Source organism: Plecotus auritus (genome assembly GCF_963455305.1).
Source record: "Plecotus auritus genome assembly, chromosome: 1".
Classification (NCBI taxonomy): domain Eukaryota; kingdom Metazoa; phylum Chordata; class Mammalia; order Chiroptera; family Vespertilionidae; genus Plecotus; species Plecotus auritus.
The window spans coordinates 147,626,822-147,748,717 of NC_137770.1; the positions used below are offsets into that span (position 1 = coordinate 147,626,822).

A 121,896-nucleotide genomic window follows, 5' to 3' on the forward strand; every position below is an offset into this window, starting at 1 on the left:
AATCCAATTCTGCCACTTCACCTTCCTTCGTCGTTACTAAATTTCCAGAGAAAGTAACAGCTGGATTTCCACATTAAATTAAGTGCCTGTGATAAGTTGTCCTGCTCCATGGTTAAACATTTCATTTAAAAACAGAACATATTCTTAAGGCCATGATCATCAAACTCTACACTGGGAAATTAATGAGCAGTTTCAGCCAAAAGCAATGCAGGACTCGGCACGCTCAAATGCTATGGTATTGGTTTTACAAAAAAAATGACAGTTGAAAAAATATTTATGTGAAATGTGAAACTGAATAACATTATTTGGCACCCATTGCTATTAAAAGCTCAGTGTTTCAATGACTTGCCTTTTATGGCACTTTTAAAAGCAATTCCTCACACATCAGGTTTTGACCAACTTTTGAAAGTAAGGTATCCATCTACTTGCTGCTGTTATTTTGTCACGGGTCCAACTGTGTCCCAAAGGAGGCCCAGGTCCCCACAAGATTTTCTCTAGTCAAAAATAGCTTCCTTATACCATCTACCAATTTAATATTTGTTTGGAATCATAAACTCATCTTTTACCTGTGCAGAGAATAAGCACAGTTTACTTTTGACCTATAGTGTCCACAGATTAACACATTCAGCAAATCCAGTTGCTCTGAGGAAAATGAAGTTATTATGGGAGGGCAGGAATCTGGAGAGAGCAAGATGGAAGGCATCTTTGGCTATGGAATGTCTGGGAGGGGGCTGACCCATGAGGCTTTGGCTGGCACAAGAGAAGTATCAGCACACTGGCTTCCTTGAAAGTAGCTTCCGGGAATGGAGAAAGGAGGCGTTAGGAGGCAGAAGGGGGAGGTGGGGCCATTCCAGGGCAAAGTCCATCTGTTTTGAAATTTTCCAAGGCCCCAGGAGGTGGCCATCTTTCACCTGGCCACCACGGGAAAATGTCCTTCCCAATTGTTTCCTACAAGCAGAGAAGCTATTCTTTAATTAAGCTCTAATATAGAGCTTCCTAAAGTCCACTGAGAAGGTGACAGTTGAGCAAAGGAAGGCGAAGGAGTGTGCTAAGTGGCTCCCTGGGGGATAAACTTTTCAGGCAAAAGGACAGATGCCAGAAACTGATCATTGTCTCACTAATTAGAAAGGTGTGGACAAGGAACCTGGAAGGCTGGTCAACCTTGAGGCTCTGAAAGGTCAGAGCCAACCACTCCCTATCTAATTGAGACAATGGTAGCTGAAGCAACTTCCCCACCAAATAATCATGTAAATCCTTACTGATAAGATAATCTGCCTGTTACTGGAATTGCCTGCCTAAGGGCAATGGGTATATCCCAAACCTGAATAAAAGGGATGGCAAGGCCAAAGCAAAGCGTAGTCCTCCCACTAGAGTCCCCATTTCCCAAATTAATATTTTTCTAGTCTTTTCATTTGTGCGGCCTTCTCCAGAACCCGAACCCTGAACCTGAACTCTGAACCGCAAGGGACATGAAAGAGGTTCCCACAGACAGAGGTCCTAGAGGGAGCAAGCCTAGCTTGTCCAGGTTGATAAGAGGAATTGAGAGATTGGGTTCAACAGTGAAGGTCAGATCTTGGAGAGCCTTGGGCATGATGATCAGGCCTTGAGTTTTTATTCTGTTTGTGATGGGAAAGTTTGTAGAGTTTTGTGCAGAGGAGTGTCATAATCTGACATGGATTTTAAAAGATTGTGGCTGCTGTGTTGACAATAGACTTTTTTTAAGGACTGCTACTTATTAGAAATTGCTTTACTCTATTAAATCTGAGATCATCTCACTGTATCCATGCAAGGAAAATGTCATTCTTTAGCAACTCCAAGAATGTATATCTCAAAAGCATCCCAAACTATGTACAAATCATGTTATATATTGTATTTGAATATCTATGCTTATATCAGTTGACTAAATAAAGTGTTGGGAACATTATACACCTATGATTTAAAAATATCCAATAAAACCTGGTTTATCATTATATAAGCCCGGATAATAAATTGGCCTGAGTTTCCTTATCTATCAACTGAAGCATTTGAACGAGTGCATTTATTTATTAATTTTATCACGTATTTATTAATAAATATTTCTAATAAGAGCAGGAACTATGCTGGGAAAAGATAATATTTCTCTTTAAGTTCATATTCTACTGGTGAGAAATCAAATAGTCAAAGAAAAAATATATGTTTTTTGTCCTGTTTTATGGGTAGAACTATTTTTCAATTCTGATGGAAAAGAGTTAGAGAATAAAAAGATTCAGAAGAAGAAGAAAATTGGTAGATTTTGCTCTCTGAGAAGGAAAGGAGGTGGTCTCCAGAAGCCAAAGAAAGCGGTTTAATAAAGATGCTTGGGGATCAGAGGTTTTTAGGTTGGAAGGTAAGAGAATTATCATAAAAAGGCTTTTGTTTTCCCTCAGACATAGAAAGTGAGATCACCTGCTAAGAGTTAAGAGGGAACTATGGGCTAAATGGATTGAGAAAAGGAGTAAAGTCTTGAAATAGCCACTGTGGAGAATTGGGCCAGGACACCGCAGGGACTGATACTTAGTAGTGCCAATCTGTCTTTTCTGTGCTTTCCCCCCAGTGGGTAGGAAAGAATGGAGAGCACAAAAAATTCTGTTGGTAACAGCTGGGGAAATGCTGCACAATCATGATGTGAAGAACTTGGAAAAGGGGTTGCAAGAAAGTGGTGAAGAATATTTAACACGAAGTAACATTTGTTCTGAGCTGAGTGGGGAGGTAAGAGAGGACATGAGGACATTAAGGCAGGTGGGAAGGTGTGGGGTAAAGGAATCAGACACCTCAATGAGACAATGGCAGGTATAGCAGGATACCTGAGAGAGCTGGAGTAAGGAGAAGTGCAGTTAGAGGGCACAAAGTCTGGATTTATGAATTTATAAAGGAGCAGTTTGAGTGATAGGATGTCTGGGGTATGGCAATGAGAGTGGAAAGTGAGAGAATGAAGAGGTTATTGGAATTCAGGTAGCCCAAGAACTGAAAGCTTATGGTGTAGAATGTAGGTTGTCTATGTGGATATTAAAGGCAGCTGGGATTCTGGCAGTTTTTGGGGAGGAGAGAATCATATCTTAAGGTCCTTCGTAGCTCCAACCAAAAAAATTTTTTTCATATATTTTTTTTATTTTTTACAGAGAGGACGGGAGAGGGATAGAGAGTTAGAAACATTGATGAGAGAGAAACATCAATCAGCTATCTCCTGCACTCCCCCTACTAGGGATGTGCCTGCAACCAAGGTACATGCCCTTGACCGGAATTGAACCTGGGACCCTTCAGTCCGCAGGCTGACACTATCTACTGAGCCAAACCGGTTAGGGCTCCAACCAAAAATTTAATAAACGATGACTTTTAGTGAAGTTCTATGTGTATATTGGATGACAATTGCTTAAGAATTTCTTTATTAAGGAAACTCAATGTTCATCTCCAATCAAACATTGTTGTGTATTATGTCATAGTGGAACTGGGGTAGATTTATTCAGAAATCCATCTGAACAACCATTTGTCATCTATGTGTCTTTACTTCTTCAAGAATCTTTCCTTATTGGTAAACTAGGAATAGTATTGAGATCTTGATGTTGACGTTTTCATATACCATGACGTGTATGAAATGGATATCTAAGATGGTTCTCCTGGTAACCCCTCTTTCCTTCCTCCTCCCTGCCTGTCCTCACCTGGGTTCATATGGAAGCTTCCACATTAAAAACAAATAAACAAACAAACCAACAAACAAATAAAGTCCGTATCCTTGCTCCAGCTGATTAGTTCCGTGTCAACACTGGCAAAGGTGAAGCCCACAGGCCACCCTCCGGCATTTTGCTCTCAGCCAGAATGAGTGTGGTTAGTCTTGCTCCCATGGCTGAAATCGTGGGTATAAAACACATAAACTGTTAATTTTTTGAGAGAAATAAAGGTGATATGCAGGTAGAAGCCAAGAAATCACTCCTTTGCCTGAATGGCTGAGATGGATTTCTTAGATGTGTCAGCAGACAGTGTGGGAAAGTTAATACCGTGTTTCCTCGAAAATAAGACAGTGTCTTATATTATTTGCCCCCAAAGACACGCTAGGTCTTATTTTCAGGGGATGTCTTATTTTTCCATGAAGAAGAATACGGTACACATTTATTGTTAAATGAAAATAAAGGAAATTTATTACCTGTATACAGTACGGTAGTACGGTAGTTGTCAACACAAACCAGACAAACTGAATCCTACAGTATCAAGAATTTACTCATTTATTCAATGACAATCATGTCATCATCTTCTGGAACATCATCATAACAATCCAATTCCTGAATTTCCTGGTGAATTTCTTGTGACTCCATTTCTTTCAGAATCAGTGGACCAAATCTCTCATGTTTAGCAATAGCACTGTCTTTAAATGAGTACTTCTTGTCAAGGTAGCCTGCTCGCAGTGCATTTGCAATGCAACTGTCAGTGATTTTCTCCCATGAATTCTTCACCCAAGTCACAACTTCTTGCAGTTTAGGTTTCACAAAGTTTCCACGCTGATTTCTCTCCATTCTATTTTCAATGTAGTCATTAATTTCCATGCGCAAATTGTCTTTGAATGGCTTGTTTCTTGCAATATCAAGAGTCTGGAGATAGGCCATCATTCCTGCGGGAATCATTATCTGATCTATTTTTCTTTCGTGAAGAAATGTCTTCATGTCTTTAGCGCGGTGAGTGCTGGCTGCATCTCAGACTAGCAGACCTGTTTGGCTCCCTCGCATAACAAGCGGCAGCATTAAATCGACCCACTTCCTTATAACTGCTTGTGTGGCCCAGGCTTTTTCAGTTTCAGGAATAAAAACGCCCAAAACACATTCAATCTTTTCCTTCTTGCCCTTAGAAATGATTAAAGGTGGGATTTTAGTGCCATCCAGACAAATTGCCAAAATACAGGAAACACGTGCACTTTCGTAAGCAGTGGAGGGAATGTACGCTAAGGAGGCACCCTGCTGTTCAATTGTTGTTTGAGATGATTGGCCCATAAACACTGCAGTTTCATCCATAGCAATCATGTTGGAAAGATTGTATTTAGAGAAGTCAGCATCATCAATAAAGGACTTGAATGCAAGTGCTCGCTTAATAACTTGAGTATCCAACCTAAACAATGTTGTAGATCTTCTTAAAGACAGTTCACTTCGCTGAAGGAAATTATCCAGCCAGTGTTGTGATGCTTTGAAGTCTTTGGGGGCTATGTCAAACTGTGGTGCCATTGCGAGGGCAAATTCTTGAATCTGAGCCCTATTCACAACCAAAGCCTTTGCTCGCCTGTCAACAACCCATTCACAGATCAGGTCTTCCACCTCAGAAAATAATGGTTGCCGACCTGATCCACACTTGCGCTTTTTAGCATTTCCCTTGTCCACTTGTTCAATGAGGTTACCATACTCTGCTCGCCATTTTCGGACCAATCTGATACTCAACATCTTCTCTTTGCAGAAAGCAGTAAGATTTTGGCCCCAAGAGTCTTCCACCATTCCTTTCTTGTACTACACAGAGTAGCTTTTTCTTTTTGCGCTCATTTCTAGGGGTAAAAAAAAAAGGAATTGGGGTATCAAGGTGGGGGGAGGGGGATCACTCAAAATGACACAGGGGGGATCAGAGGGGGGAATCAAAATGGCACAGGAGAATCAGAGGGGGGATTACCATTTTAGTAACCCCTTTTGATCCTCCTGTGTCATTTTGATTGTCCCCTCTGATCCTCCTGTGTCATTTTGATTGTCCCCTCTGATCCTCCTGTGTCATTTTAAGTGATCCTCCTCCCCCCACCCCTGTGCCACTAAACACCTTCACCAGACATCCCCCCTACCCCTTTATCAGACATTTACCCCCTGGGGACTGCCTGGGGACTGTCACTGGGCTTGCTGGGGCCTGGATCTGGGCTGGAGCAGGGTCTGCCACTGACTGAGAACCTTCAGTCATCATGAAGGTGGCCGCAAGCATCAGGTAGTGTCACCAGAGACAGACCAGCACTCACCACCTTCGCCGCGTCCCATCCGCTCTAATCCTCCTGTTCTTCTACACGCATCTGCGAAAGTCTCCTCCTCTCTCCTGCCCCGCGCTCACCGCTCACTCCGACCTCCGCTCAGCCTCCACACAGCAGTGATATCAGGACTCCGCGTAACGTCACTGGTTGCTAGACGCCAGTCGGGGTGGCCCTAGCGACCAGTTTACGGTAAATTAATTTTCAGTCTGAGACAGAGCCTGGGGGCCTTATTTTCGGGGGATGCCTTATATTTCACTCAGAAGTAGGTCTTATTTTCGGAGGATGTTTTATTTTCGGGGAAACGCGGTAGCAGAGTACTTGACACAGTTCACAGGTTTCATATTTGCTTTTATTTTTTAAGATGTTGTTACATAGGATAGAAATTAGGAGTCAAAAGTTACCTACATGTTGATTTATCAGAAGGCAGAGTGACGCAGGACAAGGAAGCTACTAGCAAGGAGTGGACTATTGTGTCAGGGTCACTTTCCTCTAGATCAGGGGAAGGCAGGGTTTATCAGGCAGATGGCCAGGTAAATCAAGATTGACTAATTTAAGATTCCATTCCTGGAAGAGGTTGAAACTGTAATTGTTAGGTATTAAGTCTCAATTTGGTGATGTGGGTTTAGCACAAGTGACTCCATTGGAGCCTATTGTCTCTCTCTCTTTTTTTTTTTTTTTAACATAAGGAAGGCTCAATGGATCCTCAGGGCTCATTCAAGGTGAAGAACTGAGAGAGAAGGAATAAACAGTGTTCTTAAATGCAAAGCTAATAATGTATATATATTTAGGTTTTAAGGATCTTATAGAAGTATGTAACTCGACAACAAGTTTCTGTGTGCAACTGATTAAACCAAACTCTCTACAAGGAAAACTTAGTTCCACTTCAAGTGGGATTTGTAATTGGAAGTCCTGGGTCTTCTTCCCAACTCTACTAACCGTGGGAACTGGTGGCCAGAATTCTTAAGGCATCCGTTTCCTGGTCTTTAAAATGTGGGTGGACAGGAGAAACCAAGATGGCGGCATAGGTAAACACCTAAACTGCTGCCTCGCACAACAATTTCAAAACTACAACTAAAAGACAGAACGGACACCATCCAGAACCACAGGAAAGCTGGCTGAGTGAAAATTCTACAACTAGAAGGAAAGAGAAAAGCTCACAGAGAATTGGAGGTACGGCAAAGGGTCTTTGTGCACGCAGAGAGGAAGGGCGGCTTAGAGCCTGGCTGACTTTCTCTGGCGGAAGGGGGAAGGAAGCCCCCGACCGCACTGAACCCCAGTTCTGACTGCACTGAACCCCAGTTCCGGGCAAGCCCATGGGGACCCACGCTCTTACGGGGGGAGTCTGGACTCTCGGGCGGAGACTCGGGAGCCAGGGAAGGCGGAGGACTGAAAGCGCGCACGCGCCAGTGCACACAAAGGCTGCGGAGGCTGCCACAGGCTTTCCCTAGTGGAAGGGAGTCAGAGGCTCCTGAATGCACTGAGCCCCAGTTCTGACTGCAGTGAACCCCAGTTCCAGGCGAGCCCCTGGGGACCCACGCTCTTGTGGGGGGAGCCTGGACTCTCGGGCGGAGACTAGGGAGCCGGGAAGGCAGAGGTCTGAAGGCACGCACGTGCGTCCAAGGGCAAGGCTGACTGGAAGCCAAGACTGAGACTCCACCCCATTCAAGCTGAGCACAGAGGCTATTGCAATTTGGCAAGTCTAATCCTATAAGGCTGTCTCCAGCACCGAACTTCTCCCAGCATAGACACAGCTGATCCTTACAGCCAACTGGCCTGGAGGTCAATTCTTCCCAGTGATACCAACAACAATAAAGACTTAATTACAACAAGGCTGTACACATAGTCCACAAAGGGGTGCACCAAGAGCGTCCACCTCAGGTTAACTGGGGATGCAGACCCACTGGGCCAGATTGGAAACCTAGCACACAAATCTACCTTACCAACTCAGGGAAGCAGTGAAAATGCGGCGTCAAAGAATCAGATCACAAACGAAAGAAATGGAGGAAAACAAACGACTGGATATAGAATTCAAAACCACGGTTATAAGGCTTTTTAAGAATATCCTAGAAAAGGCCGATAAATATAACAAGACCCTCGAAGATATGAAAAAGGACCAACTAGAAATTAAACATACACTGACTGAAATAAAAATTATTATACAGAGACCCAAAAACAGACAAGAGGAACACAAAAATCAAGTCAAAGAATTGAATTACAAAGAAGCAAAAAACACTCAACCGAAAAAGCAAAAAGCAAAAAAAAAAATCCAAAAAGTTGAAGATAATGTAAGAAGACTCTGGGACAACTTCAAGCGTACCAACATCAGAATTATGGGGGTGCCAGAAGAAGAGAGAGAGCAAGATACTGAAAACCTATTTGAAGAAATAATGACCAAAAACTTCCCCCACCTGGTGAAAGAAATAGACTTACAAGTCCAGGAAGCCCACAGAACCCCAAACAAAAGGAATCCAAAGAGGACCACACCAAGACACATCATAATTAAAATGCCAAGAGCAAAAGACAAAGAGAGAATATTAAAAGCAGCAAGAGAAAAACAGTTAGTTACCTATAAGGGAGCACCCATATTACTGTCAGCTGACTTTTCAACAGAAACTATGCAAGCCCCAAGGGAATGGCAAGAAATATTCTAAGTCATGAATGGCAAGAACCTACAACCAAGATTACTCTACCCAGCAAAGCTATCATTCAGAATTGAAGGGCAGATAAAGAGTTTCACAGACAAGAAAAAGCTAAAGGAGTTCATCACCACCAAACCAGTATTATATGAAATGCTGAAAGGTATTCTTAAAGAAGAGGAAGAAGAAAAAAGTAAAGATAAAAATTATGAACAACAAATACATATCTATCAACAAGTGAACCTAAAAATCAAGTGAATTAAAAACCTGAGGGACAGAATAATCTGGTGAATATAATAGAATCAGGGGCATAGAAAGGGAGTGGACTGATAATTCTCAGGGGGAAAGGGGTATGGGGGGTTCATGAAGAGACTGGACAAAAATCATACACCTATGGATGAGGACAGTGGGGGGGAGGTAAGGGCAGAAGGTGGGGTGGGAAATGGGTGGAAGGGAGCTATGGGGGGAAAAAGGAGAAATAATTGTAATAATCTGAATAAAGATTTATTTAAAAAAAATAAATAGACAAACAATAATAAAATAAAATAAAATGTGGGTGGACAGGAGAGTGGACTAGATGTTCAAAAAGAATCACAGAGCCACCTGACCGAAACACTTAGGGGAAAAAATGGCACCAGATACAAATTAATTCTGGAAATACTTTTGAAAATTGTACAAGCTAAATTAATTTAGTCTTTTAAAGAGAAACAGAAGAAGTCTGAGATAAGATTTTGAAAAATAATTTCCAATAATTGCTATGTTCTCTGTAAACAAGAATGAGCAGCTTGACTTTCAGAATAAATGGCCATTTGCATCTGTCACTGCTTAACAGGGCCACCGGCACAGCCACCCCGATTGCCTGCACACACTCCAGTGTTCAGGCAAAAATACAGAAAGAATTTTCATACAAAGAAACTTTCTTCTGACATTAGCAGTAGTTGAATGGGATTGCGGTCAACACATTTATATTATTGTCACACCAAGGTTTGAATTTTTTCTATTGGCACAATGTAGTTGAAAAAATAAAATAAAAAATTATCCCTGTTTACTTCAAAGAGTCATGCTGAGTTCCTCGAAATATGTAGCACTTGGGTGTTGTTCTGGGCAACTGATTTCATTTGAAGAGATCCTGCCTGCGATTGATGGCAGAAGAAAGGTGAAGTTTATTGGTAACAGATTTGAGATTGGACTATAATAGGTATGTGGGGAGATATCAAGTCCTTAGAAAAACAAGAGCGGATTTTAGATATGTGTAGCCAGTTGAGGAAAGCCTATTACATAGGTCTGAGTTATTGTGAGAATTTGCATGCAAGCTATTGGATAACTTCTAAGAAAAAGATTAACTAGAGGCATAGAAATAACTAAACAAAGCTGGCTAGTGCATTTTCACACAGGGAACAGATGTCACTGCATACAATTCAATTCAAAACATTTTTTCAAAAGGCTTCCCAGGCTAGATTAGAAGTCAGACCCAGGTATTCAGTACACACATTAGTGCAATAAACAGCACTAGTTGTTCAGACAGTTCCAGACTGTCTGAAAATTCCCCTGAATCCTCCAAGAACCACATTTTATATATTTTTACAGTGATATATTATGAGATATGAGTATAATTACTATCATTTCTATTGGCTTATTCTCTGTTAGAAGAAAATAAGCAACTGGTAAAACTTTCAAAGACATGCCTTTTCAAACAAAGCAACATCTCAAAGAGAATTGTTTGTTTAATGCAGCTTCTGGTGGATTCTAATTTGCTAACTGAGTGCTGTTTGACAGTATTCTTTACTAAGTCACAGAGTGACTTTGATTTCAGATTGCACTCCGAGCTTGTCAGAAGCCATGGGTAAGAACTGAAACATTCATATTTTTCAGTATTATATGTTTTTCTAAGACAAAATAGACAATTTATAATAATACATTCCTTTGTGTCCTTCCTGTACTTATCTGCATGATGGATGGCATTGCATTTCACTCATATTTCTTCCATATTTCTCTCCTACTTGCTTAAAAGACATTAAGAGAAAAAAAATATGCTTCATCTGTCTATTTTTTAGCTCCTGGCCAAGTGCCTGGCACATTGGTAGCTCCTAGTAAAAATGTATTGAATAAATGAATAAATGGGTTCTTTCTTCAATTTTTGCTGATCTTCACACCTCAAAACCCAATACAGCCTGAGAGAGTCATTGAAGGGAATCAGAATATGCCATCCCCAATATGCCACTTTGGCATAAAGATTATTTTGAGATGAAGGCAGTTCACAATCGACAGATACATGAACCGTTCTCCGTCCGTCCATTCTCTGCCTAAAGAAGGGCAGATTTTCTTTTTCAAAGGTGTTCCCCTCTCCCTTTCCAGCCCTGCCCCAAGCCAGAAAAAGAAGAGCAACTCGTGTCATCAGAGACAGGGGAATCAACACTGAGAGGAATTTGCATAAACAGACCTTACTGAATAACTCTTCTCTTCTGATAGTTCTCCCATATATTTCCTAGTTGCTCCTGCACAGTTCATCATCCTTTGAAGTCAAGCCCCACCCTCTTTTGTTAAAAGGGCTTATCAGCCCCTGATTTATCCACTTGTAGTTTCATTTGTTTTCTGTGAACTTCCATGAACATAAAATTAATTTAAAAATCTGTCTTTTTTTCTTGCTAGTATATCTTTTGCTAGTCTAATTTCCCAGTTTCTATACACTGCTATGATTCCTTGGCTCATTGCTTCTTCCTCCATTTTAAAAACAGCAACAGTGGGTCAAATTCTTTTCACAACATTTTGCATCACTCTGACCTTCTCTTCTGCTTCCCTCTTCCACTTTTAAGGGATCCTTCTGACATATAAGGTGCTGTAATCACAGGTTTGGGATTAGGATGTGAATTTCTTTTGTGGGGGACATTATTCTGCCCACCACAAATATATTATTTCCTTTTATCCTCACTGCACCAAGTATTACTGTGATGACTCCCATATCAAAGTCTCAGGACAGTGGTGCTATGCTGTAGTTAATGAACCTAATTCTTAAGGAAGTTGAATGCAATGACTCAAAGTGCACACAGGCTGTACAGTGGCAAAGCTAAGATTTGAACCTATGTCTGTCTCCCATGCTTAGTCTCTTAACCACTAAAGTGCCCTGATTCTCACAAATGTCCCTTTCCCCTGCCTACTCCCCTTCTCCCCAAAACATTATTCTTTCTACCCTACCCCAAAAAGCATTCTGTCAGGAAAGGATGTGGAACTTGTTGAATATGAAGAGTGCCATAAATGATGCCTTTCTAGGGGGGTGTGCCTTTGCCAAGGGGAACAAGCATTAGGTAAAGGAATAAAGCGCAGGCCTAAGAAATTGAAGGGGAAACTAGCGACTTCAGGAGGGCTATTTTGAGCTAGAGGTGTCTGTTCTGTGTTTTCCCCCCAGCATTTCTGAGGCATAGATATTCATCTGCTTTGCTTACTGTAAGGAGAGCCTGGATTCCAGGCAAAGGCTTTTGAGAACAGAGGGTGACAATATTTTGAGTGCTGTTATCTCAGAGTAAGGTCAGAAGGCGCCATTCTGCACTTCTTGTCCTGGGAGCCATCCACTTCCAGTATCAAAAGACAGACTGGCCACATATATTCAAAATTAGCCTCCACTAAATAGAACATTAAGTTTATTTTTAAAGAAGAGAAAAAGGCTAAAATACTACTATAAATTGTCTAGTAGGTGCTCATTCTGAACATTCAGGAATATTAAGCATATATTTCAGGGGAAACTTATTTTTGAAAAGATAAAAGATTATTTTTAGGCTAAACATGTATTATTCCATTGTCTCCTTGTTTGTGTCTTGCCTGGGCCTTTTTCATAAGCTAAAAAATGCAACAAATCCCCAGGTGGGGGTCTTCCTCTAGTAGCCTTTGGTTTCTTGATTTGAGTGCTGGTTGTGCAGATGTGTTCACCTTGTGAAAATTCATTAAGCTATACACTTATGATTTGAGTGCTTCTGTGTGTATGCTACACTAATAAATAAAAAAAGTCAACAATAGAACAGTGTGAGTGAGAGGGAATAAACTCAATGAAGAAAGTAGGATGGCTGGACAACAGAGACCAATTTATCCTGAAGTTAATAAAGTTTACGTTCTGGGGACCCTCACGCCTCTGGGTTCTGATGAGTACTAGGAGCTGCTAGGAGCAGTTGAATGTTCTAGGTGGAGAAAGGAAGCCAGATTGCAATAAAAAATTGCCTAAAGAGAAAAGGAGAGAAGGAGCTGGTGTCTAAAGATCCAGTGATTTTCTTTCTTATTCAAAATACAAATTCATTTTTTTATTTTAAAAAGCAAGCAAACAAAAACAAGTGAACCTACCACTTGCTTTGGTAGAGATCTTAGAGCCTTGGATGTGACCAAACAGCCCTGCACGGAGAAGGAGGAAAGATCACACCCAAATCCATGGGAAGCAGGAAAAAGAAACACATTGAAATGCTGCTGGACTGATTTCCAAACAGAAGTTTCAAAAGGTCCTGGCGTTCTTGTGCATCTTAATATCTTTTGAAATCCCTGTCTTCGTGGAACTTACTTTCTAAACTGGGAGTGGAAAGAGATCTACAAAAATAAAAATAAGCATAGCATATGGTAATTAAAAGGTGACAAACTATGGAGAAAATGAACCAGGGTACCAGGAAAGGGAGGACCATGATGGCGGTAACTAAAGTAAGGTGTGATTTCTAAATAATCAGGAAAGTCTTCACTGAAAGACAGCATTTAAGCAAACACCTGAAAAATTAGAGTCCTGTGGTCCCCTGAGGGAATGCATCACAATAAGGGGAATAGCAAACAAAAGGGTCCAGAGGTGGGAGTCAATTCAGAGCCAGTGTGGTGGGAGCAGAACTGAGTGAGAGTGTGGGGAAGGAGAAGTGTTCATAGATTGAGGCAGATCTTGTAGAAATCCTAAGCCACTGCAAGGAGTTTGGCTTTTGCTCTGAGTGATTTGGGGAGGATTGATCAAAGGAGTCATATAATTTGAGCAAGATTGTAACTGGATTATTCTGGTACTATATTGAGAAGAGACAATTTGAGGGTTGGTGAAGAAGCAAGGAATGTGCTTATGTGTTCATTGATGCATGTGAATTTTAGAAAGAATATATGTTAGCCCTAACCAGTTTGGCTCAGTGGATAGAGCGTCGGCCTGCGGACTGAAGGGTCCCAGGTTCGATACCAGTCAAGGGCATTTACCTTGGTTGTGGGTACATCCCCAGTAGGGGGTGTGCAGAAGCAGCTGATCAATGTTTCTCTCTCATCTGATGTTTCTAACTCTCTATCCTTCTCCCTTCCTCTCTGTAAAAAATCAATAAAATATATTTTAAAAAAAGAATATATTTTATTTACCCACTCTCCCAAGTGATGTACAGCAAGATTGCCTATAGCTTCCCAATACGAAAAATACTTCTCTTTTCTGTTCATGTGAGGATTTCTTCAAATGTATGCCTGGGATGAGATTCCTGGTCATGGTGTGTGCATAGGTACCTGGTCACTGTCCAGAATGACAGCATCAATCTACATTTCCTCCAGCAATGTATGAAGGTTCAGATGTCCCCACATCCCTGTGAACATTTGGCATTTCCTAACTTTTTAGTAGGTGATAGCTCCTTGTTTAATTTGATTTCTCTGATTACTATTGAGTTTCATCATTGTGTTTTGTGCCTTACAGTCATGTGACCTCTGCTACAAATTGCTTCTTTGTATTCTTTGTTGACTTTTCCATTGAAATTGTTATATAATTTTTGTTCATATTATAACTGAGCAAAAAAACAAAACAACACACACACACACACGCACGCACACACACACACACACACACACACGCACACACTCACACACACACAATGGAAATTTGGCTGCCTGCTGCAAGGAAAGCCAAACTCTCTTGAGTCAGGTGCTGGTACAAAAAGAAGGAGATTTTATTCAGGAACCACATGACCAGGAAGAATAATGGACTCCCATTTTAAAGACCAATCTCCCTCCATTTCAAAGACCATCCCTTCTTCCTGCTCAAACCGGGGTTCTTATGAGGATAGGGAGGGGAGGGCTTTTCTTTTTTTTCTATTCAATCCATTCACCCTCCTAGCTTTTGGCAACCCCTGTCCATTCATATTTCTAGCTTTTGGAGTAGTCAGTGTAAGAGCCTCCCCCGTGCCCTCTTGGTCAATAAGGAAGAGTCCCTGGTGCTCCATGACTGTCTACAGTAACAATATGAAAATGTCTCTTGATTTCTCAGATATTAATCCATTTTTGACTTTTGGCATTATAGGTAAATTTTCCATTCTTTCAATTTATTAATTTTGTCTATGATGTTCTTTGCCTGTTGTCTGGTACTGTACATTCATATTTCTCTTTTATTCTTACTTGAAGAGTAAACCACAAAGCCCAGTATGTTAGGCTGAATAATGGTCCCTGAATAAGTCCTTGTCCTATTCTCTGGGACCTGTGAATGTTAGTTTATATGGCAAAAAGGGACTTTGCAAGTATGATTAATTTAAAGATCTTTAGATGAGGGATAATATCCTGGATTATACAGAGGCTCCCCCATATAATCACAATAGTTCTTAAAAGAGGGAGGAAGGAGAAATTAACAGTGAGAGGAAAAGATGATGTGATGATGATGAAAGCAGAGATTGGAGTAATATATTTGGAATGTCAGGAAAGAGCCACAGGCCAAGGAATATAGGCAGCCACTATACACTGAAAAACACAAGAAAACCTCAGAAGAAACCAGTCCTACAAATACCTTGACTTTAGCTCAGTGAAACTGTTTTGAAGTTTTGACCTCCGGAATAAGATAATAAATCTGTGTTAATTTAAGCCACTAAGTTTGTAGTAAGTTGTTACAGCATCAATAGGATAATTGGTCTCAAGATATTATACTGAAAAGCTGTTAGTCATAAAACCCAATTTTTTTCCATTTTCCGCTTCTTTTTTAGCCTTCTTAGGAGGCTGTCACATATAATAGTGGGAAGAATATGACTTTTAAGAGGGAAACCCAGATCTGGTTCTAATTAATACTTTCATGAAGAAATTATTCCTTGGAATTTCTCAGGAAATTTCTGTTTTCCTAAATCCTGAGAAAAAAATCATTCTAGAAACTGGGGAAAGGGAAATAGTATTATATTTTTATAGCAAGTATAACAATCGAAATAGGAGAGGAATATTCACTATCTAATCTGTCATTCTTGCTCATAGCTGTTGCCAGGTTATAAGTGTGTATTTTTGGCCCCATCTGCTGCAATAATGAGTCATTATGGCACATAAAATAAATATTAATAAGTTTATATGCATTGTATACCTTATTTAAATCCTCTGAATGTTGTTCTAAGAAATAACAAGTTTCAAAATCAAATAAATCCTTAAATTGGCAATTTCTCCATGAGATTTCTTTTTTGTAGTTCCAGTAACCTTTCTGGGATATCCAAATATTACATTATTTGAATACCAGCCAGTATTGCGGGCATTTTCCAGTGTTGAACCATTTACTATACTTTAATAAATACTACTAATTTTAATATTTCTTATTTATTACTAGTAAATAAAACATTTAGACATGTAATAATGAGTAAAGTGTATAAAAAATGTTGGAAGTATTTTAAGAATAACTTAAAACTTTAGGGAATTCCTGAGAAATTCCATAAGTAATGATATCTAATTTCTGAACCCCCAAATTAATATCTGTAAGGAATTTAGAAACACTAGTTCAAATCCTTGCCCTATGATTTTACTAGTTGCACAATTTGGGGCAAATTACTATTTTGAGCTTAAATTTACTCATCAATCAAAAGGGAACAATAATACCACATAGGTTTTCTGCAAGGATTAAATAAGATTATATGTGGGAACTGTCTAAGACATACTAAGTCTCAAAAAAAAAAAAAAGACTCAAGAAAACATAGTGGTAAATTTTCATAACCTTGTATTTAGCAATGGTCTCTTAGATATAATACCAAAAGCATGAACAACTAGATAAAATAGATAAATTGGACTTAAAATTAAAACCTTTTGTACATCAAAGGACATTGTCAAGAAAGTGAAAAGACAACTGACAGAATGGGAAAAATATGTGCAAATTATATATTTGGTGTATATCGAATTATATTTCCAGCATTCATAAAAAACTAAATCTCAGAAAGAAAACCACAAACAACCCATTTTTTTTAAAGGCAAAGGACTTGAACAGATATTTCTACAAAGAAGATATATACATGACCAATAAGCCCATGAAAAAATGTTCAGCATCTTTAGTCAGTAGGGAAATACAAATCAAAACCACAAGGAGATAAACATTTTATACCCAATAGAATGACCATAATAATAATAAATAAATAACAAGTACTGGTGAGTATGTAGAGAAATAGAAACATTCCTATGCTTTTGGTAGAAATGTAAATGGTGCGTCTGCTATGGAAAACTGTTTAGTGGTTTGGTTTGTTAAAAAGCTAACAGAATTACCATATGATTCAGCAATTCCACTCCTAGGTATGTATATACCCGAAGGAAATAAAATGAGGATTCAAACAGATTCTTGTATAACAATATTCAATGTAGCATTATTCACAACAGTCAAAAGGTTGAGGATGCCTAAGTGTTCATCAACAAAGGTTGGATGGATAAAACAAAATGTGGTAGATACAGGTAACAGACATACAAAGGAATGAAATTCCTTTCAGCCATAAAAAGGAATGAAATTCTGATACATGCTACAACTTGGAGAACCTTGAAAACATTATGTGAAGTAAAATAAGCCAGACACAAAAGGACAAATATTGTGTAATTCCATGTATATGAAATATCTAGACTATACAAATTCATAGAGAAAGAGAGTAGATCAGAGGTTACTGGGGCTGAGGAGAGTCATTGCTTGATAGCAATAGAATTTCTGTTGAGGTGATGAAAGTATTTCTTTTTTTATTTTCAGGGCTCACACATTTTATTTGATTATGTTTTTTCTGCTCTTTATGTTAGAACAGTCTCTCTCCTGACATATTTTTCCTTTTTTATGTTTAATAAATCTTTATTGTTCAGATTATTACAGTTGTTCCGCCTTTTTCCCCCCATAACTTCCCTCCACCCGGTTCCCACCCCACCCTCTGCCCTTACACGCCCCCACCCCCACTGTCCTCATCCATAGGTGTACGATTTTTGTCCAGTCTCTTCCTGCACCCACACACCCCTTTCTCCCCAAGAATTGTCAGTCCACTCCCTTTCTATGCCCCTGATTTTATTATATTCACCAGATTATTCTGTTCATCAGATTTTTTATTCACTTGATTTTCAGATTCACTTGTTGATGGATATGTATTTATTGTTCATAATTTTTATCTTTACCTTTTTCTTCTTCTTCCTCTTCTTAAAGAATACCCTTCAGCATTTCATATAATACTGGTTTGGCGGTGATGAACTCCTTTAGCTTTTTCTTGTCTGTGAAGCTCTTTATCTGACCTTCAATTCTGAATGATAGCTTTGCTGGGTAGAGTAATCTTGGTTGTAGGTTCTTGCTATTCATGACTTTGAATATTTCTTGCCATTCCCTTGGGGCTTGCATAGTTTCTGTTGAGAAATCAGCTGACAGTCTTATGGGCACTCCCTTGTAGGTAACTAACTGTTTTTCTCTTGCTGCTTTTAATATTCTCTCTTTGTCTTTTGCCCTTGGCATTTTAATTATGATGTGTCTTGGTGTGGTCTTCTTTGGATTTCTTTTGTTTGGGGTTCTCTGTGCTTCCTGAACTTGTAAGTCTATTTCTTTCACCAGGTAGGGGAAGTTTTCTGAAGTTATTTCTTCAAATAGGTTTTCAATATCTTGTTCCCTCTCTTCTTCTGGCACCCCCATATTTCAGATGTTGGTATGCTTGAAGTTGTCCCAGAGGCTTCTTACACTATCTTCATATTTTTGGATTCTTTTTTCTTTTTGCTTTTCCAGTTGGGTGTTTTTTGCTTCTTCATATTTCAAATCTTTGACTTAATTCTTGCGATCCTCTAGTCTGCTGTTGGATCTCTGTATATTATTCTTTATTTCATGCTTAATTTCTAGTTGGTCCTTTTTCATATCCTCGAGCGTCTCAATAAATTTATTGGTGGTTTCTAGAAGATTCTTGAATAACCTTATAACTGTGGTTATGAACTCTATGTCCAGTAGTTTGCTTTCCTCCATTTCTGTCATTTGTGACCTGTTTCTTTGTCTCTGCATTTTGGTTGCTTCCCTGTGTTGATAGAGTGGCTTCATGTGCTAGGTGTCCTATAGGGCCCAGTGGCTCAGCCTCCCCAATTACCTGAGGTGGACACTCACTCTTGGTGCACCCCTTTGTGGGCTGTGTGCACAGTCTTGTTGTAGTTAAGCCTTGATTGTTGTTGGTATCACTGGGAGGAATTGACCTCCAGGCCAATTGGCTGTGAGGATCAGTTGTGTCTATGATTGGAGAACTTCTGTGCTGGAGACACCCTTGTGGGGCAAGACTTGCTTCAGTGAGGCTTTGGTGCTCACTGAGTCTGCCCCCTGAGTGTGTTCCTTATGGATCTGAGGATCTGTAATCTGGATGGTCCCACTCTGACCACTGGGTACACTGGTTCTTGTATCTCCAAGGAGGTGCAAATTTAGCTCTGCCTGAAGCTACCCAGCAGGAGCTACGGAGAGATCTACAGATTCCTCTTCTTTGTTTGGGTTTTGGAGGTGCCCAGATGAGGCCCAGCTGTGAAGCAATGCAAGCTGCCGTGGAGCCTTGGGCCTTCTTTTGGAAGTTCTGGGGCTTTCTGACCCAGCTGCAGTTTGTTAGGTAATTTTAGATTTCAAAGGGCCAGGCCATTCATATGCAAAAGTCTCTACGCACAGCTGGGGTGGGGTTCTAAATTGGGTGGGGTTGGGTCTCAGGGAATCAACAGGGCAGAGCAAACAGCAATGGCTGACTGTCAGCCCTGCCCTAAGAGGCCCCTGGGTCTCAGTGATCTGCAGAAATCACTGCAAGCACCTCTGAGAGAAAGCCGCCCTTGTGTTCAGGCCCGATGCCAGACAGTCCAGTTTCCCCCCGTATGAGTCTGGGTCCCCAGAGTCTCCCCCGGAACTGGAGTTCAGAACAGTCGGGAACTTGTGTCTCCCTTCCGATTGAAAAAGACAACCGCGTCCTCAGTTGCCAGCCCTTTCCATGCGCACGCGCCTCTGTACCTCTGCACTTTACTTCCACACCTCCTCTGAGTCTCAGTGTGCTTTTCTCTTCCTTTCTAATTGTAGGATTTCCACTCAGCAAGCCTTCCTGTGGTTCTGGATGATGTCTGTTTTGTCTTTTAGTTGTAGTTTTGAAGTGGTGGTGGGAGGCAACAAATTCAGGTGTTTACCTATGCCGCCATCTTGGTTTCTCCTCTTGTTGATGAAAGGATTTTGAAGTGTAAGTGATGATAGTAGCACAAAACTGTGAATGTAATCAATGCCACTGAGTTGTACACTTAAAAATGCTTTAAGTGGCAAATTTTATGTTAAATATATTTTACTTAAAAAAATTTTTGGAAAACAAAAGAACAAAAACAACCCCACACAGTTCAATAAGCTAATGAATTTGAAATGCAGTTTGGAACCTTTTTATCATGTTTGTTCTAGGGCAGACACAAGTCCCGTGGGTCTTAGCCCAAATTTTCAAGGGAAAACAGACCTTGAGACAAGGCATTTCTCAAAGGTATTTATTTTGGGAAAGGATCCCAAGGAATAGGAGGGGGAGAGTGCAGAGAATAAAACAGAAAATTAAGGCAGCAACTCCATAGTACGTTCTGGGCTTGGTCCTGCTGGACACTCGTAGGAGCTGTGCAGAATGTGCCCCAGAGGACAGCATTTATCACCCCCATCCTCCCCACTGGGGATAGGTTGCCCTGTGGATTAACGTGCTTGCACATCTGGGCCTGCAGGACCCAGTGTCTACTAGGATTGTCCCTCTTGTCCTGGCTGCAGCGTTAGAGAAGTCCCAGATCAGAAAGTGACAAAGTACTCCTGCAGCTGAAGCAAGTGACATCTGGGGCAACAGGGGTCCAAAAAGGGGCCCAACAGAAGCCTTGTGCACACAGTCATGGGATTATAAACCTTCCTACATAGGAAAGACCTTGTCAGAAAAACTTGAGTATGTTTAGCTTAGAAATCCCTATAGCTTTACAACACCATTCAATTGAAATTTAAAACTATTAACTGACATTTCTGCAGCCTCCACAATTTTACCTCAACTTATCTATTCCAGAATTATCTTCTATGACTCACTTCTTTGTACATCTATATTCCAGTGTAATTATTTAGCATTCCCCAAAGCTGTGACAATTTCCTGTCTTTACACCTTTGTTTGGCCCATTCTCACCACTTAGATACCTCTTCTACTTTTTAATACCTTTCATTTTGAAGGGACAAACCAATCTATACCAAAATGTACTTCCTGAACATGCTGCCTGGCAGCTATGAATTGGGGTGTGGCTAAGAATTCAGGGCGTGGCTAGCCAGGCGGTTTGCTGTAACCTATGTGTATATGGTATGTGAAGGCCAGGGCCTAGATGTCATGTCTTGAAGGAGCACAAGGGCAGACATGAGAAAAATGGTTTAAAACTGGATTTTTAATCCAAGAAGTTTAAATGGAGAGCAGCAACAGAAGCACATTAAACAAGCTGTAGAAACCAAAGGAGATAATCATGAGATAAGAGCCTAAAGAATAGGGCTCATGCCGGTGGGTGTGGGTGGGTGGGTGGCTGTGTACTTAAAGGGGCCGAGCTGGAAGTGAGTCTCTGGCTGGAAGTTCCCTTTTCCTCCTCTGCAGCCCAATAGCAGTCCATACTCCTTGTATGTCACTCAACAGATCTAGTGTCACAATTATAGCTATTTGCACATTTGCTTTATTTCTCGTAAAAGATGGCAAATACCTTGAGAACTAGGATCAGGCTTTATATATGCTACACAGTAAAAGGCTCAGTGTCTACCAAAATGGAAGTTCAGTACATATAAGTTAGATTGAATTAATGTTACACACCAACAAAATTTTGGCAAAACAAAATGTAGCGTCATATTCATACTCCCTTTCCAGGTTTCAATTAGATAGAAAACACCATAAATAACAACTGCCTGGGAGTCAGGGCAGAAATGGTATTGTAAGTATCACTATATATCAAACTCTGTGCTGTGTGTATTCACATAGATTATTTCATTTAATCCTGACAGTTGTTCTGTTTTATAGTTGGGGAAACTCATGCTGTAGACACTACCCAAAGTTGTGCAGGTAGAACGTGGCTAGCTGACTGCAGAGTCTCTGATCTCATTAGCACCAAAGCTTTCTGGAAAACATGTGCTGGGGATCTGCCAGGCCAGTAGGGTGCTGCTCCAAGGAGTAAAGATCATAATACCTAGGGAGTTAGAAATATCACTGGTCAGATCCATTAGTATGAAGATGTTCACTGTAGCAGTATTTATAGCAGCAAAAACTTGGAGAAAATCTAATGCCATTACAGTAGTGGATGGAATAATTTTCAAGTATTAAAATGATGATTATGGAGACTAGAAACTTGGAAAGATGTTCATGACACAATAAGGCATAGGACAAATGTCTCCCAACTATGTAATAATCATGCAATTGAGATAACACTGAAACAGAAAAACTAAACACGTTAATGTTTATAATGTCAGGGTCAGGTGATTATAGGTGATTTTTATATAATAAAATTTCCAAATTAAAATAAAATTTCTGTAATTTTTTTTAAAATTTAATGAAGGAAAAAAAGATGCCAAGGGCAAACCTTCCCATTGAAAGTATATATCTTATTCATGCTCTTTTGCTTTAGTTTGTGAGTCAAGCAGCACCAGAGAAGTCTGTGCAGGAGGACTTCTGAGCTTCATTCCTCCAAGCTCTGCTTCTCTACATGCTGCAGTCAGCGCCAGCTCACGCCTATGTGAAGAGGTAACTGGAGCAGCAGCATAAAAAGAGGTTAGAGTTAGAAGGGATTTTGGTGATCAGCAGAGTCAGCTTCCATTTGTGATAGAGGAGGGCACTGAGGACCAGAAGGCTCCAGTGAGGCAGGAGCCTAGGCCAGGAACCCTGGCTTCTGATATTCCAAAAGCAACTGTGTCCTTCAGCCTTACGCAGAGGTGGCTGCAAAGTTCCCTACCTCACCTGTGCCCACCGCCTTGGGCTCCAGCTACCTCTCCCAGTTCTTGAAAATCATGAGACATCACAGTCTCTGGTACACATAATTGCTTGTTTTTAAATGAAAGATGAGGAAGATAAGAGAAGAAACGACGAGCCACAGAACCTTAGATCTGAAAGGTTGCTGGAGATCCTAGAGTGGGAAGAAGAGAGCAAATGCCTGAGGTTGGCTGACCCACAGTGTCTGGCATTGCTGGATGAAATGGACTGGATGTTTGTGTCTCCCCTAAATTCAGACAGTGAAAGAGTAACCTTCAACATGGTGCTAGGAAAGGGGGTCTTTAGGGAGGTAACTGGATCATGAGAATGGAACCCTCATGAAAGGGATTAGTGCCCTGATAAAAAGGACCCCAGAGGGCTCCCTCACCCCTTCTGCCATGTGGGGACTCAGTGAAAAGGCTGTGTATTGTCTGCAACCAGGAAAGGGGCCTTTTCCAGAACCCAACTCTGCTGGCATCCCCCAAAACTGTGCGGAGTACATTTCGGTTGTTATAGTACTTTGTTATAGCAGATGGACAGGAGCAAGACACTGGGGATGAGTGAGACTCCAGGCAGAATCTCTTCTCTGGTTGATCCAAAATGACGCAAGAGCTGGGGGGAGGGGGGAGGGGGTGGGGGGGAGGAAGGGAAATAACAGAAGTTCTGACTATCACTTCCCTGTACCAAACCCCAGTGTTTCCCCCACAAACCACCAGGAGGCTCTGTGATGTGTGGATTGATCACCACACACTGCTCTCCTCTGGGCACTGATTTACAGAGGAGAAAACAAGCCCACAAGCAGGAAGGGACCTGCTCAGCACATCCTACGAGGCTGCAGCAGACCTGGAGCCAGAACCCAGGCTGCATGGCTCCCTGGCGTCCAGATGTTCTCCCAGCCCTGCTCCTCCGAGTGTCAGGTGGGAACTACAGGTGCCATTCCCTGTGCTCCAGGGCTCCCAACCCCCTCCTGTCACCAGGAGATTTTCTTTCCAGGGAGAGCTTCTAATGAGATTGCTCGAGGAAAGGATCCCATGGCTGGGAGCTCAGCAGCCACGTTCTCCTTCTCCTTCGGTGCTGTCCCGGGACACTCAGTATTTCTTGTCTTACAAAGACGTTATTCTTTCACCCAAAGAAGTTCATTTTATTGTTTCATTTTCCTCCCAACAAAAGAAGACCTGCAAAAAGAACATACGTAAAATCTCACCGGCTCAGATCCACAGTCACCAGGATCCACACTCCACCGCAGAGTAGACTCAGAGAGGCCGCCCTCCCTTGTCCCCTGTCCCCACATCCCTCAGTCCTACCTTCTAGGACTGGGAGAAGGCACATGCTAGATTTCTGGAAACTGTGAGACAAAAACTATTAGTATAGTCACAGTCTCGCTTGAAGCACGGTAGTTAAGCTTGGCGAAGTAGGGAGATGCCAGAAGGAAGATGTTGGGCTCTCTTAGTTCTTCCTCTAAATTTAGAAATTCTCTGGGACATGGGGGTTGGAGGTAGGGGCGCAAAGGGGGGTGGCTATGAGTTGGCCCTGCCAAGGCAAAGGCCTCAAGTCCCAGGCGCAGCGCCCAGCGAGGTGCAGTGCGGCCTCCCCGGCTGGTTGACTGCCCTGTTAGCTTTTCCTCACAACAGATTCATTGCAGCGGGAGACCCTGAGCCAGCATATCTGTCACCATAAAACACTAACACGAGGCAGGGCCTACTGCAGAGTTAACCTTATCTGAAAGGCATTATGTGATCAAGGCAGACTTGGCAAGCTCCCTACGCCCCGCTCAGCGGAAAGGGCTGAAGTGCTGATTTTCGCTTCTCTAGCTCATTTCGACTCAGCGAAATGAAGGAATAGCAAACACGATGTCAGTGTGATGACTGAATGGACAGAAACCAGATCCGGGCTTGCTAAGTTAAGTACATTCAAAGCAGAAATATTTATATTTTACATTTTAAATAGTTCCCAAGGGATGCGCAACATGTTTTTCATCTCGCTTGTGTTTAAGAACCTATCGTACTTGAAACGCAAAGCAGGCCCCTCAAGCTGTGGATTCAAAGAATAGCGATTTTCTTATCGTGTAGATCAAAATAACAGACTCAGAATACAAACGAGGCTTTCTGTGCGAACGAACGCACGCGATGCAGGTTATTCAGAAGAAAAGGCATATGATTGCACTAATGCTGCCCGTACGTTCTGTGGCTCCCTGGCCTTTGAGTGCAAGCAGCTAAAAGGTAACATATGTCCCCACGCTTCTCCTGTATAATTATGCAACACAAATGCACATTGTCAGGGATGTGTTTCCTGATACTCTGGGCAAAGGCTATACAGATTTGTCCAAAGGAGGAATTAGAAACATTCTAGGAACACTCATGGCGGGGCGGGTGGTGGTGGAAAGCAGGTAGATTTCTGATCTGGTTTGACCTGCAACCTCCAGTGTGGATGGAAACGTACTCTTTTAAACTGTAAGTCTCTTGAGAGAGAATGGTGATTTTCAAGGCGCCTTTGTGATCAGAAAGCGAGAGGGATCTGTGTGGTTGAGTTTTTCTCTGAGAGACCAGGGACCACCCAAGCAGATGAAGAGAGGACTGGATGTTCGGGAGTTGAAAGAAAATATTATGTAAGGGAAGGAGGGAAGGAGGGAAGGAGGGAAGGAGGGAAGGAGGGAAGGTGATGATAACTCCACGCATGAATCGCATCTCATTCCCATCGTGGGAAATGACAGTCGGCTTCGCCAGGGCACTTCAGTGTGAGGTGCAGGAGCTGGTGTGACAGGGTTGGGTTCCAGCTTCACCTCTTCCTGGCTGTGTATCTTTGGGTCCGTCACTTAATTTCTGTGAGTCAGTTTCCCTATCTGATAAATGGGGGAAACAATAGCATTTACCTTTTTTATTTTAATAAATATATATAGCAGAAACTATTTAAACTCTTTGTATGTATTTACTCATTGATTCTTATAGTGCAATATAAATGGGTAGTAAAGGTTGTTATGAGAATTAAATAACACAGATAGTTAATTATAAAACAGTGCCCAAAAATATCGAAAATGCTTGGCAAATGTTGTTAATGTTATTATTATTGCTTTTGAATTAATTGTAGCTTTATTTATTTTCTTGTAACTGGGGTGATAAAAAATATTGTTAACAGAAATAACAATGTAATGATGATAACTGGAATGGTGAGCCAGGGTTTTTTTCCCAGGGTCGTGTCTCTCAATGCTGAAGAATGAGCTCCGCGGATAAGAAGATTTAAGCAAAAGTGTAGAAAATTTATTACAAGCAGATTCAGACTCCCCATCGGGGAGGGGGACCAATAATGGGCTGCCCTTTAAAGCCTTGTAGTCCAGGGGTAGATATTTGATACAAGTCTGTTTCTATATCTAGCCAAGTCATCACCTGATTGATTCCCTCAGTTGTACTTGCCCAGCAACCGACCTGAACTTTCCCTGTCTCTATGTGTTCTTTCTCTGCCCCTGTGCTGAACTTTTCCCATTTCTATGTCTTCGTACACCTTGTTGCTGCAGGCCCTCCCTTGTCTTCCCATGCCTCCCGCTTTCAGTCCAGAAATAGTCTGTTATTTCAGCATGGTTGGTTCCTGTGATTAGGCTTGCTCAAACTGCCAGGTCTGCCCCTGCTTATGTTCCACCTGCCTTTGTTTCCCGCTGGACCCCTGCCCTGTCTGCCTGCCTGTCAAATTAACCCTCTCAATAATAGCTATCATTTATAGAATGCTTATTACATGCCAGGAACTGTGTTAGGTTGCTTATATGTACCAGAGCAACCTTGCAAGGGAGAAATGAGGGAGCTTTCTGAGTCCCTTTTATAAGGGCACTAATCCCATTTGTGAGGGCTCCACTCTCATGACCTATTCACCTCCCAAAGGCTCCACCGCCAAATGCCTCCACGTTGGGGGTTAGGCCACAAACAACATCCAGTCTATAGGACAAGGCTAATAGTTTTTAACCACCTTGTGACAGTATTAGAAAAATAACTAAAATACTTTTAATAATTCATAAAAACACCAGACTAATGCTTGTACAGCTATGAGTATAGACTTCAAATATCTTACTTGTGATTCCATCCAAAAGGTTAGTCTGGCATTTCATTTGATTAGTCCCTTCTGTTTTACTCAACTGGTTTCAGATATGGAGGGAAATTTATAAATTTTATCCCAGAAAAAGAATTTAAGGGATAAGAGATTATAAATTCCTCCTGATAATCCAAGCCTCCCCAAAGCTTACATTAAAACAACACTGAAAATAGAATTATATATCCTTTCTCTAAAAACTTGTACTAAAAAGCAGCCTAAAAATTTGCAGAACTATACCAGGGATTAACATGTCTCATCATGAACAGCTCTTTAAAATAATGTAATGCCATATTTCTTGACACATCACAGCAAATAAAAAATGAATGAATTTTTTTTATTAACCAATGTAACCCCAATAAATTCAATAATTAATAAAGAAAGAAAGTGAATGAATGAAAGAATCTATGAGGTCACCAGACAATCAGCTTGTATGAAGCAAACAGAGATGGTTTCTATCTTTCAGTTACTTAGGCAAATTAGATCTGCTTCTTATTTGTAAGGACAAGCAATTGGGCACACTTTTCAAGTAGACCTTGAAAGAATTTAAAATCATATTGGTTGAATAACTACCAATGTCAATTGTTAAAGCCCTTTGTCTGATTCAGTTATTCATCAAATGCCTTCTATGGACCAGGTAAAGATTATGGTTCTGAAAATATCAACATGAACAAAATGTAGTATCTGCCCTCAAGGAGATTAGTGTCTGGTGAGAAAGGGGACTATCCAAATGATGATATTACCACAGAGCCCTAGGCGCCATGATAGAGACTCATGGGAGGATAAAAGGTAAAATGTTATAAACCTACTGGGTCTGGTGAGACCTTGGAGGATAAAGGAAGAGTTTCTAGACTAGAAAAAGTCATGCCTGGCATGCCAGACAGAGAGACCACCTCACAGGGATATGGAGGGAGAAACAGCAAGAGGAGAAGGAAAATATACAAGCAGTCTGATTTGGTTGGAACATAAAACACAACAAAGGAGGGGATGAAATGCAACTGGAGATGTAGACAAATCATAGAGACTATTTCATGTTAAGTAACTTGGATAATTTCCTGGAAGCAATAGGGAGAAACAACATATTTTGAACAGGGGACTGACATAATCTGATCTTTTTTTGACGGCCCATTTTAACAAATTATTATTTAGCACCTTCTAGGCAGTATGTTAGGTTCTAAGAATACAAAAATAAATGAGATAGCATTTTATTCTGAAAGAACAAAAAGTCTAGTTCTAAAAGGTAGGACAGGGAAAGAGTTAAATTAAAAACTTTTGCTGAGTGCTATGATAGTGACCTGACTTTTTGAGAAAAGAACACGCAGATATAGTTGGCAAACCCAAAACAGCTCCAAAAATAGATGGGAAAGTGCTTCTCTTCCCTGAGTTGTATGTGGTACAAAGTTTGGCTCTTTGCAACACAAATACATTGTCATTCTCGATTCCTCCCAGCAGAATGCCTTTGCGCAGGCCTCAGTGCCCAGGTTGCTAGGGGTCTTAGAGGTCATCTAGCTCCACTTAACTTTATTAACAGCCTTCCCTGACTGAGGGACTGCCTCATTCCAAAGCAGCTCTTTCACTGTTAAAAAATCAACATGTTAGAAAGGTGATTCCTACGTAGTGCTTTAGAATGTCCTCTCTGGTAATGTCTTTCAGCTCCTTTAACTCTTGTCTGAGGCAGTGCGTATACTGGGAAAGTCCCAGGATCATAGAGTCACAAGTGGCTCTCCTATGTACTAACTGGGTGGTCTTTGGGAAGTTACTGAAACTTTCTAATTCAAGTCACTCATATCTAAAATGGTTTAATATGGGACTTAAATGACAAGAGAAGTAATAAAGTTAAAGCAATAAGCAAGTATTTTGCATAATGAAGTTCAACAAATAACAGATCTTACTATTATTGTTAAAGCATAATTTCTGGATATGCCTCTGCCCTCACTTTTTAAAAAAATTAAAACTTCCTTCCATAAACTCTCCACATGTAGGTCCTAGTATTGAACTCGTTAACTGGGTTCATTGCAGAATACTATCTCTCTTAAGCAAAAGAAAAAAAAAAATAGGCAATTTCTGACATCTACTCCCATTTTATTATTTTTCTCAGCTTCAATTTCTTTCTTTTTGTTTATTGTTGAAAGTATTACAGATGTCCTTTCTCCACCCATTGACTCCCTCCTCCCCGTGCCCACCCTCCCCTAGGCCTTCATGGCACTATTGTCTGTGTCCTTGGCTTATGCATATAAGTTCTTTGGATAATCTCTTCCTGCCCCCTACCCCTCAATTCCCTCTGAGATTTGTCAATCTATTTTTTCTTTTTTTATTGTGGCAGCTGAGCTTGGTGACTTAGTAGACACCATAGCATCCATCTTTTCAGTTTGGCCTGATAGCCAGGTATTTCCCTTTGTATTTTTTTAAAAAGCAATGCATTAAAAACTGTACATGAGACAGCTTATCCATAATAATCACATGAGGTGACCTTGCACATCTAACATTTTGCAACTGCTCACTGTATTGGTCAAAAGCTCAAGATGAATAAACAGGTTCTGGTTCAAGACAGTGATGTAGAAGGATTCTGTACTCACTTTCTCCCACGTAATTTCTATCCAAATTCCAATGGCATTTTTTTCACAGAAATAGAACAGACAATCCTAAAATTTTTCTGGAACCACAGTAGACCCCAAATAGCCAAAGCAATAGTGAGAAAGAAGAACAAGGCTGAAAGCATCATGCTACCTGATATCAAACTATATTACAAAGCTATAGTAACTAAAACAGTATGATATTGGCAAAAAAACAAACACATAGATCAATGAAACAGAAAGAGCCCAGAAATAAACCAATGCATATATGGTCAATTAATTTGTGACAAAAGAGCCAAAGATATATAATGGGGAAAGTATGGTCTCATTAATAAATAGTGTTAGGTAAACTGAACAGCCACATGCAAAATAATGAAATTAGTCTACTATCTTACAGCATACACAAAATAATCAACTCAAAAGGGTTAAAGACTTGAACATAGGACCTGAAATCATAAAACCCCTAGACATCTATCTTGGTGATGATTTTTTAGAGTTGACACCAAAAGCAAAGATAATAAAAGCAAAAATAAACAAGTGTGACTCCCTCAAACTAAAAATCGTCTGAACAGAAAAAGAAACCATTAACAGAATAAAAAGGCAGCTTATAGAATTGAAGAAAATATTTGCAGATCAGATAAGGGGTTAACATCCAAAATATATGGAGAACACATACAATTCAATAGCAAAAACAAAAATAAAAAAACACAAAAAAATATAACCCAAGTAATCCAATTAAATAATGGGCAGCGAAAATATATACACATTTTTCCAAAGAAGACATCTAAATGGCCCACAGGTACCATGACAAGGTGCTTAACATCACTAATCAGCAGGGAAATGAAAATCAAAACCACAATGAATTATTATCTCACATCTGTTAGAATTGTTATTATCAAAAGACAATAAATAACAAGGATTGGCAAGGATGTGGAGAAAAGGGAACCCTTGTGCATTGTTGATGGAAATGTAATTGGTGCAGCCACTATTGAAAATAGTATAAAGGTTTCTCAAAAAATTAAAAATAACCTGGCTGCGGTGGCTCAGTGGTTGAGTGTTGGCCTATGAACCAGGGGGTCATGGTTCGATTTCCAGTAAGGGCACATGCCTGAGTTGTGGGCTTCGATCCCCAGTGTGGGGGCATGCAGGAGGCAGCCAATCAATGATTCTCTCTCATCATTGATGCTTCTATTCCTCTCTTCCTCTCCCTTCTCTCCAAAATCAATAAAAATGTTTTGTTTTTTTTTTTAAATAGAACTACCACATGATCTAGCAATTCCACTTCTGGGTATTTATTCAAAGCAAATGAAATGCTAACTTGAAAAGGTATCTGCACTCCTATATTCTTTGCAGCATTATTTACAATAGCCAAGACATGGGAGCAACTTAAGGTCCAGTGATGGATGGATAAAGAAAAGGTGGAATACAGTTGACTATTGAATAGCATGAATTTGAACTATGTGGATCCACTTATATGTGGATTTTTTAAAATCAATTTAGTCAGCCTTCTGTTTCTCTGTTGTTTTTATCCATAGATTCAACCAAACACTGATTTAAAAATGTATTTTTGATTCAAGGTGGGGATCCATGGATGGGGAGGGCCAAAGGTTTGCATTGTTCTACATCCATGGTCAGCAAACTGCGGCTTGCAAGCCACATGCGGCTCTTTGGCCCCTTGAGTGTGGCTCTTCCACAAAATACCATGGCCTGGGTGAGTTTGTTTTGAAGAAGTGGCGTTAGAAGAAGTTTAAGTTTAAAAAATTTGGCTCTCAAAAGAAATTTCAATTGTTGTACTGTTGATATTTGGCTCTGTTGACTAATGAGTTTGCTGGCCACTGTTCTACACCATTTTAAGTAAGGTACTTGAGCATCCACAGATGTTGGTATCTGCAGTGAGTCCTAGAATAAAACAGTGTGGATACTGAAGGACAACTGTAGTTAAGTTTTGGAGGAGTCAAAAGTTACATGCAAATGTTCAACTGCATGGGGGTCAGTGCCCCTAAACCTTGTGCTGTTTAAGAATCAACTGTTATATATATAGTAATATTACAATATAATATATGTATAATGTAATATTATTCAGCCTTACACAAGGAAATTTTGCCATTTGCAACAAAATGGATCTATCTTGAGGCTATTATGCTAAGCTAAATAAGTCAGAGAGAAAAAAACAAAAACTGTATGATCTTACTTACATGTGGTCCCAAAACAACAACAAAACTGAATTCATGGATACAGAGGACAGAGAGATAATTGCCAGAGGAGGGGTGGGGGTAGAGTGGAAAGAAATGGGTGAAGGTGGTCAAAAGGTACAAACTTCTAGTTGTAAAATAAGTAAGCCAGGAGATGTAATGTACAACATGGTGACTATCTTAGCTAATAAAAGAGAAATATGTAAATTAACTGTCACTTCATGATGCCCACAGCCAATCAGGAGTGAGTATGCAAATTAACCCAATGAAGATGGCAGTTGAGGCCCCGCCCCCCTGGCCACTCCAGGCCTCTGGGTAACGTGCCTCCTCAGGGCCTCCCTGCCTCGATCCACACCTGTCAACTGTCCTTGCAGCCTCCCTGTGGCCCAGTCCCCGGCCTCAGAGGCAACCCTCTGGTGCCTGTGGTCGTAGCTCCTGGTGTCTGGCGTCTCCCTCTACTCCACCCCTGTCCCACTGCTCTGGTAAACAAAACCCTAGCGTTGGAGCAGCCCTGCAGGTGCAGACGCACATGAGAGCTCACTTAGTGCACAGTTAGTGCGCCATGGGAGCCCCAGGCCAGCCAAGGGGCGATGGTGGTGGCCTTGGCGGCAGCAGCAGGTGGCTCAGCTTTGTTTTGAATAGATGAAAGAGGCCACCTACACAGTAACCCAAATTATCAGATCTCCCTCCTCCTTATCTCTCCAAATCAAGAGGGTAAGGGCGATGGGTGTGGAGGGAGGGCCGGTGGGCAGGAGGCGGAGGGAGGAGGAGGAAGAGGATGAGGAAGGGGGCCAGTTGCATCCCACTTTCACAGTGGGAAAGTGAAACACACTAGTGCACCCAACCTCTCCAGTCCTACCCACCTGCCTCTCTCCCCCCATCTCTTTCCCTCCATGCCTCCCCTGAAGCTCCAGTGCCGCACAGAGGAACTCTCGGGCGAAGGAGGGCGAGGAGGAAGTAGCACCAGAGTGCGCAGGGCTTGCTGCAGCTGCTGCACAGGCTGCCGGAGCGAGCCTGCCGTGTGCAGGCAGCCAGGGGAAGGAAGGCCTATTCTTGCACAAATCTTCATGCATTGGGCTTCTAGTTGTTAATAATACTGCTTCATATATTTGAAAGTTGCTGAGAGTGTATTTTAAAAGTTCTTATTACAAGAAAAAAATGTAACTATGTGAAGTGATGGATATTAACTAGACTTATTGTGGTGATCATTTCACAATATATACAAATATCAGATCATTATGTTGTACAACTGAAACTGACATAATATTATATGTCAAGTATATAATAAAAACACCCTCAAACGACCTTATAGGTGAGACGCTTTGATTGGTCAGGACCAGGGAGGATTGCAAAGATTGCTAAGATTACTGGACTGGAAGTCATAGAGATCTGAGTTAAGTCCAATGTCAAATCCTTTACATAGACAAGAGAGCTTGGGCAACCATTTAGACTCCCTAAACCAGTTTCCTCTCTGTATGATATGATGATTAAGACCACAGATTCTGCAGCTAGCCTTGGGCAAGTTAAGAGACCTCTCTGGGCCTCAGTATCTTCATTTAAAAAAGGTTGATGAAGACACATATTCTAGGGTTCTTAGTAGAATTAAATGACTCTCATAAAGCACTTTGAATGAAGCTGGCACTATGTGATGCTGTGGGCTAAGTCCATGGGCACTCTACATAGCTTGATATTTAAGGGAAATGCTGAGATCATGAGACACACCTAATCCATAAGCCAGAAATCCTAGGTACTTTCCACAATTATGAGGGAAGCCAAGGGTACAGAGAAGAAGGGATGGCAGTCCAGGTGGGTTCCAGCGGGACAAAGCATCCTTCTGGACAAAAAAGAAGATGAAGAGCCTTTTTGGAGAGAGTTATTACACAATGAAAGAAAGCTTCCAAGAAGCAAAAGGCTTTGCAAAGCTAAGTAAGGAGTGTATGTGTGGTCGTGGTGCTGGGGGTGGGGGTCTGTATGTCAGAGATTCTCTCTGTCTTTGAGACAGGAACATTGTGGGAAGAGGGCAGGGGAGGTGGTACAATGGGAGGATGTGCAAATACATTCCAGATGTCCTTCAAAGAAGCAGTGGCATGTGGGGTAAGATCATTTTTTATTTTGGAAAATGTCTTTAGCTTCTCAAACTTCCTACATTTCAATTGGGTTTTGAGAGGTGCCTATGGAAATAAAAGCATGACAATGTGTAGGGGAGGGGCTTGCTAGTGCAGGCATGTGCAGCACCAGGTGAGATGGAACACTGGTCTCCACAGTGCCCTTATTGTCCAGATTGTCCAGAGCAGGTTGTGTGCTGCCAGCTGGAGGTCACCTGCCTGTTTAAACAGGCCAGGCCTCCAGTGGGCATGCGTCCTGTTTAGCTTGATGGGGCTGGATGCATTTCAGAGCTGGTTTCATTCTCTCGGTGGGTGCATTGGCAACAAGGAGAATCCACTGAACTACTCTTTGCTCAGAGATGAAATCATATTGTAACAATAGACATGACCTCAGACAGGTGCTTCTCCATCAGGTTCTATTATTCAACCTCTCCATCCTCATAAATGTGAACGGAGTGGAATATGCTTATTATAAGAGACAAAGTAAGAGAGAGGGCTCACACTGAGTGTAAGCATTGTGACACAAGGCTTCCCGGGCAGATGGGCAGAGTGGGGTAAACCAGAGCCACTCCCACCCATCTCTCTGCCTCTGGAAATAAGTCAAGGTGGAAAAAGTTTAAGGACAACTTTGAAGACCTGTGGGAGCTGGCTTGGAGAGGATTACAGTTACAGAAAAAGGCTTGACATCCGTTTTCCACCAAGACAAGACATTTCCTTGACCCGAAGGTACAGCCCTGAGAGGTAAACTGTGAAACTGTGATTTTAAAAAGGGGGAGGGGGAGACTGATGATGATAATGGTTTAATATTTCTTGAGGCATCAGGATTTTCCAGGTATTGTGCCAAGTACTTCATGAGTACTTATCCCATATTGACCTCACCACAATCCTATGAGGTAGGGTCTATTTTCAGCTTCATTTCACATGAGAAGAAGTTATTGTTCAAAGAAATTACAAGGCTATGAGGTGGCATCAGTTGGATTTGAACCAACATTCCAGTTCAGAGCCTGAATTCCTAATGATCTCACAAGAGCCTTAAGTCTACCCCAGTGTTTAGCAGCCTCATGATCCAAGTTTTCACTCCAGCTTTGGAGAAGCAAGTTGTAAACGTGCAGTCACCTGAGAGGTGTGTAACAGAGGAAGGCACATTCTCACCTCCAAAGTCGGGTTCTGGGAGGAGTGGCGGAGGGGTAGTGTCCATAATTTGTGGGCACCTTTACATAACACTTGGGTCCTCTCAGCACACAGCCGTGGAACCATCTTCCCAGGCCCTGCGCTCAGCACCACAGCAACATGGTGCAATCCCTTCCCCTGAAGACGGCTCTGTCAGCGGGTGATGGATGTTCAAATACAATTCTGTATGATTTGCTCTTTGATTTTTCTCCAGGACCATTTCTAGTTCAGTGACTAAATAAAAATCAATCACCAAGTAGAAATACAGCGGAATCCTAAATTTAGTCCTGGTGGACAGAAATACTCTATCATTATTGAGAAATCTGGTTTCAAGGAAAACACCATTTACCCCAAAGCTCAGTAAATAACACACAATTTAGACAACTTCATGGAATGACGATGTTCACCCATCCCAAATTTAGACTCTGTCCATGTTTAGAAGGCAAATTGTCATAATATTTTTATTATTACCACTCCATTTTGAGGAAAAGAGGATTTCTAGCAATTCTAAGATTGCTGGTGTCTGGAGGTCCAGCTCAGGCTATTGGGTTGCTGGCCTGGATAAGCAAATTAATCCACTTGATGTGGATTAGCAAAGAGCCAGTTTTAAGGTAGCACGGGGGAGGGTTGGGAGCAGAGAGAGGTGCCTTCAGGAGCCACTATAGCAAACTATTTTTAGGATGACCTCTGCATGACCTCTGATGGTCAGGTCTCTGCTTACAGTCAGGGCACACTGGTGACTGGCTTGCAGAATACTCACTGAGACTGTTCCTCCAAATCCTTCCCACAGCCAGCTGCCTTCAAGCCCCTCTGGAACCAGCCCACGACCTCACCCTAGGAGACAAATTAAACTCACTCTAACTTGAAGGTTATGAAGTGAATCGTTCACATCGCAAATTTTAATTTAGCTAGCCCCAAACTACTCTAAACTGCACGTTGGAACAAAGTCATCATTAGAGCTTTTCTAATTAAATTGGCTAAAATTAAGGCTCATTGTTAAAATCACGACTTGTTCATAGAAATCCGAACACCCATAGTGCCAGGTGCTACTTTATGCAACCTCCACACTGTGCTGACATGTACAAAGGGTTTTTGTTTGGCTACAAGTTATTCCCTAAAAAAGAAGGACAAAACTCCCAGTGTCAGGTCTGCTTACCTTTCAAGGCAAATATGTGTACTATTCCTTATCCAGAAACCCCTGCGATAGATGCGCTCTCAAAGGCAAGGGGGTCAAGAGAAGGAGATTTTAAACTGGGAACTCAGATCTAGCATGAGGTTTGTAGCGTGTTAATCAACTTAAAATCACATAACCCCTTGGCAACAGAGTTGTACGCATGCTCTTTTGTGAAGCCAGGTGTGCCTGATTTCTACCACACCAGTGGAGCTCAGAAGGTTGCCCTGACCCGCAGCATCAGCATTAGTATCGCTGGAAAGTTGTTCAAAATCAATCTCAACTCCCGTCCCCAACCCCTTCCTGGCCCCAGGACTTACAGAATCAGAATCTCTCAGGAGGGATGACAAAAGTCTGTATTTTAATAAATCCACCAGTTAATCCTAATGTATGTCAACATCTGAGGACTGTTACATTTATCATGATGCCCCCTTAAAATCAATCTCTACAAACAACTGAAGAAGAAACCCACCTCATTTTGAAAACAAATAAAAATGATTGAAAAAGACTATGCTTGGGTGGGACCTGGCAAAGGTATCTACCTCCTGGTGAGTAAGAGGTAGCGGAGGTGTGTTTGATTGAGTGCCATGAGTCATTTGGGCAGTAAAACAGGCTTTTCCCCTTGTCCATATATATCATGAAAAAGTAAGAAAAATATTAGGCATCCATTTTCCAAGAAAAATGACTAATGCCAGGGCTATTTTCTATTTTAATAATTTTGCTAGGTTATTAGTTATGTTGCTTGTATATGTCATGAACTAGCCTACTGAAATAAGGCTTAGGGGGTTGTTTCCTCAGAAAGAATATAAACTACATCTCACTTGTCAGTAATATTATTCCTATAAACATGCCTTGTTAAATCTGTGTGAGCTGACACATTAATCTACTGCCTGACTTAAGCTTTGTTATTTTTAAAATTTTTGAGCTTTATCTTGCCTGGAGCAGATTTCACTTGGTGATTATATAGAAGAATGCTGACATATTACCCTTCAGACTTCCCAAATTTGCCTGTTTATAAGCATTTATGAACCGGTGAGACAAGCTTCCAGGTGAACGATACTATATTTGTGAGAGTTGATTCTGAATCCGACATCCAGTAACATAAGGTAATACAAACCATTACATTCAAACTAAACTTTATTACATTTATTTGGAATTCAGTTTGCTTATGGTTATAATCGCACAAAAAAAATATTGTCGACATCCAGGAAGTTGTAGCAAATTTTATCCCAACAGGCATCTGTTCAATTCACATATTACTAACAAACATTTTATTAGGAAAATGATATTTTTGAAAGTTTACCAAAATTAATTTAGAATTTACTAATAATTTAAAAAGGTATGATTTCCATGATGCTGCAGACTAAAAACAAAATTTTTATTAAGGACAACCTGACATGTTTATACTACAAACACAAAATTGCATTATAAAATTAATAAGTTAATGAACTAAAAGACATTCTTCGCAAAGGTAAAAATACTTAATTTACAAGTTACTATAGAGTACAACAAAAGGAACAAAAATGAGACCATATAAATTCATTTTTGAAGGATTTTGAGGCTTTTAACTTATATTTTAATATTTTGTTCATATATAGCCAAGAGTAACAGAGAAAGCCAACCTAGGGTCAATCCAAAATTCTGCAGGAGAAACATCAACCAGGGTTGCCGTGTTTGAACATGAGTCATTTCAGGAAGCTAAAAAAAGAATAAAAAACCAGAATAAGATCCAGATATATTCACTGCTGGGAAAAGTTTGGTGGGAAAACATAAGGGACTCTGTTATTCAGAACTTAATAACCTTTAAAATTCCCAAAACAATTGCCAAATGCTTAATACCTACTCTTAACCAAAATTTTTAAACATAAGATAAATTAAGCTGTTTGATTGTGGTTTGAAGGATCCTAGTGTTGCCAGAAGTCCTAAAATAACATAGTTATTAACCAAAAGCAAACCCAACTCTTCTTACTTTTGTCTTTAGAAAATGCTTAAATGTGAAATAGGTAATAGATGGAAGGTATTATTTTTTAGTGTTCTGTTATGGTTATTGCAACACATATATTTGTTCTTTTTCAAAGAGATGACCCTAGAACAATCAAGTTATCATCTCCTAAGGCTATATTTTATTCTCTGAGAGACCAGTGACCACCGTTTCATATTTGAGAAATGCCACGCCATTGGAAGGGCGATGTTCACTCAAGCATCTTTGTGAAGTGCCTCAATATGTTATTGTTTCACATTCTTTTGATTCCCTGGCCCTGAGAAGATCAGAGTGAGTATGTCTCTCTTACATCACAGAGAGAGAATAGGCTCAGGTCAGAGACTTAACCTTGGCATTAGTGACATTTGGGGCTGAATAATTCTTTGTTGTAGAGATCCTCTTGTGTTTTGTGAAATGTTTAACAGCATCCCTGGCTTCTACCCACTAGATGTCAGTTGTCCCTCTGCTCCCAGTCATGACAACCAAAAATGTCTCCAGATGTTGTCAAATGTCCCTGGGAGTGAGGGTGGGAATAAAAATCTCCTCTGGTTGAGAACCACGGGATTATTTTATCTAGCAAGAGAAAGGTCAAACATATAAAATATGCAAGGGTTTTAGATTTATGGCACTATAAAATAGGTTGACATATTTATTTACTGCCTATAGAGGGACATCCTGAATGTTCTGTTTGTTTGTGCTTGAGGTGGACATTTCTCCATTCTAATTAGCTCAACAGATAAGAGAATTAGGATTATTGCAACCTGCTACTCATACCCCAGCATGGAGCAGTGGACTAAAAGACAAAACAGGCCTCAGAATTATTCTCTTAGATGGATAGCCTCCAATTATGTGTCCTGTTGGTGTTTTCTGCCTTGTTAATTAATTACTTAATTAATTTACTTATTTATTTTAGGTATATCATGTAGGCCTCATGTGGAAGAGAGTTTCTGCAATCTTTAAACATGTGGTTAATCAATCATGCTACTTTATAGAAATTTTGTATGGTTCACTATCTATTATAAACTTAAAATGATATTTTGAAAATCCATAGAATGTATTTTTTCTCAAAGAGTTTGCCATTAGAAATCTTTTTTATTTATTTTAGAGGAAAGGATATATATAGAGAAACATAGATTTGTTGTTCCACCTACTTATGCATTTATTGGTTGATTCTTGTAGGTGCCAGACTGGGGATCAAACCCGCAACCTTAGCTCTAACCATCCTGGGCAATAGTATTTTTGAGGGATTAACAAAGCATATCTTTGGAGTTCCCCAATATCTCTGATTCTCAATAATTTGTAAGCAGTTTTCAATAGTTTACTCCCAAGCCAGACAACATAGGCAATGGGTTTAGTTCTGTCCTGGCACTTTGTATCTCAGACTGTATCTGTGAGACAGAGTTATGCCATCTCAGGTCAAGTAAGGGCTCAAACTTTAGCCTTATTTCCAAATATTGGAATAAGACATTTTATAGTTCTATCTTCCTCTTGTTGTTTTTTTGTTGTTGTTGTTGTTTTTACACAAAATAACTAATATTCACTTATAAGATGTGGCTGAATTAATAGCTCCTCTTACCTCCACTGTCTCTAGTGCCACCTAGCTGTTATTCATCTTTGACAAAATAGTACAAGTAGTTTCTGGAAAGATTTTTCTTGGCAAATAGTGATAAAATATGGATCATTTACTGAACCATCATGATTATGAGATGTAATGGAGAAAAATGCTTCAGATGAGGTATAAGCATGGTGATGAAAATGGTTCTTGTTCAATAGATAGAACTTGAGATGAATTTTCAAACCATTAATGTCTTCATGAACCTACATTTAGTAAGCTCTTTTTTATTTACCCTTTTTGCTTCAAACTTCCACTCAGGATATTTGTTTGGGAAGAAGTAGATCTTAATTAAGGTAGATTTAACAGCAAAAAAAAATTGATACAAAAAACACAGAGATAGAATTAGTGTCTAGAGAATTCCTGCAAATATCAGTTTGTACTGAATAAATTCCCAAATGCCATGATATCTTGTTAAATTGCTTGATCTGTTATTTATCTCACTAGCCTAAGCTTATAGACCTGCTGTTTGCTTATAGTGACATGATAGAAATCAATACATGTGTTTATAAGAGCTTCCAGTCTCTGCCAGTGGTCCCACTCCCAGTGACAAAACCAGTAATTCTTTATTCTGCGTATGTAGATGGCATCACACACAAAAAAATCATGAGTATTTCAGAGCTCCAGGAACCACCATTCATATGAAATACAATGTCTTCTGTGGAGTTCTGCAACAGGTTCCTTGCCTTTTTTTCCCCCCAAAATATAATTGGCTCTATGCTAACTTGACATCCATTCAGGTGTGCCTTCTAGCAGCTCATATTTCTCTCAAGGTCTTTCAGAATTCTCTGGCTGAGCTCTTACGCAATGTTTATTTTCATTTACATCCGTTTTATTGTGCACTTTCTGTATCTCCCTCACCCCATTTTCTTCTCATAATCCTAAAAGAGATAACATTACTAACTCATTATAGCTATTAGAAAACCTTGGCTCAGGGAGGAAAATGACTTATCCAAAGTCACACAGATGTGATGTCAGAACTAGGAAAGAAGCCAGGTGACCTCATTACTATAGAAGACATACAAACACAAAGACCAGCTCTCTATGTGAATTCATCTCTATTTTTAGCAATACATTTCTACCTAATTAAAAAAATGGAAAAAGGCAAACACTAAAAATGTCCAATTAGGCATAAAATAGTCACTGTATGTGATGAAAATATGTAATACAACATATAGATATTATGCTGCCTTTGTCATAAAAGATCACATTACTGGTTCTGTTTTCAAGTCAGACAATATGCACCCAACAAATGCTATATCAGCACACCAACATTGTAAACCTACAGAAGCAGACAATGAAAATTAACATTTAAAAAAAAGTTTAAGGAGATTCTCATCTTGATATTGAAGCTTTAATTTTAACTTGGGTGGTCTAGCTGAGCTTTCCATATCCACACATAAATAGGTTTGGTAAGAAAACACAGCTTAGCTTGATTTTGAGACAATACTTGGCTTTCTTTTAGGTGATTATAGATGAACATATGAACCATAGTATCTCTTGGGTCCACACCAAAATACCAGAGAGTTCTACAGAAAGTCTTTCCAAAAGATACAAATATAAAATGCCAAAGCTCAAACCACATCTGATTGCAGCATTTCATTTGTTTTGAATACACCCATATATATTTTATGCATTTCAATCAGTAGTTTAGAAGGAAAATAAAAGTCCAGATGAATTAACTTTAAGTGTTTACATTTTGTTTTTACTGTGTGTGGGTTTTTTGTGTTGTTATTTTTTTTTAATCTCTATAGTTTAAGTGCCACCATCTTTCCTTGGCTTTCAAGAGAGAAAAGTTCCCTTTTCCTCCAGAGCAATTAAATTCCTTTATTAAATAATTTTACAGATCTTGATTTATAGCCTAAGACCAGAGGGGGTGAAATGATAGAGTATATTGATATTGATGTAAAAGGTAAAACAAAAAGAGAAGAAATGTTAGCAAAACAGTTTTGAGATTTCTGCCAGAAAGTTGGAATCCTTGAAGTAAAAAGTAATCTCTTTTTTTACCTCTATGTTTGCAAGTTTCCCAACTCAAATCAGTGGATGCCAAGACATGATAGTCAAGGAGTTGTAATTTTCTGGAAAAAAATATTTATCTAAAATGCAACCTTTTAACATGCTATTAAGTTATTTTCTTCAATTTTGAATCAAGTACAGGAAATTTCCTGAGATGCATATAGTCCACATATTGATTGAGACTTCTCTACAGTTAATGGTTCCTGCAAGTTCTACTAACTGAGATGTAGTTATGATAGTCAACTGCTAATTAGGATTTCTGAACATTTTAGAAAGTAAATGTTTAAACTTGAGTCAATAACTATATTCCAGTCAAGATGATGCTTTAAAATGAATGTTCACAGAGAATGTTAGAACACATCAGGAAAGAAACTGGATGAATATTAACATCATGTACTATATAATAATTATATACTAGGGAGGACTCATCACAGAGAAGAATTGTCTATAAAACATCTTCTGGAACTAGGTTTTTGTCTTTCCTTGTACATCTAAGCTTCAGACTCTTCTGTCATTCAAAACCTCTGTTTATTTCTGCCTGTAATCTGAAACTGGCTTCTTGTTGGTGTAATTAAACACCTATTACTGGATATTTCAATACTTAACTTCAGTATGGTTCATAAATGTACATACTGAAAAATAAAGCTCAGCATTCAATGCTTCTAAAATACACTGAAATTTTCAAAGTCCTGCTGTTATTAAAAATTTACAATTCAAATATAGAAATTCAACATTCATTTATTAAAGACATTTGGTGATATCTCTTAAGAAGATAAAATTGTAATTTGAATATTTTTTCTCTCTTAGGAAAGTGTAACTTTTGGCATCTTTAACTTTTAAGAGAAAAAATTTTCATTTTCTTTCATGAAGCTCACTTGACAACTGATTTATGCCATCTTTCTTTCAGAGGGACCCTAAAGTCTATTGTGCACAAGGAGTCAGGTATACTGGTACATTTGCACTTGATAAGAAAAACCATCATTGTCTCTTAAAAAATGTGATAGAAAACTCAAACTTATTTTGTAGGACATCCTAATTATGATTAATTAAGAGCACACATTTTGTGGGCTGCTCTAACTCTGTTACATTTGTAAATGGTTTAATTTTGTCCTGTCAAAAGATACAAAGCTCAGAACAAAATGTGAACTTGTTAGTGCCACAATTTGGGTTGCAAATCTGCAATTATCTGTTTGCATGTGTAAACTGTACACTTAGTAGTTGAATATCAAAGACTTCCAGTTTCTGGCATGGCATATAAGAAGATTAAAATTCTTCCAGCATGTCCTAACAACAAGTAAAAAACTGGGAAAACTGAGAAAACAAAAAACTCTTCTTAGATATGTCAGAGAAGTGAGGTCACAGGGAAAACTGCTGGCAAAACACAGGCAGATACAGAGAATATCACTTCCTAGAGCAGAATTTCTCCCAAATTAATGTCAGACACTAAACCACATGTCCAGGAAGCTCAGAAAACATTAAGCAGGATAAATGCCAAAATACTACCTATAAGCATATCATTTTCAAACTTCAGAAAATCAAAGATTTTTTTTTAAATCTTGAAATAAGCCAGAGGGGGGAAAAACATATCTATAGGCAGATGAACAAGGTTAATAATTACATCTAAATTCTTCTTTGAGACTATGTGAGCAGAAGGAATAAAGTAAAATGTTTAAAGTGTTGAGAGAGATAAACCACAAACCTAGAATTCTGTGCCTTCAAAATTATCCTTAGAAAGTAAAGAGCAAATAAAAATATTCTCAGACATAGAAATTGAAGGGATTTGTTGCCAGTAGGCCATCCTTGCAAAAGGTATTAAAGGAAGCTTTTTGGAGAAAGGAAAATAATATAGATCAGAAACTGGAATGTACATAAAGAAAGAACATCAGAAAATGAATAAGTATTTTCTTACTTTTAATTAATCTAACAAATTTGTTCAAAGTAATAGCAACAATGTATTAGACTATGTATGCCTATGTGTGTGCATGTGCTTATGTATAGTGGAATGAATGACAGCAATAACACAAAGAATGGAAAGATGAATTAAGAATATTTTCTCATTGCAATGTGCTTACATTATCCATAAAACAGTATAGTGTTATGTTAAAGTGACATTGGATTAGTTGTATGTATGCTGAAAACTCTAGAGCAACCACTTGAAAAACTAAAAAGGGAAATATAATTAATATACTGAGAAAGGAGTCAAAATGGAATAATATAATGCTCAATTAAAACCACAAGGCAGAAAAGATAAAATTAGCAACAAATAACAAGGGCAAAATTAGGAAACAGTAGCAAATATGGTAGATATTTATCCAACTACTAGAGGCCTGATGCACGAAAATTTGTGCAAGAGTAGGCCTTCCTTCCCCCAGCTGCTGGTACTGTCTTCCCTCCGGCACCCAAGACCCGGTCTTCCCTCCTTCAGCCACCAGCAGGCACCTGGGACCCGGGCTGGCTTCTCTCAGGCCACCTGCAGGCACCCAGGATCTGGGCTGGCTTCCCTCCAGCCCTGGCTTCGTCAGGAAGGATGTCCAGAATGACATCCGGCCTAATTAGCATATTACCTTTTTATTATTATAGACTAGAGGCCCGGTGCATGGAGGGATGTGTCCCTCAGCCCAGCCTGCACCCTCTCCAATCTGGGACCCCTCAAGGGATGTCCGACTGCCCGTTTAGGCCCGATCCTACCTGGATCGGGCCTAAACGGGCAGTCGGACATCCCTCTCACAATCCAGGACTGCTGGCTCCCGACTGCTTGCCTGCTTGCCTTCCTGATTGCCCCTAACCACTTCTGCCTGCCAGCCTGATCACCCCCTAACCACTCCCCTGCCAGCCTGATTGCCCCTAACTGCCCTCCCCTGTAGGCCTGGTCACCCCTAACTGCCCTCCCTTGCAGCTTGATCACCTCCAACTGCCCTCCCTTGCAGGCCTGGTCCCTCCCAACTTCCCTCCCCTGCTGGCCATCTTGTCGTGGCCATCTTGTGTCCACATGGGGGCAGCCATCTTTGACCACATGGGGGCAGCCATCTTGTGTGTTGGTCAATTTGCATATTATTCTTTTATGAGATAGGATATCAGTAATCACTCTAAGTGTCAATGGCCTAAATACACTAATTAAAAGGCACTTTTCAGAGTGGATAAAAAATAAGACCCAACTATATGCTGTCTACAAGAAACCTGCTTTAAATATAAAGAAAAAATATAGATTAAAAGTAAAGGGATGGAGGAAGCTATATCATGCTAACTCTAATGAAAGGTAAGTGAGAGTAGCTACATTAATTTCCAACAGAGCAGTTACCAGGGGTAAATATGGACATTAGATAAAGATAAAAGACTCAATACTCCAATAATCTTTAATGTGTATGTTCCTAACAATAGAGTGTCAAATTATATGAGACAAAACTCAGAGAACTGCAAGGAGAATCAGATGGAGAGTTGAAGACTTTAACACTTCTCTATTAGAAATGGATAGAACCAGAAGACAAAAAAATCCATAAGATCACGGAGGAGCATCTTCAGTAAACAGGATATAATTGGCATATATAAACTACTTCAGCCAATAACAGCATAATTAACATTCTTCTCAAGCTCATATAAAACACTCATCTCGACAGACAACATTATGCCCATAAAGCACACCTTAATAAATTTAAAATAATTGAAATTGTATAACAATGGAATTATACTATAAATCAATGACAAAAGACAGCTGGGAAATTCCACCAAATACATAGACATTAGACAACACAGTTCTAAACAATACAAGGGTCAAAGAAGAACCTTCAAGATAAATTAAAACCTATTTTTAACTAAATGAAAATGAAAATGCAATTATCAAGGTTTTGGAGATACAGCAAAAGCAGGGTTTGGAGGGAAATAGTAGAAATGAAGAAAGATAAAAAATCAATAATCCAAACTTCCACCTCAGGAAGCTATAAGATGAATGGAAAATTAAATCTTAAGTGATGAGAAGAAAAAATAAATAAAGCAGAAATTAATAAAATTGAAAACAGCAAATCAATAAAAAGAATCAACAAAGCCAAAACCTGATTCTGTGAAAAGATCAATAAAATAAATAAACCTCTACACAGGCTAACTAAGGAAAAAAGACAGAAGGCACAAATTACGTATATCCAAAATGAAAACAGGGACATACAATTTCCATGGACAATAAAAGCATAATAAAGAAACATTATAAATAACTCTGTGCCCACAAATTTGTTAACCTAGAAAAAGTGCACCAATTCCTTGAAAGACACAATCCGCCAAAACTCACACAAGAATAAGTAGACACTGAATAGGCCTATATTTATAAAATAAATTAAGTAACCTTTCATTCAATACAAAGAGCACAAAGCACAGATGGGTTCACCAGCAAATCCTACCAAACATTTAAGGAAGAAATTATGCCAATTTTCTATAATCTTTCAGAAAATAGAAGCTGAAAAAAAAAATACTTTCTAACTCATTCTATGAGGCCAGCTTTGTATTAATACCAAAACTAGACAAAGATAATACAAGAAAAGAAAACCACAGACCAATATCTTTCATGAACAGAGATGCAAAAAATTCAGCAAAATAGTAGTAAATCAAATTTTTAAAAATGTATAAAAATTATACACCACAAACAAGTGGGATTTTTTTACAAAGCTGATTTAACATTCAAAAACTGATTAATGTAATTCTAGACTATAGCATCAACAAGCTAAAGAAGAAAAATTACATGATCATATCAATAAATGCATAAAAAACACTGACAAAATCCAACATATACGATTAAAAAAAAACTCCCAGAAAACTGGGAATAGAGAGAAACTTCCTCAAATTCATGAAGGGAAAGAAAGGAAGGGGTAGGGAGAGGAATATAGAAAAAGAGAATAATAAAAAGAGAGGAAAGGGAAATAAAAGGTATACAGACTGGGAAGAAGAAATAAAACTGTCTTTATTTGCAGTTGAGATGATCTCTGTGTAGAAAATCCAAAAGAATCAACAAAAAAGCTGCTGGAACTAATAAGTGCATATATCAAGATATAAGGTTAACATACAAAAGTCAATCGCTTGCCTATATACCAGGAATGAACAAGTAAAATTTAAATTAAAAAATTACCATTTACATTAGCACCAAAAAATAAAATACTTAGATATAAATCTAACAAAAGAGGTACAAGATCTATATGAAGAAAACTCTAAAACCATAATGAAAGCTATCAAGGAAAAACTAAATAAATGGAGAAAATTTCCATGTTCATGGACATGACAATATTGTCAAGCTGTCAGTTATTCCATAGACTCAAGCAATGCCAACCAAAATCCTACAAGTTTTTCTATGGATATTGAAACACTGATTCTAATGTTTACACAGAGATGCAAAAGACCCAGATTAACCGATTTAATATTGAAAGAGAAGAACAAAATTGGAAAATTGATACTACCCAACTTCAAGATTTATGTAAAGTTACCATAATCAACAATGTGGTATTGGTGAAAGAACAGACAAACATACCATTGGAACAGAACAGATTGGCCAGAAATAGACCCACAGAAATAGAGTCAGATCTTTGACAAAGATGCAAAAGTGATAAAATGGAACAAAGATAGTCTTTTCAATAAATTGTGTTGGAATTACTGGACATGTACAAAAAAAAAAAAAAGAATCCATACACAGGCCTTGGTTATTCCTTGTGACTGCAATGTAAAGGAGGGTGTTAGAGTGTATTTTCTTTCAGCATCATATTTTATTATTAATAGTCAGACCCTCCCCACAGATTGAGGTATTGACTCAACAATATCCCCAAATTGGGACATTTGTTCCTGTTGACACAGATAGGGCCTATTTTGAATTTAGGTCTTTTTATTTTTATTTATTTATTTATTTATTTATTTATTTATTTATTTATTTATTTTAAAATATATTTTATTGATTTTTTTTTTTTTTTTACAGAGAGGAAGGGAGAGGGATAGAGAACTAGAAATATCAATAAGAGAGAAACATCGATCAGCTGCCTCCTGCACACACCCCACTGTGGATGTGCCCACAACCAAGGTACATGCTCTTGACTGGAATCGAACTTGGGACCCTTCAGTCCACAGGCCGACGCTCTATCCACTGAGCCAAACTGGTCAGGGCAAATTTAGATCTTTTTAAATTAGTAGTTGTGTTCACAGAAAAGCTTAATACAGCAGTCTTAATTTTTCTTATCAAGCAAGAAAGCAAAGATCACAGGATCTCAATGTATCTGGAATTACCAAACTAGAGGCTTATTGTTATTTATTAAAATTCATCGTAGATATTTTTTAAGTATTTAAGTACAGAATATTATAGAGTCCTAAATTGTCAATGGTATTTTCCCATGGGAATTCATGAAAGATAAATGAAAACAGAAGATAAATGAAATTTTCTTTTTTGAAAACTGAGCTATAAGACACAGACCATGTCATTGTCATTCACAATTATAAAAGACAAAAATGTTAGCTGCTTTTCACTTGTACTTAACATTTCACCTCACTATTTCTTTCCATAGGGAAAGTAATTCAGCTAGAAAAATTTTTACTGATTTAGCTCAGCAAAGAGAGTCATCAGCCAGCTTTAACATTTTCCGAAGAAATGGATTGCTTTGGAAGATGTGTGTGTGTGTGTGTGTGTGTGTGTGTGTGTGTGTGTGTACATGCACAGGCATGATTTTAGGAGACTCACTAGAAGAAAGGAAACACAAGTAGCAGAAAAATACAAACATTTCTGGTAGTCAGTTTTTTCAAATTACAGAGTTCAACATTCATCCAAGTTGTGTCTATTAATCATTTTCTCAGTAGAAAATAATCTAAGTGTAGGATTTGACTAATTTTTAGATAAAGATAATAGAAATCTTCCAAAATTGTTGGTATGAATGATTCATCCTTCTTGCTTTTGTGAAGAAATAATTGTGAATGTTAAATTATATTAATTTTGCTGCTGAAGTGGCTTTTAAATGCTTATCTTTTTTCACATAAAAAAATATTTGAAATGGTGTCAGTTGTATTGATTGATTTTAAATACGATATATGTTGAAAGCAAATTCATATATCAAGGCCATTTTACATGTATTTTTCAAACAAAACATTCCCTTTCAATGCAGGGATATTGTTTAAAGGGCATTACATCTAGGTATTACCAAACTATAAAGAAAGGATAACTTAATTTTTTTTTGGATGAAGAAAGGACTTATTTATCAGAGCTGAACTGCATTGGATTTATCTAGATTTTTCTGAGAAAGAAACAATCAAACAATACATTGGAAGATAAAAAATAATGGGGAGGAGTGAATCAGATCAATATCCTAAAAGTATAGATTCTATTTTAGTTTAATTTCATAGTCCGGTGATTATGAGGCAAAGCCTAGCTGGAAACAGCTGTTTTGTGTCAATTTATGTTCTTTTCACCCAATTCACTATGTTGAAGCTGTTACATTTACTGAACTTAAACAATTGCAGAGAAGCCAATGAATGCTTTTCATCTGGACTCTTGGTGATCCTATTTATTGATTGGGCTTAATATTCAGATCTTATTTTTGTGTATTTGGGTATATTTTAAAAGCAAAGGATCTTAAGTTCAAATTCAAAATACTCTTTACACTACCTTTCGTACAAGAAAATTTATCTGGAAATTGGGAAATGCTCCAGGCAAAATCTGGCTGAGATTTCCTTGGAGGAGACACTTGCAAGAAGAGGGTAGATAAGCAAATTGCTCTGACTGTTTTTCAATCTTGCTGTATCCTCCCCCATTATTATATAAGTGAAATTAAGATTGCAGAAATGTTAATAATAGTCTCAACAAGGAAGTTAATTTTTAAAAGAACATCTGCAAAAAATGTACAGAGGGAAGGGCGTTACATTGGGAGAACTGTGTAGTGGTGGAGGCTGGAAACAATATTCTCAACTGATTTGCCTTGATGTATGTACTCAGAGGGTGCACCTGAATTTTGGTTTGTTTTATTTGGTTCTGGCATGAACTGGTGAGGTGCTTCTTTCTCCCCTATCTACCTCTCTGAGTTACAATCCCCACCCCCCCCACCCCCGTCAGCTTGGGTGTTATTAATGCATCGTGTCCTGGGCAGTCGTCCAGTTCCACCAATTCTAGGGACATCTTCAGCAACATTCATAGTGAGAGCTCCTTGAAGTTTCCATGGGCCTGTTGCTATGGAAACCGTCTCACAGGATCTAAAACCTTAGGAAAATTGCCTAAAGATTTGAAAGTTGTTTCAGGTCCAAAATAAACCTTTCCTTGGCATAACCTACTTATATTTTTAATGAATTAATTTAGTATTTAAATAATAAGTCACATTTGTTAAAAATAAAATCTCTCTTATCCAAACTGCTGAAGAAAACAATATTCTCAGAGCTTGTCTTTTCCTCATCTGTGAGAACTTTTGTAAACAGTAGAGAAGGTAGAGCTGAGAAATCCTCTTGACTTTCAGTCTGAGAAGTTTCTTACAAGGAACTTCGGTTCTCAGAGTGAGATGCTCCTGCATAGCTGTCTCTGTTTCCAAGTACATCTATCCCAAGATTAGCATCACAGGATATAGTCATCTTCTATAGCTGCTGTTAACAAACTACCATTAACATGGTGGCTTATAACACAAATTTATTGTCTTATAAATATCGTACAGGGTCCCCAGGCTAATTTAAAGGTGTCATCTGTGCTGCTCTCCTCTCTGGAGCCTGGAGAGAATCTGTTTCCTTGCTGTTTTCAGCTTCTGGAGCTTCCCGCATTCCTTGTCTCCTGGACCCCTTCCTCCATCTTTAAAGTCAGCAATGCCAAACCCCTCTGATCCTGCTTTTGTTATCACAAACCTTTCTCTGACCCCTGATGGAGAAGATTTTCCACTTTTAAGTACTCATATGATTATATTTGGACCACAGATAATCTAGGATAATCTCCCCTTCTCAAAGTCCTAAACCTTAAACACATCTGCCAGTCCCATTTGACATGTAAGATAACACATTCACAAATTCCCAAGATTAGGACATGTATATCTTTTTAGCAAACATGGGAATATGAAAAACATAGCAAACCAATAGATCTGATTAGAACCCAGATTAAGAGAAAGTGGATAAACAAGATAAATGGATACTAACCTATCCATCACAGGGATTATTGGTTATAACAGATGCTTCTGTTAACATGATACTTCAAATATCCTATCTTATTTTCCACAGATAGGTGGAAGATAAAAGGATGGAAAAGATATTCTGTGCCAACAGTGGGCAGGAAAGCAGGTGTGACTATATTAACACCAGACAAAGAAGACTTCAAGACAAGGAGTTATACCAGAGATAAAAAGGGACTTTTTAGCATGATAAAAGTGTGGATTCATCAAGAATCCTATATAATAAAAGGCTAATATGCAAATTGTCCCCACAGGCAGGAGTTCGACCAACCAGGAGTTAGACATGCGCTGACCACCAGGGGGTGGCGCAGAACATGGTGGGCATCTGCGACGTGGTGCTGGCAGCAGGCAGCAGTGGAGGCGCTGCCAACCCCGATGGGCCCCAACGAGAGCGGGACTGTGGCAGGATAGTGGAGCAGATGAGTAGGCGGTGCCAGGCCAAGGCAGGTGCAAAGGGAGGCCCTGGCCAGTGGCAGCAGCAGGCAGCTGGGGGAAAGAAGGCCCCAGCCGGCAGCCAGCAGCTGGTAGGGACCCTACCTATGCATGAATTCCGTGCACTGGGCCTCTAGTAAATACTAATTTTAAATAGTCATGCATCTAATAATAGAAATTCAATCACATAAAGCAAAATTGATAGAACTAAGAACAAAATAGGCAAACCCATGAGTATAGGTTTATATTTTAAATATATATTTTATTGATTTTAGAGAGGAAGGGAGAGGGGGAGAGAGAGAGAGAGAGAGAGAGAGAGAGAGAGAGAGAGAGAGAGACATCAATGATGAGAGAGAATCCTTGATTGGCTGCCTTCTGCACGCCCCCTACTGGGGATTGAGCCCACAACCCAGGCATGCGCCCTTGGCCAGAATTGAACCTGGGACCCTTCAGCCCGCAGGTCGATGCTCTATCCATTGAGCCAAACCAGCTAGGGCTGTAGGTTTATATTTTAACATAATTTCCTCAGTAATTACCAGAACAAGTGGAAGAAAGAAAAAAGATACAGAATTTGAATACAACTATCAACATTCACAGAACCCTACACCCAACAACTGCTGCACTCATGTACTTTTCAAATGCACAAGTGGCCACTGACCAGGATAGATCATATGCTGGGCCATAAAACAAGTCTCAAAAATTTAAAAAACTAAATATATATTCTCTGACTATAATGGAATTAAAGTCAATATCTAAAAGATATTTAGAAGAGTTCCAAATATTGAGAAATTAAGCAACTTACTTCTGTATAACATATGGCTCAAAAATTACCTGGGAAATTTTAAAACATTTTAAAATAGTATTGAAAACACAACATATTAAAATACATGGGATTCAGTTAATGCCATGCTAGAGGAAAATTTATAACTTTAAATGCTTAGGTTAGTAAAGAAAACAATATTTAAAATCAATGACATATCATTCTACCACGAAAAGCAAGAAAATAAACAGAAAATTAAATAAAAAGTGAGTAGAAGGAAGGAAATAAGAGAAAAGAGCAGAAATAATAGAGAAAATCATGAAAGAATGGTAGCCAATCACTGCCAGTTTCTTGTGGAATTTGTGCTTCCTGTTCATGCAAATGTTAGCACTGTCAGATCACCTTTATCTTGAAGAGAATACACCAGAGAATATTTTCACTGAACTTGAAGATGTTACTACCACCTGGTTCTTTGAGGTCCTTATATCAATGGTTCAACCAACAGTTCAATATTGGTAGGAGTAACCGTCACTGGTTACCATGAGAGTAGGGGTTATTGTTATACAATGGAGTAAGCAAGGGACATATCCAGAAACCTGGGGATTCCTTGAAGCATCTCTTGGTGCTTCCATGCCTATTGACAATGGTGAACACTCAACTACAGGAAACATGACCTGACAAGGTCAAAGCAGATCTCGCAGGTGAAGCCTGGGCTGCCCTCTGAGGGTCAAGAAATCTAGGTCAGCCAAAGTGCTGCCTAAAGATGAGGGGGATCAAGACTGGGTGCTGGAGGAGAAGGCTGATGAATATCTAACACGGCATCAAGACCCGCAGTGTTTGGAGCTTGTCCCACCAACCATTTTGTATTAAGTCTTTGTGGAGTTTTGGCTGGCTACTATAGTGAAGGGACTTTGATATACTGTATATGTAAATGATAACATTTACATATACACTTAGAAGTAAATGATAACATGAGCCTATTTGAATGGTGGAAGGGGTCAACTGTTAACGGACATCACTCGTGCTATTCTATATTCTCTCAGCACCATCTCTCACTCTGGCCACACTTGCAGAGACCAGTTCCAATAAAGTGTGGATCTGTTTTGCATAGAGCCTTGCTTCAGGCCCATACTGAGTTCTCCTGTCTCCTGCCCTGGGCTTCTCTGATGCGATGGCATGGCACCGCCACAGGAACTCCCTGGGCACTCAGGCATGTATAACCTGAGAGTGGGGGCGATCATGTTTGTGGGGCCAGCTTTGGACAGTGGGGACAGGAGTCCCTTCAGAAGGTCCTATGTTATGGATCCCCCAGAGTGGTGGTCAATTTAATAAAAACACATTGTTTTATTGGCTTTTCATCCTTCTCTGTTTTACTTGATCTGCCCTTTAGCCCTGCTCCCTGGGATCACCTCCCAAGTGAATTGCCTTCACTCAAGTCTTTGTCTCAGCCTCTGCTTAGAGAAAACCCAGTCTAGGACACGGATCTTCCTAACAGAGAATGCGTTTCCTCTGGCCACCCAGAGCTGCATGCATCCTTAATTTTCTTTAGAAACCGTTCTATGAAACTAGAAGAGAGTGTGCTTGGATGGGGCAACACCACTTGGGAGAATTCAGGCTGGCAGATTTCCAGAAGACCTTCTTCCTTGCTGACTTCATTGCTAACAGCCCCATTTTTTGCCCCTAGTTCTTTTTCTTTTAGGACTTTGAAATAACACACCCAGTTTCTTTAAACAAACAAGGAAAGCAAAAATCTAGCTAATCTTCCCACATTAACCCTGCTGGTAAATTTCCAGGGTTTAGTGAATAACCCGTGTATGGAAGTATTACCCCTTACCCTTCAGTTGTTGTCATTTATTTTCTTTGCTATTTACAGAGTCGTGAAACCTTGTTTTCTTTCCTTTAAATGCAAAAGACTATTTTCTTTGGCACAGCCCCAGAGTACAGCAACGGTTAAATTTGCTGCTGTGTGAAAGAGTCGAATTTGTTTAGAAGTTACGCAAAAGGCCAAGGCCATGAGAGCAGGCGGCCTGGACGATAGGAAGTAACCCCAGGAAGCTCAGGTTATTTTATTTTCTGTCCTTTGTGCCAGCATGCTGGTTTTTCCTGGGCCAGTAGTAATTTGAAGTAAGGTCAAGATTTATTCTAGTTGGAATCTCATAGGATATCAGGCACATTGCTTTCTTACAAGCAATTTCTTACCCTTACAAAATCAGGAGGAGAAACATTGAGGAGAAAATGACATATTTTGCTCAGGGTTCTACATGACAAATGGCTCTTGACAAGCTTCTCAGGTCAATCTTGGGAGCGTAGTCTCCCCAACAAAGAAAATGAATTGACTGCATACATACACATCCATCATACTTGAAGACAGTGTAAAACAATACATAAAATAAAAAATAAACGTCCAAGGAATACAGCAACTGCTCCCAACTGATTCCCAAAGAGAAAAGAAATTAGAAAGCTGAAAATCAGGAGGCTCGAGAGTGAACGTGAGGACTGATGTAGAGACATTGTAAACAAAAGGTTACCTCTCAGCATTCAATGATGAGTGACCGCTATGCTTTTGAAATGCCAAAGGTTAAGAAATATGGAGTTCTCAAACTGGAAAGGTCAAAGGATCATGTACATTGACTTGGGTTGGAGGCTGAGGTTCAGAAAAGGGTGAGGGGTAGAATTTGCCCCAATTTTAGCTATCTTCACTATCAAGATTAGGAACTTTCCTGAGTATTATAAATAACCTGTAAGAACATGTCTGAACATGGAATTACACTTTTGAGTTTCCTCATATATTTGAATCTTATGAGAATTAAGGAAAACAACTGGAATGTCAAAAGCATTTACAACAGAATTGAAAATGGTGGTATTCACTTGAAGAGTTCTCATTGAACTTCACTTCCAGAAGCGCTATTATTCTGATGCTATCAGCACGGGTTGTTGCCTTCTAGATTTTTTCTTTATGGAACATTTCTCTTTATTTACTTCCAGGATAGTACCTGGATTCTGCCACATCATTAGCCCATCCCAATGGTCCTGTTCCATATATTATCTTCAAGATAGTTTATTTTACTTTTCTGCTTGAGGCTATATAATCACGTATTTTACTTTCACTCAGATTGGTGATCTATTGTTTTTCAGTATTAAATATTTCTTTTGATAATTTATAATATTTTTATTTACCTTATTTTAACCTACGAAAAAGGATCATAATGATGACTTTCATCTTAAGATATTTAAGTTGTAAGTAAATTTAATAGAAAGTGACTTTAGAAAAGACTGGTTTATCTGATGAAGACCAGAATTTAGAAGGCAAAAAAAGAGTAAAACTTCCTAGGTTTAATTTTTCTCAAGATTATAGAGGATGAAAAGTGATGACTGAGTTACCATTGGTGTCAGCAAGGATCCCATTAGGAAATACTAGTATATGTTGTGATTTTTAGAGGCCTAATACTATAACAGTCTTTCTTATTTCACCACACAATAACCCTCTGGCAATTAAAACTTAAAGATAAAAATCATTATTTTTAAAAGTAAAGTTGGTTCATTAAGTTAAACAGCTATTTAATACAATAACAAACTCAGTTGAACTATTTCCCAATGTATTAAAAAATACCTGCCTGTTTAATTGAATGTTTCATTTTTTAGCTAGAAGTATAGGCATCAAATACAGAGGCAAAGCCAGAGAAGAATCAACTGATGATCACTTTTTGACAATTATAAAGATTTCATTCATTCCACTTTAGTTCACTAAAAGAATGTCAGTATTTTCTGCGTCTCAACTTGTTTCCTTCTGCTTTAACTTACTTTCTTGGATTGCACAGAATATTTCTTTAGTCTTTTATGTATTCTTCCCCCCCTCTATTCTTTCATTTTATTGTTTTTTCTCTGTTTTAGTTTCAGTGTTTAGAAAAACAAAAAGGAAAAGCCACAAAGCTTACCATTTCCACCAAGGATAAATATAAGAACATCCCAGCAGTAACTGTCAGGATCCAATTTTGAACACAAGGATCAGTTGATACTGAGAGGCCAATGTACAGTCCGATGAAGGCAGTCAGAGCACTTATAAAATTCATCAGGATGGCAATTTTAATAGGAAGCCCAGAGCTTAGGAGCACAGCAAAATCTCCTAAATTTTAAGGGAAAAAAGTATAATTATCAATTCACAGATGATGCCTTTGGCAGAGTAATGTGCTATTAGGTTGTTTCAAGTGTCAGCAACTGGGATCAATTTTATAAGTTAAGCTGTATGATCAGTTAAGAAACCATTTTCCTATATTTCTCCAGGATTCATAGCTAACACATTATGCAATTAGGAAGTTACATTTCGAAAGTTTTATTTCTTTTACTGCTCCCAAAGATAGTGTAGCGAGAACTGTGACATACTCTTTGGTTTCTAATGTCCCGTTGTCCTGTGGCATTTCCAGCTCAGATAAATGCAAAATAAAGCAAAAAGAAGGAACGCTTGCCTTTTGCGACAGCATGGATGGACCTGGAGATTATAATGCTCAGCAAAAATAAGCCAGTCAGAGAGAGAGAAATACCATATGATCTCACTTATATGTGGAAGCTGATGAACAAAATAAACTGACAAACAAAATAGAAACAGAGGTATGGATATAAGGAACAGAATGACAGCTGTCAAAGGGGAAGTGGGTGGATCAGAGAGGATAAAAAAAAGGTGAAGACAATAGCCAAAGAACATATATATATATATATATAAAATTTAAAAAATAAAAATAAAGAGCTTGCTGGCCCAGGGTTTCTAAATCTTTTTGCTTGGAAACTTGCCAAGCAAAATCACAAGGTAGTAAACATGATGTGGGCTTTCATTATTTACTTATGTCAGAACTGCTTTGGGAAAAGAGAAAACCACTTAATATGAGATTTTAAAATCATTGCCAAAGTTGATCAGGAAAACAAATTTTTTATTTGGAAAATGTTTCAAAGCCTTGATGATTTGAAAAACATCACATTCTCTCTTTTCCTCCAAGAGAAGAATGGCCTATTAATCTGAGAGCCTCTATTTCTTCGTTTTCAGTTTTCAGGATAGAGACGAGGCTGAAATTCAAGAAAGACGGCCAAGGGACTGAGTTTCCTAGCTCCATTGTATAACTGGTCCAATGTGTAATTGGTCTTAAAACACCTTGGCTGGCCTGTCACCGACTGCCACGCTCCCCTGTGGGGTTTTTTTTTGTTGTTGTTTTGTTTTGTTTTAGTTTCTGAAATTTTATTCCTAGTTTTTTTATTCCTAGTTTGATTCTCTTTGTTTTATTATTATATTTATTTATTTATTTATTTATTTATTTATTTATTTATTTATTTATTTTTATTGTTTGAAGTATTACAAATAGTAGTACATGTCTCCTTTTTTTCCCCCTATTGACCTCCCCCGGCCTCCCCTACCCCCCAGTACATGCCTTTACCTGTTCCCCCCACCCCCCAGTGTCTTGTATTCCCCTGTGGTTTTATAATAGTAGGTAAAGCAGGACCATACAATAAGGCACTCAGACCAGGCACATTCCAATGGATTCAGGAAGGGCATAAACCGCTTCAAGAGGCTTGGGTCCGTGGTGAGTTGACAATAGGTCTTCAAACAATAGACACTAAGCACAGAGAACAGGGCTGGCCCAAGGGGGCAATGGAGGCCTGAAAATGGGAGCAGAAAGAATGACAGCACGGAGTCCCTTCTCTAAGGTACATGTGTGCCTGGAGCCAGCCTCCCTCTTTCTGGGTCTGTCTCATTAATGTATATTCTATCTCATCTTGGTCTCTGGGAGGCAGGGTTTGAATTTCAGGGCTATTAAGATCATCCAGAAAAAGAGTCTTATGCGCATCTGTTACCATAGGCCTGTCATATCAATTTTACAGTTGGCTTTAGATGTCTTGTATAAATCCGGTTGATGAAACCATGGTTTGGATTTCATTTAAATATTTTGTCTCATTGGCCTGTTTGCTGACATAATGGGTAAAGTTCCCCACTTGATGTTTTCCCACAGTTACTATGCAGATTTTAAAGTTCTTTAAAAGGCAGTTTCTCTGAATGACTTTCTCCCATATAGAATTCTCCAGAATCCAGAGTCACTTCTGGCCCTGGGAAATATAGAGTCCAATTAAATTTTATCTCAAGGTACAGGATTTTTTTTCTAGTTCTTCTCTGCTTTTTAAATAAATTATGAAAGAAAAATATTCATCTTTTCATCATATTTTGTAAAAGGAAGCCTAGGAAACCATAGCTAGAAATCTGTTATGATGTTCTCAATAAGCAGGAAACAGTGTTAGACTCACCCATTTCATGTGGAATTTCATGACACAAGATAGCAATTGTCGTGGTTATTCCAGACTCTGATGACGATGAGAAGGCTGCTCCTATCACGAGGCCATCTGCAAAATTGTGCAGGCAGTCCCCCACCAGTATCATTACTGCCAATGAGCTCATGGATTTGCCTAAAACATCCAATAAAGGTGTGAGAAGCATTAAAACAGCATTATCTATTTCATGGAATCCATCAAACATAGCTAACTTTCCCATCCACCTGTGACATTCTTAAATTGCATCAGATTGAGTAACCCCATTTTGTTTCAGTTTTCGAAATAAGTCAGGACTGAAGATGCAAATATGCTAACCGATATACTGTCACTTTTTTAAATGGCTCTATTTTTTAATGAGATAAATTGTGCACTGGCACTCTCTATTCTATCACCTTGTCCAGCTGTGCCAAAATTAAAATATTTTTATAACCTCCCAAAATACCAACAATGACCTTGCCATGTGTGTCCTTTGTAAAGCATTTTAAGATAATTTAAGAACCTCCCTGCAGAATGTCGTTAAAATGAAGTGTTTTTCCAAAACTGTCCCCTCTGAGTCAGACTGCCCCTAGTGGCAACCGGCAGGAGTGCGCTTTCTGCCAAGCTGTTTCCCTGTCTGGTGGTTAATCACCCTGACAAAGTGCCTCATCCACTGGCCATTTGTGACCTCAACAGAACCACTTCCAACTCTGCTGATCCCACAGTTGGCTCTGGAACAATTACTTAATGTTCTTATCTTTCTGAAAATAACTGTCAATGCGAGGCCAGCTAGACGTTGAACAAAATATGGAGAAGCTGTTTTCATGGGATTCTATTGCATAATATACACAATCTGATTGGTGAAGAGCCAGTGAACTAATTTAGATTATAATGGGTTTAGTTATGAAATAATTTGGATCATAACTGGGTTCAAGTTTTTAACACAGAGAATTTTGTTTTCAAAAACCTAAGAATGTATGTCAGTATAACAATTAATGGAGTTGCAAAAGGTATTTCAGAGATAACAGTCTGACAGTAAATGACCTAGGTATACCATTTGCTGAGAAAAGCCATTACAATCAAGTGTCTTATTCTAAAACTTCATTAATTACTCACTTTCTCTCTACTGGGTGACAGGTGTGAGTAGTAGCCGCTGTTGCTGTTAGAATTGAACACAACATTCTAATAATTGTACCCTCAACAAAAATAGGAAGAGGGTGCCTCCTGATTTCTGTTATATGGTCTAAGACCACAGGGGGACTCTGTTATGGTAGGGTTTGCTCTTTTATTTGGGAGGATATAACCTGATTCATTTCATGTCCCACACAGGGAAATAAGTAACTTCAGTCAAGTGAACAGAAGATACAGCCCAGACTGTAAGCCAGGAGATAACTGTTTTGACTGTGTTGCAAAGTTTTCCCATGCATTTTGCTTCTAACAATCATGCTGTATTTAGAACTATCACTGTGAGACTGACTTATATCCTCCTTGTAGTTTACTAATTCATTTTATTTTTTATTAAAAATGAGAAGATTCCAGGCAACAGTCATAAAAACACAGACTACTTGTACATCTCAAATTATTGAATTCTGGGAGTTCTTGCTGGCTTTGCCTGGAAGCTCTCAGAATCTAATAATGCTTACCACGTCCTTAGCTATTCCTGCTACTTTTCAGAAATAAAGCTCTTCTTTGTGAAACTATAATAAAATGAAATAATTTAAAAGAATACATTGGACAACATTGCAGCATGCAAATAAGTTGTAATTTCCACAGGCCTACATGTAGGTAGTATTGCTATTAATAGCATATGTTCAAAATGGAAAATTTTTACCCAGTTTATATTCTACTAAGAAACAGTGTGGCTTGTTTTTGTTTTCTGTTATTTTATTATCTCTGATTATAGGTTTCTAAATAACAAATCATGGACATGTAACAAGCCACAAGACAAGTTACATTTTTGCATGTAAGCCACAGGAATATGTTGGCACATTGTTTAAGATAATTGAAACATTATTCAGCAGAAGGTAAACCAAGCATTCACTGGTGATTTAATGTACTCATTACAGAATTATCAATAATATTTACCTTTCCTCATGTACCTGGCAGTCATATTGAGTTCCATGTTTCTGACTTACCAGAGATTTTCCATGGTGGAACTGGGCTGGACCTTATATCACTTTGCTTTCTGTTTATTGAAATCAAACTGTGGATAGGATTTTCACATCCTGTCTTTTGAAACACAAGCTGAACTCCACCAGTGAGGTAATATGAAATAAGTAATCAAATATTTGAAGCTAATTTAATATGTCCCTGGCAAAAGGGCAGCTGAGTAATTGAATTTGGGTTTTTTTCACTATTCATTCTGTATGCCAAGCTTGATATCTGAAGTGGACAGATATGAGGCCTATAAAATACTTGAATAGGACCACTGTTACTCCCTGACCTAGCATCTGCTCTTTGCTTCCAATTTCACTAAGCACATCCTTCTTGCCTCTTGCTTCCTTTCAAAAACAAAAACAAAGAAATGTCTATTGTCAGGTATTCTAAAATATCTCCTGGAACTGAAGATTTAAAAGGAAAAAATTTACCAACAATGTCCTGAAAGCAGAATTGGACACATTCTGTAATTATATATTTTGAATCAAATAAATAAATTACAGGAATTAATATATCTAACACATTTAGAATGGTGATCCATCGCAACCACACTGCAAACTAGAAATAAAGACCATTCTTATTTTAATTATCTCATGCATCAGTGCCTGAAACATGGCACATTCTTAACTGAATGAAAATGTAAGAAGACACATGGACGCATGCATTAATAAATGATCACAGAGAAGCTGTTGGTACATTAGCATTTCCTTAGTGCCTCAATGCTGGAGCTTACTAGCTATGAAATCTTGGGCACTGACTTATCCTCTCTAGCAATTGGTTGCTTCACTTGTATAATTTGAATAATAATTATTCTTATTTTATTAAACTGTAGGAGGGTTAAATGAGATAACCCATGTCTAGTTTTTAGCACTGTGCTTGGCATATAATAATTGTTTAATAAATGGTAACTATTTTTATTATTGGGAAACTAACTTATTATAATAGAATGGGAATAACTAATTATAGCTTAGCATTCATCATGTTTAACATTAAAACACTAAGAAGAGTGTGTCACCAAAAGGTAACATAAATGAGAAAAACGGGGCAAAGATTCAGGAGCAACCAATAAAAACAAAAACAGACCAAAAAATTCTAATTATTCACAAACATAAGCAAAAATAAATAAATTTCTATCCAAAATTGGTAAATTAGATTCAGAAAAGGATTGGTTGAAAATTACATCAACAAATAACTTATAGAATAAGATATGAATATTAAAGTATCACTGATTCGAACTCCACCAGCTTAAATGACAATATCACAAATGAGATAGGCATTTATGATCAATTTTCAGTAGACAGTGATAGAAGACAAAAAAACCAATGACACCTTCAAACTTCACAGGAAGTGAAAGCTTAATCATCATGTAACCATGATTTTAAAGGAGCTCTGATAACCACATATGTATTTAAACTAATTGAAGTTTTTAGAAGATCAGTTTTAAGCAATTAGGGGAAACAGCATTTTTTAAAGAATGGAATAAAGTTGATATTAATGTTTGGTATGTTTTACAGACTGATGGGAATAAGTCTATTAAAAATTCTATTGCAAAAATTTTAATAATGAAATACATAACCAATATGAAATTTTTGACATTTATTTTAAAGCAAACATAACCTTTATCTATGACATTTTCTACATTTAACGTTTAGCTTTTATGAATTAGTACCCACATTTTCTTTCTTTCTTTTTTTGCATATAACAGTAGTTTGTGTATTGTGGGGTAGTATTCTTCCCCCAACCTTTTTATTTATTTTTTCCCATTACCATTTATCTCCCCTATGCCCTCTTCCAGCTCTACCCACCCCTCTTCCCCCATAATCACCACACTCTTGTCTGTGTCCATAAGTTCTGTCTCTTTTCTTTTCTTTGAGTACTCACATTTTCTGTTGGAGGCTGTCATACTGCCTATAGGAATTTCAGCTGCCTGGGAATCCTCTGGGCCTTTCTATTTTAAACAACAACAACAAAAATAAATGATAAAAGATAAGCAATGATCATTTTTTTTATTGAAAAAAAAATGAAACATCTGAAGAGTTATGTCAATTTTTTAAAGATAGTTGAATACTTTAGAGCAGTGGTTCTCAACCTTTCTAATGCCGCGACCCTTTAATACAGCTCCTCATGTTGTGGTGACCCCCAACCATAAAATTATTTTCATTGCTACTTCATAACTGTAATTTTGCTACTGTTAATGAATCGTAATGTAAATATCTGTGTTTTCCGATGGTCTTAGGCGACCCTGCTAGCGGTTCTCAACCTGTGGGCCGTTGGTTGAGAGCCGCTGCTGTAGAGCCTAAGACCATCGGAAAACACAGATATTTACATTACGATTCATTAACAGTAGCAAAATTACAGTTATGAAGTAGCAATGAAAATAATTTTATGGTTGGGGGTCACCACAACATGAGGAGCTGTATTAAAGGGTCGCGGCATTAGAAAGGTTGAGAACCACTGTCCTAGAGTATATTAGAACTTCTAAATTTCATAGCCACACACAGAAGGAACGGCTGGAATCTGCACGCATTTGCACCATCTGCCTTTAGATGACAGCAGCCCTCACGGAGATCAGAGCCTCCCATGGAGCGCCAGAAGCTACCGAGACCGTCTGTCACTCAGGCTCCTAAATGATGGAGCCTCCATGAAGCCAAAAGTTGTAAAAAAGAGATTCTTAATTCTTGGCCTGATTTAGTTCTTCTCCTGATTGTAGATCTAAAATCCATCTTTTGATCTTTAAGCAAAATGTGTATTGTGAGTGGAGAAGTAACCCATGCCAACACATACTTCATTTCATTCATCATGCCATAATATTCTGATTTTCTTGCTTTATCAGTCAGTAAAAGAATCTTGCCGATTACGAAGGAATATTAACAGAATGAGAAAAGACAAACATAATCATTTTTTTAAAGCTTTCTCATCCTTTCATATGATGGGAAAGTGAGATTTCAAAATTGACATCTATGAGTTAGGATTGCATGATTTTATTTCTGAGACTGACTCGTGGTTCAGTTCCTGGAAAGTCACTTTTCCTCCTTAAACCTCAGATTTTTATTTATTACTAGTGGCCCAGTGCATGAAATTTGTGCACATTAAAAGGGAATTAATTAGAGAAAATATTTTAATATTGCTATTTGCCCTTTCTCTATAATAGAAGTGTCAGAGTTGAAAGAAAATTAGTAAAATGTATATGAAAATCTCCCTCCTGTCAGAATCTGGGATGTGCCATGGGACCCAGAGTCAAGTCCCCCCAACCTGTGTGTGCCTCAAAATCGCATGAGACCCAGACCTGGCCGGCTCCACCCCCGTCAAGCCCTGCAGGGGCGGGGGGGGCGGGGCGCAGCCTCAGGTTTCCCTGCCTGGCCTCAGGTCCCCTGGCCCCAGTGCAAGGGCGTGAGGGCATGATGACCATTTGCATATTAGCTCTTTATTACATAAGATATGAAAAGAATAATTTTTACCTGCTTTTATATATGTTATTTGGAAAACACGTTTATATAATTCTATCATTGAAAATTGTGGAGACTTTGAGACAAATTTAATGTGAGACATAAGCATCTTTTTTTAAATGTAAAACAAGAAGTAAACTTAAAGTTCATGTGTTAAATAATAGCAGGTATTCAAAAAATATAATGATAGGCAGTTTCTTAGAAAATGATGCCGAAAAGAAGACCTGAAGGATACAGGTTTAAAGGAGGTTGACAGGCCTGTTGCCTGAAATTGGTGTATCTAGAATGACCCCCCAAAAAATGTATTTGTTTGTTTTTTTACATTACATTAAGGCTTGATTATAATCAAAAGTCACTATGGTTTCATTAAAAGTCAGGAGTTCAAATATTTATTTCAGGATATTTTTCTCCAAGAAAATATAATGTCATACTCTGTAAAGGAATTTAGAAGCAAACATCCATAATTCCTTGTTGATTGGAAAGGATTGTAAGTTCCCTTCCTGCCTGAAAAACCAGAAACTGAACCAAATGGTTCTTGGAAGTTCATATTATTTCTATTTGTTTAGCTTTGATCTTGCAGCTTAAATAATAAAAGGAATGGTGAATATATTATTAATGAACCAGCATATTCAAATACAACCAAACTCATTAAGCTAGCATCAGAGATTCTCTTATACACATCTTGGGGTTCTGGAACCTTCAATCAAACAGAAGGAATGGAGTCAGCATTAGAATGATTTTAAAACTAATCTCAGCCTGAAGTTATCTTCTTTCCAACCACATGTGAAATAAACACAATAGGGCTTTTAAAATCACTTTTAAAGGAACTTTTGTGTTCCTACCTTTGCATTAGCTCTAGATCTGCAATCTACTGCCCGACTTCTGTTTTGCTGTGTTACTGTCTCAGGAATAGCTTACTTATTTCTACCTGGTTAGGAATCTATCCTTGAACTGTAAACCCCTCCATATGAATTCTCAAAACACAACATCCAGTCAGGTTCAGAACAGTATTCCCATTCTAATTCTCAAAGTACAAGTAAAGGAACAAGCAACACATGAAAGTAATATGTAACAGACAGAAAACGTGGGGGTATAGGAGGCACGTTTTCTGTCTGCTACATATTACTTTCATATGTTGCTTGTTCCTTTACTTGTACTCTGAGAATTAGAATGGGAATACTGTTCTGAACCTGACTGGATGTTGTGTTTTGAGAATTCATATGGACAATTTTGTCATGGAAAATACAATGCAACAGAAGGCACTAAATGAGACATCTCATTGGGCAGACATCTGCATTGTGAAATGAACACCCCACTCCTAGATGCACTAATTCCTTGTTTAACACTTATTTACATCCACCTAGCCAAGGCTAAAGATGACTCAGAATGGAAAACTAAGTAAAGGTCAACTGGTTTATGAAAACTTGTAAACCACATTATTAAATTGCCGTATATTATATCAATCTAATCCATACTTGTTTCAAATTGGTGCAGATAGCAAAGATTTGAATCTATGAAACATGTTTTTTACACTTTAAAACAGCTTTCAGGTGCTCGGAAAAGTTTTCCAAATTATTTATCATGGTCAAGAATATAGGTAAGTCAAGAGTGGATTCTGTATCTATCCTACTGATTTTTTATTTAGTAATCAAGGAATAAAGGAAAAAAGGTAATCAAACTAGTAAAACAATTCAGATCAGTAACCTACCAACTGGATAGTTGAAGCGGATTTGCCTCTGCCTGACTGGTCGCTTACTTCAGAGTTGAGTGCAAGATGGTGGGAATGTCCCATGTGTCCATTAACCAATGACACGCTCTGCTGGATAAGGATGGTTTGAAATTAGTTCTGAGGGTGAAAGAATGCATGTGCAGCCTTTGTCAATTCCATGGTTCTGTTTAACATTTTGCTTTTTGGCCAAAGTGGTGGGTTACACAAAAAGAATAATGGGAAAATCTCACTGTGATAAATACTTGCTAAAATGCCTCACCTTGGAGAAGCACAGGACTGCTTCATGCATATTCAGAATGCTTTAAGAATTCAATTTCAAGAATTTTAAAAGACTCAAACAGTGGTGGCTTTTATAATGTCATTTTTATTTACTGCAAAATTAAATTTTGATTTTTTTTTTCTGATGGAGATACCAAAAGGATGATAAGTGAAACTGTATTATACCCTAAAACTATTAAATAAAAATCTCCAGATTTTAGAAGCACTTGTAACTTCTAAAACATGTGCATTCTTTTTATTTTACACAATATCATGAATCTTAAAATTATGTTCTTAAAACTTATTTTAAGTTCCCTGAAAAATACAATGACAATCTGAATAAATGCTACATTTTCAGATTTTATTTCACTCATTTTCATCCTGGTTAAATTTTTCATTATTGCACATCGGTTGATTTGTTGGCTTAGCAATTTAGTTTTACCAGCCCAGGGATGCTAATATATCCTATCTAATAAAAGAGTAATATGCAAATTGACTGTCACTCCAACACACAAGATGGCCGCCCCAATGTGGTCAAAGATTCTGCCCCCATGTGGACGCAAGATGGCCACCACAAGATGGCTGGCAGGGGAGGGCAGTTGTGGGTGATCAGGCCAGCAGGGGAGGACAGTTAGGGGTGACCAGGTCGGCAGGGGAGGGCAGTTAGGAGCAATCGGGCCAGCAGGGGAGCAGTTAGGCATCGATCAGGCTGGCAGGGGAGTAATTAAGGGGTGATCAGGCTGGCAGGCAGAAATGGTTAGGGGCAATCAGGCAGGCAGGCAAGCGAGTGGTTGGGAGCCAGCAGTCCTAGATTGTGAGAGGGATGCCCGTTTAGGTGGGATCGGTCCTAAACGGGCGGTTGGACATCCCTCGAGGGGTCCCAGATTAGAGAGGGTGCAGGCTGGGCTGAGGGACACCCCCTCCCCATGCATGAATTTCGTGCACCAGACCTCTAGTTGTATATAAGTGGTGATCTAGTATCATTTTTTTCATGCTTATTAAGATTAGAGCCCCTTTTGTGGAAATTAATGTCCCAAACTTCTTTAGCAGGAGATGTGACAGAAGCTTGAATTGTCAATCTTAAATCACATCCTAGCTTGGGCCGTAGGCCAAAAAACAAACCTGCTTCATTAACACAGGAATTGTTTTTCAGGATTCTGTTGAAAATCTATTTATTATAAAAACTTTTAAATAAACAGAAAAATGGAAAGAACTGTAATGTGAGCACTTACGTCTACTTCCTGGTCCTGTCATTGACATTTTGCTATATCTATTTTTATCACACATCTAGCCACCTAGCAACCTTCTACCCATCGACAGAACCATCTTTCTTTGATACATAAAGTAGAATTTTTGAATACACTTAGGAATGATAATAAAGAAGTGCTGATATTTTAAAAGTCTACTGAAGTTTGGCCTGAGTGCAGTCATGGTTAAGGAAAGTCCATAGAGGACTGCAGAGCATCAGGACTTGGTAAAAAAAACTTGCTTTATTTTAATCCCCTAGATTCTTCCAAAAGTGTTTACTTTTTAACCATCCACCAAACAGTTCAACTATTTTCTTATTGGTGCAAAAAAAACAAAATCATAAATTAACCACACTGTGTTTTACATTTCATCATACATGTAGAAATTAATCAAATACAAGCCCAAATGAAAGCAATGATTCAAGCTAAAATTAAAAAAAAAAGGATTTCTTACAAATACCATTCCTGAGCTCCTTGTTTTTAATACTGTAAATGTCCTTAAGATAAAAAATAATGGGTAATTTTGTGACTTTTCAAAATTTTTGTTTGCTTGTTTGGTTTTTATTAGAAAAGTCTTTCAAAACATTGATTGATAGCTAGACCTCTGGTCCCTTCATTCTATGACATGAAATAGTCCCCTGTTTCTAACCTAGCCATGAAGGTCAGGTTGTAGATTGTAACAAATACATCACCAGGCCAGCTACAGATGTTTTAAAGATTAATAACCGAATTTACAGGGAAGTCAGAATGACCTGTGTATTCTGGAAATCAGAGCCTCATTCCTTACATAGACATCTTCATGAAAACGTCAATCACTTTTGAACAAGTACAATAAAAGATGGATATTATGAAGCCAAAAGCAAAGGATATATCAAATTTAAACTGTACCTTGACATTTGGTGATACAAAAAGAATAAAACATTTTTCTATCAAGAAAAATCCATGGATGCCTCCAATTAGTCCCAACAGTTTCCAAATGTGACCTTTGCTTTCATGGAAATGCCCAGACTCTGAGGCTTCCTGCTTATGTAAATCAAGAACCTAAAAAAAAAAAATTAATATTAAAATAAGAGAGACATAAAGAAATAACTTTTGATGATTTAAATATTAATTTGTAGGTCCAGTATTGAATATATTCAACTTTCATTCTGGGGCACCCCATGACAACTCCTGAAATAATTCGAAGCCCAGTTTGCTTTTAGATGTATAAATACTTCCACCGCAGGATTTAATTCCCGTCAAATAAAATGTGTACAAGAGGAAAGAAGGGAGAGCTGTAATTTCTGCTTATGAACACAATAAAGCCTAAGCTTATTTCAGCAAGTGGCCTAAATTTTCATACATTCTTAGTCCTTTAGCTGAATTGTTTTCCAGGAGTTCAAAAATATCTGCATAGCAATGCCTTATAGCAAGTCACTGTATTTTATATCCAGGACAAATACAAAGGTACATTTCATCTGGCCTTTATTTTTCCCATGCCCCATTGTAATTAAAGAATACTTTTAATTGTTCAGAGAAGTAAAAAATCTGCCTGAAAGACATTTTCTGTTGAAGGCATACTATATGCCCAACAATACTGTCAGCAACCTGGGACAGAAAAGGACACAAGAAAGGCATTAGGAATTTTCCTCTAGTTGGCTCATCCTGTTGGTTGACTCATTCAATTGGTTAACCTCATAATTTCTTATGAGCTAGTAATCATTATGTATCATATTTTTTCCCCAGGAGATGGCAATTTAAGAAATAGTTCAGTGGTTTCCACATTTAGGGTGTTACTGACCATTAAAAAGAAGAAAACAAGATTATATCTGCACATACTTTATATGTATATATTCATACATATATGTATGTAGTAGATATTTGTGTGTGCAAACATGAATTTACACACAAGTGCATGAATGAGCATATACATTGAGTTACAAAACCAACATATGTTGCTCAACTTTTTCTTTTGGTAAAGACATTAAAGGATGCCCACCTAATATTTGTAATTACCGTTATTTCATAAAATAGAGAATATTGTAATATCACAGAACAGGAAAGAAACACAATCCTGGAATAAAATGTACATCTTTAAGTGGAATAAATTTAGCTAAATGGAATTTTGGGGGGGTCATTTCTCTGCAGCCCTTTGAACACTTGTCATGGATCACATTCAGGGACCTCACTGATTTTTCTAGCTTTCCGCCACCCTTGTACTGCATCTTCCTCTTCCCAATAACTTTTGTCCTCGTCTGGCTTCTCGAATAAAACTGCCTTCCAAATTTCATGAAACCCAGCTAATCTTTTCAGTTCCCCTCATGCCTTGTCTCTGTAGAGCCAGTCCACAGTCCCACCCACCCCAATCCACCCCTGCTGCCTGGAGCGATGTCACCCCGACCTGGGGAGACCCAGGAGGCCTTCAGATCCTTTTGCCATTTCCCGGATCCTGGGAGCCAACAACTCTGCAGCCACTGCAGTGACCTAGAAAAAGGCCTCGGCCACCGCCTCAAGCCAAGAAGCCCTGAAATATTTCCAGAAAATCAGATTATAGGGGAAATTAAAACTAATAATGGTTTGTTTCATTTCTCCAATGCTCACTTGGCAATTTTCAGAACATCTAATAATTATTGAGCCTCCAAGCAACAAGAGTGACCCTGTAGGGAAGTGCCAGAGGCGTGTGGAAAATTTTAACATCTCAGACTTTCTGAGAGGATGAGCATTTGTTCATCACAAGAGATTTCAGAGGAAATAGACACCCTCATCTGAAGACCCTGCTGCCTGAACTCGTTTGCATCTCAGGTCCTAGTCCTTTCATTTCTGACAAATAAAGAGCCTTAAAACACTTCAACAGAGAGCCAACTTCCTGGTGCTTGCATTTTTCTTAAGGGAAGTCTGTACGTTCTCAGCTGGGCATGATGGTCCAAATGAAGAGAGGTTAATGATGCTACTATCACAGAGGTACAGGCAAAGTGGAGGGTGTGGACACAGGATAATGAGACAACCAGAAACTTGCCCATCCCCTCCCGAAACCATCAGCACTCAGGATGAAAAGGCAAAGGTTGGAAATAATGTCGCGGAAGCTCGGTGGGAGGCGGAGCTGGGGAGGAGGCCTCCGTGGGAGCTGTAGGGCTGCAGGTTAACGGCTGAGTCTACATGGGCCATTTTCAACCTTTGTCACCTCATGGCACATAAACTAATTACCAGAATTCTGTGGCACAACAAAAAATATATTTTCTGCTGATCTGACAAAAAATAGGTATAATTTTGATTCATTCACACCAAATGGCTATTGTGTTGGCTGTTGTTGTTTTTTAATTTGACCATCTAAGGGAAAAGAGGTCAGTATCCCTGACTAAATATTGCATTTTTAAAAATTGCAATGGCACACGGATTGAAAAGCGCTGTTCTAGAGCAAGTACCAGAGCCAGGAGGGGGCAGGAAGAAACACCCCTGCCACTCACTCCTCCTCCCCTCACTGTTCTGTTGTGCCTCACACTGGCTGAACACAACAGTAACAGCCTGCAAGGGGCCTGAGGAGATGCGATCTTCCCCGCACAAAAGACAGCAGAGAAGGGCAGAGAATGAAACTGATGAGTTTGGGGGCACTGGAGAAAAGCCAGTGCAATGCTTACAGCCCATTCATGTTTATTTACCGGTAATTAGTAAATGCTTCCTGAATTTTTCTTAGTAGGAATCTACATCCGGTCACCTTTTTTTTTTTTTTTTATTTCAAAAATAAGCATAATATGGTGAACATAATTGGTCATCTCTTTTTTCCTACAGGTTTTTTGCAGAAATAATATTCATTTCCAAGGAAAACACTGGCCACTATGTCTACTCATCCAAGTTGCTGTGAAAGTTTGCATAAGTACCTTCAATAACTAAACATAAGGAGAAATTGGACCTACTCTATCTGACATGGGGGAAGAAAAACAACACAGCTTACCTGAGGAATAAGGTGGAATAGAGCATCCCCAGAGAGTGTCCCAACAGCCAGGCCCACAAACAGCTGTAAAATGAGCCTGTAGTTCTCCCCACAGCTGTGGAAAAGGATCAGCACTGTCCCAAGCATGGAGCCCAGCGTGAGCAGGGTCACAGCCACTGTGCTGTAGCCGTATTCTAAGTGGGAAGGAGAATGCGAAACAGTCAGTGCTCACACCCTCTGCTAGTGCCTCAGCTGGTGAAAGTGACAGAAGAATCTGTCTTACTATATAGTCCATAGGGCTATGAAATTGTTTTATGTGTTATACTGGGTAAAATGTTCTCATTTTTAAGAATGAAAAGATTTTCACCAAACAACCCTATTCCTTTAAAATTACCCCAATGACCTCTTATTAAAAAATCACTGTAGGCCCGGGCTGGTGTGCTCAGCGGTTGAGTGTCAATCTATGCACCGGGAGATCACGGTTCGATTCCTGGTCAGGGCACATGCCCAAATTTGGAGCTTGACCCTCAGTAGGGAACATGCACCAGGAGGCAGCCAATCGATGTTTCTCTCTCATCAATGTTTCTCTTCCTCTCACTTGCTCATTCTGTAAAATCACTAGAAACCTACTTTTTTAAAAAATCACTGTGGCAAGCAAGGACCTAGCTTACCTCCCACTCCCAATATATTAATTTCTCTGACTTTAAACTACCACCTCCATGGACAGGTAGTGGTAACGATACCCACCTAATCACACTTAAACTTTTCGAAGGCAAGGCAGCAGTGTTACAATGGGAGCATGCTGTTTGGGCCCAGGGAGACCTGTGTTTGTATACAAAATGAGTACTTTCTTCCAGAGGTTCTCACAAGTATTTGTAATTCCAGAGTGTTTATTATTCTCTATGACTAAAATGAGCGATTGCGTTGGTAAAAACTGATCAATGAATGTGTAGCGGTTGGTAATAAATTTGGACAACCGACATTTTGGATTATTGCAATAATATTTTGTAACCTCCAAATTTATTCCATGTTTCTACCTTCTAGATTTTTTGAAAAATATTCAGAAAGTACAATTTTTAAATTATTCAAACAAAAACAAATGTGTATGAGGGGAGAAGAAAAAGAGGAGGAAAGAAAGAGTAAGATTAATAGAGAGAAAAATGGCTTTCAGAGTCAAATATAAATGATTTGGAGAAAAAGTGTTATTCAAGCCACCATTTCCCTTTGGTTGCAAATACTCTGCTTTCTAATGATTTAGACATTATTAGTAAGTCATGGAAAACTTGTTTATAAACAATAAAGGAAGGTAATTACAAAATTAAACTGTCATTTCCTTTAGTGACTACAAACAAGTAAATGACAAGTTAAATCAAACAATGTAGTTATCATATTCTTTAAAGTCCAGTGTAGATTTTAAGAAACTATCATCTTAAAGTTAGCTATCACATAAAATAGCTTATTCTCATTATTTTTGTACTGTTCTGGAACATTAGATCATATTAATGATTCTAGCTGATAACATGGTAATAGACTTGTGATTTTTAAGATGACCTTTACTGAATTATAAGTTCTAATTATAATTATGACTCTTATTGATTTTAAGTTCTAAATTATATAGGAGTGTAGTATTAAAATAGAGTTGGTTATATATTCAGAGAAGGCAAAAAAACTTTTAAACTTTGATTTTCTCACTTTCATCACCATTCTTTCACTGCTAGAAATCAACTATAAAGTGGTTGTTATTCAATGGATATAGCGTTTCAGTTTTGCAAGATAAAAAAATTTTTTTACAAATCTATTGCACAGCAATGTGGAAATACTTAATACTACTGAACTGTAGATACTACACTTAAGAATAATTAAGATGATAAATTCCATGTGTGTATTTTTACCACAATTAAAGTTTTAAAAATGATAAAAATGGTTTGGAATGGTCATACACCTAGAAGTTTTATTCTGTTCTAATTTAGTAACAATACCTATGTTATAAAAAAAAATCCCTAGAGACATTTAACCAAGTTTCATATCCCTTTCTTCCACAAATGGATTCTACGTGGGAATGTCATTCTTCTCATGTAATACATAAAGGCTTTTGAAGTTTAATATGGGAACCCGGGTGCCTAACAAAGTTCAAAGTGGCCACATTTTTAGGTTAGCTACAAAAGATCATAAAATGACAAGAACTCACAAAAAACAAATTGGGGTCTGACATTTCTGAGGTAAAAAGCAAAGTGTCAAGTTCTTCGATCCTTCTCCCCACACCCCCTTGTCCTGAGGGCAGCTACCATGTGGTATTAGAAGAGGATGAACATTTCCTAACTTTAGAGCTTATAGATGTTTTTATGTCCTCTGCAAGCCAGATTTCACCTGCTCCCATATGGCAAGGACAGCCTGAAAACCATAAATCTCTGACTTTTGTGGCCATCGGACTCTGCTAACTAATTTACCCCAGTTCCGTTGGCATCTTGATAGGAGTCAGGTGACTTACAGACAGGTGCTATGTAAATGTTTCTCATCATTACAATGGAACTTAACATAATAAGATGATTTGACTTTGGATGGTGGGCACACAATGCAACATACAGATCATGAGTCATAGAAATGCACACTTGAAGCCTATATGATCCTTTTAACCAATGTCACTCCAATAAATTTAATTTAAAAAAAGAATAGAATAGCCCTGCCAGGGTGGCTCGGTGGTTGAGCGTTGACCTATGAACCAAGAAGTCACAGGTTCGATTCCCAATCAGAACACATATCCGGGTTGTGGCTCAATCCCCAGTAGGGTCTGTGCAGGCGGCAGCCGATTGGTGATTCTCTCTCATAACTGATGTTTCTATATATCTTTCTCCCTTCCTCTTTAAAATCAATAAAAATATATTTTAAAAAGAACTTAATAATTAAATTCTTAGCCATTCCCAAGCAGCTACTTTGCATAGGTCTGAAACTTGAATTGTACCTGGTAATAGCGCTTTTTCCTGGAAACCGAATTGGAGGTGATGCTTGGAGATTGAGTTTCACCACACTGTTTTCTTAATAACATCTCCCTGTGTCCTCCCCTCTTCATCTTATATTTCTGTAATTTCAGAAGGCCAATACAAACCTTACCCTTTTGTTACATAATGCAACATTTTAAATTGAGGACACTAATGTTCTCTAGTGAGTGTGATTTGTTTGAATTTTCCTTAGAAAGACTATCCCATAGAAGGGTCTAGAAGGTCATTAGAAAGATAAAAACTTTTCCATGCATCTTCAGTTCATAAACCCATTCCCCAGTGGCCTGTGTGCACCAAACACTGTGACAGGAGGTGGAATACTGACATGCTTGTGGAAGCTCTAGGTGCCATAGTTGGTCTGCCTCCTCATTTTTAAGTCATCATTGACCACGAGGTGCTGAATTATTTATCTGCTCACTTTTAATAAAGCTTTCTCCCTCTCAGTAAATGTGGAGTTTTAGCTACTTAGGCCTGGCATGATTTTGTTCACCTAAAATCTTCAAATGAGTCTCTTAATGCTGCAGAATCCACTGTGAATTAGAAGTGAGTAGCCAAACAATTCAGCTTTTATGGGCAATGCAGACTATCTCAAAGAAAAAGAAAGGTAACTCTGAAAAAAACATATATAAGGCCCTCAGGTCAATGGTAATATTTTAAAGTTGCACGTGTTAACTGTCAGTTTTTCCTGTCCATCATGGATGTTCGTAGGCAACCTTTATTTCTTCTCTTAAATATACAGTGCTTTAAATTACAAAACGCAGTTTTGTACACATTGTCTCCTTTGAACCACAAGGTACCTTTTTAAGCCTCACAGTATGGCTCACCTACTGCTCTGATCCAACTGGATACAGGTGAGGGCACTTCTGGGGGTGCCAGCCAGGTCTGGGAGGCTGGTACTTGCCTGCACTGGTCACCACCATGCCAGAGCAGCCTCTTTGGTTTACCCCAGTGTGCCTTCATTTATTTTTTATTTATTTTTTATTTTTTGCATGTGCCATAATGTGGGAAAGGATGGGAAGCCCTGTAAGACATCACTGCTTTCCCACTGTGCAGAAAAAGAGATGGGCTCCGGGAAATAAGGAGATTACTGAAGATCACAGAGTTGGCTGGGGATGGAAGCCATGACTCAACTCTGCATTTCTGACTCCAACATCACATGTGTTCCTTCTCTCATACCATGCCACCTCTCAGCTATGCACTTCCAAGCTGGTCTATAACTAAGTCCTAAAGAGGGGACCAAATCAACTTCCGTAAACTGTATACAAGATATAAATATTCATTGAAAGCTGGCATAGCACAGTGGTTAAAAACAATGACTCTGGGGTGGTGAAGGCCTGGGGCAAGGGACCGAGGCAGGCTAGAAAAGGTCAATGGGTGGGGGCGGTGGTTTATAGTAAGCACCCTGTGCTCACGGTTATTATTACACACATTGGGTGCATTCACTTTCTGAGGGAAGAATCAGATCTTACTCTCCAGAGTGGTAGGCGGAAGGTTTGCTTGCTGGTCCTTGGGCAGCTGGCAAGAGCAGCTGAGCAATTGTTGGATGATTCCTGGACTCATTTGCTTAAAGTCTTCCTTAGAAATAGGTGAAAGGCTATTCTGTAGAAATATCTCCGCAAGTTGCCCAGCAGAGAAGCAAGTCTGTGTGGGAAAAACATACATTGTTACTAACCTCAGTACACAAACTCACTGTCAATTGCCATTCTAGCTAAAATGGACACATGAAGCTGTAGCATTTAGCATTTACATACCAGCTGGTTGACACAGCATTTGTCAATTGACATCTCTTCTCCACAGATACTATTGAAATCACTATTTTTGCCTACTGATATTTACCTAAATCTTTGCAATTTTTATATTGTATAGGCATATTTATAAGAGATGAGGATTATAAATAAACAGGTCTCTAAAAATTGCCACAAGGTATTTGTTTATCTCAGAAGTATTAAGGGTTGATTTTGTGTATCAGAAATTACATTAAAAAGTTTTAATATGTGGATGAGAGTGGTGCATAGTTCCATTGGCGCATTGAAATAAGACTCCATTACAATGCCTTTGTGATCTCTAGTTACAATCAGTCAGGTGTGTGTGTGTGTTTTAATCAGTAATTTAAAAGTCTTGTCTCTTCAGAGCCAATTATCTTCTCCCTTCTGTTCCCCTCTGCATATATCTATTATTTTTCATTCTGGCCTTTTCTCTTATAGAAAACACCTGGACATATAAGCCCCAACTCTGAAGTGAACTTTCAGTCCCAAAACCCAAGACTGAGTTGATTCTGCAAGTCCTGACAGAGACCTGATGGCTTCAGCAGAGCCACAGATGGGCCCTCTGGGGTCAGACACCCATCCAGTTCAATCAGTTTTGCCCACGAGACAGGAGGTGGGATCATGCTGCTTAATCACGGCTGCCAGCCTCGTTCCTGTGGCAGAAGAAGGTGTTTCCCAGCAAGCCACTGGGCAAGAAATCTGCTACAAGAAGCAACATCAGAAAACGAAACTTGTGATTCCTTTTCCTTATCAAAATTAAAAAATCACCAGAGACTATTCTCTTTTGTATCATTTGTTACTAATGGGATATAATTACTTCATTAAAAATACTGACAACCAAAAGAAAAACTAGCAACGAACTTTTGGTAATGAACCACCCATAATAAATATTCTTATTGGAGAATGTCTAACTGGTAAGTAAGAGTGGAGAGGAAAACATGAACAGAATGCCATGTATCTTTCCCCAGTTCATTGTCAAGAAATTGAATATTCTATTGTAAGCTTCTGTGCCCTTGATCTTTATTTGCTGTTTCTGTGCTATTTAGGTTATTGTTTTACATTTCCTCTGAAATCACTAACATATATATAAATACATATACATATATTTAAATAAAATAAAATTGGAAGGATCCTCAAATCTAGTCTCCTATCTTAGGGTCTCATCCAGAGGCACAAGGAAGGTGATATGTTGTGGCAGAGGAGAATTTTAGAAGAGGTTGTTTTGTTTATTTTGCATAGTTAGCACAGAAAATTATTATTATTGTTCTTAGAAAATGCATGTCTTAAGTAATTTTTATAAAATAACCTTAGTCCCTAGTCAGTTTGGCTCTGTGCATAGAGCGTTGGCCTGCGAACCGAAGGGTCCTGGGTTCGATTTCGGTCAAGGGTACGTACCTCGATTGCAGGCTCCTCCCCAGCCTGAGCCCAGGACACATGCAGGAGGCAACCAATTGATGAGCTTCTCTCACATCAATATTTCTCTCTGTCTTTCCTTCTCTTCCACTCTCTCTAAAAATCAATGGAAAACTATCCTCGGGTGAGGATTTAAAAGAAATAATAACCTTAGCCCTGGAAGCTTTTAAAGAGACTTCACAAACAAGGATTAATATAAGCATTAACTCTTGTCACCTTCAGTTGACTATAATAAGCCTTGAAGGAGTCCATTTAAATAGATACCTTGTAAGAGAAAAGTAAAAAAAGTGACAGAAATTTATTTTTAAAAGTATATAACAGTAAAAATATGTGATGCTGCCCAATCATGTATTCGTCACTTATGGGAACAGCATTCAGCAGTGTTAGGAATACGTGAGGAATTGTACTCTTTTAAAATACAGATTGTGCTCAGTAAGAATATCTGAGATACAAATAACAAAACCAGTTTTTTATTTATTTAAATCAACATTTCCTAAACAATAGCATAGTTGTTAAGGGCACTGAATAGGCCAGGGGTGGGCAAACTTTTTGACTCGAGGGCCACAATGGGTTCTTAAACTGGACCGGAGGGCCGGAACAAAAGCATGGATGGAGTGTTTGTGTGAACTAATATAAATTCAAAGTAAACATCATTACATAAAAGGGTACGGTCTTTTTTTTTATTTCAATAGTTTTATTCATTTCAAACATTTTAACAAGAAGAATGTAAACACTATTATAATTTGAAACTTCAAAAAATGGAGGAATCATAGCACAATAACATACCTTATATTGAAGATGGCAAAGGCAAAATAAAATTGCCTAACAAAGGAAAGGTACAAAAGCCTTTCAAATTAAACTTAAATATAATAAAATAATTTAAAACTAAAACAAATAGAAAAGAACAAAATGTGTAAACAGTAAACATTTTCTTTAGTGCAACTTCCAAATTATGCCTGGGACGTAGATATAGATGGCAATGTAGACTGGGTTGAAAGGTTTTTGGTCTTTAAAACATCAGCTTCAGTGGGAACAGTGTTGTTGGTCTCCTTTTTAGCTAATGCTCTGATACTGTGCTCTCCAGGGGCGTGTCTCCCGACATCACCACGATAACGTGTCTACGCATTCCCAGGGTGATGTCAGGGGACGCGTCCGCGGGCATTACAAGGAGCCTCTGGAAGATTGAGAGGTTGTTCCTTCTACTGAATGGGCGGATATAAATCCGCCCACTCAGAAGAAGGAGCTGCGGCCGTGTTTCCCGACGTTGCCATGTTAACACTGCTGCTGGTGAAGGAGCGGAGGGGAGAGCAAGAGAACCCTCTGCTCTTTCGGCTCCGCGGGCCGTAGTTTGCCCACGGCTGGAATAGGCTATCAGGCAACCTATGTAAAAATCCTCAGTTCCTGTAAACTTAAGCAATTACTTATTAGCTCCATGCCTCCATTTCTCACCTAAGATATATTAATATAACCTAACCTCTTATAGCTATAACTAGTAGCCCTGCGCACACATCCGTGCACCAGTAGCTCTCTGCGGGGCCTGGCCACTCCACGCCCGCTGCCCAGAGCTCTCTGCAGCCCAGAGGCCCTCTGCGGCTGGGGCAGGATGCTTGCCTCATCACTGTGGGGACGAAGCAAGCATTCTGCCAGGCCGCTCATGCTGCCCACTGTCAGTGGCTGCCCCCCCCCCCCCAGATCTGGGGGACTCTAGCGGGGCTGAGGGGACTGGGCACTGCCATATTTTTGATGGAGTGATGGTTAATTTGCATATTACCCTTTTATTAGATAGGATAATTAAATGAGGCAATGCAGGTGAAATAGCAGTGTCTAATACATAGTAAGTACTCAATATATGTAAGCCATTACCATAGAACATCAATTGTTTTCTATTTTAAATGATTAGGGCAGGGGAGGATTCCATGGTCAAAGTTTGAGAAATGCTAGATTAAGTAATAATAAAGAAGTTTATTTACTAAAGGACTTCCCAAAACAGTACAATGTGTTATCTCCAGTATTTCCCGAGCTCATTTGCCATAGCACCCATTTTTAAGAAGCATCACAGTACACTAGTGAATGTATTTTGGAATACAACTTTAAGAAATATGGATATGTTTATAAGATCATATATCACCTTTTCTCAAAAATCATTTCAGTGCTACCTACTATACAAATATTTCTCTGTTGCTCACAGCCCAAAGTAATTTCTTTATATTCTAATCTAAATTAATCTAATCTAAGTTTAAAGTATTCATTCACTAGTATTGTAAGTATTTATGTAATGTCTATATCCTCTCACTACCCTGTAAGCCTGCAAGCTCCATAGGAGCTGTGCCTGTTTTTGTTCAATGCCATATCCCTAATGCCCACAATAGTGATTGGCACATAGTAAAGGCTTAATATATGTACATCGAATTAATTATTCATCCATTCAACATAGACCCAAGGGAGGAAAGAGTAATACTAGTATATTTTATTCTCTTAAATATCTTGGTCTCATGTTTATGTTTGCAGAGAGCCACTTATAGAAGGGGGGAAAATGACGATTCTGTGGAAATAGAATATTCTTACATGTAAGAGAAATGTAAGAATGGTATCCTTTAACTTTTCTACAACTCTTACGCCACTTTCAGTGCTGGGATTTCTTTGACAGTGGCGAATGGAGATATAAGAGGAATAGTGACAGTACCTGATCCCAGGAAACTGGACCATCCACTGACTCTTGGTTCGAGGACACGGATAGATTAGGGTAACTCCCATCATGAATTGTTACATTGTTTTTTTTCCTTTGAAACTGATAGACTTGGTCTTTTCTGTTACAGGTACCTTTGGTCCAGAGAGTGTTGAGCAGTTGGTCTAGTTCTAGAAATTTTATACAAAGTCAGTGTCACATAGAATAAAGACAGGTCAATTTCAGAACCAACACAATTTCACATGACCACAGCATTGATATTTTATTAAATAAATTTAGTTCTAATGAAAAAAAAGATTTTATTTCGAACAATAATAAATAACATTTATACTTCACATGGATATTGGTTCCTTCACAAGATCTTGGCTAAGCTCTGGGGCTGAACTGTGGGAACCCCTTTCACGTCCCGCGTGGTTCAGGGTTCCGGTTCAGGGTTCGGTTTCTGGAGAAGGCCGCACACAAATGAAAAGAGACTTGGAAAAGTATTAATTTGGAATATTGGGGGCCAGGCGGGAGCCCACCTCTAATGGGAGGACTACCCTTTGCTCTGGCCTTGCAATCCCTTTTATTGAGACTATGGGATACGCCCATAACCTTTAGGCAAGAAATTCCAATAACAGAAATTTACATGAAGCAAACAGAGGTGGAGGCTGCTTCAGCTAACAATGTTTCAACTAAAGAGTGAGTGATTAAAACATTTAAGGTTGTTGACCAGCCTTCCCAGTTTCCTGTCCACATCTTTCTATTAGTGGGACCCGGTGCATGAAATTCGTGCACGGTGGTGGGGGGGGATGTCCCTCAGCCCAGCCTGCACCCTCTCCAATCTGGGACCCCGCAAGGGATGTCTGACTACCGTGATCGGGCCTAAACGGTCAGTCGGTCATCCCTCTCACAATCCAGGACTGCTGGCTCCCAACTGCTCACCTGCCTGCCTTCCTGATTGCCCCTAACCACTTCTGCCTGCCAGCCTGATCACCCCCTAACCACTCCCCTGACAGCCTGATTGATGTCTAACTGCTCCCCTGCCAGCCTGATTGCCCCTAACTGCCCTCCCCTGCAGGCCTGGTCACCCCTAATTGCCCTCCCCTGCAGGCCTGGTCACCCCTAATTGCCCTCCCCTGTAGGACTGGTCACCCCTAACTGCCCTCCCCTATAGGCCTGGTCACCCCTAACTGCCCTCTCCTGCAGGCCTGGGTCCTGCCCAACTGCCCTTCCCTGCAGGCCCGGTTGGCCCCAACTTCCCTCCTCTGCCGGCCTGCTCAGCCCTAACTGCCCTTCCTTGCAGGCTTGATCGCTCCCAACTGCCCTCCCTTGCGGGCCTGGTCCTTCCCAACTGCCCTCCCCTGCTGGCCTGATCACCCACAACTGCCCTCCCTTGCAGGCCTGGTCCCTTCCAACTGCCCTCCCCTGCTGGCCATCTTGTGGCAGCCATCTTGTGTCCACATGAGGGCAGCCATCTTTGACCACATGGGGGCAGCCATATTGTGTGTTGGAGTGATAGTCAATCTGCATATTACCCTTTTATTAGATAGGATAGAGGCCTGGTGCACTAGTGGGGTCCAGCTGGTTTGCCCTGAAGGGTGTCCTGGATCAGGGTGGGGGTTCCCTTGGGGCACGGGGTGGCCTGGGCAAGGGGCTTATGGTGGTTTGCAGGCCGGCCACGTCCCCAGGCGACCCAAGTGGAGGCCCTGGTATCCGAGATTTATTTATCTTCTACAATTGAAACTTTGTAGCCTTGAGTGGAGGCCAGGGCAGGCCAGTGGGGGCGGGAAGCTTGGCTTCCTCCATTGCTGGGGGCAACCCAAGCCTCCTGCTCTCTCTAGCTCTGTGGTTGCCACCATTTTTATTGAGATTTATTTATCTTCTATAATTGAAGCTTTGTAGCCTTGAGCAGAGGCCAGGGCCGGCCAGAGTAGTTGGGAAGCTTGGCTTCCTCCATTGCTGGGGAAACCCAAGCCTCCTGCTCACTCCATGGCCGCAGCCATCTTGGTTGGGTTAATTTGCATACTCATTCCTGATTGGCTGGTGGGCGTGGCTTGTGGGTGTAGCGGAGGTACGGTCAATTTGCATGTTTCTCTTTTATTAGTGTGTGTGTGTGTGTGTGTGTATATATATATATATGTATCTTGGAGAAGATTCCACCAATGGAGTGCCTTCCATTGGGCCAACTAATTCTTTTTATATGTGTTCCCTATAAAAATGTAAATAAAAGATGAAACTGGCCTAATCTTTAGAAAATTTATTCCCCTGAGACACTACACAACTTTAAGTTGACTAAAAACTTTAATGTACTTAAATCAATCAAATTATTTTTCTCTTAAGTACTCATGCAGAAAAGAGAAAGGAAATGAAAAAATGTTGAAGTTGTAGAGACAAACTAGAACTTCTTTTCTAATACTACTGTGGTATGGTAATTAGTTCATAGATTACAGTTAAGTTTCTCTTGGTACAGCTGTCGGCTTGTACAAATTGATACAGAGAATAATTACATATAATGGTGAAATTCTTTGAATTTATCCATCTTTTTACTTGTAAATAAAATATATATCTCTGGTATTTTCCTAAGTGTTGCCATCAATGGTAGAAAAAAAAACCTGCAAACTAATGTTACTACAATATTTTATTTTAAACTACCAGTTTTCCACAAAAAAATCATGAGACTTGCAAAGAAATGGGAAAGTGTGATGCAGAGTGGGGGGGGGGGGGGGGGGGATGCCAATAAATATGTCTCTGAGTGTTCCTAGATATTAAATTTAGCAAAGATTCAAAGCATCTATTATAAGTATGTTCAAAGAACTAGAGAATTAAATAAAATTATGACAACAATAAATCAACAAAGCAAATTTCAATAAGGAGATAAAAATCATGTGAAAATTCAAATGAAAATTTTGGAGTTAGAGAATACAATAATTGAAATGAAAAATTCACTGGAGTAGCTCACAGCATATTTGAGATTGTAGAAGAAGGAATCATTAAACATGAAGACAAATTAATAGAAATAATTCAATCTGAAGAACAAAGGGAAAAAAGAGATTTTTTAAGAAAAAGAAAAAGTCTTACCCTGGCTGATGTAACTCAGTGCTTAGAGCACTGGCCCATGCACCAAGGGTCTCGGGTTCTATTTCCAGTCAAGGGCACATACATGGATTGCAGGTTTGATCCTTGGCCCTAGTCCAGGCACAAGTAGGAGGCAACCAATAGATGTGTCTCTCACACATCAATGTTTCTCTCTCTCCCTCTTCCTCTTTCTCTGTTTCCCTTCCACTCTCTCTAAAATTAATCTAAAAAAATAACCTCAGGTGAAGATTAACCACAAAAAAAGAACAAGTCTTAAAGACTTGTGGGACAACAATGAGTAGACAGAGATAGATAGGTAGATAGATAGATGACAGCTAGATACAAGAGGGAGAACAAAAAATAACTAGAAAAATATTGGAGGAAATAATGACTAAAACCTTTCCAAATCTGCTGTAAAACCTTCATTTACATGTTCAAAAGGTTCATCCAATATCAAGTAGGATAATAACAAAATGACCCACACACATTATAGTCGAACTGTTTAAGGTCAAAGACAAAGATAAATCTTAAAAATGGCAAGAAACAAAAAAATGACCCATCACATAAGAGGGAGCATCAGTATAACTAGTAGCTGATTTCCCATCCAAACAATGGAGTCCAGAATGCAGGGGACTCATATGCAGAGTGCTGGAAGAAAAATAATATCAATAAAAAATTTTATATCCAGCAAAACTATACTTCAAAACAGAAGGTGAAATAAAATCATCCCCAGGTAAACAATTAATGGGAAAATTCATTGATAGCAGACCTGCCTTACAATAAGTACTAAATGAATTAATAAACACTACTGGGTGAAAAGAAATGACTCCAAATGGCAAATTGAGTCGATAGAAAGAAATGAACAGCATTGAAAATGTGAATATATGGGTTAATATAAAAGACTCTTAATTTTTTTCTCTCCTTTGTTCTCTGAGCTCAGTGAGAAAATACTACAGGCTTTTCTTTTAAAGTCAGAAGCATGATAAGAATTCAGAGCATCTCCAGTGTTATTTACCATTATATTGTGATTATTAACTAATCAGATGAGAAATCAAATAGAGACACAATAATTAAACAGGAAGAGGCAAAATTTTATTTATTTGGAGATATTATGATTTCATATCTGAAAACCCTAAAAAATGCAAAAATTAAATAAAATATTTAATCATGGAACAGGTTATAAAATTAATCTACAAAAATCAATAAATTTTGTATATACAAACAAAAACCAGTTAGAAGATATAATGAAAGAGAGGACCATATTAAAGGGAGCCAAAGAGAAAGTTAATACCTAGGTATAAATGTAAAAGGAAATGTCTAAAACCTACCTGAGGAAAATAATAATACACTCCACAATAACACACATGTAGAGATGAATAAATGGAAAGACATACTATGTTCTTGGATAAAAAGATGCAACATCTGTCAGTATGGCTCAGTGGTTGAGCATCGACCTATGAACCAGGACCTGGTCACAGTTTGCTTCCTGGTCAGGGCATCTGGTCAGGGCATATGCCCAGGTTGCCAACTTGATCCTCAGTGTGGGGCATGTAGGAGGCAGCCAATCAATGATTCTTTCTCTTCATTGACGTTTCTCTCTCTCCCTCTCCCTTCCTCTCTGAAATCAATTTTAAAAAGCGTGTTTTTAAAAAAGAGGAAACACCTTATAAATGTCATTTCTCCCTAAGTTATTTTATAATTTTTTTCTATCATAAGCTTTTTCTCCCACAGCTTGAGAGTTTAATGATGTTTGTTAGGAAAAACAAACAAGCTAGGAATATCCAAAAGAAGAGCAATGAAGACAGCTAACTCTACCATACATTAAAATAAATATAAAGCCACTATAAGTGTGGTATTTCCACATGAACAAAGTGGAGCAATAGAACAAAATATGAAACAGAAATATACCTGATTGCATTTATTATTACATTATATAAAAGTGGCATCTTAAATCAGTGGAGGAAATAATTTTCACTGCATGTAAAATAAGAGGTATAAGGAAACTTGAATAGTCACATAACAAAAGTAACCTGCATCTGCCGAAACCGGTTTGGCTCAGTGGATAGAGCGTCGGCCTGCGGACTGAAAGGTCCCGGGTTCGATTCCGGTCAAGGGCATGTACCTTGGTTGCGGGCACATCCTCAGTGGAAGGTGTGCAGGAGGCAGCTGATCGATGTTTCTCTCTCATCGATGTTTCTAGCTCTCTATCCCTCTCCCTTCCTCTCTGTGAAATATCAATAAAATATATTAAAAAAAAAAAAAGTAACCTGCATCTATTACTTACAATATACAGCAGAATTCATCCAAAATGAATCATAAATGAAAACATACAAGTATTAGAAGAAAACATGGGTGAGTTTCTCTATTGTCTGGGAACGTGGGAAACTTTCTTAACTATCCCTCAAAATTCAAAAGCAAAAAAAAAAAGTTTGATTAATTTGTTTATAGGAAAATAAAAATATATTTGGAAAAACAAGTGATTCTAGGTCTAGGCAGGAAATTTGCCAGATAAACTGGGATATTTTATAATAGAACACAAAGAAGTTATAAAATGTTTTAAGGGTTTTTTTTTTTTTTTAAAGGAAATAGGAGTGAACTTGAATAAGTTTCCACTGGTCAAAGAGGGAACAATGTGAGCAACAATCTATATATCCTATATAATAAAGAGGTAATATGCAAATTGACCTTCACACCCTCGCACAAAATAGCTGCCCCCATGTGATCAAAGATGGCCTCCACAAGATGGCCAGCAGGGGAGGGCAGTTAGGGGTGACCAGGCCAGTAGCAGAGGGCAGTTGGGGGGACCAGGCCTGCAGGGAAGGGCAGTTGGGGGCAACCAGGACTGCAGGAGAGGGCAGTTGGGAGTGACCAGGCTTGAAGAGGAGGGCAGTTGTGGGGGACCAGGCCTGCAGGGGAGGGCAGTTGGGAGCAACCAGGCCTGCAGGGGAGGGCAGTGGGGGCGACCAGGCTTGAAGGGGAGGGCAGGTGTGGGAGACCAGGCCTTCAGGGGAAGGCAGTTGGGGACGACCAGGCTTGAAGGGGAGGGCAGGTGTGGGAGACCAGGCCTTCAGGGGAAGGCAGTTAAGGGGTGACCAGGCCAGCAGCAAAGGGCAGTTCGGGGGACCAGGCCTGCAGGGGAGGGCAGTTGGGGACGGCCAGGCCTGCAGGGGAGGCAGTTGGGGGCGACCAGGCAGGCAGGGGAGGGAAGTTAGGGGCGACCAGGCCAGAAGGGGAGGGCAGTTAGGGGTGACCAGGCCAGCAGGGGAGGGCAGTTGGGGATGATCAGGCCGGCAGGGGAGCATTTAGGCATTGATCAGGCTGGTAGGGGAGTGGTTAGGGGGCTATCAGGTTGGCATGCAGAGTGGTTAGGGGCAATCAGGCAGGCAGGCAGGCAAGCAGTCCCAGATTGTGAGAGGGATGTTCGACTGCCGGTTTAGGCCCGATCCAGGGGTCCCAGATTGGAGAGGGTGCAGGCTGGGCTGAGGGACACTAGTCTATATATATAAAAGCCAGTAGCTATGACGCGCACTGACCACCAGGGGGCAGACGCTCAATGCAGGAACTGCCGAGCTGCAGTGAGTTGGCAGCTGCGGTTCTCAGGTGATGCACCCAGAACCAAAGAGGAGAGAGCCCGATTCCGGGGTGCATCACCCAAGAACCACCCTTTCGCAATCCGCGACCCCTTGGGAGATGTCAGAGAGCCAGTTTTGGCCCAATCCCCGCAGGCCAGGCTGAGGGACCCCACCAGTACACGAATCCATGCACCGGGCCTCTAGTTAGGGTAATAATAATAAGGATTAAGAAATATAAAATCATTATGATATAAAAGAATATTCATTGTTCTCCTTTGAAGGATATAAGGAAACTATGTTATTATTTTGAACAGTGGTGAATTAAAGAATCAATTTATCCTTCCTTTAAGAACCTCAATAAAATGAAGTTGTGATTAATGGAACTTTTTCCATTATAGAATTACTAAAGGCCTGGTGCACGAATTCATGCATGGGTGGGGTCCAGCTGGCCTGCCCTGAAGGGGGCTGATTGGGGGCAGGGCCAGTGGGAAGGCCATGGGAGGTTGGCTGGCCAGCCCTGCCCCCAATCGGGGTGGGGGTGCCGATTGGGGGTGGGGACCGGCCAGGGGGTGGGGCCATGGGCGGTTGGTTGGGGCCAATTGGGGCCCCAATCGGGTCTGTTGGCTGTTGCTGTGCAAGTCATAGCGACCGGTCATTCTGGTTGTTCCAGTGTTCTGGTCACTTGGCTTTTATATATATAGGTACTAATCAATGAAGAAATGAAAGAATTAAATCATGGTTTCATAAACCCTAAATAACTAATCAATCTAGGCAATGATCATCAATACCTTATAACTTATTTTAAATAGAGACAACTAATGTTATGTACCTTCTGGTGGATAACACTGACTATAAGACAGTACCTCCAAATAAATACGCAACCTAAAAATCAATCAATCCTCTACATATAACAACCAATATATATGAACACAGTGCATATAAATACGTATTAAATGACTTGAAATGCAATCAGCAAAGTTCAGACTGGATAAACAAACCCTTTTTGTAACCAAAAATTCTGCAACAAAATAGAAAAGGTGTGGGTGATATTGGAAAAGGGAAGGTATGATACTTAATAAGAAACTAAAGGGACATACACAATTTCCATTTTACAGACCTTATGTAGACCCTGACTTAATAAGAAACAAAACAAACATGTTTAAATTAGGAAAATGTCAACATTAATGGAAATTTTTACATAAAGAAATCATTAATGTGATATTGGTAATAAGCTGATTATTTAAAAATTCTTTCTTTTAGTTTATATAGAAATATTAAGATTGATTATTTGCTTCAAAATAGTCAAGTAATAAGAGAGTATGGAGACAAATATAAGAGTATCCAATTGATGATAATTATTGAGGCTAAATACTGTGCATATGTGGGTTCATTATATTATTGTTTCTACTTTTGTTTATGTTTAAGAATCTCTATAATAAAAAAATTAATAAACAACAATACTTAAAACTAGCATACTTCTTTTCCTCCCAACCCAAAATATAATCAGTTGTAGTGGAGCTGTAGCTCAGAGGCAGCTGTTAGAGAAAATGTTTCATGACTCCTGTAATGAGTATCTAATTGAACTGAGATGGAATGGGGCTCTGAAATGGAATTGGATTCTCAAATGCAAAAGTGGCTGATTTTTTGGAGTGGTGGATAAACAATACCATATATAGATGATGTATTAAAAAATTATACACCTGAAACTTATATGATTTTATTAACCAATGTCACCCCAATAAATTCAATTTAAAGAAAACCTATTTGAAAAAAATAATAACAAAAATAGACATACAAGTCCAAAAAGCACAAAGAGTCCCAAATAAGATTAACCCACAGAGGGCCACACTAAGACACATTATAATTAAAATGCCAGAAGTTAAAGACAAAGAGATAATCTTAAAAGCAGCAAGAGAAAAGCATTAGTCAGTGGTTGGCAAACTCATTAGTCAACAGAGCCAAATATCAACAGTACAATGATTGAAATTTCTTTTGAGAGCCAAATTTTTTAAACTTAAACTTCTTCTAATGCCACTTCTTCAAAATAGACTTGCCCAGGCCGTGGTATTTTGTGGAAGAGCCACACTCAAGAGGCCAAAGAGCCGCATGTGGCTCACAAACCGAAGTTTACAGACCATGGGCATTAGTTATCTATAATGGAATTCCCATAAGACTGTTAGCTGATTTCTCAACAGAAATTTTGTAGGCCAGAAGGAAGTGGCAAAAAATATTCAAAGAGATAGAAAGCAAGAACCTACAAACAAGATTACTCTACTCAGAAAAGTTATCATGTAGATCAGAAGGGTATATATAAAGGGCTTCCCAGAGAAGGAAAAGCTAAAGGAGTTCATCACCACCAAACCAGTATTACATGAAATGTTAAAGGGTCTTCTTTAAGAAGAAGAAGAAAGATCAGAAATCCTATCTAATAAAGAGGGAATATGCTAATTGACCATCACTCTGTCACAAAGATGGCTCCACCCACAGCTGAGGCCAAGTTCCCTTAAGGAGCCTTAACGGGCAATCAGCAGGGACCTGAGGCTACGCCCTCCCCTGCCCCCATGGGGCTTGACAGGGGACCTCAGGCTGCGCCCCCCGCCCTGGTGTCAGGCTGGGTGACCTCAGGCCACACTCCCCGCCCCAGTGCCAGGCCTGGGGACCTGAGGCTACACCCTGCCCTGCCCCCATGGGGCTTGACAGGGGACCTCAAGGTGCTCTTTCCATAGTGGTGCTGGGCTAGGGGACCTCAGGCTGCTCCCCTTGCCTGGAAGGGCTTGACAGGGGACCTCAAGGTGCGTTTCCCGTCCTGGTGCTGGGCTAGGGGACCTCATGCTGCTCCCTCTGCCCCAGCACCAGGCCGGGGGAACCTCAGGCCGTGCCCCCCACCAGGTGGGGTTTGACAGGGGACTTCAGGCCACGCCCCCAACCCCGGCACCAGGCCGGGGGACCTCAGACCGCACCCCCCGCCTGGCGGGGCTTGACAGGGGACCTCAGGCCATGCCCCCCACCCAGCAGGGCTTGACAGGGGATCTCAGGCCATGTCCCCCACCTGGTGGGTCTTGATGGAGGACCTCAAGTCATGCCCCCTGCCCAGGTCTGGGCTGGGGGACCTCAGGCCTTGCCCCCCTTCCTGGTGCCAGGCCAGGGGACTTGAGGCTACACCCCCTGCCCGGCAGGGCTTGACAAGGGTGGGACTGGCCGGGTCTGGATCTAGCCCAATGCGGGGCGGGGGGGGGGGGGGAGGTGCTGGCCGGGTCTGGGTCTCACGCGATTTTGAGGTGCATGTGGGAGGGCGGGGACTTGACTCTGGGTCCCATGGTGCACCCCAGACTCTGACAGGAGGAAGGTTTTCATATACATTTTACTAATTTTCTTTCAACTCTGACATTTCTATTATAGAGAAAGGGCAAATAGCAATATTAAATTATTTCCTCTAATTAATCCCCTTTTAATGTGCACAAATTTCGTGCACCGGGTCACTAGTATGAATAATAAAATGGCAATAAATAGTTATCTATCAACAATTGTATCTAAAAAATATATAAGAACAAGCAGAACAGAAACAGAGTCATGGATACAGAGAATATTTTGACAGCTGCCAGATGGGAGGGGGGTTAGGGAGATGGGTGATACTTAATATCTCTTATGAGCAATTATTTAGATGTTTTAACCAGGATACATGATGATTAATATCTAAACAACTGGCCTTAACCTTACAGCACAGCTTTCCTCTAACTGTATTTTGTATTGTAATATAGTCTCTTCCAATTTTTTAGAGTGATCAAGCCCTCCAGTGGCACAGATTTTTACATTAAAGTACTTGAAAAGTGGAATCATTGCATGCCTTCCCCTGAAATGGAAATTCTATTGCTAAAATTTCTCAACTCCTGGTTTTCATATCAAAATTATTCTCAGGATAACATGCCTTTCCTGGTTTCTTTCCTACTCATGACAGCTAGGTAACATGGTTTCATTGTATTTCAACTTTCATTTTAACACAAAATATAAATAAGTTGTAGAAAAACACACCTGTCATTCAATTCGTTGTGCAAACATGTCCAGAGAAAGATCAACACTGAATTGTATGGCTACTAATTCTTAATCCCTTCTTTCAGAATTGGGAGATTTATACAGATCATGAGGGTATTGTTGGTCCCTTAGTGAATTCATATCTTCCTTTACATTGTGACTTCCCAAGAGGAAGTGTGTTGGCAGCAGCACCAGCTATTATACAACACACCAGAACCCTTTGGTGTGCAAAGTTGGGCATTTTGATGCAGATTCAAAAAATAAGTCCTTTCACTTTTAATGTCTTGTCAAGAACAAATAAATCTGCAAAACAGATATTTTGATTCTATTCCTGGCATCTTGGAGCCCCAAATACCTGGAAGTCATGGATGTAGACAAATAGATATTTTATATTACTGTTATTTAAAATTAAATTGCTTACTTTTATGGTTACATGTAAACTGCTACCAATGTTTTTGCACCATTTGGCAGTCTACACAATATTTTGCCAACCCTGACTCAGCACTATGTACTAAATAAGAAAGTCAATGCCATGTAAGATCATTAAAAACTCTCCCTTTGGCTCCATATTCATGATTTCATCATCACTGCTGAAATGAGCTAAGTCCATATTTTTGTTTCATCATCACATAAATATTATCATAGTATGCTTGTTAAAAAGGTCACCTGAGCTGCCTTACTACAAGCTATGATAAAATGGTATATAAAATGTGCCTGGACAAATTTAGTCATCGAAAGCATCAGTTTTTCTTTTGACACAATTTGTTTAGTAGGTGTGACTTGGAAGTTTAATTAATGAAAAACATCCTTACCTGATAGGTGAAGAGTATTTGTACTGTTCAAGGAACCGAAAATATATTCTGTAAAATAGTCTGGGGAAGGTAAGTTTCTTTGCCCCAGACATACACCTTGAAGAGACAAAGCAATGATTGTTGCCGCCAACTGAGGAAGTGTATTTTCATCAGCACCGTCACTGCTTAGTATTCCGGACTTTTTCTGCAGCATTTTTGTTTCCATACACTGAAATCAGATACAAAGTAAGATGAAAATTTTAACCTCTGAAGTCATTTTAATTAAAACGTTTCTGGGATTTCCCCAAAGACAAGGACTAGTTCTTCATCTAAAAGAGGATTAAATTATTTGTGGAAATATGGCTACCATTGTTTTCTAGTCTGAGATATACCTCTATTTGGAAAATACTTGTTTATCTAACATTTCTCATTACTCCTATAAAGATGTTTCTTCTCCAAGATCTCTTGTTTTTACAATTTACATCCCTTCATTTGGTGGATTCTCTCCAGCCTTAAGTACAGCCTGCAGTAATGACTTTCAAATCTGTCTTCCCAACCTTGAATTCACACTGGTTCTGCTGCCTTGTATCATCACAAAGCACATCCCTTTTCATACTTGCCTTTAGTCTCAAGCTCAGTGTGTGCTGATCACATATCAAAGATAGCATAGTGTTTGGGTTCTCTGAACTACCATGGGACATAGGACATATGACATAGGATCTTTTTCATGCATACAGCAATTTTCATCGTTTAAAACATGAGCTCCCGAAAGGCTTGAATTTTACCTTGTATGGCGATAGCATTCCCATTCATTTATTTAAATATATATTGGGTGCCTACCATGTGACAGACACTATGCTAAATCCATTTCATATACACTGTCTTTTTATTCTTCCAAAACTCCATCCAGTGGATAATCTTTTCCACAGATCACCTAGCCAAGAAAGGGCAGAGTCCCAATTTACACTTAGATCTGACTCCACAGCCTATGTTCTTCAATACTCTTCCTCTTGTATATAGAAATAGATTGAGCCCTAGACAGTTTGGCTCGTGGTTAGAGTGTCAGCCTGCAGACTGAAGGGTCTTGGGTTCAATGCTGGTCAAGTGCACATATCTCAGTTGCAAGCTCAATGCCTGGCCCCAGTAGGAGCATGTGTGGGAGGCAACTAATTGATGTGTCTCTCTCACATCGATGTCTCTGTCTCTCCCCTTCCCTTACACTCTCTCTAAAAATCAATGGGAAAAAATCCTCGGATGAGGACTAACAACAACAAAAGAGAAATAGATTGAAACCTAGAATGGTGATGGGACTTTCATATCATCAAAGGAAGTTCCATAGCATAGGGCTTGGGACAGACAGATAAGGCTTTACTACCATCTCTGCTATCTCTTTTTTTTTTTTTAATATATTTTACTGATTTGTTACAGAGAGGAAGGAAGAGGGATAGAGAGTTAGAAACATCGATGGGAGAGAAACATCGATCAGCTGCCTCTTGCACACCTCCTACTGGGGATGTGCCCGCAACCAAGGTACATGCCCTTGACTGGAATCGAACCTGGGACCTTTCAGTCCACAGGCCGACGCTCTATCCACTGAGCCAAACCGGTTAGGGCTCTGCTATCTCTAACTGGATCAACTTGGGCAAAATGATTATCCTTGTTAACCTTCCTATTCATTATCTGTAAAAAGGGACAATGCCACTCAACACAAAGATTTTTAAGATGAGATGAAATAGTGCATGTAAAACACTTAATATAGTAGTTGGCATATAGGACACAGTCAGCTCACCTCAGCTATTGTTATTGTTGTTCTGAGAATCTAGGAGTACATCTGATAGTAACTGGAGAAGGTGGCAAGATCCAGATCAAGAAAGACCTTATATTCAGCACTCTGAAAAATTTTCCCCTGAAGACTCCAGGGGAACCACTGAATAATATAAACAATAGAATAACATAGTAAGGTATTTTCTAGAAATATTACTCTGGTGGCAAAATAGTGAATAGATAGATAGGGGTAGAATTCAAGGGCAGGAAGTCTAGTTAAGAAGTTATTGATTAATTCAAGGTATTTCTTGACCTAAGATAGTAGAGCTGGAGATGGAAAAAAGTAGATGCATTTGAAGAACATGAAGAAAGTAGACTAAAGGACTTAGAGGAAAATGGGAAGGAGTGCAGTCAAAAATGACTCATGTTTCTGGTTTTGACACCTATATAATGGTAATGCTATCCACTATCCCCCACATTTTTCCTAAATACCCAATATAGGTCTGCTACTTTTCTAGACATTGTAAACACAATGGTGACCAAAACCAAAAACATTTCTGCCCTGAAGCTTAAAGTTAGTACTGCTAATAAAATAATAATGTAACCTATATATATAAAAGCCAAGTGACTGGAACGACAGAACAACCAAACTCCTGCTGCCCCTTCCCCCAGCCAGCCTGGCCTCCAATCAGCCCCGCCCCTCCCCCCCCCCGACCCTGATTGGGGGCAGGGCCAGCTGTCCAATCTCCTGCGGCCCCTCCCCCCAGCTGGCCCTACCCCAATAGGCCCCTCCCACCATGATCAGGGGCAGGGCAGCAGGCCAACCTCCCACATCCCCTCCCCTTCCCCCGCTGGCCAGACCCCACCCATGCACAAATTCATGCACCAGGCCTCTAGTCAAATATAAGATGACAACTGTGGCAATAGCTTTGAAGGAGAGGCACATGGTACAATGAGGGTAAAAACAGACAACTCTTCTACCCAGTCAGACAGGTCACGGAAGGCTTCTTTGAGTTTGTGACATGCAGACAGATCTGAAGGAGTGGGAGGAAGTGGGACAGTGTGGACAAAGCTTCTGTAGTAGGATGCAAACATGAAAGGCTAGAAGGAGGGTAGTAGCTGGGCAGGTAGAGTGAGGGGGCATGGTGAAAGCTCAAGGTCTCTTGGCAGGTAATGGAGTTTGTCCCTTATCCTAAAATTAATAGGAAGCCAAAGGGGGATTTTTAGAAGGAAGGGAATGGGGGTTATATAACTGGATTTGTTTTTTGATAAATCTACTCTGGCTACATGGTGGAAAATAAAAATATTGGAAAGAGACTCAAAATAATCACTACTAATACAGTAAGAAGGCTATTGCAATGGTCAGGTAGAAGATGGTAGTGATGGTAATGGAGCAAAGTCAACAGGTTAAGGAGATCTTCAGGAGGTAACAGCAGTAGGACTTGGAAAGGGATGAGACATGAAAGGAAAATAAATTTAGAAAACTCAATTTCTAGTTGAGCAACTGACTGGATGGTGATGCCATTTGCTAACATATGGAGCAGGCCTATTTATGACCTTGATTTTGGATATGTTAACTGCCTTTACAATATCATTTTTAAAAAGATGCTGTGTAAGGATACATTGGTCTGGAATCCAGAGGAGAGGTCTGGAATGGTGATATACTCTTGTGAGTCATCTTTATGTACAGATGCCCTAGCCTAAAGAAAGCATATGGAATGACAGGAGGCTAAGACCGGGCCTCCGGAGCACTAATGCTTAAAAGCTGCACAGAGAAATTAGAACCTGCACAGGTGAAAATGGGCTCCAGAGACAGGGAGAGGGAAAGAAAACCAGGAATGTGCAGTGTTATACAGGCCAAAGTAGAGAATGTTTCAAGAGCTACATAAGTAACACCAAAGAAAGGACAGGTTCAGGAATAACAATAAGCCTTAGATTGTAATACTGAGTTTCAAGTGTCAGGAAGATTTCCAAATGGAAATTTCTCCCAGATTGGTGCATATATGAGTCTATGGCACAAAAGAACAATCTGGGCCCACAGCAGAATTGAAAGCAATCAGTATTTAGTTGTGTATGAGGCTGTGAGAGCATACCAGCCAGCAAGAGTATGCAGAATGAGTAGAGGAAAAACTGAAAGTGGGGCCATGAGGACACCGAGATTTAAGGGATGGCAGATCAAGTGCATCCTCCAGAGGAACTTGACACAGAATAGCTGGATGAGCAAGAAGGAAAGTAGGAGATATGGGTTGATTGAATTAGAAAAACAAACAAACATGAAATATGGGATGACAGAAATCAATGAATGAAAGTAAGTTTTATGAATACTTTCTTTTTTCTGCGCAGAAACTTTTTAGTTTGATGTAATTCCATTTATTTTTTTTCACTTGTTTCTCTTGCCCTAGGAGATGTATCGGCTAAAATCCTGCTACCTGAGATGTCTGCAATTTTATTACCTACTAGAGGCCCGATGCACGAAATTCGTGCACTGTGGGGGGGGGTTGTCCCTCAGCCCAGCCTGCCCCCTCTCCAATCTGGGACCCTGCAAGGGATGTCTGACTGCCCATTTAGGCCCAATCCCACAGGGCCTAAACGGGCAGTGGGAAATCCCTCTCACAATCCAGGACTGCTGGCTCCCAACTGCTTGCCTGCCTGCCTGAATGCCCCTAACCACTTCTGCCTGACAGCCTGATCACTCCCTAACCACTCCCCTGCCAACCTGATCGATGTCTAACTGCTCCCCTGCTGGCCCGATCGCCCCCAACTGCCCTCCCCTGCAGGCCCAGTCCCCCTCAACTGCCCTCCCCTGCTTCTGAGAAACATCATCCGAAGGATGTAAAGTTCTAGTACGGTGATAAACTTGTCCGTGTATTCTAAAACAGTATGGCCCATATCCTGATGGCGATGCAATATTTGCACCCATGGAAGCAAAAGCAAAAGAACTATTTATGGAATGAATATTTTCCATGAAATTTTTACTGTCAGAATCTTAGTTTGTCATTAATCTTTTTAAATATGCTGGGTATTCTGGAAAATGTATGTCATTTGGACAGACTTTACCTTTGCTACAACATCGAGTAAATTTCCCATCGGATGGTTTTTCATAGGAGAAATTTAGTGATAGGCAAAATTGACATCTAACAGTCATTCCACCACAACTATGTTCGAGAATTGCATCCTCATGTACTCCATTTTCGATGAGAAGGCAGTTCCTACCAGTATTGGTAGTACTTGTTGATGACTGTTCTTTAGACATATTCTGTCGTCGCCGCCACCTTGTTTCAGTTTCAGAGGCATGATGGTCTGCAGACATTTTCTGTCAATAAAGCCAGCTTCTTTCAGCTGCAGAGCTATGTTGTATCAATAGTTGCTCTTTAGACATAGTCCCACCTCCCTGATGTCATGGTCTGAGATGCAGGTGAATGAGAGTCCTGGCTGTTAGGCTGCTGAGAGCTGTCTGACCAACGGCTGATTCTGGCTGATTCTGTGGGGGTGGGACTTCCTCCTCCCTGATGTCAGAGCCTCTGTGGCAGCGATGATGAAGCAAGCATTCTGTCCGGCAACTCTGGGCCCCGCCTGCCTAGAGACCCTCCGCGGCTGGGCCAGAATGCATGCCTCGTCACTGGGGCAACAAAGCAAGCATTCTGCTCCGGCTGCTCCATGCCCACTGCCCAGAGGCCCTCCGCGGCCGGGGTGGAGCGCTTGCCTCATCACCGCAGCGATGAAGCAAGCATTCTGCCAGGCCTCTCACACTGCCTGCTCTCAGTGGCCACCCACTGGGACTGGGGGACTCCGGCAGGGCTGAGAGAAATGGGCACCACCATCTTGTGGCTATGGGCACCGCCATCTTTTGTGATGGAGTGATGGTCAATTTGCATATCCCCTCTTTATTAGATACTGTTTTCTTCTAGGATTTTTATGGTTTCGTGACTTACATTTAAATCTTTTCTCCATTTTGAGTTTATTCTTGTGCATGATGTAAGTTGGTGGTCTACTTTCTTTCTTTCTTTTCTTTTTTTTTTTTTGCATGTACCTGTCAAAAATGGGGGACATCTGTACTATTGTCAACAATAAAAAATAAAATAAAGAAAGTTACATGGAGGCAGGACTGGACAAAAGGGAGAGAGCAAAAAGCAGAATGTAGATTGTTGAGAAACAAAATGTATGGGAATAAAGAATAAGAAAGAAGCTCTGACCGGTGTGGCTTAGTTGGTTGAGTGTCATCCCCTGCACCAAAAGGTTGCTGGTTTGATTCCCGGTCAGGGTACATACCTAGGTTTCCGGTTTGGTGTGGGGTGCATACAGGAGGCAACTGATCTATGTTTCTCTCTAACATCAATGTTTCTCTCCCTCTCTCTTCGTCTCTCTCTAAATCAATAAAAACATATTTTTAAAATAAAAGAATGAGGGAGAAGAAAGATAGTTCCCTCGTGAAGCTCGGCTATAAGGAAAAGGAGAAAGTCAGTTCATCAAGAGAGGATTGTTGTGTCTATGTTGCATTCTTGCGACACAGGACAAGGAGTGAAAAGTGCCCATTGGATTTTTTTTTTTTAAGTTTGTAATTGCTGAGCTTGGCAAGAGCATATTCACATCTGTGGTGGAGAGCAGACTGAAAGACTGAATCAGCAACCCAACTTTTGATAAATTTGAAGAAGCAGCCAGAAGTCCCATGGATAAAAAAAAACAAGCTGAAATAACAGGTAGTATAAACCTCATAGAGGTGTGCTTTTTCCGTGGAGGCTGTAAAGAGTAACAGTCTCGATGTGACATTGAGAAGAAAGAACTCAACCACTGTTTCCATCCCCAAAGTCCTTAGGATGTGGTCATGATGCCTTTCCCCCGCAGGCAGCGCTAGTGGAGAACTGGTTAGATCCCCGTTCATCTACCATGGAAGTGGCAAAACATGGAAAGAGCAAAGAGAGGTGGGAGCATTAAAAGATTCATTCAGGAAGATAAAGCAGAGTAGTTGGACAAAAGAGAATGAAGAAATGGAGGGACGATTATTCTCTGGGCGACTGGGGAGGTTGACTGGATTAGAGTACTAAATTGTTAAGTTGTTTCTCTTGGTGAGCTGGTTAAAAAACACCTGGAGCAGCTCTCAGTGGCTTGACCTATGGAGGTTGAGTTCTGTGCAGATCAAGACCCGTAAATGCTAGTAGTGGTGGGCCTGGTCTGCCAGCATGGTCTAGTTGGAGACACCAGCTTTCTGCAGTGAAGTGTTAACAGGCCTCCTGTTAAAGTCTGGATTGACTGACTTCCTAGCCCCAGTGAATGGGCTAAAGTACTTTTCCCGGGAACTGGAGACAGTGGTTTCCTCCAGCTGGTAATTGTTCTAAGGCCTCGAAAAGGGTTACGGCTCAATAGGAGCTCAATTCTTTTTGACTGGATAAAGTAGGTATACATATAATATTGGATTATTTTATTCTGTTCTAGGAATGTCTAATCTCACTAACACTTGGGAGCCCAGGTATATGTAGTATGTGTTGGGAAAAAAAAACAGAAATCTGTATTAAATATACACATATCACCTACTTTTTAAATTCTGGGTTTCCATTTAATCTGCATCAAAAGGCAATAACAGGATGACTAAAATTCTAGTGCCTAATCTGAACGGACCTTGTGTTATATAGATGTTGCAGTGAAGAAATTATATGTAGGAATACCTCATTTAAATAGAACAAACAAAAAACCCAAAACTGAATTGTATGAAGAAACCCTATTTTTTAAAACATATTTATAGCAAATTGGAGACATATTTGCTGGCCATTAAGCAGCAACATGATTGCACTGATAACTTTGGGCTCCTGAGAGACAGAATTGAGGTCAAAAACTAAATTCACTTATACATGTCATAGTCTGAATGTTTGTGATCCCCCAAAATTCATATGTTGAAATCCTAATCCCCAATGTGATGGTATTAGGAGGTGGGGGCCTCTAGGAGGTGATTGGGTCATGAGGGTGAAGTCCTCCTGAATGGGATTAGTGCCCTTATAAAAAGTACCCCAGAGAGCTTCCTGCCCCTTCCATTATATGAGGATACAATGTGAAGATGGCATCTTGAACCAGGGGGAAGTCCTCACCAGACACTGAATCTGTCCAGCTCCTTGATCTTGGACTTCCCACTATCCAACACTGTGATTTCTCATAGTTCCTGTTGAATATAAGCCACCCAGTTTATGACATTTTTGTTATAGCAGCTCACATGGACTAAGACACATGTCAATGAATATTTCAAGAGAAAAAAACATGTTTCCTCACACTCTTCAAAATGTGGTGGTAGCTTTTCAGGTAGTTCTTTCAGAAAATATGCTTTTGAAAAACTTTCTTAGGATCAGAGAACTTTATCTGCTGAAACGTCACACCGCAAAGAGGAAAGCAAACTGGTAATGGGAAGGCCAGCTTCTGCAAGGATAGTAATGAAGGCAACAAGAGACCAGGGACTGTTTCCTAACAGCAGGAACTGTGGGAGAAGAAACGTTGTTGAAAGGACCCCTGAACATGTGCAGCATGAATCAACAGCCACAAAAGACATGCTGTCTGTGCTGACTGTCATGAATCATGCTTTATACAAGCGTCTTCTTTGGTGAAATAACTACTAAATTCATGTCTCTCCAACTGGTCTGCCTTCTCCTTCCCTGGCTGGAAGGCAAGGTAAATAGACACAGTGCCCTGACCACTGTGGGTCAATCCTGGGAGACTTATTGAAAGTGGCTACACTTATTGTCCTGCTCAGTGTGGGGGCCCTGGAGAAGAGAGCTGCCCTGTCACCTGCCTGCCCACCCACCCACCTACCCAACTTCTGGCTCAAACTCATCTTAACATAATTAGTCACTACATTTCCCATTTTAGACTTAGATTTTTAAATTATGTCACTTAACAACCATATCTAAAAACCACAAATGCTTATTTCTCTTAGAAATCCTTGGATGTCTTAGGAATAAATAAGTGATGAAAAATCAGGCTCTGAAACTGTATCTTAGTAGCAGAGTCAGTGAGCAATTGTGCCTTCCTTACCTGGCTTCCAGAAGTGTCAAAGTGCTGCCTTGTGATAGCCAAGATATCTTCTGTCTCATTCTGAGACAGGAAATAGGAGTCTTCATCCTGCCTCAGGCTGAGGAGGCTGTGCAGGTAAAACTTATACTCCTTGTTACTCATGCTGAGCTTTGAAGAACAGATCTCCTCCTGGTGAATAATGTAATAGAGGAGGAGAAGAGAAACCCTCTGGACCACTTCTTCTCTGAGCTGGTCTTCGAAATTTCCCCCAGCAATTAGCAGCAGGGCATCTGGTTCAAAGCACTGGAGAAGGGTGTGTGGGAAGGAAGCATAAAACAAAGAAAAAACAGAAACAAAACTCAGCCAGCAGTCCTTAAACATTAATTACCACAGTTTCTACTGCTTATAACTCCACCAATAGGAGGGGAAAGTGGATAGGCCCAATATCAGATTCAAATAAGCCATGGTTGGATTTTTATGTAACAACTAGTGACCCGGTGCACAAAATTCATGCATGGGGGGGTGTCCCTCAGCCTGGCCTGCACCCTCTCCAATCTGGGACCCCTCGGGGGATGTCCGACTGGCATTTGAACATCCTTCTCACAATCCGGGACCGCTGACTCCTAACCGCTCACCTGCATGCCTGCTTGATTGCCCCTAACCACTCTGCCTGCTGGCCTGCTCACCCCTAACTGCCCCCACTGCTGGCCTTCTTGTTCCAACTGGCTTCCTCTGCCAGCCTGCTTGCCTCCAACTGCCCCTCTGCTGGCCTGCTCAGCTCCAACTGCCCCCCCCCCCCTGCCAGCCTGCTTGCTCCCAACAGCCCTCCCCTGCATGCCTGGTCCCCCAAACGACCCTCCCCTGCAGGCCTGGGTCCCTCTCCAACTGTCCTCTCCTACAGGCCTGATCACTCCCAACTGCCCTCCCCTGCAAACCTGGTCCCCCCAACTACCCTCCCCTGCAGGCCTGGGTCCCCCCCAACTGTCCTCCCCTGCAGGCCTGGGTCCCCCCCAACTGTCCTCCCCTGCAGGCCTGGGTCCCCCCCAACTGTCCTCCCCCTACAGGCCTGATCGCCTCCAACTACCCTCCCTTGCAGGCCTTGTCCCTCCCAACTGCCCTCCCCTGCCGGACATCTTGTGGTGGCCATCTTGTGTCTACAGGGGTGCAACCATCTTTGACCACATGGGGGCAACCATCTTGTGTATTGGAGTGATGGTCAATTTGCATATTACTCTTTTATTAGATAGGATGACATCCTCCCAGAATGTTCTTATTCCCTAAGAGTGGCCCCTCTATCTCCTACTACAGTGCCACAAGTTGTCCATTTGTTACCTTGAATAAAACCAGCTGACTCGTTGGCGTTGAAAACAATGGCCCATTGCATTTAGAATGAAATCGAAGCTCCTTATTACTGTCTCCTTGGTCTGGCTCCTGCCTCCCTGACATTACATTAGCTTCTCTCCACCTCTCTCAGCAAACTTCTGCTCCTGTGATTTTTTCTGTCCATCACCCAGCTCTTTCCCACCATCTTTCAGGTCTTCTTATTCTTCTCACCTCACTCATCTCAGCTTAAAGTGCCACTCCCTCCTAGATGTCTCTAGCACACACTGTCTAAAGTTGAAAGCTCCCTCCTCCATCCCATGTTCTCCCACACAGTGCTGCTCAGTAGAAATAGAATGCAAGCCACAAATGTGAGCCACACATATCATTTAAATTTTCTAGTAGCCACATTTTAAAAAGTAAAAAGGAATGGTGAAATTAATTCTAATAATATATTTTATTGATTTTTCATCATTTATTTATTCCTGAAATTTCTTTGTGCAAGATACAATAATTTCAACAAACATGCAATTTAAAATTTTTAAAAATGATAAATGAGCTATTTGGCATATGTATATATACTAGAGGCATGGTGCACGAAATTCGTGCACGGGGGTGGGGGTGTCCCTCAGCCCAGCCTGCACCCTCTCCAATCTGGGACCCCTCAAGGGATGTCTGACTGCCCGTTTAGGCCCGATCCCAGTAGGATTGGGCCTAAACGAGCAGTCGGACATCCCTCTCACAATCCAGGACTGCTGGTTCCCAACTGCTCGCCTGCCTGCCTTCCTGATTGCCCTTAACTGCTTCTACCTGCCAGCCTGATCACCCCTAGCCACTCCCTTGCCAGCCTGATTGATGCCTACCTGCTCCCCTGCCAGCCTGTTTGCCCCTAACTGCCCTCCCCTGAAAGCCTGGTCCCCCCCAACTGCTCTCCCTTGCAGGCCTGGGTCCCCTGCAACTGCCCTTCCCAGCAAGCCTGGTTGCCCCCAACTTCCCTCCTTTGCAGGCTTGGTCCCTCCCTACTACCCTCCCTTGCTGGCCATCTTGTGGCAGCCATCTTGTGTCCACATGGGGGCAGGATCTTTGACCACATGGGGGCAGCCATCTTGTGTGTTAGAGTGACAGTCAATTTGCATATTACTCTTTTATTAGATAGGATAGAGGCCTAGTGCATGGTGGGGGCCAGCTGGTTTTCCCTGAAGGGTGTCCGGGATCAGGGTAGGGGTTTTCTTGGGGTGTGGGACAGCCTGGGTGAGGGGCCTGTGGTGGTTTGCAGGCTGGTCATGCCCCCTAGTGACCCAAGCCGAGGCCCTGGTATCTGGGAGTTATTTATCTTCTGTAATTGAAACTTTGTAGCTTGAGTGGAGGCCTGGGCCCGCCAGGATGTGTGGAAAGCTTGGCTTCCTCCATTGCTGGGGAAACCCAAGCCTCCTGCTCACTCCGTGGCCACAGCCATCTTGGTTGGGGTTAATTTGCATACTCACTCTTGATTGGCTGGTGGGCGTGGCTTGTGGGTGTAGCGAAGTGATGGTTAATTTGCATATTATTCTTTTATTAGGTAGGAAATATATATATATGTATATATATATATTTCAGAGAGGAAGGGAGAGGGAGAAAGAGATAGAAATATCAATGATAAGAGAGAATCATTGATTGGCTGCCTCCTGCATGCCCCCTACTGCGGATAGAGCCCACAACTGAGTCATGTGACCTTGACCAGAATCCAAACTGGAACCCTTGAGTGGACAGGCCAATGCTCTATCCACTGAACCAAACCAGCTAGGGCTATTTGGCATTCTTTTTGTCATGGTAAGTCTTTGAAATCTGGCATGTATTCTAAACTGACCAGCATGTCACAATTCAGGTGAGCCACATAGCAAGTGCCCAAGAGCCAACTAATGGCAGATATGGCACACACCACTTTTTTATTTTCTTCATAGCACTAGGATTCTAAAATTACATTGTCTACTTGTTTTTTCCCTCTTTCCCCTTGATGACAACTGATCCATTAAGTCTGGATTTTGTCTGCTTTGTGCACAATTCAGCCTCAGCACCTAGCACAATGCCTGGCACTGACGAGGTGTGAAAATGGAATGCATGAATGCCATCTGTCTTTTATCCTACGTAAGAGAATTGCTAAAAATTTTTTCCATGATGCTTGATTCATTTCACAGCCTATACACAGACCCCTGGTTTATCTAATCTGGCAAAAGAAGGTGGTGGAACATTGAGGAAAAAGATAGATACAGAGGTTGTTGAGGGGAAGCTTTCCCAGCAATACAGGAGCTGCCTTTCCTGAGAGACTGGTAGGGAGCTCCTGAGAATCCTCCAGGGACCCAGAAGCAGCACATTGCAAGGCACCAGCCTCAGCCTAAAGGTATCGAGGGATATCTTTTTTTTAAATTGAGGTATCCTATATAATAAAGAGGTAATATACAAATTGACCCTCACACCCTCATGTCCCAAGATGGCCACCACAAGATGGCCACCCCCATGTTGTCACAAGATGGCTGCCCCCACGTCATCACAAGATGGCCAGCAGGGGAGGGCAGTTGGGGGTGACCAGGCCAGCAGGGGAGGGCAGTTGGAGGTGATCGGGTCAGCAGGGGAGCAGTTAGGTGTTAATCAGGCCAGCAGGGGAGCGGTTAGGGGGTGATCAGGCTGACAGGCAGAAGTGGTTAGGGGCAATCAGGCAGGCAGGCAGGCAAGTGGTTAGGAGCCAGAAGTCCTGGATTGTGAGAGGGATGTCCCAGATTGGAGAGGGTGCAGGCGGGCTGAGGGACAGCCCCACCCCCCCAATGCACGAATTTCGTGCCCTGGGCCTCTAGTAATTGACATATAACAGCCTATTCGTTTCAGGTATATAACATAATGTTTCAATATTTATATATATTACAAAATGATCACCCCATTACATCCCTAGGACTTATAACTGGAAGTCTGTACCACTGACCAAAGCGTCTGAGTCACAAAGAAACACACCATCCATCTCTAAAGAAAAGCATTAATTACATCTTCACAAGCCACAGACTCCAATCTCTCCCCAACTCAGCTGCAAGGAATGAGAACTCAGTAAACACAGGGACAGGCTTCCCAATAAGACCAACTCTTAAGATGAATATTAAGCCTCACCACTGAAACCACAGTAGCCTTCCTGTTCCCTAAGTAGTCCACGAGAAAAATCTATGAATTGGTTGCTATTGACAGGGATCACACCAAGACCTAGGGAGTTGAATCAGCTGAAATAGGTATAATAAAGCCATTCTTTGTACCAAATAACCTCCTGAAACCAAGCTATTGGTGTATTAGCTACCAGTTATTGAAAGCCTTGTGTCCAAGACAGTGCTAAGCACTTATGTATTTTGGCATTCCTCAGTGCATAAATCTAATTGGTTTTGAAAAAGGTGTCAAATAATGATTTTTTTTTTTGGATGGGGACCTTATGCATTGTTTTAAATGAAAAAAATAAAAACAAAACAAAACAAAATCTAGACAGCCTATGTAAAAATCCACCAAATATTTCTGCATAGTATAATGAATTTAGAATCCCAATTCCTCAATTATTTAATGCATAATGAATTAATGGGTTCATTTATATATAGTATGCAAGGATACTACACAGAATCAGGTATAAATTATGTTTTCCCTCTGAGGGAGGTATACGTAAAAACAACGTATAAGAGAGGGTAAGTAACATACCTAAAGCCACACAGCTAATAGCACTTGCCCACTCTTAATTCCTGCTATGCCAATGATAGATTTTACTCTCTTATTCCATGGTTTTGTGCCATGGAGAGTATATGCTGTGGACCTACCTACATAATTGCTATGCAGCCCCTCACCCAATAATTTTCTCTCCCTCCTATTTGGTAGGAAGACATTTGGTCAATGAAGAGGCTAGGGGATTGTAGGGCTCTAATATCTATCAAGAGAGTATTTTACAATCAGAGGGTAGAATGAGGTCATGTTTGTAGATTTTCAAGTTCAGGTTGTTTTATGGGGCCAGCTAGGTAGGAAGAAGAGCATCAAGAACACAAGGAATATGACCTCCATGAAGCCATCATATCATGCACATGTGGCCAGGGCTTGGTTGACAGTACACAGCAGTGTATGTGTCCCCCCTTCACCTTATCTGAGGTGCCTGAAGACTCCTGTCCATTTGTGGCTCCTCCTCAATGTTCTTGCTTTGTCTCTTTCTAGGTTTGGAATAGAACGGGTGTGGCACGGGGCAGCAGAGAATAGGGTAAAAGGTCAGTAACCCTGCAGATGTTCACTCCAGAAATGGTTTCTAAAAAGCATACAACTTGGAAAGTACATTGGTTTATGACTTTGAAAAGTTTTAAATAGTTATGGAAGCAGCTCATTCTGTCTGCCTAGAGATTTTGGTCACTTTGAATAAATAGATGTTGCCTACCCCTTGCTTTAATTTTTTGAGGCCTGATGAAAGGAAGTTGGACTGTCAATCAAATTATTATGGGCTGAACACTTTGTGCTCTTTAATGATGTTTGAATCTTAAACAAGTTCCCTTCATGGAGCAGGTAGTGGCTTGAGGAAAGGAGTCTGAAGGGAGCATCAGAGGAGCTTGTGTAAGAAAATGTGGATTTCCTCCTGAGCATGGAAGGGACAGAAGCACTGTGGGGAGGGGAGTTTGGGGGGAACCAGAATTTGCAGTGCATCACACTGGTTTTAGCTATGAAGTTTTGCAGTGGTTCAGTTGAGATTGGGAGAGGATATTTAGTAAAATTGTGCAATCACTGACACCCCAGAGGCATGATTCTAGTGAAGTAACTTTTTGTTAAAGAAGAATGGGCTCCTTCAGAAGTAATCCACTGATTTTTCTTTTAATCTTGTCAGGTGGAGGCATAAGGTATAAGAGGGGGAGAAACACAGATTCCGGGAAATTGTTTTAAAATTTTCATAAACTTTGGGGAAAGATTAATCAAAATGGTTAGAGGTTTTTCATGGCCCAGTCAGATTGCCTCCCCCAATGCAGCATCATTTATGGTTTATGTCTGCCAGGCGAGAGCCTCAGTGACAAGAAGCTACACAAAATCTTTCTTCTTCTACGTGAGCCAAGCAGTTGTCAAACCTGCAGGACCAACTTGAAGGGCTTTAGACCAAAAGATGTTTAGATTTGATTTGGGATTATGACTAAACCCATATGACTAAATCTAAATTCTCAGATTTTTATAAGGTGGTGTTTTTTAAGGGGGTAGGAGAATGCTAACAATTGACTGTAAAATACAAGAGGGAAGTTGTACTTCTCTTTATTCTCCCAAACAAAGATCAGGAAGGATGTTAGCTGATGGCAGGCACTAGCTTTGTGTGGGTCTGTTCTAAGATTTAGTGGCATTTCTGACTTCCAAAAAAGAAAAGTCTTACCAGAGAAGAGTTAAGATAAACTTGTTAGATAAACAAGATAAAGCTTGATGCTTTTCGTTCGCTCTTTTCCCATGACAGTTAGACAAGTGGAGGGAGGGGTGTGAATTCAATTCAGATCCTTAAAGCTGCCATTCTCTTCCCTTGAAATGGTCTGGGAATCGCCTGGAGATTTCCTTTAGAAACCCCAAGTCCCTGGGACAGCTGAGGGGGCTGGGGAACCGCAGGAGGGTGCCAGTGAGGAATTTCTCAGCAGCACTGCAGGTACTTCCCAAACACTGCTCCAGTGTCCCTGGAAAAGATGGAGTGGACATTTCCTGGAGGAACAGGACATGGAAGGGGACAGGGAGAGCCTCAGCTCCTGGGTCCCAGCTCATTCACACACAGCCACATGGTCCTCACAGAAAGCAGCCTGAGGAAGGAATCGCCACCTCGGTCCTCTGTCTTACAGATGAGGATGTTGAGGTTCTGCAGGTCCTACCATCTAGAAGGTGCCAGAGCATTGCTGGCTGACTCCACACACTACCAGGTTCCTTTTCCTTCACCACACCTGGAACCCACATAGGGTGGTGGTTTTCATCATTACTGAGTGGAATTTATTCTTTTGGAGTTACTTAATCCCTCATTAAATTAATCAAAACTCCATTCTAACCCTTCTGATTAAAAAAAAAGAAAAGCCACAACCAGGCAAGACTATCCATTTCAAAGGCTGCAGCTTGGATAAATTCATTCTTAAATGCACAGTGCCCGCAAATGCTTCAATTTTTTTTTTTAAATATTCAGTTTATATCCAGGTCTGAAATAAAATTAGGAACACTTTTTTCCTCTCCACTTTCCTCTTTTTTCAGATATTTGGGGATATGAACTCACCCTTTTGCCCTCTTTTTTTACCACAGAATTTCTAATATGTATGCTGCCTCTGTGGACAAAGTCCCTAAAAAGATAAAAAAAGATTCAATGACGACTGAAGTCCTATGATTTGCCCCTGAATGTGGGTGTTAGTGAAATCTGTCTCTCCTCACTTGTTGAGAATGACATGGGAGATGTCATGGCTCCTCGCTTATGGGTGGTTCAGATGAACTGGAGCCTTTGAGCAGGTTAATCTGAAATTTGTCTTTTTTTTTTTTTTTTTTTTTTAACCTCAGTCTCTTCCAAAGAGAAATGGTAAGAGGGCAAAACTATTACAGATGGTGTTTGACTTCCTAGGAATGGAACTAATTCAAATGGAAGCTAATCTAGCCAAACTCTCAGTAATGTCACAGGAACCGAAAAGTACCAAACAACTCCTCCTCCCCAAAGGAGTGGAGAACAACTCTGCATGTTTACATTGCCCCTGGCTAAACGAGTATTCCAGCAGCCTTAATAAGGCGCATCATGTCATTAAAGAACATTTCCCTGAAGCAAATTCTCAGAGGACATTAATAAGATATGACTCCTACTTCTTTCCAGTGGGAAGTCTTATGTTGCTATATATATAAATTAATGTCATCGCAGATGAGTTGCCGATTAGAACACATGTTTTCTCTGCGAACCCCTGGGGATAGTACTAATTATTGAATTATTTATTGTTTGCACAGAGCAGAGAAAAATTCTCTCTATGAGCAAGAGCCTTCTGTCATGAAAAACAAAACACTAGCCAGAGATATTGCCCAAGGGGGATTGAGAACCAAGGGGGATTGAGAAAGTTGGCCAAAATTTATTTGGGGGGGGGCAGTTATTTGCTTGTCTTATTGATTGTTTGGCATCTTCATTTATGTAATTGTTTGTGGGTTCATTCTGAAAAATCTCATCAGGCAGGAAAGGAATGGTGACTCGTGTTTTTCTTTGGAGTCAATTTAGGACATGGGTTCTTACCGCTTGTGCTGCTCTCAATCTCCCCACCATGCCACCCATCCACCCTAATGCGGACATGTTGAGCCCATATTAATGCTGATTGTACATGCAAGTGGCCTGCAGACATTTTTTAAAATTCCGTGCTAGGCAAAATCAACCTCAATCTCTAGAAGAGGAATCCCCAACATGAGCATTTTGTGAAATCCGCCCGGTGACACCGATGTGCGGCCAGGGTCTGAGCCACCTGGTAGACTAGGAAGAGCTGGGATTGGACCTCAAGAGCCTGGGCCTGGTTGTAGCTTTGCCCATGGCACTCCCATCCCCCAGCTCAGATCCCCTATTTCCCAAAAGATGATTATCACTACCCACCACGCAAAAAATTAGAAAATGCCAGTTGATATCCAGGAAAAAGTACTTCAAATTTCAACATTAGACAAATATCCCATTGCTATTTTCAAGCCTCAGAAAACAAATAGCTTTTATCCAACCAATCACGTACAAGTTCCCAGCAAACTCCCCAAAGAGATTAGTAAACCAGAAAGAAGACAGCACTAAATTCCCACTCACACGTGAATACCTCCCAACCTGCAGAGGGGGTGCAGCAACACTTTCATAAACATTGCCATTTTAATAAAAAAAGAAAATGTTCCCTGCCTCCAGCTGCTATACGCAGGACACCGAATGACTTTTGTCTCCCAAACAGGGGAGCTTAGGCCACAGTGCACTGCCCTCTTGGTTACTGGAAGCTTCGCGTCGATTGTGATTTACCGAAGTTGATGGCTGGGGAATCCCGCTCTCTTTTGGGAATGCCCTGGTACCTGACCCCATTCTATGGCACTAACCAGGTTGCAGCCTCCTCGCATTGCATTTGTCCTCCGTGGGCAGCCAGTTTTCTCCAACAATGTTATGATGAGGCTTCTTGAGTGGTTCAGGGGCGGGTGGTCGCCAGCAGAGAGGACGCGGAGGACTTCTGTCAGCTGGCCAGGACTCCAAGCGCCACTGCTGTCCTGAGCCGAGCGTTTCTCTGTCTCGGTGGAGGGCACAAGGCCAAGGAGAAGGAGCAATGGCAGGCAGGACCCTGGGAGCCTTGTCCAGAAGCACATTTCCACTCCTCCTTGGCCTGCAGTCTGTCTCTGATGGAGTAGAAGACGGGTTGGGGGTGTCCACACTGTGAACTTGTACCGGAGGAATTTCTGTGGCGAAGGGGGAAAATAAGGCTTTAATTATTATGCCTGCAACGTGTTTGAAAGGGTTCATTAATTGGGTGGCTAAGCTGCTTTGCAATGACAAGCTGTTTCTGAACAACAGGGGGTCTGGTCTGTAGGTCATTGCTAACCCAAAACAGCAGGAAACTATCCTGGCTGTAGACTTTCAAACTGTAGGAAAACCAAGTGTTGCTGCATTGCCTTTCTAAACTAAACCTAGAATCAAAAATTAAGAAGAATACGTTTCTCTGTTCATCCTGGTATAAGTCATAGGACCTGGGACAGGAAACACCCTCATTTATCTCCTTGTTAAGGAAAACTCCCAGTGGTTTGTGGTCCCGATCACTGAAACATGTAAATAAAACGAAAGAGAAAATAAATTTTAAAAAATTGCCAATGTCATGTAAAGTTAGAAGGTTTTATGTAAAGAAGGGTGCTGGAAGAAAAATAGTAACATTCAGAAAACACCAGTCAGTCTTTAGATTTTAGTTTATTTAAAGTACAAATGATCTTACAAAAAAATAAAAAAAAATTTCAAGACCTCATGAGCCATGATAAATTCACATACTCAGTGGTCATTAAAGGGATAAGAGGACAACTTCAGAGCCAATCAGCTTCTGGAACAAAATTTAATCTCTTCAAACAACTGCTTAAGAAATGCCAAATGTTAACAGTATCTCATGTCAGATTTTGGCCCAGAGATGAGCTAATAATGACTGTGGGGTAGGAACAAAAATATTGGGATTACTTTTATAGTTTTTTTTTTTTTAAAGGGTGGAAGAGTTAAGATTCTTCGGTTAGCAATTTAAAAAATGACAGAGGATGATACAAACATTTCTAAACCCAGTGCTTACCTTCAGAAGAAAGACAAATGGCTATTTATCTGGAGCACTGTGGCCTTTTAAGTCTCAGAGAGCATTTTGTGGTTACAAAGTCCTCTGTTTTTAAAATTCCTTGACTGTGTGCTGGGAGCTGGAAGGGATTATTCCAGCCCCGTGAAGTTTCCAGTTGCCATGGAGAGAGCTGCTCTGAAGGTAACAATGAAGGTGGATAAAAGTGAGAAGTTTCATCTGGCAGGTTTTCAGGAAAATCAAATAAAAGGGGTTCATGAACCTGACTTTTTCATATTAATATTTACCAATGTTCATAGAGTCCCCGGCAGTCACCTGCCTTTTAAGGGGCAGGGCAGATCAAAGTCAAAGGATTTCACCTTGTAGAATGGAAAAGTTTTAGTGTCCGATTAAGGTGTTTTTTTTTTTTTTGTTTTGTTTTGTTTTTTCCAGTTGGTTCTGTGATACCTGTTTCAGCCACACTCCAACCAAGGATTTGTGGAAAAGACAGACTCTTTAGAATCTTATTTTTTTACAAGGTAGAGAGATTTAACAAATTTAACATGGTTGTAAATTCATAAATAGATATTTTCAAATGAGAAGGAAAGTATTTGTGGGAGGAATAAAGTTCTTACCTGGGAAGTAAGTGGATGTGAATGGAGAACTTGGATTAGCTGTGTATGTTATGATCCCTGTATCAGCAGTAGAAGTGACTACATAGGATCCTTCAGACTCTAAAACAAGCTCTCAATAAATTACTAGTGAATAAATGACTACAAGAACAAAGTGGTAAATTTTACAGGACATAAGAGAAGGTAAAATGCAAACTTTCAAAGTGGACTGAGTACACATAAATGGCACATAGTACACAGAAACACTAAGTGACTCTGAAGAATGATGGATAGAGGTTTATGAGTTCAATGCCATAGGTGGTAGATGGGAAGGAGTAGGGCTACTAGTGAAGAGACAGAGGAAATGAGAAGAGAAAGAAGTTAGGATAGTTTCCTCAATCACTAATTGGATATGAAAACTTGGAACAATAGGGTGAGATAATCCTAAAAGAATGCTGGTAACATTGATAGGGATATGGGTGGCACAAAAGCTCCCAGAAAATGCCTGGTTTCTCATTAATTCCAAATATGGAGCACTTGGATTCCTCTAAACTGTCAAGGGAAGGGGCTTGGCCTGCGGTGGTGAAACCCAGTGCAGTTCCAGCCGCCTGCTGCAAGAAAAGCCAAATTCATGAGACAGTGCTGCTGAGAAGGAAAAGGGTTTACTAGTATTCAAGTGCTGGTCACCTGAGAAGATGGGGGACTCTCGTCCCAAAGCCCCTTTTAACATCTCAGTGCAGGCAGGGGTTTTTATCAGGAAGGAAAAGGAAAGCAGAACAAAGATATCAGGGGGAGGGGGCTGTGGACATGCAGGCAGTGTTCTTGCTGGTCCTGATATAGATCTTTAACATCAGCCAAAGTCTTGTATTCAAGCTGCCCCAGGCCCATGCAGGATCCAGAACAGTTGGTTTCTTCAATATACAAAAAAAAAAAAAAAAAAAAAATGGTTCTTAGCGATTTATGGCAGGCATGACTAACCTGGCCTTTTTTGAAGACTTATATCCTGTTTTCTGACACAGAGAAAAGTATTGGTCATTATACTGTATGTTATTTACTAGAGAAGGTTATTTTTCAGGTTAGCGAAGATTTCGCGGAAGATGTGCTGGATGTACAGGCTGCGCAGGACGTCTTCCCATAGGCCTGATCTGGATCTTTAAGGTCACCATTCTTGAGTTGGCCATCTGGGCTTTCTTCCCGCTGAATTCCTGTTGACTGAGTGGTTGGCATCAGCCGGGTGGGCCTTGAGGCTGGGGCTCTTCCTAGGCTCACACAGGAATGGAGACTATAATGTATACTAAAAGCTTTTAACATCCGAGTTCTATTTTGAGAGAAAAATCAGGTTATAGTAATAAACTTGGTTTAACATTTACTGACATTAACATGGGTAGCTTTATAAAAATGTTGTAAGTTTACTTTGTTAGTATATTCTTAGTTTGGTTCTATTCCATGCCTAGTCAGACTAATATAAGTCGTATAGCACATTCATTCCTGTCACAGAGAGACTAAGTGGAGTTAGAGTCCACTTAGTTTAACAGAGGAGCAAAGAGTTGGTCAAGGCCTTCCAGCTATAGATCCAGTGGAGACAGAGAAGCAAGGAGGGAACAGGCTCAGGACCTTGTCTCCAGAATTAGGCCCTTGCTTTCTGACCCGGCTTCAATGAACAGGTCCTAAAATTGCCCATCCCTGCCCAAGGCCCACTGTAGCACCTGCCTGGTTGCCACAGAACTGGATCCTGATGTGCTCTGACCAGTACTCACAGGACAGTGCCCCTGCTGTGACTTGGGGGTCCTTTTTCCTGATTGCCCTGTGCTGGTGTCCAGCCTGGAAGCCCCATAATTCCTGGTGTCAGGTTTCCTATGGTTACTGGAGTTATCTCCCCCAGGGATTCCTGAACACCATTCACTAGTCTTAAGGGCTCCCAATACCTCCACCATGCTAGCCACAAAGCCCAAGACTCCCAAAGTGAACTTCCTCTTATTGTCACAAGCCAGTGCCGGCTCTGTTTGCCCCCAAGATTTGTTCCACCCTCACAGTCAAACCTATAATTCAACCACCAATCAGGTTCCTATTCCTGTTCCAGGGTGAGACAGGAATAGAGGGGCAGGGAGAAGCCCTGGATGTAGGCTGTAAGGCCAGCAAAGCCAAGAAGGGCTGGCAGGCAGATGATAAAAAAATAGGAGTAAGAAGGAAATACTTAGCGGAACTTGTCAGCATCATCTTCTTTGCTTGACTTTGAGCTGTAGCTCTAACTCCAAGTGCCCAATCTGCTTGCTTCCCCAGAAAGCCTGAAATCAGCCTTTCTTAAACACCAGTGACCCGGTGCACGAAATTCGTGCACATTAAAAGGGGATTAATTAGAGGAAATAATTTAATATTGCTATTTGCCCTTTCTCTATAATAGAAGTGTCAGAGAAGAAAGAAAATTAGTAAAATGTATATGAAAACCTTTCTCCTGTCAGAGTCTAGGGCTCACCACGGGACACAGAGTCAAGTCCCTGCCCACCCACATGCACCTCAAAATCGTGTGAGACCCAGACCCGGCCGGCCCCCACCCCCATTGGGCTAGATCCAGACTCAGCCAGTCCCACCCTTGTTAAGCCCTGCCCAGCAGGGGGCGTAGCCTCAGGTCCCCTGGCCTGGCGCCAGGATGGGGGGAGTGGCCTGAGGTCCCCCAGCCCAGACCGGGGTGGGGGGCATGCCTTGAGGTCCTCCATCAAGCCCCGCCAGATGGGGGACACAGCCTGAGATCCCCTGTCAAGCCCCGCTAGGTGGGAGGAATGGCCTGAAGTCCCCCGTCAAGCCCTGCCAGGCGGGGGGGGGGGGGGGGGGGCACAGCCTCAGGTTCCCTAGCCCAGCATCAAGAGGGGAGCGCAGCCTCAGGTCCCCCATCAAACCCCGCTGGGAGGGGGCGCAGCCTGAGTTCCCCCGACTGAGCACTGAGGGTGCACCTTGAGGTTCCCTGTCAAGCCCCCGCTGGGTGGGGGGCATGGCCTGAGGTCCCCTATCAAGCCCAGCCAGACAGGGGGGCGCAACCTCAGGTCCCCTGGCCCAGTGCCAGGGTGTGGGGCATGGTCTGAGGTCCCCCAGCCTGGCGCTGGGGCAGTGGGAGCAGCCTGAGGTCCCCTAGCCCAGCACTAGGATAGGAAGTGCACCTTGAGGTCCCCTGTCAAGCCCCACTGGGTGGGGGAAGGTATAGCCTCAGTTCCCTGCTGATTTCTTGTTAAGGCTCCTTATGGAAACTTGGCCTCAGCTGTGGGTGCAGCCATCTTTGTGACGGAGTGATGGTCAATTAGCATATTCCCTCTTTATTAGATAGGATGGCTGCATTTGCGATCCAAGCAACTTCTGGGGGTAATGAGTTTCACATGTAAACTCACCAGCTGTGTAAAGGAGCTAATTTACTCCTGATTGATACTCACATGCCTGTTAACCCCCAGGTGGGGGCAGTCTCATGGGAGGCAGTTTCTCCTGATATGCCAACTCTTACTTGTGCTATCACAGGAAGATAGAGTGGCCAGGAGGCAGAGGGCAGAGGGGAGGGGGGCACCGACCAATTTGTCCTTCATTCAGTTTTGACTCTGCCTTTTGGTGTGCTCTGAGTTTCAAACATCTTCCTCATGCCCATTTACTAGTAGTAATGTAGTTATATACCCACCCTGCCTTGACCTAGAAAGAATTTAAAGGGGCCCACCAGGAAACATGAAACATAAGACTGCAGCAACTTAGGAAGAGATTGAAAAAAGGGTAGAGCCATCCTGTATGTACAGTGTATAGTGCAGGGCTGCCTGCCCTGTACCGTTTTGCAGGTTTGGGCACTGTACAACTCCAGAGATCATCATTCATTTCTACAGTCATTACAGATTTATGTATTGACTTTCATGACAATGTATCCTATCTAATAAAGAGGGAATATACTAACTGACCCTCACTGTTGCAAAGATGGCGGCACCCACAGCCAATAAGAAGGGAATATGCTAATTGAATGCCCTGCCCTCAAATATGGCAGCACCCACAGCCAATAAGGAGGGAATATGCTAATTGACTGCCCCACCCTTAAAAATGGCAGTGCTCACAGCCAATAAGGAGGGAACATGCTAATTGACTGCCATGCCCTTAAAGATGGCGGCGCCCACAGCCACAAGGTGGCAGTGCCCAGTCCCCTCAGCCCGGTGTGCCTCTGGAGTCTCCCAGTTCTCTCCACCCCCAGCCACCCAGTTGGCCTGAGGCACAGGCAAGCCTTGAATGGCAGCTGCCCAGCCATCCAGGGCCGCCCGAGGCTCAGGTAACCAGGGCCAGCTGAGGCTTGCGCTACCGGCAGTGGCAGCAGCAGAGGTATGATGAGGCATCGCCTTCCCCTGATTGCTGGGTTGCCTCCCACCCCTGAGGGCTCCCAGACTGTGATAGGGGCAGGCCGAGCTGAGGGACCCCCCTCCAGTACATGAATTTTCATGCACTGGGCCTCTAGTTAAATTATATTATTTATTCATTTTCCAGCAAATATCCTGAGGAAAGGAGGCTTTGAGCTGGTAGCAGGGCTGTATGTGCTCTTCATCCAGCACACCCCTATGGGATCATCTCTGGCAGTAATATGAGATCCTACAACTCTGAGCTACCTCTGGGTCTCACTTCTCCTTGCGTGCCTCTTTATACTGCCTCCTTCCCTCTTTCCAAGACACGGACCTCTCTAAATAATTAGTACAAAATGTTTATGAACATTGTTTAGTGTTTTTTATGCCTAGGCACTGTGCTAAGCAACTTGACATATATTTTCTCATGTAATATCAGTTGAACCTAATTAATGAACTTCTCGCTGTACATTTCAGAAATACCCAGGGTTACACAGTCTAGAGGTGCCACAAGAAATCTGGGCCTGTGAACATCAAAGTTGGTGCTTATACAGTAAAACCTTGATATAACGGACTAATTCGGGCAAGGTGTTCATTAAAGCCAGAAGTCCGTTATATAATAAAGTAGGTTTACAAATGCATATATTAAAAGATTGACAAATTAGTTAGTTTACCTGATTTTTACTTATGTAGACACATTTGTGTAATTAAAATTAAGTATGAATGAAAAGTTTAATTTCACAGAAAAGTTTTCTATACGTATTACAGTAATTGTAAATTTATACTGAATAGGTCTACGGTAGTAAATGCATGCATTCACCAGTCACTGTGAGTAAACAAATGCACATGGCTGGGGGGTGGCTTAGCCCAGGTCAGAACTGCTGGAAGCCAATTTCAGCATGTCAGCAGGGCTGAATCATCTGGAGATGGGTGAGGGCATTTCCCCAAACCTGAAAAGGATGCATTAAATGATTGCTTGCTGTCCGACAGCTAAGGGCATCTTAATCTACATGTTATTATCTCCTACTGGCCAAACACCTGAACAGCCGAAGGCAATTCTTCCAATCTGACAATGGATTGTGTATACAAACCCTACCCTTTGATGTGTGTATCTCCACCGTGCCTTAGGACAAATCGTGCTAATAAAAAGCAAGGGGTACTTAGACAAGGAGAACTTAGTTCCTTTAGCTAAGTCTTATCTGACTCCCTGTAATGCCTTCCAAAATGTGTTTCATCTCTGGACTCCTATTTAATTTATGCACAGTGCCTTCTCTAGGTTCCTGAATGCTTCTAGATGCCAGATCAAGGCCACCGGCATTAATTGGCACCCGAAATATGGACAATTTGGAGATGAAGTATTCGCCTGAGTGTATAAAACAGCACCAGTGATGGTGGTAAGATTAACTGTGCGTAAAGCCCATGTCAGCTTCGGAAGCCTACAGATGCGTAAGTGCGTGGGTGATACTTTTTGTTTAAGTCAGATTATAATGGGGAAGAATTTGATTAAAAGGCAGAATTATAAAGAAACTGGAATATTAAAAGGTACTTTTTAAAATCAGGCTGGAAAAGGAGTGCTGTGGTCATATTTAATGTGGTTTCTTGTTCAAATCATAAAATACCTAATTTGTATTGAGGATTGAAAATCTGTAAATACTAAAAAACTACCAGATCCTCTTCTCCTGATCTCAAAAGCAGCTGGAGCGGGTGGAGCTATCAGCTCTGTAGCAATGAGATTCTCTAATGCTTTGTTTAAAAATTACCTAAGAACGCATTGGGAAAAGCAAAATTCGGCAAAAATAACTCTAAGGGCTAGTCATTACTTTGGAAAGCGAAATAGGAAAAAATTTAGAATCTGTCTTTATTATTAAGCATGCCTTTAATTGGGAAAAGAAACGCGGCTGAATCAAAGCAAGCAGGATGTGGGGGAAGGGAGACACATGGTGATGCTGTAATATGGACACCCACTCCCTGAGCATGCTAATTTAAAAAGTCTCCTTCTTGCCATGAAAAGTTTTACAAAATTTAGAAATGTGTCTGGGATTTCTGTGCACGTGTAAAGAGAGAAGCTAGCTTAAAACAAATGCGTGCAACTGTCCGATTTTTGGACATTTAGATAGGTTTTGAACTAAACTTAAATCTCTTTGTGAATGCTACAGAATAAAACCCCAAAGACTGGTTTTTTCCTCAGAAAGATGGCAGAAATGACACACACACAAAAAAGATGCAAGCTGGTTCTAGCAAGGAGATTGCTATTTCCATAATAAAAGGTAGTTTATTTAAATAATCATGGACCCCATTCAAAAGTTAACCTTAAAGCCACCAAGAAAATCAGTAAATTGTCTCTGTTACAAAAATTTGCCTAAGAAAATGCCTTAACATAATTATAATTGGATTTAAATCTCATAAAAATTGTTGAAACATAGATAAATAATATATTAATTATAAAGTTCCAATAGCCCAGGGGGAAAGCTAGCTGTGCCTCTCTAATGGAGGAAGGGGCTAGTCGCCCTTCCCTCAGCAGAACAAGCAGGTAGGCCAAAGTTTCCCTCCCACTGCAATCTCCAAGGAAAGAATGGCCAATTTACATCTAAATAGACCAAGGTAGGCCAAAACCTATTTTGCCAGCCTCAAACATGGTTTTCCAGAGCTGCTGGCAACTTAAAACTTTAAAGTTTACTAAATCAAATGATAAAAACTTGTTCAATAATCTGAATTTGCCTCATGAAAAATCTAGAGGACAGAATTAAAGCTATTAATTGATTATGTCTTATATTTTTGAAATTTATTCTTAAAAATATAAAGGTGTTATTATTCTAAGAAATGTTAATATTTGACTTGCCACCTCTAAAAATTTAAGGTTCAAATTAAATTGGCAGAAATTATATAGTTGTGGTAACTAATGCCTAAAGTATAGAAATTTATTTTTGAGATAATAATTCTTGTATTTTCTCTAAAGAAATTAATAGTTTAAATATATTAATATGCCAAGTGTGGTAAAATTTCAACCTAAAATATAATATTTTATTGGTCTAATTAAGAAAGAGGGTTAATTCTGTGATTCCACCTGAAATTTTTAATACAAAAACCAGTTTAAATTTAATTGATATCTTACAAGATAATTATAAAAAGTATATAATCTGTAAATCATTATATATATATATATATATATATATATATATATATATATGTGTGTGTGTGTGTGTGTGTGTGTGTGTGTGTGTGTGTGTGTTTGATTGTCTTTCCAAGTTAAATTTCAAGGCTATAACTGAGGGTTGATTTTTGGAAAACTCCATGGGCCCAGAGTGATTAAAATAATTTGTTCTCTCTTCTTAAAGGAAATATTTTCAATTTAGCTGATTTAATATACTTGAAATCACATGGAAAGCTTTATCAAATAAAAATTAATCAATATATTTTACATATATATGTATGTGTGTATATATATATATATATATATATATATATATATATTAAATGTTATGAAGGTTTTGGCCTCTAAGGAGGGCAAAATAAAGTAGTTTAAATATTTCTTAAAATCCAACAGCAGAATTTTAAGATGGAATTTTAATAACAAAAGCCTCTAGCTGCCTGCATTTTAAATAGGCTGGGGGTGGAGGCAGTGTTTGTGCCTTGTGAATCAGATGTATAAGTTTATAAATTTACTGGCTTTGCTTTTTTAATAAAGATACCTACTTAAATTACTTAATAAATTAGCTTCTTAAAATACAATCAAAGTTTCATATAAATTAAGTTATATGAGCAGCCAATATTTTTATAAGTAATTGAATCCAAGTAAAGTCTAAGAAAATTACTGAGACCTCCCATAATCCCCTCTGTATATGCAAATAAGCCAAAGGGGATACTCTTTAAAAATAAAATTCTAAGGGTAATAAAAAGGAGAAATTTTAAAATTTTGAAATCTCTTCCACTAGTATTTACAGGATAAACTAAAGATTGTTGTTAAAATACTAAATGTGATCCTTGCTAGTAGTCACCATGAATGTAAGGGGAGTTGTTTAATGTGACTACATGGCCTGGCAATATCAGCCAGCTTCCAAAAGCAACCATGTTTGTTACATTTGTTGCTTTGTGTAGAAAAGAAAGGTGAAAACTTCTAAATGAAACTTTCTAAGTGTGGCCTGAAAATTATTCTGGAAGAAAATAAAGAGAGGTTTCCTTCAAATGTCTGGATAACTGTAATTATTAGTCAATATATTAGGCCTCATAAAAGAAAAGTAAATAATTTGTGTTTTTGCCTCCCTAACAAAGTTTATGTAAAAAATTACATGAAGACTAATAACAGAAATTTAATTAATGTCATTTGTTGTCCATGGCTGAGGACAAGTAAAGTTAAAAAATAAACCTTATTTCAGATTGATTTAAATTGGCTAATTGAAATAAGTTAATATTCATAAGAAAACTTAATTTGTACTGGGCAGGAAACTGTTCCTGAAGTATTAACTAAATTTTTTACTGATGGTTCATCTCATGGTAAAAACTGCTTAACATGCAATGAATCCAAAGCAGTCATATTTCTATGCAGAAAAATTAAAAGTTATCAAGACTGCATTATAAAATTTCCAAAAGCCTCCTAATATTTAAATCAAAAAAGGGGTGGGAGTAGTGGAAAAATATCCTGTAAGAAAATTACATCAAGCCTTAATTGCTTTAAATTTTTACTTTGAAAATTATTTTTCATTCGTAATGCTCATAGCAAGACACCCATGAAAACACACATGGTGTCAAAATAAGCCACAAGAAAATCGTTTGGGCAAAATTGAAAGGATCCCAAGTCTAGTTTATGGAAAGGATTCCTTTATTAACCTTTGGTGAAGAATATGTTTGTATACTTCCAGAAAACTCCTCTAAGCCGGTGTGGATTCCTGCAACAACAGATCCAGAGAGGAACTGACCAGACTGCTCCAACCAAAAAATAAGCAGTGGCTCCCAAGAACAGAGGACAAACAGTCCAGAAATGAAGATAGTGAAGACGCCTTGCCATGCCAGCAGTCAGCAGCTGTGAGTCGCTGCAGGTTGCCCAGGACCAAACCAGAGAAAGTTGGTCCTGCATTGCCACTGTTTGTCCACCATCCAGAACTGAAATATCATTGCTGACATGTACACACAAGGAACTGTTGGACATTGAAATTGGGACTCAAAGAACTGTTGGCTCAGAAAGAAACTTACTACAGACTGATTCCTTTAATGCCTGACAGCAATTTAAAGGACTTGATAGAACTCTGTCCTTTTCATTGAATTTAAAAATATTAAAACATACATTTCTGTTAAATTTTATAAAATCAAGAAGGGTGAGATGCCAGAAGCCAATTCCAGCATGTCAGCAGGGCTGAATCATCTGGGATGGCTGAAAGGCATTTCCCCAAACCTGAAAAGGATTATTGCTTGCTGCCAGACAGCTCAGGGCATCTCAATCTACATGTTATTGCCTCCAGTGGGCCAAACACCTGAACAGCCAAAGGCAGTTTCTCCCAAACCTGACAATCTGACAATGGATTCTGTACCTAACCCTACCCTTTGATGTGTATAGCTCCACCTTGCCTTAGGACAAATCTACCTAATAGAAGAGTAACATGCTAATTGGCCGTACCTTCGCGACACCCACCAGCCAATCAGGAGTGAGTATGCAAATTAACCCAACAAAGATGGTGGGTTAATTTGCATACACAGGCACCAGGGGCAGGGCGGGACGTTCTGCACCACCCCAGCCACTCCGGGCCTCTGGGCAGCATGGGAAGGCGGAAAGGCAGCTTTGGGCCAGAGTGAAAGCAGTGCCAGCAGCCAGGGGAAGGAAGGCCCATTCTGCACAAATCTTCATGCATCAGGCTTCTAGTTGTCTTAATAAAAAAGCAAGGGGTCCTGAGACAAGGAGAACTTAGTTCCTTTAGCTAAGTCTTCTCTGACTCCCCGTAATGCCTTCCAAAATTATGTTTCATCTTTGGACTCTTATTTAATTTATGCACAGAGCCTTCTCCAGGTTCCTGAGCCCTTCTAGATGCCGGATCAAGGCCACCGGCATGGAACATCAGAACATCGGTGGCAGCATTAAAACTGCGGCAGAAAGTCATACCACGTGACAACAAAACCAATTACCTCACAATGAGGTGTGATCACCAAACATTCTTTATGAGTGGTGACTATTGGAGTTAAATATGTAGACTATAGTTGTAGTTGTGTAATACTTATTTATGGCAATGAAATAACTACAGTGTTTTTACCAACATATTCACTGAAATTTGTTAAAAGTAATAGTGAGTTAATAACACACACA

General features: G+C 40.3%; 1 protein-coding gene across 3 annotated transcripts; it reads right to left on the minus strand.

Moving 5' to 3' along the window:
* Window positions 1-37,093: 37,093 nt before the first annotated feature.
* SLC39A12 (solute carrier family 39 member 12) lies at window positions 37,094-110,780 on the minus strand. 3 transcript variants are annotated; one of them, XM_080642719.1, is made up of 13 exons: window positions 110,675-110,780; window positions 109,458-109,808; window positions 100,104-100,385; window positions 91,350-91,557; window positions 79,877-80,049; window positions 75,484-75,655; window positions 71,040-71,212; window positions 68,000-68,152; window positions 65,586-65,696; window positions 62,313-62,379; window positions 58,275-58,433; window positions 55,928-56,115; window positions 37,094-37,746 (listed from the first exon to the last, which is right to left on the minus strand). In XM_080642719.1, exons 2-13 carry the CDS (start codon window positions 109,716-109,718, stop codon window positions 37,618-37,620), a joined length of 2,076 nt encoding a protein of 691 aa, XP_080498845.1. In that variant the 5' UTR covers window positions 109,719-109,808; window positions 110,675-110,780; the 3' UTR covers window positions 37,094-37,617. The 3 variants fall into 3 exon arrangements, with proteins under 3 accessions (XP_080498845.1, XP_080498846.1, XP_080498847.1); XM_080642720.1 differs by having other exon boundaries at window positions 37,170-37,746; window positions 65,586-65,693; window positions 110,675-110,724; XM_080642721.1 differs by lacking the exon at window positions 65,586-65,696 and having other exon boundaries at window positions 37,170-37,746; window positions 110,675-110,748.
* Window positions 110,781-121,896: the final 11,116 nt, after the last annotated feature.

Coding starts and splice junctions, on each gene's coding strand:
- SLC39A12 (XM_080642719.1), bottom strand. CDS start 109,718: ATGTGCTTCTGGACAAGGCTCCCAGGGTCCTGCCTGCCATTGCTCCTT. Junction 58,434..62,312: donor GACAGCCTCCAACAGAAAAT/GTGAGTACTCAA, acceptor TGGATGTTTTAG/GCAAATCCATGAGCTCATTG. Junction 56,116..58,274: donor TGAAATTCCACATGAAATGG/GTGAGTCTAACA, acceptor CTTAAAATTTAG/GAGATTTTGCTGTGCTCCTA.